At 32.1% G+C, this 119,012-nt stretch overlaps 1 protein-coding gene across 5 annotated transcripts; it reads left to right on the top strand.

Moving 5' to 3' along the window:
* The first annotated feature begins 13,897 nt into the window (after positions 1 to 13,897).
* Positions 13,898 to 92,927, top strand: PKD (serine/threonine-protein kinase D3). Of its 5 annotated transcripts, none has more exons than XR_013882403.1 (34): positions 13,898 to 14,111; positions 16,780 to 16,843; positions 18,427 to 18,478; positions 22,100 to 22,157; positions 38,538 to 38,607; positions 39,747 to 39,799; positions 43,963 to 44,016; positions 44,441 to 44,543; positions 45,508 to 45,588; positions 47,396 to 47,485; positions 47,820 to 47,926; positions 49,430 to 49,526; positions 50,281 to 50,383; positions 52,147 to 52,208; positions 53,049 to 53,110; positions 54,107 to 54,177; positions 54,786 to 54,861; positions 55,199 to 55,253; positions 55,642 to 55,727; positions 56,621 to 56,686; positions 57,108 to 57,230; positions 58,508 to 58,590; positions 59,054 to 59,135; positions 59,944 to 60,043; positions 60,771 to 60,880; positions 63,517 to 63,582; positions 64,472 to 64,564; positions 65,609 to 65,649; positions 69,412 to 69,496; positions 69,911 to 70,021; positions 83,550 to 83,631; positions 84,146 to 84,174; positions 84,882 to 85,269; positions 86,966 to 87,066. XR_013882403.1 is itself a non-coding variant. In XM_080171853.1 (33 exons), exons 1-33 carry the CDS (start codon positions 14,070 to 14,072, stop codon positions 86,967 to 86,969), a joined length of 2,496 nt encoding a protein of 831 aa, XP_080027979.1. In that variant the 5' UTR covers positions 13,898 to 14,069; the 3' UTR covers positions 86,970 to 87,066. The 5 variants fall into 5 exon arrangements, 2 of the variants coding, with proteins under 2 accessions (XP_080027979.1, XP_080027978.1); XR_013882402.1 differs by having other exon boundaries at positions 55,199 to 55,256; XM_080171853.1 differs by lacking the exon at positions 84,882 to 85,269 and having other exon boundaries at positions 55,199 to 55,256; positions 84,146 to 84,206.
* The last annotated feature ends 26,085 nt before the right edge of the window (positions 92,928 to 119,012 follow it).

Below are 119,012 nucleotides of genomic sequence, written 5' to 3'. Positions count from 1 at the left end.
GAGATAGAATCAATGTTAATGAATATCTTAAAAGATAAAAAAATCCACCCAAAAATCTGCTACTTTTATCCAATACAGAAATAAAGAGTATGTAAACAAAATATAAAAAAAAAACTTTTAAGACGAAACTAAACTTCTATTATATTAGGAGTTTTAACAAAAATTCGATGTTTGATACTAATATTTGAAGTAGTTATTATAGAGAGGTTAAGCTTAATTGTCCTAGGAATATCTATTTTATGAGACAATTCTTTCACGTTTCTGATGATCCCTTTTTCTCCTGAAGCACAACCCCCCCCCCCCCTGGTTTATATGGTTAATAATGTATCAAAATGTTGTCACAGCATGAAGAAAAGGCCTTTCATAAAGGTCAGGCACAGCCTTTTCATTGGTTTGGGCAATTCACAAAAGCCTTATTAAAAAGATTTGGACAAAAAATTATTCTATTTTCAATTATCACGGATACGAATCCGATGGATATCCACTAGGTACCAACTGGTTCTGAAACGTAAAGAAAAAATATCTAGACTTTAAAGCTTGGACAAAAAGGCAACAATCCGCTTTTTTACATTTTCTTAGGCATAACTGGATATTTATAAAATGGAAAATAGTCATATTAATTGGATCAATAATTTCATAATTTCTAAAAAATATTGACTAATTTTAAGAGAAAAAAAATGGTTAAATCCAATTTAGCCTTTGGTCATATCTAACTGTTTATAAGTTTAACAAGCTTGCTTGTCTGTTACAGGCATCAAGGAATAAGTAAATTTACTACATGTTATGCTTCTCTTTTTAATGATTAAAATTTGAGGTTTTAGTCCATTTTTTGTAAATAGTATTGAATAGTAAATAGTAGTAAATTGAAAGGTATAGGATTAATTCCAGTTTTGTTAGTCCTAAAGGGAAAAAAAACAATTCTATATGTGGAAAATTCTCTTTTATGCTATACGATACATGATTTTCCAGAATGGCTTAGTACTGGTTCTATTCCAGCGGATATAATTTTTTTTACCAACAACTTTAGCCCTGATAACAATATATAATATCTATGTATCAAGAACTAAAACAAATAACATATTTACTGATCAAAAAGATAAAACAACATGTTTGTTTGTTTCTGTTATATACAGTCCTATTAATATAATAAACTTTAAGCTTTGTCCCTAGTTTGTGACGGTTTTGCCAAAGTTGTGATTTAAATAAAAAACAATAATATAAGCAAAGCTTTTCCATAATCATGTCCTAAAATGTAAGTATTTCCTTAAACAGTATCTTGTATTTAAGCAGTTTTGCGATAATATTTGTTCAAAATAATATTCTGCTTATTTAGGAATCAGTTTTGACACTCTTCAAGTGTTAATGTTCGTATGTCCTACCATTTCAGTGCTTCGCTTTTATGGATGTTATCATTCTTGTTTATTTATATTACAATTCAACAGAAATAAATTTTGTATTTATATAAAACCAAAAAATGATGATTGTTAAGTAATCAAAATGCACATTTTTGCCCTTCAGGGCTTAATTCACAATCCCATATTCAACCTCCCTCCCCCGTCCACCCCCCCCCCCCCCTCCTGCAAACATCCAAAAACTATCACACACACACATACACAGATTTATAATTAAGGGATTGAAAATATGAAACTCTCAAAATCTAATCGAAATCAGCTTTCAAATGTATTCGATTAAATATTGTAAGTTTAAGTTATCTTTTTAACCCTTACAGATCGGGGGGGGGGGGGGGGGGGGCTCCAAGAGCCCCCCCCGTAAAGAAATATGTTTTTAATTTTTTTAAAAAGAGCCACAAAAAAATAATTGATTGACAAACGTATAAAGCATGGCTGCTGCCGACGGACCAAAGAGTTGTATACTGCATTACAAGAAAAAATTGCACAGTATCTTAAAAAGCAGCCAGAAAAGTTAGAAATTCCTCATAGCATTAAGCACTGACATACCGATTTTACAGGAGCTTCGCTGCGAAAAAGAATAAGATTTGAGTTATTATTTTTAGATCTTTGTAATTATGAAATGACATAAAATAATCTGGATAGGTTTTAATTGTTAAAAAACATGTTTGTATGACTCTAAGAACCGCCCATTAGAATTAAGTGTCAAAGGTTGCCTATTATTATTTGTCATCAATGTAACATCCACTAAACTTTTTGGAGTAGGAGGGGGGAAGGGGGGGGGAGTTGGATTTTTGCCAGAGATCACCTACTTATTCTTAAAGGTTAAAACTTCTCTTTCTTCAAAATTGGGTAAGAATAATGATTTATTGTTTTTAGAAAAGAAACTACTTTGTAATTCACTTTGTCTGTCCGTCTGACTTGATGGGGCAATTTTAAGGCTGCTATTTAAAATAGGCAGCAGAAATATATGTTGATTATTCACTTATTTGAAATTCACTTTGGCCATCCATATTTTTTCGTACCTTACTACTCATGGATGTTGTCATCCTTGTTTTTCGGTTGCCTAACCCTTGTGGAGGGAGGGGGGGGGGGGGGGGGGCTCCTCCCGATTGGCTACCCATATCCAATATAACCTTATGTAATTGCCCTAAAGCAATAACCAAACAATGAAAAACTAACCCCCCTCCCTGTTTGTTAGTTTCAATTCATTCTGAGGAAATATAAAGTAGTGAGAATTAATTTGTCTGAAGCTAAAGATCCTGGAAATTGCTGAATAAGCAAATCCGAGTGTGTACCACAATTTTTATTCTACACTCATTATTCTATGGTTTATATGGTGACAAGAGACAAAATGTTACAAGCCTATAGCCCCACCAAATATGTACATAAATAAATCTATTCAATACTGAATAGTGGGGTAGAGATAGGTAGATACAGATTGTGGCATTTTCTGCATGACAATGGGGTTTGATCTATGCTCTGATCATTTCATTCAAACTTTCATGGAGAGTTGTCATACAATAATGTGAAAAATCTGATTCATTTGTCTCTCTGTCTATTTTTCTATTGATTACATGATTGGTTAAAAATAAAAGACTTCGGATTGCTCTATTTGTCATAGGAATAACCTATAAACTCGATTATTATACCATAATTGTATTTAGGCTTCATACAAAACCCTTTATTTATTTAAAATTTACTTTTTCTGTTTTGCAATAACACTTTCTTTTAAGTCTTAAATGATGTGTCATATTCACACCAAAAAGTCGGAGCCATAGAGTAAACAGAAAGAGAAAAAACCCGCAGCTTTAGAGTAAACAGATAGAGAAAAAAACCGCAGCCATAGAGGAAAGAAGAAGAGAAAAAAACACGAAGCCATAGAGTAAAGAGAAAAAGAGAAAAAAAACCGCAGCCATAGAGTAAACAGAAAGAGAAAAAGTCGTAGTCATAAAGTAAACAGAAAGAGAAAAAGTCGTAGCCATAATGTATACAGAAAGAGAAAAAAATCATAGCCATAGAGTAAACAGAAAGAGAAAATATCTTAGCCATAGAGTAAACAGAAAGAGAAAAAAGTCATAGAACAGAGCTTATTGAGAGATTCCAAACATGGCTAAATCTACTTATCTATAATACAAAGTAGAACGATGTCTGTCCGTCTGTCTGTCCGTCTGTCTGTCCGTCTGAAGCTTAAGATCTCAGTAACCACTGAACCGATTGGGCTCTACTCTTCAGGGAATATACCTACTGGTCCTGTGATGGTTTTAAGCTATTTTCTTGGGGGGTGGGACACCCCCAACCCCCCCAAAAAATGAAAAATACCCCCCAAAAAATTTTTTTTTTTACTTTTTCTTTTTAAATCTAAAATACGAAAAATTAGGTTGATCAAACCTCTTGGGGCACAGCCCCTAGAGGCTAGGGGCGAAACCGCTAGTATTATATAAAGCAGTAGGCTTTTTTTTGTCTGTAGCGAAGGATCTCGCTAACCGCTTAACCGATATGGTTCTCCTTTACAGTAAAGCTTCTTATAAGTCTTGAGATGGTTTTAGGCTATTTTATTTTGATAAATAAGTCTAGGTATGGTTTTAGGCTATTTTATTTTGATAAATAAATTCAGGTATAATATTAGGCTACTTTTCTGCCGTTCCACATCCCTAGAATATTAACACCCTAGATGCTAGGGGCGCAGCCGCTAGTATTAATATAAAACTAAAGAAACAATGATATTTTAACCTTTGGTGATGATCATAGAGTTGCTTTGTTTACTACCATTTTGTTACAAATTTTGAAATCCATCCAAATTCTATATTGTTTAAATTTAAGATAAGTGCTCTTAACATGATATAACAGCTATTACATGATTTTAATACAAAATGAATATGTTATAAAATAAGATTTTGATTTAATTATAAAATTTACTTATTTGAAATCTAAAATATTTACAAGTTTAAAAATAGAACCAAAATAATAGTTTTCAAGAAAACAGTTAGTTTTAATACAAATGAGTGATATATTTATACAATTTATATTTAAATGTAAAATAAGGTTGACAAGTAGCTAAGCATTAAAAATGAACAAATGATGAACAAAGTGAGTTATAAAGCAGATGTTCAGTGGTCTTGTTCAGAAGTAAGTTGTAAGCTGTATCCTTTTTGATGAGGGGTATATTAAGCCCAAAAAAATAGCAGTCTTTCTTAGATAGCAGCCAAGAAAATCTCAGTTTCCTCATAGCGTTACGGACTGATTAACAGTCATACGGACCAACAGACAAAGAGTAGCTTCGTTGTTGAAAACATTCAGTTTACATGACAGCTGACAATAATCAAATATAAATTCTGAATGTTATATGTATTTAAAGATTTTAATAAATGGGTTGTAGCATATAGAGAGCTTATCCACAATTTAAAGAAACTTATTTTTATACTATTTAAAAAATATGAAACACTAGCGGCTTCGCCCTAGCTTTGCCCCAAGAGGTAATTAAAAAAAGAGAGTATTAAGTACTTCTGGTGCTGCGACCATTAATTTTGCATTAATCTGAAATTATTTGAAAAAAAATTTGGGGGAATTTTTTTGTATTTTTGGTGGGTTGTGGGTGTCCCACCCCCCCAAAACATAGCCTAAAACCACCACAGAACCAGGAGGTATATTCCCTGAAGAGTAGATTCCAATCGGTTCAGTGGTTACCAAGATCTTAAGGGGCAGACAGGCGGACGGACGGACAGAAGGACAGACATCAAGCAACTTTGTATTATAGATGTAGTTTATCACAAACATTATAATTAAAACTGCTGATTAATTTTTTTCTAATAATATTTATATTGTCAATTGACACTTTTTGAAAGTGCGTACTTAAACAAGTTATTCGATTATATCTTATGTTTATTTAACTGTTGAGCTGTTGAGCTTTACCTGTATAAATGTTGTCAACCTTGTTCTGTAATTCTTTTGCAGGGATCTTAAAGGATAAGACAATTGCTGATAAGTTAATAGATATCCCTATGGTCATTAACATTAGTTCAAAACCAACCAATGAAAAATACCCAACGTTTTTAGCCAACGAATAAGATAATGCAGTTATAAAACTTTGAGTACCAGTTACAGTACTATTCTTTTGTCTGATTTAATACCCTACTTTTTATATGTTTAATGCTTATTTGTTTCTGTTATTACAATTAAGCAAATAGAATTTAAGAATTTGTATTTCTTTAATCACTTCTTGAAAAATTAAAAATTAGGTAGGGGGTAGTGTTTTCCAACTATGCTTTACCACTACTTGTGGCCCTAACCCTACGGACCATATACCTTGTAGTCTCTAACCCTGTGTGGCTGACCAGAACCCAATATAACCTAACCTGAACTTACATATAGTAACAAAAAATAAATGTAAAAATCCCCAATTTTTAATTTTAAGTGGGTAGTAGGATTGGGGTTGCTCATAACTCCAATAGGCACATTGAGAAAAATTACCGACTTAATCATCAATTATATGATAACTATACATATTTTGTTATTATAAATGGGAGATAAACACACCTAAAGAAAACATATGCCTAATTTTTTTTAGCAGATATAAGAATGTACAATTCTAATATTATTTCAGTAAATATAAAGTAGGTCAATCTTAATAATCCTATTAAAGGTTGAATGAGTTTTTTTATGGTCATAGGTGTCCAGATAGATGTGCTATCACTTACGCATATTATCTTATCCACAAAGTGTTTTATGCATTTTTTTAAAAAAGGCATATAGTTTTCACATCTTTCACCAATTTATAAAAAAGTAACTCTAACAATTTCTGTTCATTTGTATGGCCCTAAGGACCTCCAAAACTGTGATCTTCAAGAAGGTTGTCGTATAAAATTAATATTTATATTTTTCAAAGAAATAAGGGAATCAATTACAAATTTTCGTCCATTGGTCAATCCCATAAATCTCTGAAAATATATCTATTTTTATTGCGTCTGAATATTAAAACCAATTACATATGTCTACCCAGGGAGGAAAGGGACATTGGACTGTAAAACATACTGGTTCCCAAAGTTTTCTCTTGTTTGTTGCTAAAAAACTCTAAGTTTTATTGAATAGGACAAAATATAAGTTTTAAACTTTTCCAAGAATAATTTAATCTCCAGAGGGGGCAATTGGAGGTGAGATAAATTTATTGCCCAATGACTTATCCCTTAAAAACCCTGATGTCTGCCACATAGCTAATATATAAATGTATTAGAGCGCCAAATATTTCGGGTATTTTTTCATTATTGATAAAAAAACAATTACAATTTTTGATATAAATAAAATTAATATTGATTGTAAAAAATCAAGTATACCTTGTTTAATTATTACAAGATCATAGGGAACCTATGTTTTTTATTGTAATTTTAGAAATATATTTTGCTGTTTTTTTGTGTAAGCACTTTGTTGTAAAGGTCAGTTTGATTTGTGTAAACCAACCTAGAATAACCAAGGTGGGAGGGGACAGTGAACTGCAAAATTGCACTGATACCCAAGAATTATTATACGATAGTTAAAAAATTGTGGGTGCCTTTATTGTACTGTGATTGTTTGGTTTAAAACCAGAAGTGTTATAGGCTTTGTTAAGATCACTCAAACAACTAAACCGATTGAGTTCTCTATTCAAGGGAAGCTTTTTACAGTTACTTAATATGAAATAGAAATTCATTTATAATTTGGGATTGTTGTGTTCTATCGAAAGCTACTCAAAGGGGAACATTACAAAGTAGGGGCAAAACATAAAATTAAGGACAAATTTAGATATCGTAGTAATATTTTTTGTAATTCTTAATTGATAATATTTTTTTTAGAAAACTTATTCAATTTCCAAAGAATAAAGAATATAAGTTTTAAAAATAATTGATTAGATGAGCCCATTATGAAGTATGTAGCAGCCCTATGCATGGATATTAGCGAACCCATGGATTTTGCAATGCTATGGTACTGAAAAAGGACCACATACCTAGAAATGAACCTTACGATAGACTTATCATCGTAGTACGAATTACGAGAAAACTTAATCCTAATTTTTTAAATCAATAATAATTTTGGAACTGAGTGAACTGAGGAGTGATACTTTGAATACATCACTTACATAAGCGGCTTATGTTAACATCATAAAATCTGGTTTTTGAACTCCACTGTAACAAAATTCTTGGGTCCCATTATGAACATAGATGGTGAAATTAGATATGCTGGATGCCTAATTAACAAATATACAAGCATAACAAAAAGCAAAGCTTTAAAAATTGCATAAAAAATATACAAAAAACTAAACTAAGTTTTTATTTTATTTTAATTAACACTTTAGGTAAGAACTATTTGAGGAAGGGTGGGTTATGTTAACTGAAAATTTGTTAAGGGGTCTACAAATTGTTTTATGAGGTATAAAGTAAAAATATGGTAAATTATTGGTCGATGCCTCTGCACTATAATCTTTCTGAGAGTTGGTATTACTCTCTTTACAACTCCACTTGGTGGTACCAGTACTAATACTAATAAGATATAGAGCAATTTAAATTTATGTTTATTGCTTTATCTGTGTCTAGGCTTTTACATACCCTTCTCATAGGTTTTAATTTACTTGTGGTTGATACATTGAGGCTAAAATAGTAATTTTTAGTAAGCAATTTCTGTTTAAACCATAGTATTGTTGGCTATCTTACTTATGTCAATTTCTTTCTTGTTATTATACTTTTGTTTCATTATAATGAACTCACATTTTTATGCATATTTGAAATGTAGGGTAGATGGGAGCTATTTTTTTATTTAATTTCTCTTTGATAATAATTTATAATAAAATATCCATTATTTTGTTAAATTACCTTAACTTTAACTAAATAAGAATACTCTATTTTTTTTAAATATACCAGATAAAAAAAATAGTCTGGTAAAAACTATGTAGACTTATTGAGTAAGAAAGTAATTAGGTTCTAAAAACTAAAAATGCTAGATGTCTGCATGTACCACAACATCTACAATTTTCTGCTAGATAATGGTCCAGATTAGTTTTTTGACTTTTCTAGGGGGTTTTAGTCACCTTTAAGCCACAAAAAAGCTTGAAATAAATACTAAATGTGATGGAGGTTTCACCACCCCCCTCCCCTCTCCCAACAATTCCTACTTGTTATAAGTAGTGTGAAAATGTTACTTATTATTCATAAAGATCTCAGAAACTGCTATTGAGATATCTTGGGGCAGGTTTAGGTTACTTTTACAAACGTTTATCTATTTAATCTTAACTAGCGAATACGCCCCTAGAGGCCTCTAGAAGCACTTTAAATGTTTGGTGTTTTAAAAAAATAATACGGTACCTTGCAATGTTGCGAAGGAGTCTCTATCAAATTGATACGATACTTTACAATGTTACGTAGGAGTCTCTATTCGAGGGGAAAAAATTCGATTTATTGTGATTTCTCTTGGGAGGGTGGTGGTACCCTCCCCCAAAATAGTTATAAACCTTCCCGGGGCCTATGAGAAACTACTTCGGTACAAACAGACAAACAGACATCCTGTTACTTTAGTATAAAGATAAATAAAAAAAAGGAAGAAAGGGGTAATTTCAATAATTCTAGCTAGACCTATTAAAAAGATAAAAGTTTTGAAAAATAAATTTGGTAGCAGAAAATAGTGCCTAATAAAAAATGACCAATCTATTATTTTTCATTTGTATTGTATGACGTCATTTTTTATTTGGCACTATTTGCTGCTTCTAAATTTGCCCCCACCTACCCTATCAATGACATAAAGTTGGCATTGCTCCACTTTACATTGATAAAACAAACATTAAGAATAAAAATTACAGTTAGTTAAACAATCCTAAAATATGGTTTAATTTTTGAGTTTTTGAGAACAAAAGATTTATAATTTATAAATATCTTTTGCATTCTATGAATCTTTTGTTAAGGTTTTAAACTATAGGAGTCTAAATCCATATAAATTTAAAGTATAATACAATATTCATAATTAAAATTAAATTAGCGAGATATATGTGTATTGCAAAGGATCTCGCTAACCACGGAACTGATATGGTTTTCAGTAAAGTTTCCCATAGGTCCAGGAAGGGTTTATAACAATATTTGAGTAAGTACCAATAAGTTGACCTTTCACTTTTCTTTTTCAAACTAAAATTTAAAGTGTTGGGCCAATCCCCCCCCCCCCCCCGCGTTCCATTTCACTCAAGTGCAAGAGGACTCTAGGGGCGTATTCACTATTAAAAATGGAAAAAACTAATGATATTAAAGAAGTTGTCTTAGTTGAATTAATATTCTTTTGACTCTCTTGTTTCTTTGAAATTTAAATTGACTTAACTTAAATATTCTACTAGAAATCTTACAGTCAAACATAATATTATTTGCAGTGACAAGGGATAGTTCATTTAAACAAGGATGATAACATGTATAAAAGCGAAGCTCAGAATAAATAGGACAAACGAACATTAAAAGTGATTCAAAACTGAATAGGTAGAATTAAAACTTGTTGAAAAATTGCTTTAATACAGTACACAGTTTAATGACATACTTTATTACATTTTTAGGATTATAGAGATGTTTCACTTATAATATTGTACTTTGTAGTCATACGAATCAATTATTGAGATCCTACGCTTTCTAAAACGTATACAAAGTTTGAAATCGATAATTCTAACATGCCTAAATTAACGATAAGAGTTATCCGTTTCAGACGGACGTACGTACTGACCGACCATAACTATAGAAAAACTTTGCTTGAGAATAAAATTGAATCTATTTACAAAAAAAAAAAAAAAATTGTCCATCCCTTATCCCCGATTATTATCCAAGAAAGCAAAAGAGACCAAATATTTTGTCAAATAATCTTATTTGTTGAGGTTCAATGAAAAGAGTAAAGAAAAGAGAAGTAAAGGGAATGTGTCCCGTGAGGGTTCTTGGTCACACAAGTGCAGAAATCTCTAGGGGATAAGACAATGTACGATAAACTGTACATTTCCAACATTTATAAAAATTATATCTTCTTTTTTAACATTATTGGTAAAAATGTTTAAACACTGCTTGTTTTAAAAAAAACTAATCAATATAGCATTGAAATTTTTGTAACCATGTAATTTTCAGTCTAGTGTCTTCTTCCTCGTGGAAAAGTAGCTTTAATGTGGGAACAACAAGAATAGTGTTTCATCATTAAATTCTAGTCGGAATGAGGCAATAAATGGGTGATAGATAAATAAGTTGACTTTTTGAAAAAAAAATGATTGAAAATGTGTCTATGTATGAAATGGATGTGATATTGGCAACCTTTAATAAAAATAAATGAAATCCAACACAGAGAGAAAACACACATTTGTACACTGTTGGAAACATTTCCAGAACAGTTGGGAAGGTAAAACCAATTTTATACAAATAGAAATATAATCTTTTGTAACTCTAAAAAGGAAATAGATGATTTTATCCTCTATTCATACTTATATCATCTGCTATGATTTTTATAGTACACCATTCCATTTTAGATTCTCTTGATAATGTTATTGTGATGGCCAATACAATTCTAAATGTTATATTACAATTGTGATAGAGACTAAACTGGTATTGGTCACTTTACTGGGGACAAAGACAATATCATAAGCCTCTATAATATTTTTTTTAATGGGATAAATAATGATTAAAAAGATTAATTATTTATATTTTTTTATCAAACTGTGAATAAAGTCTACAAAGAATACAATTGTAAGCAAAAGACTCTATGCTAATAGAACAAAATGATTCTATATTATTAAACATTTTTGTCTGGTAGAATGAATCTTTATTTAAATGTATGATATTCATACAGTATGAGTAAACACAAACACTTTTATATACACAGAAAGAAAACTACCAACAGCTCAAAAACACAAACATACACAAATTCACATGTACTGGAAAAATATTTATTTCACTGGAAAAGATCCAATATATCTGACATTACATTAGACAAACATAGTCATAGGAAAATTAATTTACTAAAAGCTTTTTTTCCTTCATTTCATTTAAATTGATTTTTTTCTCCGATTCCATGTAAAACACCATACTGTTATGTTTATGAATTAACTAAGGAGCTTAAGGGATTGGACAATAAATGTACAGTGTGTCTCAAAAAAACTGCGTTTTCAAGTTTTGGGAATCAACCAGAAGGAGCATATTTTTTCATACTCCTACTGGTTGTTTCCCAAATCCGGAAAACACATTTTTTTTGAGAATCCTTGTACATCCACAATAATATTATCTAAAATTCCCTCTCTTGTAGATTATAATTATTGCTTCAAAAGTTGAAACACTAGTTGTTCAAACCAACTAATCAAAGTAAAAGTACCCTAAGATTGGAAACCAACAAATGAAATTCATTTTTATAAAACTTTGGAAGCCAGTTTAATTTAGAACCAACTCGCCCCAAACTCCTAAACAAAACAAAAAGTGCTGTTAATACTTTGATCCAACTTAATAATTTTCTGAAAACTGTTTTACCTCCAATGTCATCTCCCTAAATGTGAAACTAAAATAAGTCTTAAAACTGTTTTTTTTTCCTGAGATGGCTCTATTTCCTTTAGATTTATCTCTATTGGCACTCTATCACTGTGGATGTGACATTTATTAAATAGTTAGGAGGTTGAACTAAAGTTCATAGTAGTAGAAACTAGACAGACAAAAGCAGCTCTGTGAAAGAATCTAAAAAAATAATTACTTTATCTGTAAGGTTGATGACAAGATTTTAACAGGTAAACAAATAAAAACCTTACTACTTTATAAAATAAGAAATCTACAATTCATTTTATCTAAGTAAATGGAATGTTTTTTTAGTGCACTAATTAGTGTAAAAATCAACGTAATTCCCAAATTGCATAATTACAGCACATTTATCTTAGATTATGTTTCTTCTACTGTGAAATTGGTTTCAAGCTCCTAACTGTTATTTATTAAACTTTTATCAAGGCGACAAAAGCAAATAAATCGGAAATTTGTAAGTCCCAAAAACATATAATAAACCAAGATGAAGTTTCCTTAGAAATTATGTTTTGGCCCTACTAGTTTTTACAAACCAGTCAAGATTTTAAAGAGTATCCAAAGTTTTTTATTCAACCAGAGATAGAGTATTTTAAAACTTAGGGTTTCCCTTTATCCTTGGACAAATATATATCCGCCAGCCAAAAAGACAACATAGTCTGATTTTCTACACCTAAGTGTAAACCTATGTATAGTTATAATTTTCAATTCAGATAGTAACATTTAGAAATGCAGTTCTGTCTGGTTTGCAGATAAGCTAAACCTGTGTAATTTCCTCAATTCGATATGTGAAACATAGGAACCCCTCCCCCTGCTTCCTCTATTTTTAACTTTTAAAATACGTAATTCTAGTCTTTGTGATAAGCTCTAACCCTCGGGGGTCCTGGTCCATTAGGGTTCGTGCATTTTTTATATAACCAATATAACCAAAACTGCATAAAAAAGAGTTTAAATGGTTTGTTTTAGATGGAGGGAAGTTGCTGCAAAATCTATCAATTTTGCAGATTTTATGGCCATCAATCAGATATTTACTCTTGTCTGTTTTAATAAGTTTTAAACCCTTTTACGCTTTATTGACCAATTTTATAATCATAAGATGCTACCCAATAATTTGTGTATGTCTGTCATTTAGACTTGTTAGATTCGTCCTTTTAAGTAAGCTATAAAAATTGGAAAGAATTTTAATAAATATAATAGATTTGAAATCTGCATAAGATTTTAAGGATTTTTTTTATAAAATTCGTTTTTTATATAATTCATTATTTAAAAGCGCAAATCCAATTTAAGTTAACAAATTTTGACCAATAGGATAGGTGGATTGGAAACTACCTACGCTCTAATTGGTTGAATGATGTACGTCACTTAAGCTTCTCCAATCAGGGCGCAGATAGTTTTCAATCCACCAATCACAGATGTCAAAATTATTTAACTTCATTTGTATTTGCGCTTATAGATAAAGAATTATACAAAAAACGAATTTTATAAAAATTTCTTAAAATTTTATGCAGATTTCAAATCTATTATATTCATTAAAATTCTTTCAAATTTTTATAGCTTACTTTCAAGTTCAAACTTTGAATGATAATTTTTTTAACAGTTCCATTTAAAATATGTTTTTTTTCTATGAAACAATTATCTATATGATTTTTGGAATATTAATAACTAATATAACAAGATACAATGTTATCATCGAAGCATCTTTATAATCAAATTCGATGTAAACAGTCCTGCATATATCAATTTTTTAACAAATTTTCATAATATTTTGTTTAGACTTATAAACTTATATTCTGCCTATTTAGTTATATCAAGTGTTCATGGTTTCAAGTCCGACCGTCAGATTTTAGAGCTATTGTTTAAAATGTACAGCTTATTGTTGATGTGCTCTTGTGAATGTAATTGTTCTTATTTTATATAACCTTTTTTAACTTGTTGAATTTTAGTTAATATTTGTTTTTCAGAAAATAATAATGACAATGCTCTAGCAGACTCAAAGCACTAGTGTAGATCCAATAATTTGTGTAGCAAGTAGCAGGGTTAGAACCTGGTGCCCACTGGCAATAGTTGCCATAGAAAAGAGGGCTGTGTTGCCATTAAATACCTCTAAAAGCCAAGACCAGAATAGAACAGAAAAAGAATGGGGGAATCAGGCGGAGCTCAAGTCTCTTTCCAATTTCAGGTAAATGTTTCATCTTCAAAGCATCCAGTATTTATGCTACAAAAGACGCCAATGTCTTTCCAGCATTCTTATATGGACTTCATTTAGTCTCTTTCCTTCCCTCTCTCTCTGTCTCTCTGTCTCTCTCTCTGTCTCTCTGTCTCTCTCTCTCTCTCTCTCTCTGTCTCTCTGTCTCTCTCTCTCTGTCTCTGTCTCTCTCTCTCTCTCTCTCTGTCTCTCTCTCTGTCTCCCTCTGTCTGTCTGTCTGTCTGTCTCTCTCTCTCTCTCTCTCTATCTCTCTCAGCTATGTTATTTTCTATGCTTCGCCACTTATGTATTCTGTCATCCTAGTTTGAATTAATAAAAATTACTGTTCATAAGAAATTATGAATGATTTTGTACATTTTAGAACAAAAGAAAAGCAATAATATTTAGTCAAAATATATAAAATATTTGTTTAAACAAAAAAATACATTTTCCCTTAATTCAAATTAAAATATTAAATCTATACTAAACATGAAACAAATGCTTCATAAGAGGGTTCGTTTTCATAAAAAAATGACATATTTAGACCTTAATGATATAAGTTTTAGTAGCGAAGCTTTTCTATAATTTGAAATGTCTGTCTGTCCGTCTGAAATGTTAAGGGGGAAACGTGATTTTTTCGGCCAATATTCAAGATAGACGCTTGAAATTTTTAAGGATTAAATTAACATTCTTCATATTTTGACAATGTTTCATTAAGATTCGTCAATTGATTGGGGTGCTAGATCGATTACTACATTTTAAGTTTTTATGATTTTCTCGACTCCTATGCTAAATAGACGGATGAAATTTTCAGGGATCAAATTAGTTCCAATTCTGCATACTTCATTTATAAGTTTCATTGAGATTTGTTTATGGTTGTGGTGCTAGTTCGATTCTTAGATTTTTAAGTTTTCATGATTTTCTTTGCTTCCATTCCAGATAGGCGGCTGTAATATTTAGGGATTAAATGACTTCACATTTTACATTAACCCACAAAGTTTCATTAAGATTTGCTTATTGGTTGGGGTGCTAGATTGATACCTAGAATTTCACGTCATAAATGGTAAAAGGTTTCGTGATTTTAATGTTTATTTTCTTACATAAATTGCTGTATAGTTCATTTTTGTGGATGTCCATCCATCGTTTTTGATCTTCGCTATTTATGGATCTTGTCATCTTTGTTATTTTTTTATATTTCTTTGGCGCAGCTAATCCTTGCGGCCAAATTTTTATAAATAACTGTTTAAATATATTTTGCCCCTATAGCTTTAAACCGATTATTTTCCGCAGAATTAGAACTGGTTCTCAGCCATACTAAAAATCATATATTATATCGTATTGCATTGTAGACAACTTACCACGAATATTAAAATAAAAATCATAAGTTAATACCAGTTTTTTTAGTCCTTGCCTTCGGTCCCTCGAGCCTAACAAAATTCTTTCAATCTCATAGTTTATCATTTACATATCCACAGAAAGCTGTCTCTAATACGCTGCAATAAATAACCATTTCCCGATATTAAAACAAGTGTTGTATCAAATATCAAATTTGTTGTAAGAAATTGATATTGACATTCGCAAACATTTTATTCTATTTCTTTCCATCAGTGGAAAAACAAGAACAAAAAAATTCATTTTACTTATAGCTACATTCAAAATAAATATTTTAACATGAGTACGGGGCGGGGAATGTTTTTATTAATTAATTAATTCGGTATAAGAAAAAGTATGTTTTTTTGTCACCTTCTAAATAGCCTAAAACCTACCTAAGACCAATACTGAAAGATATGAACTAATTGGTTGGGCCTTTTTTTTAAATCTTACAAAGAATTGGAGAAATAAAAACTTTTTAGAATGTTACGCAGTTTAGAATTAACTTCATTCATGAGAAGAAAATAAAATTCAATTCCGAAAAAAGTTAAATTTACTTTCGAAAAGAAATAAACTTGTAAGTTACTACAGAAAAATTATCTTAAACTGAAACAAAATTTAATGAACAATAGAGCCATGGAGTCACAGATTTACATGGATCTTAAGGGACAAAAAAAACGGCGATCAAATGATGTACATCTCAATCTGTAGATTAAAATTGTTGGTGGACAAGTTTTGAAATTGGACGAAGCCAAAGAATGAGAGATTGTGGGGCATAAAATGTCCCCTCTCTCTCTCTCTCTCTCTCTCTCTCTCTCTCTCTCTCTCTCTCTCTCTCTCTCTCTCTCTCTCTCTCTCTCTCTCTCTCTCTCTCTCTCTCTCTCTCTCTCTCTCTCTCTTCTCTTCTCTGTCTCTCTCCCATTTGAACAATTGTCAGGCTTTGTCAGGGAATAAGTGGATTGACAGTTCAATTCCTCGGTACCCAAAGTTTTATAATAACAATATCTTATTAGTTGGCTTACATTTTTTTGGGTACATATATTAAATTTTGTTTGGATGGTGAAAAACTAGTAGCGTTCAATTATTTCAACCAAAAAATTTTATATAAGGGTTATTTTGTTTATTATCATCTATTATGATCTACGTTAATTTAACGTCCATTGTCATATCCCTTTTGATTCTTTGGTTTTATGCATCATGTTTCAAAAAGCTTTAGTATCCCTAACTCTGTATCACTGTCTGTATGAATGAAATGCTAGTTTGTTTCTAGAAATAATTGATTTTGTTTCAGGTTGGATTGTTGAAGGACAAAGTTACAGTAGACCTGGCGGACTTAACTCTCAAATCAATCAAGGAAAAACATTGATAAAATAATAATTGCTTAGGTATAAATGTAAATTCCAGACAGCTACATCCCCCAAATAGCAAGAACACTTTAGCAGCAGACGAAAATGAAACCTTATAAAAACTTGTTTTAAAAAAGCAGTTCACATTTTGCCTGTTGTGTAGACCTAACATTGTTATAATTCCAGAAACTTTAAATTTTACTTCACCTGATCGTCTAAGAGCTAAAACAAAATTGAGACATGTTCCTTGCTGTGTAGGGAAAGTTACATGTAGCTCTTGCTCCCTATATTCCTTTACTTTATTGCTAAAAATAATTATAGTTCCAACAAATATAATTGTATCCACAAGCAGTACAACAACAAAATTGTCAACAATACTTGAATCTAAAAGGATATTTAGATATTAGATACTATCAAATGCTTTGTTGATATCCAAGTACATGTAATTAAATTGTTTAAATAACAACATTTATCCAATGATATATAATATCCTATAATAAAAAGGGAAGGCAAACCTTCTTTTTTTGCGGCGGTTTTGACACCCCTCTACAGCAAGTCACTGATTTAAAAAAAAAATATAAATGAATTTAAAGCTAATAAAACATTTATGTTGTTTTATTATTGGTTTTCTATTTAGAATATCAAAATATTAAAAAGTAGATAATTAAAAGTGTTTATTGTTACAAAAATGATAATTTCTTTCTTGAAATATCTCATATTTTTTTAATAAAAATTACTTTAAAAGAGATTAAATAAATATGTAATGTATTTAATAAAATATATTATTAAAAGTTCACCATTACAAAAAAAAGATTATGAAACTGTCGACGTGATTAAATTAATTAAGAGAGAAACTATTTAATGAAAAAACTTGTAGAAATTAGTTTTATAAATTGCATTTACAAAAATTAAATCATTTCTACAATTCTAACTGAGGTTTTAATTCTACAAGGATAATTTTGTTCTACAAAAGTGTCATTTGTGAAAGTCTAATTTGGTTAAAAAGCCATCTTTAAATAAAAGTAACAAGATGTATGTCTGTTCCAAAGGATATTGCTAAACGCTGAATCGATACGGTTCTTTCTTACAATGTAGTTTCTCTACAGCCAAGGGAAGGTTTATAGCTATTTTATATATGATATTTAACCACTACCCTCCCAAGATAAATCGCCTTATAAGAATACTGAAGACCTGGAGGATCAGGACCTGCAGGATCATGCCAGGAAAGTGAAATCGACCTGAACACCTATATTTCATATGAGGATGTACTTTTATAGTATATATTAGTATTTTAATAACATGAAATGCTTTGTTTAAGTCAAAAATATTTATATATATAAATTTTTACTTGTATGGATCTGCCAGGTTTGCTGGCATCCTGTGCCCGCCAGGATGGAGATATTTAAAAAAAACCTCTCAGTTATGTCATACCCATATTCAAAAAGTAACTCAGTTATTGCCCTCTCTCTTTCACACACAGAATCCCTCCCCCCCCCCCCCTCCTCCGACCATTAAGGGTTAAGTCTATTTGCAGCTGGTTATAATTGATAAAAAAATCAATTTACTCAAATGCCAATGTTTTTTTGAACAGGTTTTTGCGTGCAATTTCATTAATGAAAGATTTAATGATCATGGAATTACAAGGTAACATTTATGCATTACAGTGAATCTACTTTACAAGAATTAAAGTTAGTCTGACAGTTGACAACTTAATTTTGATGAAATCTCAATGATAGAAATGAACGATAGTAGGAACAAAAGTAATATTAAGCTTAAAAATTCAGTAGTTACAGAGACTAGGACGTCCAAGAAGTTTTAAAAGTATAATAGCAACAATTTTTAAGATGCTTAATGTTTATAGAACATTATAGAAAATAAATCTTTCAAAAAATGTAAATATAAAAAAAAATTCAGGATATTTAATGTTTAAGATTTGATCCAAAAATATCCCCCTATCTTAGCCTTACTAATAAATATCTTTACAAGGGTTACACGATTTTGATCTCACAATGCAATATGAACTAATTATCTTAATTTATACACTTCTATTAGAATAGAAAGATATAGAGTTAGATAGACAGATTGTAAAAGAGAGAGAAAATAAGTAAGAGAAGAAAAAGAGAAATTATAAATGTGTTAGTAAATTTCCATTTTCCATTTGTCTAATTTATACTCCTGTCACTTAATTGTGACAATGTTGTACAGTAGTCTAATTGTTACTTGATATAATCAACTTAATATTCAAGTTAGGGGTTTGAAAGACTTACTATTAATATTTTTTTGCGGTTTCAGGGAACATTTTTTATAAACTACATAGCAGAACTTATCCTCATACTATATTTTTAATGATAAATTCACTGAATGAAAAAGTCTTTGATACTTCTTAGTTATTTATTAGTAGCGAAGCTACTCTATAATTCGAAATGTCCGTCCGTCTGTCCGTCTGTCCGTCCATCTGAGACAAAGTGGGGGAAATGTGATTTTCTCGGCTCCTATAAAAGATAGACAGCTGAAATTTTTAGTGAAGATTCTTATAACATATGCCCATCTAATCTATACATTGTTTTGTCCAACCGTCTGTCATTTGGGGTGCTAGATCGATTCCTACATTTTCATGTTTTTCTGATTTTCTCAACTCCTTTTTAAGATAATGGGCTGAAATTTTCAGGGATTGCTTAAATTTACATTTTACATATTTTCCTTAAGTTTTATTACGGTTTTTTATTAATAGGGGTGCTAGATCGATTCCTAGATTTTTAGGTTTTCTATTGTTTTCTCAATTCCTATTCAAAATTTACGACTGAAATTATCAGGGATTGAATATGCTAATAGTCTACATATTTCCATCAAGTTTCATTAAGATTTGTTTATATATTGTGGTGCTAGATCGATTCCTAGATTTTTAATTTTTCGTGATTTAAAGGTTGCGTGATTTTGAAGTTTTCGTCATTTCCCTATTTCATCAAATATATAGGATGACACTGGTATATGGTAAATATATTCATAACATACATTCAAAATTTCTGATCTTCGCTACTTATGGATGCTGTCATCCTTGTTAAAATATATTTCAATGGACATTGCACACTCTTCAGTCTTGTAGTTTAGCTGGATATTAAACGTAACCCTGAGCTCAAACTGTTAAGCAAGAACAGAACCACCCATCTTCCTTATTCATTAAATCAATTGAAAAAAAATGGAAGGAATACAGTTTTTCTTGCGGGGGTAGGGATAACTGTACGGGGCACTAACATTGCGGGGATGCACTGTAGCATTTTAACCTAACCATGGTAAAACAATAACACGTAAAACCACCCCCCCCCCTTACTACTTTTTATTTTATTCTAAAATAATTTGGGAAGGTTTTTGTATTCGACAAGGCACTTTAAGAGAAACTTCCCTTACTTCTAACCTAAATCTAACACAACCTAAAGTTAAAATTTTCTTTATAGTAAAAAAAGTTTTTAATATTTCAAACACCTAACCTAAACATGTAGATTTAATGAAAGAGGAGTAGATGTAAGAGTATATTTTCTATAATTATTCTTTCTAAATAACTATTTAGAATTTCTTTTAGCTAATCAGTAACTTTTATTTAATTTATTTTTAGTTTAATAGTAGAGTTTTAGTTTATAAAATGAATTTTTTAAGTTTTTTAAATCATCCACGTGTATATAAACTTGCCAGGGATGTAAACTATAATGTTATAATAACCCTTTTCTAAAATTACCTCTATATTGTACGTTTAACTCTTTTCTGGGGAGGTATTACCCCCTTCCTTCTAAAAACGATTTCAAGTTCTGATTTTTTTCCAATTAAAAAGATCTAAGTAATACCTCGCATAACTATAACAAGTTATTTTATCATGGTTTCTAAAACAGTTTAAATCTCTTTACTTTTCATATTAAAATTGAGTAATTTTAAACAAAATGAGATGATTAAATTTATGTAGAAAAATATAAATCATTTTACATTAATAAAGTGATCTGCATAGTTTTTCTTTTAAAAAAATTAAATATATTTGAATTAATTAAAAGTTTCTTGGGGTAAATTTTTTTTGAGGGTGGGGGGTGATTTAATATAATTTCAACTTTATTTATCTCTTTGTATTAAAAACAGCTTTCCGTTATTATTAAAATGAAAAATTATTAGATTAAATCAGTTTAGTTAGCCCCGAGGGGCCAAAGGCCCGGGTTAACAAAACTGGTATTAATATTAAGGTTATTAATTTAGCATTCGTGGAAAGCTGTCACTAATACGATGCTATACATGATTTTTCAGTATCGCTGATAACCAGCTAAGATTCTGCAGACATTAATCGGTTTCGAAGCCATACATAAAAACATTTTCGGGGTCCTTCAGCGAATCGCATTTAAACTAATGAACTATCAGACTTGCAATACAAACTAGTTGCGTAGAATTACTTTAAATTGACATATCACTTAATCCCTGTTTATGCCTCTGACGTGTAACATTATCCCTAGTTGAATTACAATTTATTGATTTTTCAAAAAAAAACTTCTCTTAATTTTTTTTTATAATTAAACTTTTTTTCAAACTAATCCTTATATTATTGATTCGTTTCTATTAGAATTATTATCATTTTATTTAAAAAAAAACATGATTTATCTCGACAAAATTAATAAAAACACGTTAATTTATGTTTTCGGGTAAAATTAGATTACATAGAAATGTATTATCTATAAAACTAAAGGTTTTCTTCTTCTATCTATCTATCTATCTATCTATCTATCTATCTATCTATCTATCTATTTATCTATCTATCTATCTATCTATCTATCTATCTATCTATCTATCTATCTATCTATCTATCTATCTATCTATCTATCTATCTATCTATCTATCTATCTATCTATCTATCTATCTATCTATCTATCTATCTATCTATCTATCTATCTATCTATCTATCTATCTATCTATCTATCTATCTATCTATCTATCTATCTATCTATCTATCTATCTATCTATCTATCTATCTATCTATCTATCTATCTATCTATCTATCTATCTATCTATCTATCTATCTATCTATCTATCTATCTATCTATCTATCTATCTATCTATCTATCTATCTATCTATCTATCTATATATCTATCTATCTATCTATCTATCTATCTATCTATCTATCTATCTATCTATCTATCTATCTATCTATCTATCTATCTATCTATCTATCTATCTATCTATCTATCTATCTATCTATCTATCTATCTATCTATCTATCTATCTATCTATCTATCCAGGTTATCAGAGAGAGTGATGGTATTCAAACACGACTACTCTGCCTCAAATATACTCCAGGTAAAAAAACTATTCATTAATCAGCTTGGACATTCATTGGTAGGTAACTTTCTCAGTTGTGTCTAAGCTAAAATAATGATTGATATTTCATTCTTCTATTCATGACTTTATCAAATATAATACTTAACATAACAAATAAACATTGGATACTGGTAACCAAAGGATTTATCTATATACCTTATGATATAAAGTAGAACGTATTTTTTGTCTAATTTCTAAGATTTTGATCACTTAAGATTTAGTTCTACATTTAGGGAAGCTTTACATAATTCTAAGAGTGATTTTAGGCTTTTTTATCTTCAGATTTAAGTCCTGAGATGGTTTTAGGCTAATTTCAATCTTTAAATACAGCCACTAGTTACTTTTTTAGTACAACCTTGGATTTGCTAGTTAAGTTTAGTTGTCTATAGTAATACTATAATACTGCGTGTTATAATTTTGCACCTATCTATTCATGAATTATTGCAGTAAATGGGTGTGCAAACAAAACAGCAAACTTTTTAACATTTCATATATTACGGGATTTAGATAGAAAACAAGATAAACAGACAGACAATTTTTTCTTTAACTTTGTCTAAACTGCCGAAGCTCTTTAAAGTACCTATAAAAATGACGTCATACAATACAAATGACCAATGATAGGCCAAATACACAGATTACAATACCAATGGCAGGCTAGATTTTAATTGACCAATGGTAGGCCAGTATGACATATTTTTTTATAGGCTTCATAAAAAGCTTCTAAAGTGCCCAAATTAGTTTCCCCTTTACATGAATCAAAGTAATGCCCCTGATGCCTGAAAAATCTGCAGTTTGTAAGATTCTTTAGTATGACGTAGTGTGATACTGATCAAGTCTATAATCTAGAACTTTTAGCTGTTTTGTATTTACATGAAATAAATGTACTAAGAGTCACGAATGAAACAGCAAAGAATCAAAAATAATTATTCAAACAAAAGAGTAAAAAATATACGTTTGTCCAGCAATAACAACTTAAAAATATGTCTTGTGAAAAAAAGGCGATTAAAGTCTAAATTTTAGCAATTTGTTGTATTATTAATTTAAAAAAAAACACCTTATATTATTATTTTGATATGTCTATAAAATTTCAAATATTTTAAAGATAAACTAGGAAAAGTTCTTAAGTTACATACATACAAAATCTAAATCTTTAAAAAATCTGCTATAATTAGTTGCCATATTTCTGTTGTATCACACGAAAGTAGATTGAAGAAAGAGGTCTTTAAATAAACTCAGATCCTAATCTTATCCCACATTAAAACAAGAAAAACTCGATGCATAGAGGTGCAGCTTGTATAAATAGAGAAACTAATTCACCGTTAGTAAATTATATAATTAAAACAGGGATGTAAAGGGATAAGACAATGGCCGATAAATTGTTGTACATTTCCAATGATGATATACAAATTTACCCCTTCTGTAGATTTCAAATTTTTGTTGAAACGTTTTACACTTAATTAAATGAACCTACCAATCAAAATTCAACAATTCAATAAAAGTCTGCAAAGTTGTTAAGCAAACGAATAAATAACGTCATTGTAAAACTTTGGGGTCTAGTGTAATAACCGCCTAATGTCACTAATTTTCCCATGCTAGTTATACACTTTTCCTGGACATATAGGAAAAGACATTCACATCAGTCCAGCCAGACAAACATCTTGTTACTTTTACATAAAGGTTAAATAAAAGTGCTAATTTTACATATTTTGGAATTTTTAATGAAATGATATAAAATGAAATATTGTGTTTTAGCAGTCATTTCATCATGAATAGGGTTATAAAATAACAGCAAAAAGAATGAATGTTATAATATATTAAAGAAGCAACATTTATAGAGGAGCTTTATCACTAAAAAAAATCTACGTTAAAAATTTTTTTTTTCCCTTCAAACCATGCATACAATATATATTTAGAGATATTAAAGGATTTTTAACTCAGCTACTCTGCAAATATGTTTGCCTGTCAGATAAATTATTTCCCCCATTTAATTTAATTTGGTCTAGAACCATGGAAAATAGCTTTAAACTTGCCTGGCATCAATGATAACATGGAGGGAGGGGGCATTGGGCTGTTTATTACACTAGTCCCATAAGTTTCATAGTAACGTTTTTTCATTCGTTGTTTAAACAACTTTAGGCACTTTTATTGAAAATTTATTAGTTTGTTCAATCGGTTGAGTGTTCAAACGTTTCAACAACTAATTGTAATCTACAGAAGGGATAATTTTGTGTATCATCATTGGAGATGTACATCAGTTTATCGGCCATTGTCTTATCCTTTTAGTTCTCTGAAAGCAACCCCTACAAATTGTTGAACTTTTTGTCAAGCCTTTATATGATCCTTAAGGTTAGGTGTCTAACCTAATCATTTAATAGCTATATCTGGGCTTCTTTAGATTAAATTTTTTCTTGTTTATTATAATACATCAGTTTTGGCGCCCTAGGCTTTTAAATATCTTACACACTTATATATTTATCTTAGAATAGTTCAAATTTTAAATATCTTACACACTTATATATCTATCTTAGATCGAATGGTTCAAAATTTTAAATATATTACACACTTATATATTTAACTTAGATTGGTTCAAATTTTAAATATCTTACACACTTACATATTTATCTTAGACTGGTTCAAATTTTAAATATCTTACACACTTATATATATATATATATATATATATATATATCTTAGATTGTTTCAAATTCACAAAATTTTTTTTTTTTGTTAATATAAAATAAATCTAATGAAAAACGCCCTCTTATTCATAACTAATAAGTTTTGACTAGTTTTGAAAAAAGATAGGTAATTGTAAAAATAAAATATTGATTATCTGAATTAATGAATTATGGGACATGCTAATAAATATTTGATATAACGATTGTATTTATTTAAGTGTGTGTGTTTGTGTATGTGTGTGTGTATGATGGTGTTAACAAAAGATAGTTTAACAATAGGAACATAATTCTAACTTTAAAATACACCAAGACAAGATAGGCATCTTTTTACAAATATTCAAAGACTTAGACACAAAATATTGAAATAAAAACATTTCAATGAAAAGAAGAAATTGAATCCAACTACAAAACATGAAGAAAATTACCAAAATGTAGATTTGAATTGTTGGTTGAAAAGTTGTGTTACTGCCAGTTTGAACCACCTAATCAATATTTAAAAGTACCCATTAAAATGAACAGTACATAAATGAAGAATAAGACAAGTTCCCCTAAATTAGAATGAAAAAAAAGAAAAATTGTCTTATTTCCTAAAATGATAAAACTAACAAATCCCTAACAAAAATAAAAAATATATTTAAATGTATAGAATTCAAAATCTTATTTTTATTCTTTTCTGCTAAAATAAATATTTTCTTTAAATTTTAAATCCAGGATATGGTAACTGTACATTTCCACTTTGAAATTGAAATAGTCAATCTGGTTTATAAAGTAGGACGGTTTTTGTTTGAATAACTAGCTGGTTTTATTCATGCTTTTCAGAAAGCATCATATATGCTTGACTAAGGCATTCCCTTTTGCATTATAGAGCCACTTGAAGTTAAGGATACAGCCTTTAGTAGCATTATAATTTGCAATGTTGTCAACTATAAAACAATAAACTATAAACAACTATAAGATATTCATTGCATACTTTAAAAATTCCTTTTATTTTTTCTCTTTGTATTCATGTTACCTCATGTTTAGTGTCAACTAAATAGTCAATCATTTGACAATAAATGTATAAGAATAGATGTACAATTCAGATAACTACCTGGCCCAGGGACGTCAAGGGAGGGGGCAAAGGCGTGATTACCTTCCCCCTACCCCCAACTCCCCAAAATGAATTTTTGTAGTACTTGGGCTCATGTATATGACGAAAGAGCATTAAAATATGTTTTTATTATTAGTGGAAAAGGTAAAAACTAAATGCTGGAATATGAAACTAATTTCAAAATGATAAATATTTCTTTAATAAACTAAAAGGGCCTTTGTTAAAAGAATATTACATAATTTATGAGTGCTAAATGTTTCTAAAAAAAAATTAAATTTTGTTATCATTTGTTGAAAGTTGCATATTTTATGACTCTTACATGTAAAGCTATATATTATGAAAAAAAATTATGAAAACTAAAAGGGCCTTTGTTAAAAGAATATTATATAATTTATGAGTGCCAGCCAATTGTTTCTAAAAAATTCAATTTCTTAAAATAGTTTACTTTTGTTATCATTTGTTGAATGTAAGTTGCATATTTTATGACTCTTACATGTTAAGCAATATATTATATAGAAAACAAATTTTTAAGAGATTGATTATACTATCAAATTGATGTTGTAAATGGTTATTCCTAGGACTATAATGCTTAATGTTCAAGGCTTAGCATCTCTGTAAGTTCATCTTGGAATGAAAATATTTTAACTTTTTGAAATGATTTGAATTCGGTTTCTTTAATATCAAGGACGCTGTCACAATATCTTTGTTTTTGTCCTATAGCCTGATTTTTCGATCTTTGCATTCTCACATAAACGACCCCTTAAATAGTGGATGTAAATATTCTTTTTTTCTCCCCGAGGTAGTCATTTTTTCCCCTGGTATCATTTTTTTCCCGGGTATAATTTTTTTCCCTGAGCATGGGAAAAAACGTGAGAAAAAATATGTTTTAGTATAAAGAAATGGTTTCAAACCTTTTTTTTGTTTTAAATTTTAAAGTTTACCTCGGGGAAAAAAATGACTACCTCGGGGAAAAAAATTAAAATTAAAAACCAAAATTAAACCACATTTTAGCATAAAAATGAGTTTTTGTTTAAATGAGAATGATATTCCTATCCAGTTTTTTGTTTCGGAATGAATATTTTTTGCTATCGCTCCATCATTTATTCCCTCGGGCAAAAAATATTCATTCCTAAACAAAATACTGGATAGGAATACCCCATTTATGTATGTTGACATCCTTGTTAATAAGATTTTAAGGACTTGTTATAATTGTATTACATAATAGTAAGCATTTGAATCATAGACAACAGCCATCTGAATAGAACATTTTCTAGGGCCGGTTGTTTGCTTCAAAACTTTTATTTTATTTTTCTAATGGGGGAAGGGTAAAAAATAAAAGTCTCTCTTTGGTACCCATTTCACTCCTACATGAAAGATAAAGAATATTTTCAACATTAATATCTATCAGGTTGAATTGAAAAGAATTGACTACCTAAACTTCATTCTATGTAATATTATTCTATGATTTGAATACGTGAAGCGTGTCGAGAAAATAAAATACGGCGAGTTTCACCTTTTTTTTTCATTGTACCCTCCTGAAAAAAATAAAGCCATAGTTAGTCTTAATTAAATTCTAAAGTGGAACAGAGTGCATGAAAATCAGTAGTGAAAATAATTTTAAAAGTAGAAAAATTTAATTAATCATATAGTGTAATTCCATTTAAGATAGGTGAAAATCTTGGATTAAAACAACCAGTTGTTAAAAAGTTTGTTTTGTTTTCAGCGTTATTCGATTGGATCATACATTTATGTTATAAATCTTAAAAATATCAAGAAAAATGGTTTTAGATTATTTCATTAAGGCTTATGGTGGTTTTAGGCTTCCCCTAAATTCTAGGGTCCCAGACATATACATAGGCTATTTAAATTGGTAAAGATAGTTTTATTATTTATAATTTCCAAGTATTACAAGATTATCTGTGTTTTTGATGTATAACAGTTTCTTGTTGTTATCTTTTATACTTTAAATCAGTCATTGTTATTTGAATATAGTTATAATATTATTGACAGTCATTATTCCTTAGAAAATTTAAAGCATTTTTTGTTGTTATGTGATTGTAAAAATGAAAACAACAAAAATGCATTTTCATAGGTAGCGCAGCAAAAACATATTAGAATTTTAAAAAGGACAATAAACTCTGGAGGATTAAAAAAGTATAAAAGTCTGATCATGGAAAGAAAACGAAGTAGAGGGTTTTGTCGTATTTTAACAGTATCTTTTCTCCTATTTATTACCTAACCCTGTGGGGAAATCATTAACATTTACCTAACCTATAATAACCTTTCAAATTATGAAAATACGAAAAATTATGTTATAGAGTATTTGCGCTACAAAAAAATTAATATTATCAAATAGTCTTTTAACTGATCTTGAACTTTAAACGCTTAATTGGATGTTGTCTTTCTTGTTAAGTTAATAAAAATTCCGATAATTTTTAAAAATAAAAATTTTATGAAACATTTACAACCCAAATTGCAGATTTATAAAATTATGTAATCATTTTGAAATATTGCTTTCCCACAAATTGCCTATCGAGTAATTGATCTCCCCCTTTTATGAAAAATACCATTATTCCCTGACCCTGAAAGGCTATACAGCACCCATTTATCCTAACAATTAACCTTACCTTAATTAATAATCAAACAAACAAAAAACGTCACCCTCCCCCTTATTTTCAATTTATTTTTTAAAATATGGGGAGGAGATTGGTTATTTGTGTTAAAGAAGACAATTTAAGGGAAAATGCTCAAGAAATAGTTACTTTCAATTTCCGTTTATGACACTTTATATTATTTTAAATATAAATAGAAAATATATTTCCACCCAGAGAGTATTTATGGGAGCAGACTGTTTGATTTTATAGTTAGATAATGGTATAAAACTTATGTGGCCAAAATTTACACATAATTTGTTATAATTTATATATCTAATAAAAGGGATAAGAAAATGGCCAGTAAAATGATGTAAATCCTCAAAATTTCCCTTCTTATACTTAATCGGTTCAGTAGTTATCGAAATCTTAAACTACAGGAAATAAACCTTTATATAATACTAACAGCTGCGCCTCTAGCATCTAAAGGCTTTGCTATAAAGTGAAATAGCCTAAACAATCCTAGGATCTATGTAAAGCTTCCCTAAAAAGGAGCACTCAATTAGTTCAGTAGTTACAGAGAAAAAAGACCTTTACTTCTTTACATCATAGAAGTATAAAATAAAACCAAATAAAATCCGCAAAGAACTACAACCTTGGTGTTAAGTAAATATTTGACTCCACCCAATACATAATTCTAGCTATGGTTTTATTATTACATGGATCTTACACCAGATTATCATGTACTCTAATAAAGTGAGACTCTTTGCTGGCTAAAATAACTATACCCCCTACATTCACTCCCTTTACTGGATGAACGAACTGACCAATAAGTGAAGTCCATGTTATCAACCTAAATTGGCGACAAATTTTCCCTTGTCATAATATCCATTATCCTAGCCAAACAAGGATTAGGTATAACAACACTTATAAAATATTATTTTATATCACGTGTGGTGATTTCCCTTAAAGTGGACGTGTACCAAAACTCCCCCATCCCCCCTTTAAAAAAAAATGTAAGTAAGAAGTGGGTTATTTTTTCCCCTATGTCTAACCTTGCGAGTACACAAAATATAACCTAACCTAGCAATTCCCACCCCCCCCCCCCCATACCATGTTTTCTCGGAAATTTTGAAACGGTCACTTTCAGATAGAGAAACAACCTGTTACTTTATTATATAGAAGTAACATATCCATTTTTTATGAATCCTTTATCCTTGAAAAGAAAATATTTAACTGACCTTAATTTTATTCCAATAATCTATTTTCAATATATTTACTTATTAAAACACGCCCTCATGTTTAAACGGGAACAAAAACACATCCATAAGAAGCGGGAAAAGAATCATCAGTGATCTAAAGGGATAAGACTATGACCAGTTATGATGTGCAGTGCATCCCCAATAACGATACACAAAATTAACTCTTCTGTAGATTACAATTAGTGGTTGAAACGTTTGGACACTTAACTAATAAAGCAACGAATCAAAATTCAATAAAAGTCTCCAAAGTCAACGAATAAGAAAATGTTATCAAAAAAATTTGTCGACTGGAGTAATAAACAGCCAAATGTCCCCTTCGTCCCTGAGTGGTTATACAAAAGAGAGGGAGAGAAAAAGAAACTGAGATTATGATGAGATAAATAAATCGCGAAACCTTTAAATTTACATATTATATATATAAGTATACGTCTTTTGTTTTTCCATAAGTTGAATAAATCATTTTAACAACAACAACAAAACGTCTTTTGTAGCATGGCCGACAAACTAAAGGATTAAGTAAATTGTATAATGGATAATCTTTGCTAAGGGAAATAGTAGTCTTTCTTGAATTTTTGAAAAAAACGATCTGACAAACACAATAACCTTCGATACAAAAACGTATTAAATTATAATTTGACTTATTGTGTAGAGTAACTTCCTTATAAACCACACTTTCTGTTTGTTTTAAATTTGCAGTATAAACAGGTTCCCTCACTCGTTGGCTTAAAATTCTTAGTACCTGTATTAAATCTCGATTAGTTAGGACACATTAATTGACACTGTCTAAACTTTCTACCTTTAATTTGCATCTACACAGAAGGGGTCATTTTGTTAATCAGAATTGTGGATGGTGTACATGTTTTTCTCGTCTAATGGCTTTTCCCTTCAGATACCTGGTAAATTTAATATTTTTTATTGTACTTAAGTTAACCTATCTTTTTTCACAGAAAGTGCTTATACAAATCATTTAAACATAACATTACCGATGAAATTTATTAAAACAAGGATGACAACATCCATAAAAGCGAAGCTCTGAAACGGTAGAACAAATGGACATTAACACTTATATAGTGTCAGAACTGAATAATTAGAATATAAATGTATAAGAGTCGAAGCAAAATTGTAAGTAAATTTGTTTAAAAACTGCTTGATACAGGAAAATGTTTATGGACATACTTACATTTTTAGGACTTGATTATAGAGTTGCTTCGCTTATAACATTATACATTGTTTTCCCAGGAATTATCATACCAAAAATCAGATCAATCGGATGATTAGATCACATAAAAATTTGTTGTTAAAAAAGTAAAAAAATCAACATATTTAAAATGGACGTACGGACATTCTTGTAATGATTATAGAGTTGCTACGCTTTCTAAAACGTACCTAACTACTAAAGGAATCACCATGCAAAGTTTGAAATCGATAGGACAATTCTAACATGCCTAAATTAACGAAAAAAGCTATCCATCTGTGACGGGCGGACGGACGAACGAACGTACGGACCGACCCTAATTATAGAAAAGCTTCGCTTTTAAAAAAGAGTAAAATTTAAATATTTATTTTGAATGGCGTCAGACATATATATTAAATAGTTGTATATAGAAATGTATGAATACAATTCTCTTGAAATATGACACTCTATCAATCACAAATATTATAGCTATACTTGCAATTACAATTTTTGTACTATTTATACGTTTAATTTTGTTCTTATTTTTAGGACTTTAACTGTTTTTTTTGTTCTTATTTATTAGAATCAAAGTGTCAATTCCATTATAAAGGTTAAAGTCCCTTCAAGGCTAGCGTAAAGCAATTGATATACAAAAGGATGCATTAACAATTATATTAATAAGACAAAATTTTCAAATAAGGTTAAAGTTTATATCAAAACATTTTTAAGTTTGGATTTGTTTCTTCTAAAAATATCATAAAACGTCCTTATATGATAATACAGGTTTCTTTAATAGAAAGAATCATTATTTCACGCAATTCTTTTAAATTTCAAGTTATTAACTATTTCGTGTTTTTTTTAGCATTAATAACAGCATCGTATTTCAGATAATTTTCCATAAATAATAAAATAAAAATCATAAATGTATTACCAGTTTTAATGTTATAATTTTGCTTTCTCGTAGTTATTCGAATCCGGTTGATAGGAACCGGTTCTCACCCATACGAAAAAACTATGTCTAGCATCGTATTATATCCAGTTTTTTTTTTTAAGAATATTGAAATGTACAATCATAAGATTAAAACCAGTTTTTTAGCCGGTGCCTTAAGCACCTCGGGGCTAAAAAAAACTAGTTTTAATCTTATAATAGTACATTCTATATCCGCGGAAAGCCGTTTATAATACGATACGATAAATAACTATTTTAATGGAGTGGATACAAAACAGCGAAAAACATAACATATATCATCTGCAAGCTGTCAATAATACCTTACGATAAATAACTATATATTCTTTGCTTTAAAACTGAACGTAGAAAAATTTTCATTAAAACAGACAATTTTATGTGTTTTTTTTATAAAAGTTTAATAAATGGCGGGGTGGGGTTTGGGTGATTCACTCGTAAGTGCAAGGTATTATACCAATTTTTCTTTAATTATGCTAAAAGGTTATGTCTACCATAAACATGAATTTTTAATCATTTATCTGATAAAATATTCTTAAAGCTACTTCTTACATTAATGTAAAATATATGAAATATTTCGATATTAAGACATTAAAACTTTATTATATATAAATTATATTTTATTTTTACGGATAAAATTAAATTAAGTGATAAAATATATTTTGATAAATATATTTTAGGTTCATCCAATGGATATATGATATACGTGGATAATTATAAGACAGTGAAAAAATGTCTTAAATTTAGGTTGCTTATATGGACATCGTTTATTGGTCAGTTCGTTCATTAAGTAGAAAGGGACTAGATGGTAAAAAGGGCGTGAATGGGGGAATCGTTATTTAAGCCAGGTATAAGTACATGATCTGGAGTAAGATCCATGTAATAATAAATCCATTGTTGATTCAGTTTTATTTTATTTAATATGAGCAAATTAAAGATTTGGGACGAAATTCTATTATATAAAGTAGTAAGGTTTTTTTTTAACTGTAGCTTTATATTTCAATAACTAATGAACCGATAAAGCTCTCCATTCTATGGAAGCTTCGATTACAGAGCACCTAGATGCTATGGGCGCAGCCGCTAGTTTTTTTAAAATAACCGCTTGATATCCGTTTTGTTGTTGTTAAAATATTTGTTGATTAGGTAGTAGAGCAGCTACTCTACGATTAGGTTGTAGAGCAGCTACTCTACGATTAGGTAGTAGAGCAGCTACTCTATGATTAGGTAGTAGAGCAGCTACTCTATGATTAGGTAGTAGAGCAGCTACTCTATGATTAGGTAGTAGAGCAGCTACTCTATGATTAGGTAGTAGAGCAGCTACTCTACGATTAGGTAGTAGAGCAGCTACTCTATGATTAGGTAGTAGAGCAGCTACTCTACGATTAGGTAGTAGAGCAGCTACTCTATGATTAGGTAGTAGAGCAGCTACTCTATGATTAGGATATATCTGTATAGACATAATATTTCTTCTTTTCCTGGAATTGTTATCTATCTATCCAAACATATAATGTATATTATATTTACTCATCAAATAGTATTGATTACAATACTATACACAGATATAAACAAGGATGACAATATGTATGACAGCGAAGCTTATCAAGACGTACGGTAACGTACTAACTATTGGGGAGGGAGGGAGAAAATTGGGCTGTTTATTACACTAGTCCCATAAGTTTTATAATAATGTTTTTTTTTATTCTTTTGCTTAAAAACTTTGGGGACTTTTACTTAATTTTGATTAGTTGGTTCATAAAGTAGAGTATGCAAACGTTTCAAGTAATTTTGTGTATCTTATTCTTCATTAGGGATTTATTTCAATTAATAAGCCATTGCCTTATCCCTTTGGATCTATGACTTACCACGCTACCTACGCCCTGATTATAATACGACTCACGAGTAAGAATAACTATTTTGAAATATGATTGGTTCAAAATTTTTGAAATTTAAATAAGGTAATAATAACTATTGTTTTGCTATTCTTTTTATATTATACCTCACTGTTATAGGAATAAGAGCCACTATCAGATATATGTGTTATGGACATACCTACCTACGGTTGAACCGTCAGTAAATACAGAAAAGTTTCGCTTTTAGCCAAAGTACAATTAATAGATAAATTAGGATTTAATAATATATATTAATATATTAACATTAAGCAATCCAAAAATATATCATAACGGCGAAAATGCAATTTTTTCTGAAAAGTCTAAATAATTTGACTTTATATGACATTATACATAAGTTATTTATAACTGATAACCCTTCCAGTCAAAGTCATAAAAATCTCATTTTAGTTGCCAATGGTAACATTTTTTGTATGATAAAACAAACCTAAGAAGAATGCTAAAAAAATTTGTGCGCGAAGCGCGCAATTTTTTTCAAACCAATCCTACAATTAAGGTGGGTGTGACTTTTCACCTTGACACTCCCTGACTGATATAAGGGGAATGTTTTACTCTTAGACCCTTGTTAGGAGGGAGGTTGAGGGGTAAACGCATATATCAACGCCCCTTAATTTTACCAGGAGGGGGGGGGGGGGTGGATGCACACACCTTCCCAGGGATCGTAAGGGATAAGACAATGGCAGATAAATTTATATACATCCCAAATGATAATACACAAAATAACTAATTCTGTATATTACAATTAGTGGTTAAAACGTTTGGACAACCAACTAAATGAACCAACCAATCAAAATTCAATAAATGTCTCCCAGGTTGTTAAGATAACGAATAAGAAAACGTCATTATAAGACTTTGGGGACAAGAGTAATAAGCAGCCCAATGTACTCTCACTTCCTGTCTTCGTTTTAAAATGTAAATTTTATATTTGTTGCTGCTTAAATACATATAAATTATAGAAAAGCTGTGCTTGTAAAGGTTAAGCAACGTCGTCCATAATATTGAAAGTTTTATGACACGCTTACCTTAAATAAACACCTGTAAAATTCTATATTTATAATAATATATAATTTATATACCTGTATGTATAATGTATAATGTATATGTACAAATCATGTACGATAGCCTGATATCTAGTTGCCGAATGTGTACGCAGTTTCCTGGGTGTTTCCTCATCCTCGCTCAATATTTACTACTAGCTACAAATCTTCAAACTTCCCTTAAAAAAATCAAAATTTGAATGTGTAAACGATTTATACAATATACATTATAAATTTGAATTTTTTAAATTTTGATTTTTTTTTTTTGAAGTTTGAAGCTTTTTTAGCTAGTAGTAAATATTGAGCTAGGATGAGGAAACACTCAGGAAACTGCGTACACATTCGGCAACTAGATATCAGGCTATCAATCATTACACTAATAAGTAGTCCTTAACAGAATAGCATATAAAAATACTATATAAGTACTCTACTTCCTATTGGCATACGACAACATGTATGCACCCCCAATGATGATACACAAAATTACCTCTTCGGAAGATTAAAAATATTGATTTAAAAGTTTTGAAACTTAAAACCATCCTAACAAGATTGGATAGAAGTACCCAATGTTTTTTTAGCTAACAAGTATATAACTTTGGGTACCAGTATAATTCATAGTCTAATGTTTACTCCCCCTAATTAACAAACTTTTATGTATCTTAGAACTTAGAAAAGCATTTGATAATAATTTGTTTAGGTATTATAACAAGGCCCTAGTAAGATAAGCATATTGCATACAGTTCCATGGTTTTCTCACAATCATTCTACTAATTTAATAAAGTTATAAGCATAGGGCTTTTTTCCTTCTTCTATTTATATCACATACATCGTTCACCATATTGAATAGATCATATAGCAAAAGTATAAAGATTCCATAAATAACTAAAGCTAATAAAGAAATAACCAAATTGGTTCAGTGATTTACATAGATATACAGATTCTAATCAAATAGATAAAGTTTTTTTAATGCTTCTTTTTTTAAATTATCCTATTATGTGCCTTAAGGTGATTTTAAGCTAGTTTCCTGACCTCCCTAACCTTCCCCTATAGGTGAGGGGTCAACTTTTAAAAAACAAACTTGTGCAAATGTTTCTTTTTATGAAATTAGTAAAATGTGATTATGTTATTCAGTTTGAGTGTCCTTCTCTATTTTATCTTTACCTCCCTTTACAATTATGTCCATGTTAAACAGTAAAATTTGTCAATACTATTTCGAAGCAGCTTATAGTGCCTTATACAAAATGACGTTATGCTATACAAATGACTAATGATAGGCCAGTATAAATTTTATCATTGGTTAATATAAATTATACTGAGCTGGATCTTAAAATCATTTTAGTGGTGAGCCAGATCGGGGTGAGCCAACTTTCCACCAACGAAATGCCGCGCTGTGATTGGCGGAAATTCGGCGCACCCCGATCTGGCTCACCACTAAAATGATTTAAAGATCCAGCTCTGGCCTATCATTTGACATTTACACTATATGACGTAATTTTATTAGGCACTTTAAGCTATTTCTACTATTAAAGGTAAAATAAAAATTATTATCAATTTATATTATCAAAAAACATACTCCACCACTAGGGTATGTCCGTAAGTTCATCTGATCTAGGCTTTAAGGATTATAGTCTTTACGCAGTGTACACTCTATAAAATATATCTTTTTTAATTTACTTTTCTTTATCATTATACAGTTTTCTCTGTTTTAAGTTTAACCTGAGTTTAAAATTTGTTTTCCCCCTGTTTTGTATAAACATATTTTTATGATGGAGAGGTCTCCTTTTATGTCAATAGTTTCACAATTAACTCTGTGCTACATATTATCATATTATTATTCAGATTATTTAAATATTCTATTTTATAAAGTAACAATAATTTTACGTGTGAATTTTTTAATTTTTAAGGGGTTTGTTCTTTAAGATAGCACTATCAACTAAACTGATTTAGTTCTCCTAGTTAAGAAAGGTTCGCAGGATTGTTTGAAACTATTTTGTTACTATATTAAAATTTTTGTGTGGTTTGTGGCCATTTTTTTACCCCAGCCTAAATTCGAAGATAGAGTCACTAGATGCTAGGGGTGAAGTTACTTGTGTATATTATCATATATTAATCACATATATTCAAGTTTATTACTGTGCATAATAGTTTTTTGCGAATTGTATAGCCCCCCAAAAAGATTCCACAAAGTACTACAAAAAAATTGTCTATCGGTCGAACATTTAGCCTATCTTTGCTGTTTTTCATCAGATTTTAAATCTTTAATTTAAAAGTAAACATAATTTAGTAACTTGAAATTGAGATTGAAATGTGTAGTAAAACGTTAATGTGTTGAATTAGTAGAGTATTGTAATTATTGCAATTTTTCATTATTTGTAAAGTAGTTTTGTAAGACTATTTAAATATGAGTTTTGTTCTTTTTAATGGAGTTGTTATGAAGTTCACTTTTTTCGTTTGAAGTACACAAGTAATGCTGAAAACTTATCTTGTTATAGAATTATTGATATGTTATTTTGATATTGTAATAAAAAAAATGACCGAGATTAATACTAGTGATTGCGACACTGCCAATAAGGTTTAAAGATTTATTATCACTTGGATCTTACATCAGATTATCATGTAACCTAATAAAGTGAAACTTGTAGCTGGCTACAAAAATATCTTAAATTTACTTTGTCTGTACGCCCATAAATGTGACATTCTCGGCTGATATTTAAGATACCCCTTACAAACGAGTATCCTGTAAACAACTTGCTTCGTCCGTCAGTCGGTCGGTCAGTCAAACTACCAAAGACAAATATATGTTTTGTAGAAAGGTTTCATGATTTCATAATTCTGATCACTAAACTTATGCTCTTAAACACTATTTGTTCGTTTGTGCATCTATAAGTTTGTGTTCTTTGCTTCTAACGGATGTTGCAATTCTTATTCTTTTGATTTTCAAAAAAAGGAAAATCTAAAAATAACCTAGATTAACATTATGTTAATAAAATTCGTGAATAATGAATTATAAATCATGTTTTTGTGTTTAAAACTCTACACACATAAAATACAAAAGTTTTATATAAGCGTTTTGTAGGAAAATATGAATAATATTTTAAATGGTATGTATTCTTTACTCTTTAAATTGGATCTTACTCTAGTAGAATTGTCCAAATTTACTTTGTTTACACAGTACATCACTATATATTATAAACCTTGATCTCCTTTTCTAACTAGATAGAAAAGTCGTATATTTTTTTTTTCTGTCAAAAAAAGAAGAAAATGATTTTCTATATTGAATCAAAGTGAAATTTTTTCTCCAAAAATTTCTTTTAAAATAAATCCATAAAAAGATAATTTTTAAATTTTAATTAAATTAATTTAAATTTTTGTGTTCATCAAAAGAATATTATTGATGATAAACTTGAACATTTATCTCAAAAATTCTGAATTTCTTATCAGCCGCAAAAATAAACCAATCGGCTATCTTCTTTGAAAAAAACATCCAATAAAACGCAAGTATTTTGACAAGGTGTGAAGGTTTATTTTAGCAGTAAATAAAAAAATAAAGTTCTTTCAATTGTTTAATATTTATTATTAGATTTCTGACAATTTGTTGTTTATTTAGTACAGAAAAAAATTTTCTAGACTTAGTTAACAATTATTTTTTGTTTTAGATGGTGAATTCAGCTACAGACATCACTGAGGGATCCATTCTAGAAGTTGTACTCAACACTCAGCCTCTAGGTAATACATTTATTATAGATAGATAGAATTCAGCTACAGACATCACTGAGGGATCCATTCTAGAAGTTGTACTCAACACTCAGCCTCTAGGTAATACATTTATTATAGATAGATAGAATTCAGCTACAGACATCACTGAGGGATCCATTCTAGAAGTTGTTCTCAACACTCAGCCTCTAGGTAATACATTTATTAATATTTGGAACTTACACCAGACTATGTTATACTCTAATAAAGTTAAACTTGTAGCTTGCTAAAATAACGAGTTCCATCCTCCACCTTATTTACCCCATTCCCTCCAATCCTAATGGATGCACGAACCGACCAATAAATGACAGAAGAAATAGCTACCTAATTTGACGACAATTTTTCCCTTTATCCCAGTATATTCCATTATCTAGGTAAGGCAATGAAGTACCCGTAACCGCCGTCATAGTTAAAGACGTTAAAGATGTTTACTACGACTGCTATGTCTTGGGCATGACATAAATAGTTAGATTAGGGTTTATGCCTTGGCCTATAACAGGCGCAATTCATACCATGTACTTTTAGGACTTTCAGATAAAGGGTTGGCTATTTGAATGGCGTTTGATTGTACTTAGTAAGATTAGTAAGATTTAATTCAGAGCTACACCAAAATAAGATCTCTGTTCTGGTTCACTAGAAATTTCAGAAGTTTGTCTTAAGTGGCAGTCGAGTAAATCACATTTCCCCTGTGATACAATGCTAAATCAGGCGGGTATCATAAGTAGCAGCTCAGAAAATCACATTTCTGGTACCACTTTAAACATGCATGTTTAAACATACTTTTAGAATTATAGAGTAGCTTTGCTACTAAATAAAATATTAGTAAATTAATATAGTATCTAAAAATCAATATCAAATAAAAGAGTAAAGAGTTAAAATGATTAAATTATGTAATTTTGTGACGTTTAAACTATTTGGCAATTAATGGAAAATTGACGTAGGAAATGGAAAAGTACATTACCAGTAAATTATAAAAAGAGTTGATTATATTTTTTCTGGTAAAATTATCAATAATTGTATAATATTTAATGAGAATTTAGTCTACATATCATTGTATTTTACTATTATCTATGTATCTATCTATTTATCTATCTATCTATCTATCTATTTAGGTGATGATGATGTAGAAATCCGACCTCACTCTCTTATCATCCACTCTTACAAGGTAATTTATTGTATCTTATTTAAAACGAAAATATAATGTATTACTATTACTGTATCAAAAAGTAATACTGGAATATAGATAGTTAAGAAATAATCGTATAATTTTCGCCTAAAACATGAAAACATATGTATCGTTTTTTTAATATAGTAATTACAAGGGAAAATTTGTAATTTCCACCTTATTCATCCACGAAGTTTTGCCATGTGATATTACATTGACAAAATATTTGGAATATCCATGATCAAAATTATGAAAATTGATATTCTATCCCTCCACTAAATATTTTCTCACTAATATAAGAGGGCAAAAAATTATGTGTTAAAATAGCAGGTAACTTAACAAATAATTCTTTTATTAAATTTCAACACTTTGACCAGACAGATAATAAATTTCTTTCCTGTAATATTTTTACGCTTGAGTCTTTTTACAACTAGTTTACTTCGCCCCCAGCCTCGATTGGAGGTTGATGAAGGTCAGGTAAATGACCTTCAAACCACTTACAGACAATAGAAAATTTTCAAAAACTTATAACCTTTTAACAAAAATGTTAAAGTAATTAATAAAGTATGTATGTTCATGAAGATCGCGTAAACGGCTGAATCAATTGTTTCTCAACTTTTGTTTCAGTATATAAGTAAAAAAAATGGCTATTTTATTTTTATGGTAGTTAATAAATCTCCCCCCCGGGCCCCCACCAAACAATTGTTTATTCTTTTATCAAAAATTATATATTTGGGAAACTACACACCACAATCCACAACTTTGGGCGAAGCCACTATTTGTTAAAAACAGCAAAAAAAACCTTAATAATCATAATGTACTTGAACGTATTAATTTTTACTTGAGCAAATATTAAAAATTGTTTAAGCACATTTAATAAATGTTTAAGTATGTTCTGAGCAAGGAGCAATTATGCTTGTAGGTAGCTTAGAAATAGAACACAGTAATAGTGTCTGACTGATTATAACGTAACAAAAAAAATTAGCCAATGAGAGGCCACTATAAATTTTACCAATTGTCAATAATGGCCTCTCATTGGCTAATTTTTTTTGTTACGTCATATTCAGTCAGACACTATTACTGTGTTCTTAGCAATAACAATCTAAGAACATTTGGAATCAAAATCTGAAGGGATATGCCAATGGGGTATAAACTAATGTATAACCTAAATGATGATACATAAAATCACCCCTTATGTAGATTACACTTAGTGGTTGAATTGTTTGGAGTATTCAACTTAATGAACTAACCAACTTTATTTTTAAAATTAAAACTTCCCTGTCCCCTTCCTTCCTAATTTAGAATAGATAGTTAATTATATTTACGTTGAGTTATCAATAAATAGATGTTAACTCTCAACTATGAGACACAAAATTACAAATTTTGTAGATTAAAATTATTTGTCGAAAAATTTGAACACTATTAGATTTTTTAACCAATCAACATGTATTAAAAATTCCCAAAAATTTTTTTGGGAAAATGAAGGGAACGTGTTTTTAAAAAACTTTTTTTGAACCTGTAAAATTTACAGCCCATGGTCTACTTCCTTTCCGTTTTAGCTTAAGGACATACGTACTACAAACAAAGATTATTTAAAAATAGATTCACAGGTAACAGACAAAAGATTATTCAAGAATAGATTCGCAACGAGGAAAGAAGCGATTTCCAATATTTACTTACTTGTTTAATAATATGTGTGTTTTAATGGGTTTTGTATGCCTTACGTATAAGTTGATTATTTAATGGTTTTCATAAGTAATATGCTGTTGCCTATTATTAGGATTGTAAAAAAAACTTCCATTAGTAGCGGAGCACAACAAAAATATGGATGGATGATAAATAACAAGGATGACAACATCCATAAATGCGAAGCACTGAAACGGTATGACAAACGGACATTAACACTTGTATAGTGTCAGAGCTGAATAATCAGAATAAGAGTCGAAGCAAAATTGTAAGTAAATTTGTTGAAAAACTGCTTGATACAGAATAATGTTTATGTACATACTTACATTTTTAGGACTTCATTATAGAGTTGCTTCGCTTATAATATTGTACTTTGTTGTCCCAGGAATCTGTATACCAAAAATCACATCAAACGGATTATTAGATCATATAAGAATTTGTTGTTTAAAAAGTAAAAAAAATAATCACATTTAAAATGAACGTACGGACATTCTGGTAATGATTATAGAATTGCTTCGCTTTCTAAATCGTACCTAACTACTACAGATATCTCAATGCAAAGTTTGAAATCGATAGAACAATTCTAACATACCTTAATTAACGAAAAAAGCTATCCGTTATGGACGGACGGACGGACTGACCCTAATTATAAAAAAGCTTCGCTTTTAAAAATTGACTTAAAGAGCAGATGATCTCAAGTCACAAAAAAAGTATGGAACACAGAAAATCACGAAACCTTATAAATATAGATGTCTTTTGTAGTAGATTGATAGACCAACAGACCATGTAAATTATACACTGAAAGTTTACCCATCTATTTTTAGAAATCATAATTTCCATTTACAGAGTAACTTCGCTATTAAAAAGAGCGGCTAAATTTGGGAGGGTTACAGATTTACAAGAACCTAGGTAACTGCGGATACCGTTTTGGAATTCGTGGCTAACTACCTTCGATTACAGTTATTTTTGGAAATGCGAGTTAATAGGGCTGCAGCTGCCGAGCCTTCTATAGAAGCATATTATGTGTTACAATTACTTAAAAGCAAACTGTTATTTGCAAAACTTTTAAAAATGAAATGTGTTTAATATTATGATAATATAGAAGTCCATTTAAAAAGTTTTAAACCTTAGCAGTATCGTTCTAACTTTTAAATAGCTCACACTTTATTAATTTCTAGCCTTTCAATTCATATTTCAGGGATAAGATAATATGTTAATTTGATGATTGACTTTTCTGTAGACTATACTTATTTTTGGAAAAGTTTGGACTCTTATGGGTTGAACCAACTGATAAAGATGTTAAAAAGTGCCCAATTAATGAATGTACATGTTTATAAACTTTTTGTACCGGTTTAATTTACAGTCCAAAGTTTACAGTTTACTGGGTTAATATAATAATTTTTTAACACACTGAAGTTTCCAACTGAGCAAGCTCTGATTTGTATTTATCTTACATTCATTATATTAGCTCAAGGCATTAAGTCATTCATACAAAATTATCATATCTTTCTTACACAATACATCCTTTTATTATAATTTTGTTATAATTACAAGAATAACAACTTGCATAAAAGAGTAAAACAATTAAAATAAATCCATCGAAAAAGCTTAAATACAGGATGCTTTACTATTGATGTATTTTTATGTTTATACTTAATTTTAAAAACTTTTCTGCTAATAGTGTGTTTTATTGTCACAGTAGTCACTCTTGTGAAAAAATCAATTTAATTTGAATAATTTTAATTTTCTGCGTTAAAATATATAATTTCAACATGTTTTAAAAAAACTTTATATTCATGAAAGGTTTGACAAAGATATGACTATTCAATATGCCTGAATCAACTGTTAAAGCTTTAAGTCACAGACAAACGGACGTAAACACATTAAACATAAAAATTTGCGCTTTTGAAGTTTTAATTATCAATATAATTAGAGTAATTTACAAAGAATATAATTGTTATTTTAATTACTAATGTTTTATGAAAAAAACAGGATATCCTTATCCTTAAAGTCATTTTAGTAATTTTTATTGAAATTATTCCCTATCATAATGTATATAACAATTCTTCATTTTAGGCGTTTATTTATAATAAAAATGCCTAACTAAATTATTGTAATCTACAATTTAAGAAATGTCTTGTAGAAATGTCTTGCAAAACAAACATATAACAGTAAAAGTATACAAAGCTTAAAAAAGACGTCAGATAACTGGCATTGTAGATAATAATAAATATACTAGCGGGAGCGCCCCTAGTATCTAGCGACACTTTTGGGGGAGAGATGGGGAAGAAAAATGGCATAAATCCATCAGTGTATGCCCAGTGGCATAGAGAATAAACATAAAAAATCAGCTGCCTCTCCTTAATAGCAGCCGAGAAAATCGAATTGCTCAATAGCCACACGTCAGATTGGCAAAGTGAAATATAAAGTAGCTTTGCTACTAAAAGGAGAGCAAACTAATTTTAATTATTTTTCAGACTCCAACTTTCTGTGATTTTTGTGGAGAGATGTTGTTTGGTATGTTCAAACAGGTATAACATTTTTAGAGCAGTGCATCTTTATAAGATGTTCTAGCGGCTACGCCTCTAGAACCTCTAGGAGCACTTTTAAAAGGAGGGGGGGGGGGAGGTTGCCTTATTATATATTAAAATTATAATTTTAGTATGTAAAATAAAAAGTGATAATTTTTTTTGAGAGGGGTAAGGTATCATTTTTCCAGAATTGATAGTCAAACCCCTTCCTGTATAGATTTTCTATTGATATTGGATCAGTGATCAGAATCTGGAAAATTGTACACGATTCAATGATATATATCGTTTTTCATTATAGCTGAGAACCGGTTCTAATCCAGCGGATATCAGTCGGTTTAGAAGCAATACTGAAAAAGTTATATTTTTTTTTGTTTTCGAAGAGGCATACGTTTACCTGAAAACTAATTATGTTTTTTTCCCTCAGGGATTGAAATGTGAGTTCTGCGGGTTGAATTATCACAAACGTTGTGTGTTCAAAGTTCCAAATGACTGCAGTCAAAAGAAAAAGAGGAGAAGCTCTTTTGTTGGTAAGTTTATTATTAACAAGGATGGCAACATCTACAACTTGCAAAGCATAAAAATAGACATTGGACAAACGGAAAAAGTGGCCTACATAGCAGATTGTCAAAAAGAGAGATAATAAGCAATCATTAAAAATAAATCACGAAATCTTGATAAAAAAAAAGAAAAGGGGTAGTTTCACGAAAGGCATTTGAACTTAATTTAGTGATCGGCATATTTTTCCTGGTTAATTGGTTTAAATACATTTATATTTGAAAGAATTTCAATTTTCTACCATGTAGTTTTTAAAATATCAAGACTTGTAAATCGTCTTTTTAAATAGAATATATCACAAAAGGACGATTTTCAAGTCTTGATATTTTCAAAACAACGTTGTAGAAAATTGAAATTCTTTCAAATATATGCCATATAAATATAATTTAACCCATTAACTAGCAAAAAATATGCGGTTCACTAAATTAAGTTCAAATGCATTTCGTGAAACTACCCCTTTGTCTTTAAATGCATGAACGGCAGATATACAGATCAAGCAAATTATATACTGGATGTTCATTGGTATAGGGAATCATCACTTAAAATTTCAGCCCTTCAGTAAAGGCCCCATGTTGCGTTATGGTCGGACGGACAGACAATTTAAATAAAAAAGTGACTTTGCGACTCCAAAGTTTTTTTTATCAATCTATTCTTTTAAAACAATCACTTCACTACAATTTTTATTTCTATTCACTTTTAACAGTTATAAATCCATCTCAACCATAACACTCAAAAATTAGTAACTACTGCTGCTTCATAACGCTTATTAAGAACTGCTTACTTTTATTTAATTTTAATACATTTAACACAAAGTATTAACTGAATTATATTCCTCCTCAATTAATTAATGGGAATATTTTTCTGTATAATCGTCAGTTCTTTTATGTCCTTACCTAACTTTCTTGGATGTATCTATTTATCTATCTATCTATCTAGGGTCTACAGGATCTCAAGCAAGTCTGGGTTATTCTCCCTCAGTTGGCGGAACCTCTCTTCAAGCTGATGTTGTTTCTCTAGGTAAGTTAATTTTATAATTTCTTTAGAAAAGTGTGCTTTTATTACCTAAAGTTTGAGAATATAAAACTAAGGCAGTTTAAACCCTCAACCTCATTCTGTAGTATCAATCTGTATCAAAATACTGCTAATCTTATTTTATTTAAAAGATTTTTTTAAACATTCGTATTATCTAGGACAATTATAGCAAATCATGTTCTATAAAGCTTAGTATCCCTAACGAGAAAGCTCAAAGTGTCATGTGTGACGTCATAAAAATACATCTATTTTTTATGAATGTCCTTTCCCACTTCACCTCTCATCCCTCCTTTATAGACGTATTTTTATGACGTCACAAAAGACACTTTGAGCTTTCTCTCCCTAACTTAATATGTAGGTATGTATATATTTTATCCCCTATATATTGTTTCTTACCTGTTTTAATACCTCATTTATACTTTCTTAGGTAGTTTTGTTCTTCTATATAAGTATTAGTGACTTTGTCAGTATCTAGGGGTTCTGTAGTAAAAAAGCCTAAAACCATCCCTGGTTCTATGTAAAGCTACCTAAAAATAGAGAGCTCAATTTGTTTAGTGGTTACTTACTTACTTAATTACTTGCTAAGACCATTTTTGTCTGGATTTTTGTATGTATTTTTAAGAATGTTTACTTAGATGTAGTAAATGATGTTTACAATGTTTAGATTGGTATTGGCTTATCAAAATACTTCTCTTTTTACTTCGTTAGGATCACAAGCAAACTTTTGGAGATAAAATGTAATAATGTAGCTTTTTTTAGGTTAGGTTAAGTAATGTTTAATAGATTCTCAGGGATGGGGCTCCTCCCGCAGTGACTAGATATATATCTTTTTCAATAATTTAAAATATCACAATTTTTATTTCTTATTATCTTTAGTAAAAATAATTAAGGTTCTGGTCGATATCACTGAATTTTGTCTTTTTATGAATAGTAAACAAGAAAAAATAGCGATTTCACGAAAAGTACCTTTTATAGGACGTATAATCCTCAATTTACCTTTTACCACCCAGCAGATATAGTTCTGTCAGTTTATCTATCTATCTATTCAGGATCTAGTTCTAGTTACCTGTTACCACCCAGCAGATATAGTTCTGTCAGCCTATCTATCTATTCAGGATCTAGTTTTAGCTACCTGTTACCACCCAGCAGATATAGTTCTGTCAGCCTATCTATCTATTCAGGATCTAGTTCTAGCTACCTGTTACCACCCAGCAGATATAGTTCTGTCAGCCTATCTATCTATTCAGGATCTAGTTCTAGCTACCTGTTACCACCCAGCAGATATAGTTCTGTCAGCCTATCTATCTATTCAGGATCTAGTTCTAGCTACCTGTTACCACCCAGCAGATATAGTTCTGTCAGCCTATCTATCTATTCAGGATCTAGTTCTAGTTACATGTTACCACCCAGCAGATATAATTCTTTCAGTGTATCTATCTATCTATTCAGGATCTGGTTCTAGTTACTAGTTACCACCCAGCAGATATAGTTCTGTCAGTCTATCTATCTATCTATTCAGGATTTAGTTCTAGTTTCCTGTTACCACCCAGCAGATATAGTTATGTCAGTTTATTTATCTATCTATCTATCTAGTTCTAGTTACCTGTTACCACCCAGCAGATATAGTTCTGTCAGTCTATATTTTTATTCAGGATCTAGTTCTAGTTACATGTTACCACCCAGCAGATATAGTACTGTCAGTGTATCTATCTGTCTATTCAGGATCTAGTTCTAGTTACTAGTTACCACCCAGCAGATATAATTCTTTCAGTGTATCTATCTATCTATTCAGGATCTGGTTCTAGTTACCTGTTACCACCCAGCAGAGATGGATCTGTGAGTCCGGGCACAAAGAGACATTCCAGCACTTCAACTGTTCACGGTATGCTTTTCAAAGGGAATGCACAATGGATATGCTATTAATTGGCGTTATTCTCTTTTTTTATTTTTGTAATTTTGTGTATTTGATGTGGTTTGACTTTTTTTCCATCCCACTTTAAGAACCCTAAAGGCTTCTAGGAGTGTAGCCGCTAGTATACAATAATGGTTTATAACTTGTTTTTGATGGGTACCTTCACACATTTAAATAAATTGCCCCTATAAAAAAAGTAACTCCATCAAACATTTTGTACTAATGATAAAATTGAAAATGAAAGCTCGACCTAACCCCATCCCCACTCTTCTTACTTCCATAATTATGTTTTATTGTGATTCAGGACGTCCCGCGTGGGTAGATATGCAGATGGCGACAAGATTGAAGATTCCTCACACCTTTGTTCTCCACACATACACCAAGCCAACTAAATGCCACTTCTGTAATAAGGTATTTATCAAAATTATAACAGCTGTTTTTTATAAGGTAGATAGTAACCCTGGAGGTAGGATTAGATCCAGGCCCCCCGCAGGTGATTAGCACTTTTATCTTTGATAGCCGCTGATAAAATATCAACCTGATCAATTCTTTGAACGTTAAAAATGACTGACATTTCCTAGTATTAGAGTAGCTGCGTAAAAACCAAAGAAATTTCAAATGAAATGTTATTTCTGAATGATGGAAAAGTTTTAGGCACAAATTGTCAATAAATTTAAAATTTGACAATAAAAAGTTAAAATGATGTTTTCATTTTAGCACATACAAGTAAAGGAAAACTAATTTTACAACAAATACTGGCGCTATCACATAAAGTATCTTGTTGAGCATTGATAATACCCAACCCCCCCTTATTTTTCAAATAAGTTGATGTTAGTCTTTTCTTTGCTTGTTAGGTCAAGATAGGTTAGGCTATATAGGCCTTCATTTATTTCAATAATAGGGAGGAGGGGGAGGGTTATAAGTGCTCAATGGGCATTTTGTGTGAATCCATCAAAATTTATTTACCCAGAGAGAAAATATTTGTGTAGGTGAGTTTGTGTGTGTTTATGTGTGGTTGTATTTGTTTGTGGATTTTTATGTGTGTGAGTTGCAATTTAATGAGATTTCTGTGTAGTTGATCTGGTTTTCAACCTTAGATATAATTAGTTTATACTTTTTATGTCTGTTAGGTTGTGTTTGTATTTGTGGATGTTTGTGTTAGAGAGATTCTTTACTACACACAGACAGACACACAAATAGACATCATGTTACTTTATTATAAGGATTTTCACTTAGATGTACGAAAGAAAACCTTGTTTTAATATATAAGATGAGTGTTAATGTCTAAACACCTAATTTGATTCTAGATTAACCTTTCAATATTTAAGCAGAAATGGAAGGGATATTGGACTGTAAATTACACATATTTCAAAAAAAAAACTTTTTAACCAATCATTTTAATCTACGGGAGGATTAGTTTTGATTATTATCATTTGGGATTTCGCTCATTGTCTTATTCATTTAGATCTCAAACATTTTAGTCACTCTACTAAATATTGAAATAATCTTTTAAATCAAATTAAAATTAATTGGCATAGCAACAAGTTCTTAATAGATTTTAATACAAAATTATTTTTTTTTTATTTCAGATATAATTATTTTAGATTTTTTAATTAATCTTAAATTGCCAAAAATAATATTCAATGAATAAATTTTAATGATGATTTAAAATTGTTAAAAAAATCTTTAAAAAATTAGTAATTTTAACCACAAATAATTGATAAAATTTTAGGTATCAAACAAATTTTCCATATTTTTTTTAAATATTGAAAATTCAAAATAGCTCTAAGAGACACTACCCAAAAGGGCCGAAGGAGGGGGGGGGTTGGTCACTTTTATACACATTTGTAGAGGGGTAACACTTTTTTCTCCACCCCTGGGATAAACATCTATACTCATACATTTTTTGTTTAGATTTTGGTTGGTGTATTCAAGCAGGGGCTCCAGTGTAAGGACTGTAGATACAATGCTCATAAAAAGTGTTCAGAAAAAGTTCCTAGAGATTGCACAGGTAAATTTCTGTACTTTTTACTGTTATCCTCTGGACAAACTGTAATATCTTGTATTTTATCGTATTACAGACAATTGTATCACTAATACTATCATGCGACCTTCTATGTGATGCCTCTAAGCTGTTAGTAAGGAGACTTGTAGGAAGTTCGGACCCTACAAATCAAGCAAATTAAATCATGCTTTCTCTCATCCATGCTCTGCATTCCTTAAGAGAACCATATATTAGGGTGGCTTAAATTGGAACACCTGCCCTACTCAATAAGGCCAGAGATGTAATGTAGCACTCGATACGCTCAGCTGTGCGCAAAGCTTGATAATCTAGCAATAGGCCAAATGGATTCTCACTACCAATCTCGGTGTGCATCTGAAAGAGAATCAGGACTACTAAAACAACAACAATATATAACCAGTGATCTAAAGGTATAAGACAATGGCCGATAAATTGGTGTAACTCCCCAATTATAAAACAACAAATTACCCCTTCTGTAGATTACAATTATTGGTTGAAACGTTTGGACTTTAACTTAATAAACCAACCAATCAAATTTCGTTAAAGTCCCCCAAGTTGTTAAGACAACGAATAAGAAAACATTATTATAGAACTTTGGGGACTAGTGTAATAAGCAGCCAAATATGAACCAACCAATCAAAATTTAGTACATTCCTAAAGTTGTTAAGCCAACGTTATTATAAAACCTTAGGTACTAGTGTAATAAACAACCCCTTCCTCCCTGATAAACCTGTTATTGTAGGTGAGGTACCTGACGGCTCAGTGGACGGAGGCCTCTCAGAGGGAAGTGTGGAGCTAGAGGAGAGAAATGGAGAAGATTCAGAAGGAGAAGAAAATAGGAGCAGGTACGTAGAGTGGTTTCCGCTCGTCGACGAAAATGTGATGGGTTCGAATCTTGACCCAAATCGCGCAATGACTAAAGTTTTATACTACTGCTGGTTTATCAGATGCAAGATTTTAATAATATTTGAATGAAAAATGCCTTGGGCCCTCAACATGAAATGTGATTTTTATATCATTGAGTACTGTCAAAAGTTATAAAACATTTGCCCACTATAAATGCGGGAAAAAGCGTCAATTTTATCATTAATCCATTATCTATAATTAGGGTATGACATCAAATAATAAAATTTATGTTCATTCAAAGCATGTAATTTAGACATTTATATGATAATAATTTCATCCTTTAAAGCTCTCCCCGTTCATCCAATTCTTTTTTTCACTCCAGGATTTAAATGCCTTGTTGAGTACAAATAGTTTTTTGTTTGTTTGTTTTGGTTAGGTTAGGACATATTGAGTACTGGGTAGTTCTGCAGGTTTTGGCCCTCTGTAGGGGATAGGCATAGGAATAGGAACTACTTTCCAAGTATTTCAAAAATAATAGAAGAGAGGTTTTCAGTGCTAGACAAACAGTATGTGGGAAAGCACAAAATAACCTTAAAAATAGATCTCTAACTATATTTATACAAAAACACTACCAATAATAGGCTGACGTCAAATTCATTCGATATCTCAAAGATTATACGTTATATATTACACATACCAAACACTGTAATGTGTATTGTTTTTGGCAGCGAAGCTATTCTATAGTACATTTGTCTGTACATCCGTTCGTTAGTCCCTAACGTTATTGGGTAATGTGATTTTCTTGGCTGCTATTCAGAATAAACAAAGTAAAAATTACCGATAATTATAAGTGTAAATATAATTTTCTTATCTGTCGTTCCTGTCTCACAAGGCATAACTACTTTCCTTTTTTTTATGATATCTGAGCTGGATCTTTAAATGTGTAGCCGTTGGCGTGGCTGTAGCCGTGGCCGTAGTCATGGCTGTGGCTTTAGCAACGCTTTAGCCACACTAACGGACTGTGGTCACTTTTAGCGTGGTTAACCACGCTACGACTACGACCACGCGTTGCCAATATGATTTAAAGATCGCATTTTTTTTTTGTGGCCACGGCAACGCGTGGTTAATATGATTTAAAGATCGCTATTAGGTTGGTGGCTGTAACTCTGACCACGACTACCGTCTACGGCAACGGCTACGCTTTTAAAGATCCAGCTCTGCATATCTGCTGTATTACTTCCTTTTTCCATTTGTCCACCCTTGATTTCACTTCTTTTTTGAAGTTATCATTCTTGTTTTTTTTATTATTACGAATAATTGTAAATAACTATGATAAAAACAAAGGATGGACCTAGTTCCGGGGTTGCTTGCAATGCAAATGTCTAGAGTTTTTACTTACCGAAAATTAAAAAATTGTAATTTAACAAAAACTTTCCTTATATAAAAGTAACACGATTTTTGTCTTTCTTGTGTAGCAAAGGATCCTGATAACTGCTTGAACTCATTCAGTAAAGCTTCTAGTAGAAAAATGTATAACTATTTTTTTTCTACCCTTCCAAGAGAAATCGTACCTGGAAAATATCCCCAACTCCAAATTTAAAAACCTTTTTCTTTTTTAGAAATGATATTAAAAGTGGAGGGTCGTCTTAACCCCCCCCCCCCCTCCTTTCTCAAGTTCCCCTATAGGTCTTGAATAATTTGAATAATTAAATATTGAAGTTTAATTTTTTACGGAACCTGAATATGAACTATATTTGTTTAGGGGCTCACCGGACACAGATGACCAAACCATTGTTACTCCTGGAAATTTTGAATCACATATTGGTAAGTAATAGATTTATTATCCTAGATGTTCAATCAGCCACCATAATCAGTAAAAAACAGACGAAGAATTTTCTGTATTCACGGTTCATGACAATTTAAAACTCCTAAAATTAATGCTCCTTCATACAAAAATATGTATACTTTTAAACCAATAATGTGGTTGGATTGCTTTTACACTGTGTTCCCATTAGCCCTTTTAATTATTCATCTTGAATAATAATAATCTTGAATGCAGTGAAGTTTTTTATCCCTCTAAAAGGAATTATATTTGTGTTTTATTCTTTATTCATGAAGAATTAATCATAAATACTTGTCCTATTTTAACATTTTAAAAGAACTTTTATCGTCAGAAAAAAATAATGAAACTCTATTAATCTTTATAACTAAAATTAGAATATTCTTTTAAAAATTTTTCTCTTTCTTATGAAAAATAGAAAAAAGAGGAGAAGAGAGAGATTTAGAAAAATAGAAGATACAGAAGACAAATAAAGATTGATTGTTAGAGAAAGAAAGATAGATAAAGAGAGAGAGAGAGAGAGAGAGAGAGAGAGAGAGAGAGAGAGAGAGAGAGAGAGAGAGAGAGAGAGAGAGAGAGAGAGAGAGAGAGAGAGAGAGAGAGAGAGAGAGAGAGAGAGAGAGAGAGAGAGAGAGAGAGAGAGAGAGAGAGAGAGAGAGAGAGAGAGAGAGAGAGAGAGAGAGAGAGAGAGAGAGAGAGAGAGAGAGAGAGAGAGAGAGAGAGAGAGAGAAATGTTACAGATGACGTACAGACAAGGAAGCAACTCGACAACTTTCAGAGCAGCTTCGCTACTAAAAATATATTTAATATCCATATTGTTGTAGGTAATCAAGGATCATCTGCAGATTATATTCCTGTACAAAGACTGGTACAGAGTGTTAAACATGTAAGTTCAATTTTTAAATTTATTTCTTCATTTATTAGGGGGGTGGGAGGGAGCGGGGGGTATTTGTCCTGGACAGGTACGTCCAAGCTTTATTTATAGGGGGGTACCATAAAAAATAGGGGTATTTTAATGAATATCTTTTTTTTTTGGGGGGGGGGGTAAAATGAGTACAGTAGTTTCAAAGTTTGAGGGGGGAAAAGCACCCCTTTAACACACACTCAACTTGGATGTATATGATTCTAAGATTGTTGATTTTTCTATTCACACAATAGATGAAAACTTGCCAAGGACTGAAAAATTTCTATGAAATTGATGAAAATATTGTGCAAATATTTTAAACGGTCAATATGAAATTCTAAAATTTAATTCTTTTCTGATGCAAAATTATTGGAAATCTACATGGGAAATTGTCAATAATTTCTTTTCTTTGAACAATCTTTTTTCTTCAAATTTAAAACTTTTTCCCTACATTTTCATTATTTAATTAAATGTTTGAATTGAATATTATACATTCTTTAATAGATTTTATAAGTTGATTTTCATATAAACAATCAAACAATAAGCGCTTACACTAAAGGTATCTTCTTGAGCAGTGAAACCACCACTAGAATAATAGAAAATAAGAGGAGTTTGTTTTCATTTGTTTGTTTATAACCTTAGGTTAGGTTAGGTTAGGTACTGGGTAACCCTGAGGGTAAGGTCAACAGGCACTTTGAATGAAAGCACCAATTAATAATTTCTTATTTTTTCAGACAATAAAGTAAAAGAATAGAGGGGCAGGGGTTAAATAACTGTATGTTTACGGGGTGGGACGGACCCAATGCCGACTTTCAATTCGGTTTTTGAAAATCAACCAACAGCGTCGGAAATATCAACACATCCAAGTTACTAAAAAAAAACAAAAAGCAATTTGCTAGCAGACAAAAAAGGTCCCCGCCAATGAAACAAGCTAGTTGTCTGGGTAATACATCTATACTTATACATTTATTTTTTTAGACAAAGAAAGTTGGAAACAAGATACTGAAAGAAGGATGGATTCTTCATTATACAAACAAGGATACAACAAGGTTAGACATTAAAGTAAAACAATAGAGGGGGAAGGGGTAGATAATTCTATGGCCATATCTCGTGGACCCTCTGCCGACTTTTAATTGGGTCTTTGAATATAATCTAAAAGCGTCGCTACGAAAAAGCAAATAAGAATTTCCTAGCAGACGAGAAAGGCCCCCGACACGGTATACAAATAGTTCTCTGGGTTATACATCTATACACATTTATTGGTTAGATGGAAATATTTTTAAGGATAAATAGATAGACAAATGGATAGAATGACATAGATAGAAAGATAATTAGATGGACTATAAAGAATAAGATAAAGGGATTGGACAAAAGTCAATACAATTATATATATCACTAAATATGATAAAAATATGATAGATTGGAATTATTTGTTGAAATGTTTGTCTCTGTAGCTTAGGTTCATTTTAACCACTGTGTACAGATATGGTTCTCTTATATAGTAAAGCTTCTTATAGGTCCATGGACGACTTGAATAATATCACCTTTTAAAATAATGTTATTTACTTTTTGTTTTTAACACAAAAATTGGAAGACGATATTTGATAGATAGATAAAAACATGGGTGGATAGACATAAAATGAAAATATTATTTTAGAAAGAAGCATTACTGGAGGCTGGATTCTAAGTGTATCACGATGTTCACATCCGATTCTGGAAATAAATTCTACAGGGTAAGAAGAATTATGAATACCATACACTAGATTTATCAGGGATCTAAAGGGATAAGACAATGTCTGATAAATTGATGTACATTGTACACCCCCGATAATGATACATAAAATTATCCCTTCTGTAGATTACAATTTGTGATTAAAACTTTGAACACTCAGCTTAATTAATCAACCATTCAATATTCACTAAAGTCCCCAAAGTTGTTAAGCCAACGTATAAGAAAACGTTAGTAGTGTAATAAACATTCCATTGTCCCCTCTCTCTTTCTAAGACAAAATTTTGGTATGATATTACAAAGATCATATCGGGCTTGATAATTAATTTGTTTAATTGTAGGAGGTACCTCTGAGTGAGATATTGAGTGTAGATGCACCTGGAGCCGCCGCCGCAGCAGGTTTGTGACTAATATTTTATACAAGGCAAACACGGTTCTGTTGTTTTAAGCCCAATAATAGTTGTTTTGACATTTTAACACGGATTTTGGGTGATAAGCCAAAGAACGGAAATTTGATTTACATCTAAAATAAAGTTCCATAGGCTGAATGCAATCAATCAAAATTCAATAAAAGTACCCAAAGTTTTGATTCAACGAATAGGATAGAGTGCTTACAAAAATTTGGATGCAAGTGTAATTTACTGCCCAATGTCACCTCCCTCCATAGATTTTAATCTATTTGAATTTAAGCTGAATTTGCTTATCAATTGACATCAATTATTTTTGGGAAAGATGATAATTCATCCTAACCTTCGAAAACCCTTATAAAACTTTATTTTAATAGGTGGGGCATCTGCCACAGAAACTTCTCCAGTATCATTCCAGATTAAAACAGCTAACCTAAATATATTTGTTAGTCTAGACACCCAGGTATAGATCAATATTATCATACAGAATCATATTCAGTATTATTCCAGATTAAAACAGCTAACCTGAACATATTTGTTAGTCTAGACACCCAGGTATAGTTCAATATTATCATACAGAATTATATCCAGTATTATTCCAGATTAAAACAGCTAACCTGAATATATTTGTTAGTCTAGACACCCAGGTATAGTACAATATTATCATACAGAATCATATTCAGTATTATTTTAGATTAAAACAGCTAACCTTAATATATTTGTTAGTCTAGACACCCAGGTATAGTACAATTATATCATACAGAATCATATTCAGTATCATTCCAGATTAAAACAGCTAACCTGAATATATTTGTTAGTCTAGACACCCAGGTATAGTACAATTATATCATACAGAATCATATCAAGTATTATTCCAGATAAAAACAGCTAACCTAAATAGATTTGTTAGTCTAGACACCCAGGTATAGTACAATATTATAATAGAGTATCATATCCATTATTATTCCAGATTAAAACAGCTAACCTGAATATATTTGTTAGTCTAGACACCCAGGTATAGTACAATATTATCATACAGAATCATATCCAGTATTATTCCAGATTGAAATAGCTAAGAAATTGTAAAGTCTATTTCAAGTTTTAATCTATCTATCAATAATTAATCCTTAAATAAAAGGATTTCTGTCTTTGTGTACCGATTTTCACGTCAACCACTGAATCGATATGGTTCTCCTTTACAATGTAGCTTTTCATATGTCCCAAGGGAAATCGCCCTTAGAAAAAAATTACTCCCTGCAAAAATTGTTCTATTAAAAACTAAAATTGAGGCCTCTAGGGGCGTAACCGTTAGTTCAAAATTAATCAAGATTTATTTATAATTTTACTAATATTTAGAGTGGAGAAGGATCTAGTAGCAACAAGGAGGATGAAGCAAAATCCTGGGAGACAGCTATCAAACAGGTATAACATTATTCATAGCGTTTTAGAACCAGTTTATATTTCGGCGAGGCAAAACATTAAAAAGCCATTTTTCAAGAGGGGTATAGGGATTGGAGGATAAAAACAAGATGCATCTAATTAAATACATATTTGAAATTAGGTTATCAAAATGTTTACAAATTAATTTATTATTATGATATTAATTATCCCATACAACAATGTAAATAACAGTTTTATTGACAAACTGAAACATATGTTATTAAAAATTAATATTATTAAAATGGAATTAATTATAAAAAATAGATTAAGAATCGCTTGTTGCAATAAAATGAAAATCAGAATTTAAAAAAAAATAGTTGTAAATAGACCTAAAGACCAATGATAAAAAATGTCAGGTTATTAGTAATTTTTTTTTTGATATAATTAATTTAAATTATTTTAGGCACTGATGCCAGTGGACTCAGGACAGGGAACTTCTGGAAGCAGCAAGGAGTCTTCAACCAAGAGTTCTGCTAAAGAAAATGCTGCTACGGCCGCAGCCAATGCGGAAAGAGAGATAGAACAGGTAGAATAGATATATGAATTTAAAATAGATAGATAACCAACTGACTGATAGAAAGATAGCAGTAAAATGCAGCTTATACCAATAACGAAATTAATTCGGAAGAAAATCACGAAACATATACGTGTTTTTTCAACTGTCGTTGGGGGGCAACACATCGTAAAATTGACGACCTCTCCATTTGCCCCCCAAATATTATTTTAGATTTATTTTGCTTGTTGGTTATACCTTATTCCTGAGTAAAATGTATCAAATAGTTTAGAAACAGCCGCACCCAATACTGAAAGATATAAGAAAGAACAGGCAGATAGATAGATAGATAATTATAAGTTAGATATAAAGAAGATAGATAACTAGCCGACTGATAGATATATAGTAGTAAATATGTACATATAAAAAGTTTTACTACAGCCGCAATCTCTAAAAAGAGATACCATGTTATTCATTTATGTAGATAGATAAAGAAAGAGAAAGGTAGAACATAATTAGCTATGATAAGAAGGGGATTATTAAGAAATATTAATTCTCAAAAAAAACTAAATGGTGTTGAAAAAAATCCAATCGCTTCACTTTTTTCAATACTATCTTTACAGTTTTGGTCCAAAACTAATAAAAAATAATACAATTCATACCCAAGCAATGATAATTAGAAAACAACATTGAATTTTAAATCTCCTCAGTTCTCCATAGCACTAGAGCTAGAGGAGAAATTCGCTCTACACAGAAAGTGCATATTTTATTACAAATTTTTAAAAAAAATTCTAAAAAAAGAACAAACCGTCTTAACTACTTGAAATCTTGTACATAGATCCGATAATGTGTGGAGTTTTTTTATTGGGCATGTGAAGACATTTCTATAGAAACCTTAATCAGGTTTCTAACACAATCTCAGCCAATTTGGCATAAAAAAGAAAGACCTGGCAAACATCAAGAACTAGAAATAGACAGAGCCGTCATGTCTCAATGTTGGATGGGTCTGTTTTTTTTATGCCAAAGGATTGAGTTAGAAATCTTGTTAAGGTGTCTATAGAAAGGTTTTTACATGCTCCATCAAAAACTCTAAACAGTATATTGTCTATCTCCAAGATTTGAAGTACTGAAAAGGGTTCTAATTGTGAGCCATTGTTTTTTTAACACCCTTTAGCATATCTAAGGCTATCGAGATACCCAATATGAAGTTCTAATATGTAACACATTTTATACAAATTATAAAAAAAATCTTCTAAAAGTTACAGGAAATCCGCAACCATATAAATTGCTAAAATGTATAATCTGTTTAGGATATTAGCCAGGCGTATCAAATATTCCCAGAAGATGTTCTTGGCTCTGGACAGTTTGGTATTGTCTATGGTGGCGTTCATAGGTATGCTTTTTACTAGCGCAGCTAATCTATGATTTAAGTATGTTTATCAATAAGTTTTCAATTGCTACCTATTTTATTCCAAATGTACTTTATCTGCTTTCAGCTGTTGTTAAAGACCCGATAACAATATTTTTTACCTTCTATTTTTATGTGGGAATGGTGGGTATTATCCACATTTTTGGAGTTAGATGCCAAAAAATATACATACTTTGCATTGCTAAAAAAATCAGGAATTTATGAGGATTTTCGGTGACTATAGCAAGGTTGTACAATGTACATTTACAATAACAACCTATCATAAGTGTAAATGTTTATCTAACTTTCTTCAGTAATAAATCTGAGAAATATAGACAAAAAACTAGTTTAATAGACATAATATATCTAGCGGATGCGCTACGTGTTGAGCCACGGTCACGGGTTTGCTTCAACCCTATGCTAGGGATTAAATTTACCATGTTTTTAGGATGACCGGAACAGCTGTTGCCATCAAGGTTATCGACAAAATGAGATTTCCAACCAAACAAGAAGCTGCACTTAAGAATGAGGTAAATCTAAATATTTGAATTTGATGAACTTTTTAAGTTTATAAAAAGTTTCTGATGGTAAGGAAAAATATGATAAAGTTAAGTATAAAAATATAATTTTAAGAAAACTTTTTTTCAATATTCACCAGAAACTTTATGGGGTAGGGAAGTAGACCCCCTACTTTCAACAATTCTAATTTTTAAAAGAAAAATTAAAGAATTCTTTTTTTGGTGGGGGGTTAATTTTTTAATGGACGATTTCTCTTAGGATAGGATCCTAAAATAATATATTAAATAATTCCTTGGACCTATACGAACATCACTGAAAAGGAGGACCATATCAGTTCATCGGTTAGCGAGATCCTTTGGTACGCACAGGCAGACAGACATAGAGATAAATAACATGCTGCTTTTAAGATACAGAAAAAGTAAGATACATAGATGGGCAACAATATTTACCTATGTTTAAATTTTACATTATCTCCAAAATCTTACGTGGATATTTTGATGAATATATAGATAATCAGATAAATAGATAGTTAGTAAGGTATATGCATGAATAACTAACTTAATTTTTTAGGTCAAGATTTTAAAAATCTCCAAAATCTTAAGTGGATATTTTGTTGAATAGATAAATAGATAGTCAGTAAGGTACATAGATGGACAACTAAATGTATTTGTTTAGGTCAAAATATTACAAAATCTACACCATCCTGGGGTGGCTAATCTGAAGTGGTTGTTTTGATATTTATATAGATAATAAAAAGTTTGAAAGATAGATAGATAGTAAGTAAGATACATGGATTAATTACTAACTATATTTATCTAGGTCCAAATTTTACAAAATCTTCACCATCCTGGGGTGGTTAATCTCGAGAGGATGTTTGAATCTCCGGAGAGAATTTTCGTTGTTATGGAAAAACTAAGAGGTAAGCAGGGATCTCTAGGGATAATATAATTAAACAAAAAAAAATTAATGTACATTCGTAATATTGATAAACAAACTTAACCAGTTTCTATCAAAATTAAATGTTGAAAAATTCATACACAACTAGTTTTGAACTAACAAATCAAAATGCAAAATTTAATTCTAATATTTTTTACATGTAATAATCTATAACTCAACGAAGAAAACTTGAATGAATGATTTAATTAAAAAAAAAGATAATTTAATTCAAGTTAATTCATTATTTTTTAATATATAAATATTTTTTCTTAATAGTAGGTGGTATATTTTAAAAAAAATATTCAATAGAAAAAATAATTTTGGGATAAATCAATCAAGATTTTAAAAATATGATTAAAATTTAAAGATTTATTAAAAGCCAATCTATCGTAATTTTTAATGTTCTGTCTTTTAAAAAAGGGTGTTTTGTTTGTAATTTTCCAAACAATAAACATATTAGGTTTGCTGGACTTCTGAGTAGCTTAGCAGGTACAGGTGAAGGTAAAGGTCCCGCAAGGTTAGGCATAAAAAAAACTATTCTACCCCTTTATTTTTTTCAAAAATGAGGGTGGACTTCAGTGCTCCATAGGCACTTTGGGGGCATTTTCTTTATTTCAAATGCATAAGTTTCCAATTACCTAAAATTGATTTTTATGTCTAGTCTATTGCACTAAAAATAATTAATGATATAATTTATTTTAAAATTTGAGGTGATATGTTAGAGATGATCTTATCCAGTGAACAGGCCAGGCTTAGTGAGAGAATTACAAAGTTTCTGGTCACACAGATTTTAGTGGCTCTCAAACATCTACACAGCAAGGTAGAGAGCTGGATAGACAGTAGGATAGATAGATAGTAAAATAGAGATATAGTCAGATAGATAGTTAATTGGATAGATAATAGGCTTAGTAAGAATTACAAAGTTTCTGGTCACACAGATTTTAGTGGCTCTCTCTACACAGCAAGGTAGAGAGTTGGATAGATAGTCAGATAGATAGATTGTAAGATAGGTAGATAGTCAGATAGATAGATTGTAAGATAGGTAGATAGCCAGATTGATAATAAGACTTAGTGAGAGAATTACAAAGTTTCTGGTCACACAGATTTTAGTGGCTCTCTCTACACAGCAATTTAAATACTTCGATATATAGCTGGCCTAGTGAGATAATTACAAAGTTTCACACAGATTTGATGGACTCCCAAACATCTACACAGCAAGGCAGAGAGCTGGATAGACAGTAGGATAGATAGTTAGTAAGATAGATAGATAGTAAGATATATATATAGTCAGATAGATAGATAATTGGATAGATATCTGGCTTAGTGAGAGAATTATAAAGTTTCTGGTCACACAGATATTAGTGACTCCTAATCATCTACACAGCAAGGTAGATACTTGGATAGATAGTCAGATTATAGGTTAGATAGTTAGTAAGATAGATGGATAGTAAGATATAATAAGAATTATAGTCAGATAGATAGATAATTGGATAGATATTAAGCTTAGTGAGATAATTATAAAATTTTTGCTCACTCAGATTTAAGTGGCTCTTTAAAAGGTAGATACTTGGATAGATAGATAGATAGATAGTTACATTGTAGGATAGATGGTCAGAAAGCAGGATTGTTAGATTGTCCGATAGAAGGATTGATAGATAGTCAGATAGTAGGATAGATATTTAGTCATATAGCAGGATAGATAGAAAGTTAGATAGTAGTATAGATAGGTATTAATCTGGATAATTATAGATGCCTTGATAGATAGATAGATGAATCAAACATGAAGATAGATATTAACAAGGATGACAACATCCATAAAAGCGAAGCACTGAAACGGTAGGACAAACGGACATTAACACTTGTATAGTGTCTGAACTGAATAATCAGAATATAAAACTATAAGAGTCGAAGCAAAATTGTAAGTAAATTTTTGGAAAAACTGCTTGATACAGGATAATGTTTATGGATATACTTACATTTTTAGGACTTGATTATAGAGTTGCTTCGCTTATAATATTGTTCTTTGTTGTTCCAGGAAACAATATACCAAAAATCAGAAGAAACGGATAATTAAATCACATAAAAATTTGTTGTTAAAAAAGTAGAAAAATTAACATGTTCAAAATGGACGTACGGACATTCTGGTAATGATTATAGAGTTGCTACGCTTTCTAAAACGTACCTAACTACTACATGAATCATCATGCAAAGTTTGAAATCGATAGAACAATTCTAACATGCCTAAATTAACGAATAAAAGCTATCTATCTCGGACGGACGTACGGACGGACGGACCGACCCTAATTATAGAAAAGATTTGCTTTTAATAATTATAGAAAAGCTTCGCTTTTAAAAAGGTAGAAATTATGTAGATATGTTTTAAGGCATTTTAATGGATACAACAACAACAAAAAACAATGTTAAATTGTTTCGAATTCCCAATGCTGATACACAGAATTACCCTTGCAATTACAATTATTGGTTTTAAATTGACACAATGCTAGTTTAAACCAACCTATCAAATATGCAAAGTTTTAAGCCATCAAATGAGAGAGCATGTTTGTCAGTATAAAATTACAGTCCAATGTCCCCTACACTGCACTGGGGGAAAATTCAACTTTTAATATTTTAAGATATTAAGTAAAAAATATTTTTGAGAATACTAAATAATTTTATTGAAGAGAGGGATTAATGAAAGGTATTTCTAATCTTTGATAAAGAAAAATATGAAAAGAAAATGTTAATCTTTTCTTGCAGACAATACCAGGAGAGTGATGAAAAAAAGATTTAGAAATAAGATAAATTTATGATTTTTATACTGTTATTGATCGTTTTTTTTAGAAGTAGGTTGTCTATTGAAAGATTTATAGAAATTTTTACATAAAAAGATAATTGATTTTGAAAAGTACTTTAACAAAAGAATGTTATAAAATTAAGAAATTTTCATTTCTTTTACCTTATTCATGAATATTAAATATTTTTCCATTATGGATTCGAAACCGATTAATATTCACTTGATTAGTAAGAGTTCTCAGCCTTACTGAAAAATCATGTATTTGCAGCTTCGTATTACATACAATTTTCCACAAATAAAATAAAAAACAGTAAATAAATACAAGTTTTGTTAGCCCGGGTTTTCGGCCACTCGTGGCAAACAAAACTGGTTTTTATTTTTTTTTTCATTTTAATATCTGCAGAAAGTGTCCACTCTAAAATACGATGCAATAAATAACAATCTTTATTGATTTAAGGTAAGGAAAAAGAAGGAACTTTTTTAAGTATTAAACTTTTCTAGAGGTTATTTTTCTATAGATATAAATATTACCTTGATCTATGAGAAGTTTTACTGTAGAGAAAACCCTAATTCCAAGGTTAAATAAATCTTACTATACACTCACACACAGACAAACACATAGATATCCTGTTATTTTTCTTATGGTATATTTTAACTTTCAGAATATAGTTCACTGTGATCTAAAGCCTGAAAACGTGTTGCTCTCCTCAGATTCTGATTTCCCTCAGGTCAGTCAACAAACTGATAACGCTAGTGGTGTAGGACACTACAATCTATAGAGAAGTTGGATCATGTAAAGAAAACAAAGTAGCGGGTTTCGTCGTATTATAACAGGATAGGATAGGTTTTGTAAATGTTGATATTTGTCCCGCAGGGTTAGAGCTACCCACAATGGCTAGACATAGGAGAAAAGATAATGTAAAAATACGAAGAAACCTGCTACTTCGTTTTCTTTCCATGAGTAAATAAAAAATGGTGCTTTCCCTCGCAAGCACAAACCTCCCCCCCCCCCCTTACTTTATTTTGAAAATGAAGATTTTTTGGTTTTATTTTCCATGCTTAACCCCTGTGAATTGTCCATACCCTACGGTGCTACCTTGTACCCATTATAACCTAACCTGACCAAAATAAACGGGAAAGGTTTCTATGCTCGAGGGAAACCAACAAATAATTGAAATAAGAATATACATTAACAAAATGCATAATATTTCACTTTGCTATAAAAGGCACAAAAAAGGATTTTTCCACTCAACATTTTTTTATATTGGTGCAACATATTATTTATTTGTTTCAATCTATTAGAACAGCGATGCATGTGAATTAATACACATAACTTTTATAGATTTTTCATGTTTTATGGTGGTGGATTTTTTTTCTCAAAATTATTGAAGAATATTTTTTTGGTGGAGGTTTCAAATCTTTAGACTTATAAATTTTTGTAAAAAAGTAATATTGTAAATATCATAAACACAGTTTATATAACTGCACATTTTTAAAATTATAATTAATTTTCTATTAAGATTTTATTTTTTTGTCTTAACCATCCACAACCAATGTATATATAACTTTAGATAATCTTAAGATAATAATAAATATGTATCTAACTCTAATTAAAAGGTAAAACTATGTGATTTTGGTTATGCCCGCATTATTGGCAAGAAGAGCTTCAGAAAGTCTATAGTTGGGACCCCTGCCTACCTGGCACCAGAGGTTATTATGTAGTTCAAGGTTTGAAGCTAGGTGTCTCAATATTAAAATTAAAACAAAAAAAGCTTATAACACGAAAAGATTATGTTATAAGTAATTGAATATTAATGAAATTCAATTAAAAACTTAAAAAGATGTTTGTTTGTCTATCTCTGTTTAGAGTAGGATCGTTTTCATGTCGGTACCTCCATCCCCCTAAGATAAATTGCTCCTGGAGAAAAATTATAGCCTACTATTTTACTTTCTCTTTGAGATTAGAAATGAAAGTAGAGGTTAAACACAATCCCCCTCCTCTTTCCCTAGATCGCACCTAAAGGCCTCTTGTTGCTAAGTATCAATGAAAGACAGATTAATAAGAATACTCCAATACTGAATAGAAAATATGATTTTCAAATATCAGTTGAACTTTTATGGATTCAACTTTGTTTTGAGAATTGGAAAATAAAATTTTCTGGTTTATGAAATTTTAAATATGTTTGTGAGAAAATACAAAGATAAAACACAGTTGTTTCAGAAATTCTTTTAAGGACATTTTAATATTGAAAATGTATTGAATTTAATCTGCACTAAGTAAAATTACAAATAAATACTCTTTAAAAGGGATGTCTAAGCTTTTTTTTGTGCGAGGAAATTTATTCCTAATTAGGGGGAGTTATTTGAATTTGGAAGATAAGGGCTGGAGTAAAGGTTATAGCCCTTTAAACTGTTTAAAAGGTTATTCATCCCAGGTCTAATTTTATCATTTTTATAAAAAAAACTATTTTCACTCCCCTTCTTTCCAAAAGCTGTAAATGTTTACTAACGGTCGTAAATAGTTATTTCAAAATTGGGCTGTTTTTATATTTTTTTGTGTAATTTTTTTTTCTTTCTTGAGACACCCTGTTGTATTTTTCCATACAATATAGTTGCATTGGAGTGCCAAGTGGGGTGTACATGGGGGTTTCCCTCTTGAAATTAAAATATGATAATCCTTCCTTGCCCTCTTGAAGAAACATCCGGTGCACGCCACTTGATGGTTGACTACATAATTGATGATTTCGTTGCCAGGTTCTTTACTCAAATGTTCTCAAGAAGAGAGGATTTAACAGGAATAAAATATTCATTTTTTATTGATAATAAAATTTTCCTATATGATTTTTTAAGGATCGTACCTTTTCTATCATTAACTTTGTCTGTCCGTCCGTCCGAAGTTTGATTTTCTCGATTGTTATTTAATACAGTAAGCTGAATTTTTTGGTGAAGATTCCCTGAAGCATCCCGGATATTGGTCCGTCAGTCGATGTTGGTCATGTCTCAAACGAGACAATTACCTTTTTATCTAAAAATTTCATAATATTTATCGAATATCTCTATCTTTCTATTTCTTTGTTATGACAATTCAACAATTACTGCATAACATACTTTGTCAGTTTGTTCATCCAGGATTTTTTTGTGCTTTGCTACTTATGGGTGTGTCATCCTTGTTAATTTATGAAACCGAAAAAATCAGACAAAAGATTTTTTTCAATTAGTTTTTTTTATAGTACTATTATACTATAATAATTAGAATAGTTATTTCTCGTATCGTATTATAAACGGCTTTCCGCGGATATAGAATATACAATTATAAGATTAAAACTAGTTTTTTTAGCCCCGTGGTGCCGGAGGCACCGGCTAAAAAAACTGGTTTTAATCTTATGATTGTACATTTCTATATTCGTAGAAAACTGGATATAATACGATGCTAGACATAGTTTTTTCGTGTGGATGAGAACCGGTTCCTATCCACCGGATTCGAATGAATACGAGAAAATGTTTTAAATAATAATAAATATTTTTTTTCTACTTTTACTAAAAAAAAAAAATGTTGTCAAAACTTTTAAAGAAGTTGTATCAACTTTTTTTTTTATAGCTAGCCGGTCCTTTTAGTAAGTAGTAGATGTAAAATTTTTCATAGAATTCAGATATGCAATCGGTTTTTTTGTAGACCTCTTATTTTTTGAGTAATTTAAGTTTTTTAAAAAAAAATTAAATCGATTGTAAGGTACTAAAATGCAACAAAAAAAAGAAAGAAAATGGCCATTATGAACAAAAATAGTAATATCTTTAATTTGACACCTTACTTTTTCAATTCTGTCAGGTAATTATTGAAAAAATCGATTTTTTTAAACCCACGAGAATAAAAACTTTGAACTCAATTTTATCATTTCACAAGTAAAAAAATATGGGTTCATATATACCATTAGAATCAGAAAAATATTACGAATCCATTGTAAGCAAAATTGAAAAAAAAAGTTTACAATATAGTATATAAACTACAATAAAAGGAATTATATGAAAATATCATATTATATTGTACAGGCAACGTCTTAACTCTTTAATTGAGTATAAAAATGGGAAGGGGGTATAGAGGGGGTAAAGAGGGGGTAAAAAAGGGAAGACGATAGTGTTGCCAGAACAAAAATTACAATTGGCCATTTTTAAATTTTTAAATTTTTTTACTTTTTTTCAATTTTGCTTACAATGGATTCGTAATATTTTTCTGATTCTAAAGGTATATATGAACCCATGTTTTTTATGTCTGTTTGAGAAAATATTTAGGTCTAAAGTTTTTATTAAACCGAGGTTAAAAAAATAGATTTTTTCAATAATTACTCAACAGAATTTTAAAAGTAAGGTGTCAAATTAAAGATCTTACTATTTTTGTTCTTACTGGCCATTTTCTTCTTTTATTTTGTTGCGTTTTAGTACCTTAAAACCGACTTAATTATTTTTTTAAAAAACTTAAATTACTTAAAAAATAAGAGGTCTACAAAAAAACCGATTGCATATCTGAATTCTATGAAAAATTTTACATCTACTACTTACTAAAAGAACCGGCTAGCTATAAAAAAAAAGTTGATACACCTTCTTTAATAAGTTTACTTTTTACTTATTATATTATCTCATAAAGAAGTTTGAGTTTCTAAATTTGATTAACTTGACGGGTGACTTGACATGAATGAGAACTTAGATTGAAATTATTTATATATATTACTATCTAATAAGATACAGTAGGGACCTTAAGGGATAAGACAATGGCCGAATAATGTATGTACATCCCCAATGACGGTACATAAAATTACCCAATCTGTAGATTAAAATTAGTGGTTTAAACGTTTTGACACTCAACCTAATGAACAAGCCAAACAAAATTCAATAAAAGTCCCCAAAGTTATTAGACCAACGATTAAGAAAACTTAATTATAAAACTCTGGGAAGTAGTGTAATAAATAGCCCATTAATGATACAAACTATACATATAGATATAAAGTATTTTTTTTTAAATACTAAAAGATAAAAATAATATTAACATAGACGCGTTACATATGGGGCAAATAAGACCGGACAAATTCTAACTTCTAAACAAATAAACATAAAATCGTCAATTCTAAAGATTTTATTGAATTTTAAAAACTGGCAAGCAAAATAGGTATATGACTAGTAGATAATTCAACAAAATCGCCGCCAGCCTCAATCACCGCCTCTACCGGCCTCCTCAACCGCCGGCAGGTCCAGGTCAAAATGTACCTGTCCAAGCTGGCGTAGTTCTCCTTGATAGTGGCAATGAGGGAGGTCTTTGTGGTATGGGCACGTCTATTGGTGCATGCTTCAAAGTAGCCTTAGGCCCAAAAGTCCATTGAATTAAGATCGGGCTGCTGGGAGGCCACATTTCCTTAGGAACATGAGTAACCGCCAAATTGACAAAATCCATGTTTTTGCTCTCATTTGGGCTAGGATTTAGCTACAGTGGGCTTTAAGTACTTAAAATGCGTGTCTCGATGAGCTTAAGACACATAAAAATTTTGTGTCAAATTTCCAACTCCTTCCCTGTCGGGCTCTACTGTTTGTGATTTCTTAAGGCTCAAAATCTTGAAAAATCGATCTCATTTCGGCTAGGATTGAGCTAAAATAAATTTAAACACGGCAAAATGTGTGTCTCAATGAGCCTAAGACACCCACAAAATTTGGGGTCAAGATTCCAACTCCTTCCCTATCGGACCCTACGTTATGTGATTTTGCGCTTTAACCACCGGCGCATTTGGAATCTGCCTTGTTGAACATGTGCGCGGCCAGCTCGGTGTACACGTCTAACTTCGTCCAAATTTTTTTTTGTGCTAAAAGGTCATTAGCTAAGCTTTTTATAGTGTGGTCAAACGTCCTGATTGGTCAAGTAGTTTTGGCGCTATGGCCGTTTAAAGTTTGTCCGGTCTTATTTGCCCCACCCTGTATATATGACTAAAATAAGATATACGATAAAAAAAATAATATTTTTTATTAATTATTTTGTTTTTGTTATCAAAATCCGGGAAAGAATCTCCTTCGCACCATGTTTAAGGAAAGTTTGACAACTTATGAGACAAATTATAAGATTACATATGAGTTATTTAAAGAGCTTCAGATAGTTTACTAAACATTAAAAGGGATCATGGGATAGGTCATTGAAAAACAAAACAACACTCTCCAACATTTTTTAATCAATAGTTTGTCATCTGTATTTATATTATTTGTGTTTATAAGTAAACAGGGATCTAAAGGGATAAGAAAATGGGCGATAAATTGATGTACATCCCCCAACTACAATAAACTTAATTACTCCTTCTGAAGATCAAAATTATTGGTGGAAAAGCATGGTCACTAAAGAATATCACTAATAATTGAAGATTTGATAAACATTCTAACGTGCTTATAAAACTTTGGGTACCAGTGTAATCTACTATCCATTTTCCATAACTTCCTCTAATAAAGATTTCAAGTGTTTCTACTTTTGAAAATTTTGTTTCATTTCAAATTCTAAATCAAATAAAAAAAAACTGAATGTTACCTGACAGAGCCCTGGATATGTGGAGCACTGGTGTTATTGTTTATGTAGCTTTGTCCGGTCAGTTCCCATTCAATGAGGATGTTGATATAGAAGTAAGCAGGAGGCTTAGGCTGCAGTTCATCACATAAAACAAGGATGACAACATCCACAAATAGCAAAAATAGTAAAAAATCAGATGTTCAATAGTTAGAGTATTATTTACAAAGAAATCATATGTCTAAATTATAATTCGCCAACATATAGTAGGACAAAAGAACAGTAAATAAAATCAAATCTCTTAACTGAAATGAACATGGTTGATTAACTGATAAAAATATATTTGAAATACTTTTTGTTTCTATTCAATTTTATTGCCATGTATTGTTTAAAAAAACAACTTTTGTAAAAATAGACTTTAAGATATTGTATAAAAGTCAATGCATTTTTTGCCTAAACTATTTAAAATAGATAAAAAAAAAACACAAGAAAATACAGACCTAAGCCTGACACCCAACAAATTCTGCCAGGATCAAATTAGAAATGCGGAGTTTATGTATCCGGAAAATCCGTGGAAAAGCATATCCAAGATGGCCGTCACCTGTATTCAAAATCTTCTCGTTGTCAAGCATGATGCCAGGAAACTAACCTATAAAATTAGATAATGAAAAATAGTGCGCGGCATATTTGGACAAAGGACACCTTTTCTTAGTTATTGACGCGCTTCCGTAAATAAAAACTATTGTCTTTCTTGATACTGTACTAACCTAATTTTTAAAAATCATAAACAAGATATATTAATGTTTGACTGCCTCTAGGGCTAATTTAGAAATTAGGCTACGTCTAAAGCTTCTTCAAAGCTGCTATCGGTTATGAGTGACTGCAAATTTGGCCGCACTGGGTATTAAGGCCTTATTTAGGCATTTTTATATTTAAAATGATATATTATGTTTGTTTAGTTATTGAAAAAAAACATAAAATATTAAGAGAAATTGTAATGGTTTAAATAAATAATCAAAATTCTTTTAAATAAAATATGATAAATTTAAGATGAAAAGAATTTCTTTTGTGAAAAAATATTTTATTATATACAAAATTTCTTTTCAGTCTTAATTAATATTGAACAAAATTTTATGTCAACAGATTTAATATAATTTAACTTTAGTCAGGAATAGAGGTATATATATTGTTGCGTGTTATCCGCGGATAAGACAAAAAAGAGTTTAAGTGATATTTGGAATCTGGATTATTTGCTTGCAAATCAAAAAGAGCATCTCAAGGTGGGGGGGGGGGGGGTAGATATACCACACTTTTCTGGGATCTTGCCAGATCAAGTATCAACTGTGGGGAATACCAAAGGATGACTCCATGCAAAATTTGAGCCGGATCCGGCAAAAACCGGCCGGGATTTTTGTAAAAAAACGTTTTTTTCCGGTTTTTAGGGGGTATCTGTAAATCAAGCCCCCTCCTGGGTACACCCCAATGATGAATTTTGCTTTAAGGTCTGATCTGAATTCCTCAACACTGGATATGACCCCTAGAGTTAAAAAAATGGTTAAAATCCGGTCTTTTGACCGGTTTCCGGCCATTTCCAGCCCAAAAAAAAAATTTTAAAAATCAAAATTTCATCTAAAATTTAAAAAAATATGCTTTAAATTACATTTTTCATTAATAATTTTTCAAAAACCAAAAACCTTAGGTAATGAAGATAAATTTAGCAACTTAAAATGTGAAAAAAGGTTGAAAATTGACAAACTTGTGTCAATTTGAAAAATGTTGGTAAATCCTAAAAATTTGACGGATTTATACATACTTTAGAATTTAGGTTGACTATGGTCTTTAAGACACGCAATATCCAACAAAATTGCAATGAGAGGGTCTAAATGTTTTTCTGAACCAAAATTCTACATACCCTGGCGGTTCCAGGGATATATCATTAAGGCCGTACGGCTGGCCAGAAAGCTTTTAACAGGTGGCCGACTAAAAGCCGGATTTGAAAGTTATCAACCGTAAAAAGTAGCAATTTTCGTTTTTTTGGCCAAAACTCATGCAGGGAGTTGTTTTTTGGGATTGACACACAAAAGCAAGTTTGTACAACTTTTTGGGGCAAACTTTTCTTTACTTACGCATTATCTGCCACGGGTGAACTGTTTGGCCGATACGCGCCGCCAAAGGCATGATTTTTGACGATTTTTCAAAAAATCTTGTTTTTTTGCTCCTTTAGGGGATGACGGAGCCGATTTAGCGACTTAGGACACTTCTTCATTAATGTTCAACTTTTTGAGGCGGACATTTCTTTACTTATGTATCATTCACCTCTGGCGGACTGTTTGGCCGTTATCCGTCGTCGAAATCGCGATTTTTGGCGATTTTGCCGTTCACGAGATTTTAACGACCATTTTTGAGGGAAAGGAGTCATCCAATCAATATAACTCTGAAATACTTTTCATATGCAAATTAAATTGGCTACATTTCATGTGAAGTAAATTTTTTTGTGTGTCCAACCGTTTTTGTTCCAGTTGAAATTTAAAAAAAAAAGGAAAACAATTACTAATTACACCAACCCCATGAAATGTATTTACCCTCCACAAGAAACAAGTTTGTGTGAAGGCTCCAAATTATCTTATTATTGATTATAACATAATAATTATGATTATCTTATTATAATTATTCAGTTATAGTGTGGTATTCGGCAACCGTGAGCCATGCCTATGGCAACCCTGACCGGGGTTCGGAGAAGGGCCAAAGGCCCTCCCCCGAGTCCTGGGGAAGGGGTCTGCCGACCCCCTCCCTATGCCTAAAATTAATGATTGATTCTGACAGCCTTATTATGGTTAAGCTGTATTGTTAATTCCCCCCACCCTTTCCAGGGATGGGGGATCATTATTGCCCAAACTGACTATTGTATATGTATTATATTGCTTTTATTTATGATTATTTATTCCTATCTGTGTAGTTATTGTTTGTTGTATATAACGTTAGTAATCCTTAGACCTTCAATAAAGGAACAACTGAATAGACTCTGTTTATTATTTAGTGATTGCTAGAGAAGCGTAGCTTCTCTATAGTATAGGTGTCCACGTCTGTTCACACTGCCGTAGTCATTTGAACTCTGGTGTCTGCCATTTATCCTAGGCGGATACCACAACTTTTGGTGTCAGCTGTGAGATTACGGCAAACCACAAGTGTAGAGCAGACGCGCAGCTGAGGCTAAGGTACTCCCAGCAGTGAAACTGGCAAAACTGACACAAGCAACCTGAATTACCCACCCTGGATAGCAAGGTCTAACTCTGCATCCGGCAGTTGTGGAAGCGAAATCTAGCGAAAGACCACTAAGTGTGGCGGAACCCGAGCTGCGGAGAGTAGCGAGATCGGACAAGAGACTGCGGAGAGCAGCGAAACTTGACGGAGAACCGCGAGAAGCGCCGACATCTAACGGAGAATTGAGCGCTCAAGGGCTGAAACAGGCCTGCGGACGGGCTGAAACAGGCCAACTAAGTGTAAACGGCTGAAAATAGGCCAACATTTACTGCAAGAGATAGCAGGATTCGAACCAGCGGCGCTGCAGGACGGGACATTCCCTGCCGCCACCAGCCGGATTCGGATACATGGCGCTGCAGGACGGGACATTCCCTGCCGCCGACAGGCTGAAACAAGCCAAGGATTCGAACCAGCGGCGCTGCAGGACGGGACATTCCCTGCCGCCACCAGCTGGATTCGGATACACGGCGCTGCAGGACGGGACATTCCCTGCCGCCGACAGGCTGAAACAAGCCAAATAGCTGCGAGCTGCGAGCGAACATACGAGTGTAGTGCACCAAGCAGAGGAAACTACGTCAACTCCAAGTATCCTGAGAGGCTACAGCGCAGCCACCCATCTAGAAAAGCAGATATTATATCACATTGTAGGGATTACCACCCTAGTGTGAAGGCTGAACAATAGATTTATGAGCAAGGATTGGTAAACAATTTGTTGTGTATTGTGATAAAACTAAAAATAGAACAGGCTTGGTAAGCAAAATCTGTGGTGTATTGTGATAAGGCCAAAAATAGAACCTAGATGTAATATAACAATGCATTGATAAACAATCTAACCCCCCAAGCCTCCAGCACAACAAATACACCCCTTATTCCAGCGGAAAGGGAGGGGCCCACCATCCATTGAAGAAAATACAATCGAGGTGACATAACAACAAGCCCAGGATTAAGGAAAAGGGCACAATTACCTCACCACACAGTTACCTCAAACCCACAGCACACCCCTCTCCATAGGGGGAACGGACGGTTTTACCCCGTCCCCTCACGCGCTTCCCCCCTCCTACCCACACTTGACTAAGTCCGCCCACGGTGTGGAGATAGCGACCGGGAGAACAGAGCGCCATTTACGGGTCGCGCAGCAGAGTTCGGGACGCATAACAAAATTCAACGGACGAATAAGACAAAGCGGACCAATGAGAGAGCGGGTTGAGGGATAAGTGCGCGTTTTACCTGTGTGCGCGGATCTGACGGTGCGTAAGCGCGTTGCAAGGAAAGGATATTTCACGCACACACACACACACACAGGAGCGGAGCTACTCCATAGCATCCAACAGAGATATTTTTAGAAAATAAGACTTGCAAGCTTCTCCCTCCTATCTATAGTGTGATAAAGGAAAACCCAATCAGTTCCTGACAGCAGTTCAGACCCTCAACAGCTATCTACCCCTACCAGCCTACTCTACAACTCAGAAAAAAAACTAGTGACAAGTACTTTGGGTACATCTAAGTTACATCTTTGTAGTTAAACTACCAACCTAGTGATAAACAGTGTTGGCTGCTAGGCTAGAAAGCCTCAAGTGTAAACCATTTATATTATTGACTTAAAACTTCGTGTCCCGCCGCTGAACCGTTGACCCGATGGAGCAGCCGCAAGCGCCAGGAGGCGACCAAGCCCAAGGATGGCTCCAGGATGATCCCCAACCGGCTCCAGCCGAGTACCGCAAGCTGATGCTGAGTAACCTGCCGGAGTATAGAGGACCGCCCAAGCAATCCTGGAGTTCCCACATCCGGAGACTCGAGATGTCATGGGCGGCTTACCGTGTGCCTCCCCATGACACACTAAACCGCCGCAACGCCCTTTTACTGTCACTGGTGGGGCAAGCGGCGGAGATGGCCTCTCATCTGTTTGGCGAGGCAGGCCAAGCCTTGACATACGAACAAGTCAAGGCCGAGTGTGAAATGTTATTTCGTCCAGCCTTTGAATCCCAGACTTTGAAGCAAGCCTTCAGGGATTACAGGCAACACTCGACAGAACCTATACAAGCATACATATCCACAAAGTGTGCCTTGTATAGGGAGGCCTATAGCCATGAGGACCTTGAATTGTTGATAGACGAATTAAATCGTGGCATTCGTAACGCTAATGTGAAACGTGAAATGATGAGTCATGAGATCGCCTCGGTACCTGAGTACACGAGGCGAGCCATGTTTACCATCACAATGATCACCAAGCAGCTGAAGGAGGGTGTGTGCCTAGTGGACGCCACCGACGGGCTCACGGGATCAGCCAGCGTCCAGTTGCCCCACTACGATGAGTCGGAGCCAATGGAGATTGGCGCCTTGGCTCCGGGTCTCCACCAGATGGGGAAGGTCGCCCCAGATGACAAGACTTCAGGCCGCTGTTACCGCTGCCAAGGGAAAGGCCACCGAGCCCGAGACTGTCCGACGCCTATGGAGGTCAGCCTAGAAGAGAGACGCACCCAGTCACGCCGTGACCGTCCTGCCAAGTGCGACTGTTGCCACTATGCCGGCCATACGGCGGCCAAGTGCAGAGCCGACTGGGACCAGGTAGCCGGCCGGAGGCGCACTGCGGACAAGGGCGCTCCCCCAGGAAAGCCCAGCAGAGTAGCCAACATGGAAGGGAGCGCGCCCCCAGCAACACCCCAGCAAGCAGCCGCCCCCAACGCAGCGGGCCGAGCCGACGGAATGCCGCAGTTTGGAACCGTCCCAGCTAGAATCAACGTACTGGGAGGAGCAGCTGAACCCAACCGGGTTGGCCTGGGCTTCAGCCTCAACCACCTGGGGCCGGAGTTTGTGCAGCCCAACAACATCGCCGAGCCAGAAGTCCTGAGGCGCTAGCCAGCGCATCGGAGTCGATGTATGGGGCGCCATCCGGCGCCGCCACCTGCGATGACTGGGGGGTGCTATCCAGTGCCCCCACCCTGGTGCCTGGGGCGACAACCGTCGCCGCCACCGAGATACCTGGATCCTGGAATGAGCCAGCAGCCCCAGAGGAAGGGGTGACACCCGTCACCCCCAGTCAGCCAGCGCCACCAGCCCGTAGGGAGAGCCCAGCCATACACCATCCAGCGCCCACTGCCAGCCGAGGGAACCCAGCTGCCCATCATTTCCAGTCGAGCCAGGATAAGTTAAATTTGACAAATGTATTGTATCCAAAGTATTGTAACCCTCCAGCCTTGCCTGTGCCTCCCGCACCAGAGGCTGGGGAGATTGAAATTTGGGGATATAAGGACTTGCCTGTGCCACATGCACCTGAGTCCCTAGGGCAGGGGAGGGACGTAATCCAGGGCGAGCCTGTGCCACACGCACTTCAGCCCCATGCCACTGGGCATGCCATGGACAAGGGAAGGGACCCCTTGGGGCTAGGGGAGCCGACACCCAGGCAGGCGCCAGTCGCCTGTCAGTCTGTCATTGGGGAGGGTATCGGGATGCCCCGGGCACCCAAAGATAACGCTCAATGGAAATTTGTATCTAGCCAGGAGCAACCCAGCCGTGTCCAGCCCCAAGAAGCAGCCGTGGCCCGAGCCGAAGATCCCCAGCCGCGTGTGCGAGGTCGCTGGCTGTCTGGTAGCTTCTCACACTGGTGGATGGTTCTGTGGGGACTACTGCTCGCAGCCGTGTGGCCTACAACTAGCTACGTCCTGGTAGGGTGGGACTGCGCCAACCCCACCCACGTCACAGCCTACAACAAGGAGAAGATGTGTAGCACGGAACCGCTACACCAGGAGGTGCCCTTGGGCCACGAGGTACATGTCCTGCAGCAAGTCAAGATTAGGGAAACAACAGGATATAGCTGTCAGCTCACCGTGTCCCAGTGGACATTTAGGTGTGGGGTATGGGGTCACCTCAAGGTGACCTCGGTCCCCACCCTCATGAGGCCAACCAAGATTGATCCAGAAACGTGCCGAGACCTGGCCAGGAACCGAGTCTACACGCTGCCAGGCAAGACCCAGCCACTGACGTTCCAGCTGAACCATCCCCTGTTCTTCACCCTCGATATGGTGGGCGCCTTGGTCAACAGCCCCGAGGGGGTGGGTTGTGAAGGGGAGGACGTCCATTTCGAGGGCCAGCTGTACCGCAATGAATTAGTGCTCCAGGAACGACGGCTGCTGGTCAAGGAAGAGACCTATGTAGTGGAGGATGGACGGTTGGAGTCCCAATCTGACCACCTGACCCTAGAATGTCCCCATTCTGAGCTGTCTTGCATTACTGGGGAGGCCACCTACATGTGGGACCACCTGGGGAGAGATTGCCCCTTGAGGCTGATCCGCAGCCTCCAGCCTAGCCTAGTGATGGATGCGTTCCTGGTTGACCATCAAGCCCAGTTCTTCATCAACATGACCACCCCCACCTCAATAGTGAACTGCGACTTTGAGGCCCATGCCACCAACCACCCAGCCTTGTTCGTGGCAGCTGACCCGGCCGCGGCAGCGCTGCCCAGAGTATCGGCCAGGGATGTGGATGTCCCCCTGCAGGCCCAGATACATGCAGGTTACATTGGATTTACCCTGGAGACACGAATGAGAAGCACAGCGGCAGAAGAAGTAGCGGCCAATTGCTGGAAGCTCCAGCAACTAGACCCGGCCCACCCGGTGCGTGTCCAGGGGAGCACGTTCTCTGTGCTGAGGGGAGATGTACTGCTCCAGCTTACCTGCCAACGCAACAAATATGTTGTCCGTGAGAGCAATGAATGTTGGGACAAAGTACCAGTGGAACCCACAGGATTCGTAGACGCCGTGACGAAGGTGTATAGCGGCCACGCCACCAAGATTCCCTGTTCCTCCACCTACCCCCTAACTGTGCACGCGGAGGAAGGCTGGATAGAGCTAACCCCCGCACCTAAGAAGAGGCCACCCCCGCTGGATACGCCCAAGCAGCTGCTGACAGAACCTTGGGATGACTTTAGTTCGGGAGGCTTGTATTCGCAGGCTGAGCTGAACGACTGGCAGCAGCTGCTAGCGTTCCCAGCGTATAAAGCCGCCATGCTGACCGGCCTGTCTTATGGCTCATGCGTTCAGCAAGGTAGCTGTTCAGCCACCGGAGACCATGGGATCGTGTCCTACAATATCGACCGACTGGCGGAGGAAGGAGAAGCCGCCCTGGATGTCTGGGCTGGGTTCAGACAAGCTATTCACGAGTGGGGAGATGGCGCAGCCATACTGTGTTTGCTGTTGTTGATTCTCAAACTGCTGGGGGATTTAACCATCATTTCCCTGGCAGCCGCACAAGGAGGTGTACGGGCCGCCATGAATGCGATGTCACAAGTGTTCCTGTACCATCCAACCTTGTACCGTAAGGCCTTGGCCAGAGCCAGACTCACCCATGCCAAGTCCCGGGACTTTTCAGTAGACTGGGATGCCATTCCTATCGGCCGGGAAACAGCCGAGGAAATGGTGTCCATGCAATCAGCCGATAGCGGGCATGACCGCCCAGGCAGGCCTGGACCACCCTCTGGAAAGCCCCGCGGCCCCTCGGGAGGCCAGGCTGTCGCTCAGACGGTCAACTTGGTAGCCAGTGCCCCAGCCGCTGCCAACAACAACCAGAATGCCCCGTTACTGACCGGCCCCGCAGCGGCTGTGCCCCACGCCAACCTGACACCTGCTGGCGCCGAGCTACGTTTCCAACCAAAGCCAGCCTCTACCTTCTATCCCACGTTGGGAGCCCATCAGCCCTGAAAATCACCACTAGGATTCCATTGAATCATTATCGTTTGTATATATCTTAGCCCTAAGGAGCGGGCCGAAGGCCTCAACCACTGTCGGAAGTCTGGCAGGGAGACCCCCTCCCAGCCTTCCGAGGGGAGAGTTGTGGTATTCGGCAACCGTGAGCCATGCCTATGGCAACCCTGACCGGGGTTCGGAGAAGGGCCAAAGGCCCTCCCCTGAGTCCTGGGGAAGGGGTCTGCCGACCCCCTCCCTATGCCTAAAATTAATGATTGTGTCTGACAGCCTTATTATGGTTAAGCTGTATTGTTAATTCCCCCCACCCTTTCCAGGGATGGGGGATCATTATTGCCCAAACTGACTATTGTATATGTATTATATTGCTTTTATTTATGATTATTTATTCCTATCTGTGTAGTTATTGTTTGTTGTATATAACGTTAGTAATCCTTAGACCTTCAATAAAGGAACAACTGAATAGACTCTGTTTATTATTTAGTGATTGCTAGAGAAGCGTAGCTTCTCTATAGTATAGGTGTCCACGTCTGTTCACACTGCCGTAGTCATTTGAACTCTGGTGTCTGCCATTTATCCTAGGCGGATACCACAATAGTATTATAAGTATTAATTATCATATATAACCTATTACAAATCAATCAATAAATTATATTACATAACCTATTTTAAATATATCAATAATAACTCATATTAACTATCATTATCTTTTTATTACTTATTATTTATGATTTTATCATTATTAATCATATAAACTATCCTATTACTAATTGATCAATATTTATTCATATTGTTATAATTTTTTTTTATAATGTAGGTACTATCACCATTTCTAAATTACTTTATTTGATTATCAATTGAACTACCTAACCTAATACATATCTTATAGTAATTTTTTTTACTTTATAGTTTAAAAATAATTGCTAGAGATGAATAATAAGTATTCAGATTTACAAAGTAATAATCATTAGAGATTAATCAGATAATTAAAAGATAAATTAAAAATTACCAAAGTAAATATCAGTGATTGAAATGTGGAATTAATTATCAAAATTATGATGTACTAACAATTAGTGTTTAATTAGTTTTAAAATTACAAGAAAAAAATAATTATAATTAACCCTTACAGATCGGGGGGGGGGCTCCAAGAGCCCCCCCCTCTAGTTTTTTGAATCTCATTTTTTTTGTAGGTAAGATGGAGTGCTGTGACTTCATGACTTTTTAAGTTTAGTAATTATACGTCGGCAAGAGTTGATTTTATTAGGATATCTGGTCTGTGTCGGTCGTGGTGTCCGGTCAAAGTCGGTTGGGTAGCACCAAAATTAGAAAAAAAATCTAAAAAAATCTTAATTTCTACATTATGACTTTTGTGTATAAGGAGAAACCTAAAATTTTTTTGGTGAATCAATGACCTTCTGAGAAAAAATGTGTTATGACCGTTTGACCGCTCCCTGACCGACTTTATGACCGATTTTTGTCCGGCTTTTACTACAGACATATATCATGAATATCGTGGCTTCTATTACAGCTAGAGTCCTATAAATTTTTTTGGTAAATCCTTGAGCAACATCAAACAGATAAAAATATTAATCGGCGCCGCCAACCGCCGTTTTACCGCCGTAACCGCCGTAAATGGCGGTTTCCGTTATTTGCCGTTTTTTGGCGATGATCAGAAAAAGTAATTTTTTTGTTATGAAAAATAAAAGTTCGTCCTAAAATTTGGTCATCCTAGCTGCAAAATTGGCCGCTCTACAGCTGTTTTAAAATTTAGCGGCTGGCCGCTAAAAAGCGGCTAAGGAGCGGCCTGGCTGCTATGACTAGAAAAAGTAATTTTCTCTAAAAATACACATGAACCACCAGAAAAAAATTTTACGTCTTTATCTGTAACAGGAGCCGAGATAGAGGGGGGGGCTCTTGGAGCCCCCCCCCCGATCTATTAAGGTGGGAATTGGGGCCCGAGCTGTAAGGGTTAAAAAGTAATAATTTTTAAATTTCAACTGGAACAAAAACAGTTGGACGCACTAAAAATTTACTTCACATAAAATGTAGCCAATTTAATTTGCAAATGAAAAGTAATTCAGAGTATTATTGATTGGATGACTCCTTCCCCTCAAAAATTGTCGTTAAAACCTTGTGAACGGCAAAATCGCCGAAATCGCTATTTTGGCGGCAAAACGGTTCACCTGTTTTAGGTATTAGGTTAGGTAGTTCAATTGATAGTCAAATAAAGTAATTTAGAAATGGTGATAGTTCCTACATTATAAAAGAAAATTTTAACAATATGAATAAATATTGATCAATTAGTAATAGGATATTTTATATGATTAATAATGATAAAATCATAAATAATAAGTAATAAAAAGATAATGATAGTTAATATGAGTTATTATTGATATATTTAAAATAGGTTATGTAATATAATTTATTGATTGATTTGTAATAGGTTATATATGATAATTAATACTTATAATACTATAACTGAATAATAATAATAAGATAATCATAATTATTATGTATAAATATGGTAAGATAATATAATTCATAATTATAGTGTTATAATCAATAATAAGATAATTTGGAGCCTGCGGCTTTAGAAATTATTTCACCCAAACTTGTTTCTTGTGGAGGGTAAATACATTTCATGGGGTTGGTGTAATTAGTAATTGTTTTCCTGTTTTTAAAATTTCAACTGGAACAAAAACAGTTGGACAATTTAATTTGCATATGAAAAGTATTTCAGAGTAATATTGATTGGATGACTCCTTCTCCTCAAAAATGGTCATTAAAACCTCATGAACAGCAAAATCGCCGAAAATCGCGATTTCGACGACAAATAATGGCCAAACAGTCCGCCAGAGGTGAATGATACATAAGTAAAGAAATGTCCGCCTCAAAAAGTTGAACATTAATGAAGAAGTGTCCTAAGTCGCTAAATCGGCTCCGTCATCCCCTAAAGGGGCAAAAAACCAAGATTTTTTGAAAAATCGTCAAAAATCATGCCTTTGGCACCGCGTATCGGCCAAACAGTTCACCCGTGGCAGATAATGCGTAAGTAAAGAAAAGTTCGCCCCAAAAAGTTGTACAAACTTGCTTTTGTGTGTCAATCCCAAAAAACAACTCCCTGCATGAGTTTTGGCCAAAAAAACGAAAATCGCTACTTTTTATGGTTGATAACTATCAAATCCGGCTTTTAGTCGGCCACCTGTTAAAAGCTTTCTGGCCAGCCGTACAGCCTTAATGATATATCCCTGGAACCACCAGGGTATGTAGAATTTTGGTTTAGAAAAACATTTAGACCCTCTTATTGCAATTTTGTTGGATATGGCGTGTCTTAAAGACCATAGTCAACCTAAATTCTAAAGTATGTATAAATCCGTCAAATTTTTAGGATTTAACATTTTTCAAATTGACACAAGTTTGTCAATTTTCAACTTTTTTTCACATTTTAAGTTGCTAAAATTATCTTCATTACCTAAGGTTTTTGGTTTTTGAAAAATTATTAATGAAAAATGTAATTTAAAGCATTTTTTTTTAAATTTTAGATGAAATTTTGATTTTTAAAATTTTTTTGGGGGGCCGGAAATGGCCGGAAACCGGTCAAAAGACCGGATTTTAACCATTTTTTCAACTCTTAGCAAAAGCAAAAATCAACATTGGGGCATACCCAGGAGGGGGCTTGATTTACAGATACCCCCTAAAAACCGGAAAAAAACGGTTTTTTACAAAAATCCCGGCCGGTTTTGGCCGGATCCGGCTCAAATTTTGCATGGAGTCATCCTTTGGTATTCCCCACAGTTGATACTTGATCTGGCAAGATCCCAGAAAAGTGTGGTATATCTAGGGGGGGGGGGGGGGGAGTAGCTTGATTATGGACTTACCAACCCCCATCTCTACCACCTACTTTCATTTTCAGGAGTGCGGGTGGATAGGGTACTCAAAAAGCACCCTTCTAAAGTAAACGTTACAAGTTCACTTGTTCTTTAATTTAATGTAGAACAAAGAAAATGTAAAACAATGGAGTAAAATTAGGATACTTTAATTGTTAAAAACATATTTGTAAGTATTTTCTACATTATTATATTGTTAGTGGAATTATATTTTTTAGCCTCTAAAAAAGTTTGATTTTATAACTTGTAGAGTATAACTAATACTAGAGGGTATGCCCCCTAGAGGCCTCTAGTGGCAATTTAAATATTTTTTTTGTTCAAGTTTCTATGATACTTCTTTAGGTTGCGTTAACGTCTCTCAAATATTTTTTTTAAAAATTGTTGTGATTTCTCTTGGTGGTACCCTCCCACAAAATAGTTATAAACCTTCCCGGGACCTATGAGACGCTACTCTGTTAAGGAGAAATCGCTCGGTTCAGCGGTTAGCGAGATCCTTCCGTACAGACAGACAGACACACAGACATAAACACATTCTGGTACTTTATTATAAGGATATGTATTTTAATTAAAATATGTGAATTCAAAGTGTAAGGATTTAAAACCATATATTCTATAAATTGGGGCTGGATTGGGACTTTCGTTTATATATAATTTATGGATATATGTTTCACAAGAAATAGGATAAAAAGATGATTACTAATGGGTTTTTCAAACTTTCAGATAAACTTTTAATTTATAGATATTTAGTTCATAAATCTTAATAATGGATACAAAAATATTTAACTTTGTACATGGATAAGGTTTTAATTCTAAAAACTTAGATAGGCTACTCAAAAATTAAAAATGTCCGTTCGCCTGTCTGTCTGAATATTTAAATGAACCGTGTAAGGAAAACTTGATTTTCTCGGTGTTTTTTTTATATTGACGACTGAATTTTTTGTGAAGATTACCAATACTGAGGAGTATCTGGTATATAAATTACTTGTTCCGTCGGTCTGTCGGTCATGCTAAAAAAGACCAAAACATATTTTGAGAAAGCCTAAAATGTCAAGAAATACACTTAAAAAAGAAGGATGAGAGGAGAAGTTGGAAAGGAAACTCCAAAAAAAAACAGATGGATTTTTATGACGTCACACGTAACATTTTAGGCTTTCTCCATATTTTTACAGAAGTAGGAGTAATAATTTTTACCTTTTAGGTATTTTTTATATATAAAGCGAGTGTCTGCTTTGTCCTTTGGTTTATTTACAATTTTTGTGCTTCGCTACATATAAATGTTGTTATTGCTGTTGAAAGTTTGAAAAGGTTTGTTATGATGGTACAGGTATACAGTAGACCAAGCTCTGATGGACCCCTGGATTAATGATAAGATTTGCCAGCAGGACTTGGCCAAACTCGAAGAAGAGGAAAATATTAATCATTTAATTATTTTATGAATTCGATTCGATTCTCCAAGATACAAAAAGGTTCTGAAAACATACATTGTTTTGTTATGAATACTAATGTCCTCATTTAAAAGTCAGTACTTTTCTCCTTAAGGAGGGGAGGGGATGAGGTAAAAGATGTGGAAATACCATATCATTATACGAGTATGCGAAAATAATAGATATATAATAGTACATTTTTATATTCGTAGAAAGCTGGATATAATAGGATGCTAGACATAGTTTTTTCGTATGGATGAGAACCGGTTCCTATCCACCGGATTCGAATGAATACGAGAAACATTTTTCTAAGATTCAGAGATACTAATAATATTAAAAGCTACATTTTTAATTTTTGATTATAAGAAAGACATTTTTTCCTATTAAAAAAAATTTCTGAGTCAATTTATAAGTAAAAATTGAAAATATATCATCAATTGAACAGCACCAAATTAAAAAAAGATGAATAACATGATTAAATTATTGACATGGTCAGGTCGGAGTACAATGGTTGACCAGTTGCAAGGCAGGACCCTCACTTGATAAACATATTACATGGTATAACATTATTATTTTTCATAAACCATTAAATTCTACCTTTCTTCAATAAATCGTAGAAAATGATTTAATCAAAAATATTTTTGAATAAAAAAGAAAATTAGTTATTTGTTACTATTTTTATTAGTGATATTTTTATTGACAAAAACCTACCTCTAAAAATGTGTCATTAATAAAAAGTTTCTGCTAGATAAGCTTTTTCATTCTTTTTTTAACCTAATTTATAAAAATTTATTTTCTGCATACTAGGTTCTTTAATACCCTATCCCATCACTATAATTTTTAAATTTAATTTAATGAAAATAATATGATTTAAATTGATATATTTAAATATGAAATGTTAAGCACAATTCAATAATTTCGCTAATAACATGAAATACCAATGAGATATTTATTTAATTTTTAAGAACATATTTTTGATAAAGAAATTTTTTTACAAATTTTTTAAAAAGGTTATTTAAATTTTAATGCATGCAGAGTTAGAAAAACCATAAATTTTATTATACCTTTTCACCCCCTTATTTATTTCATTTTTGTTTGCAATGTCTTTCTTCCTACCCACCAACCCTTTAGATAGATTTTAGTTGTCTAAACTGACCAAGCTATAATGCTTGATTCCACCTCGTAAAGAGGAGTGCTCTGCATTGTCAATCAAGTGTTTGGTCCTGACATTAGGTGGCGACATGGGACAGAGAAAACACAGACCTTATGGCTAAGTTGAGCCGAAGAAAAAACTGACATGCAAGCTACTACAATCCATTTACCAAATCATAATCATCTCCAATTAATCATTAAAAAACAAAAAAACTAATAAAAAACACTATTGTTAAACTTGTTATTTGACCAAAACAGTGAAAAATAGGTCCTTTATTTGTTGGCAGATTTTCTGACCATGAATTAAAGTTTTTCTCTATCAAACGCCTTTGACAAATCTAAAAAAATACCTGCATTTTGTATCTTTGTTCTTGATGTATCCATTCACCCCAGAACCAACCTCACCAACCCTGCTTAGCAAAGAAAAAATAAACCAACAATCTGTTCTGCAAAGTAGCCACCTAAACAGGTCATTTTAGATCAAGTTTTGTTATCTAATTTATTCAAAATTTAACTTTAAAATAGCTTAAATTAGGATTATTAAGAATTCTATTTTATATTTAATATCTGGTAGATTCCTCTTAGTATTATTTTTAGCGATTTCGAAAATTTGAGTACCCCGACATCAAGTTGTGGACACAGGAAAAAGGCAAGCTTCAATTTAATTCAATAACGTGTCCGTGCTGTGTGGGGAAGCCGAGCGAAGCGAGGCTTCTCCACAGCACGGACACGTTATTGAATTAAATTGAAGCTTGCCTTTTTCCTGTGTCCAAATCTTTTCCTCCTCCCGCAGACTATCCAGACTGTCGGGGGGGGGGGGGGGGTACTCAAATTTTCAAATTGATAAAAAATTTTGTAACAGGATAACGCCTAATATCTATATTATATAGATTAGATAATTGTGTCTAATTAAATTTAAAATTTTGATTGGTATACTTTTATTATTTTTATTTTAAGATTTTAAAAAATTTGATTCAATTATTTTGTGCAGTTTTGTTTCGTTATCTTATGTGTGTATGTTAATTTTTGTGATTTTGTTTTTACTAAAAATTTCCATGTTGTTTTATTTATTGTTGTGCTTATTTTAAATTTAAATGAATATTATTAATTTATAATTTACAACACTTTGATAAAATCAAAGCATTAGATATATTTTCTAATTCAAAATTCGATAAAACCTTTTCATCAATATTATATAAAGATTATATTAGTATGTTATATAATGATATTTTATATATAAGTATGTATGGCCAACAGTGATATAGTACACGAAGAAAATTATCTTTCCTCAAAATTTTTTTTCTAATATATAACATAATGGAAAAAGCATATTAGACCCTTACTTGTCAAAATATTGCTTAAGCATATGCAAAAACACCAGGTAATAATTACTGATGGAATATTTTGAGGCAAAATATTTTTTCTTCAAGTGTTGAATCCCTGTTGTTGGATATTAGTTGCATGATAGTGTTGCATGTTGCATGGAGAGCTTGGCGGGAAATAGCATGATTACTAAATATTATATTCAAACATTTTTTTTCATCTTATTTATTGGATGAGCTTTAAAAAATTATTTAGGAGTAACTTTTTCATATAATTGCAAAAAGAGATTTTCGTTGTTGACAAAGACCAAATTGTGTCAAAATGATCCATGTAACGTCATAAAAATGAGGGATTATCCATCTCTTTTTTAGGGGTTTTCTTTCCCACTTCTCCTCTCATCTCCCTCATTTTTATGACGTCACTTGGATCATATTTGACACAATTTAGTCTTTGTCTTTCGTTGTTTGCTATCTATTTTGACAGGGAAGATTGGGGAGTAGATTAATTTTTAAATGGGAAGATATTTTAAAATAATAGACAGATCAAAACAAACTAACTTTTATCTATTAAAATAAAATGTTATATCCAGTGGCATGCACAGTAAAACTATCGAGGGGTGAAAAAAGGGGTAGACACTGACAGGCCTTCCCAAATTCAATTTTTACTCGTCTACCGCACGCCACTGGTTAAATCTTATATTATTTAACGTTCATCCTTTGATTTCATCGGAAATGTTTGATAAATTAGCACAAAAACGCAAAAATAATACATTCCTCTATTTAGTATCATAAATGTTAACAGAAAATTTAAACTTTTACTATAATGTGGATGTTTATGTTTAGGTGAAATTGTGCGATTTTGGATTTGCTCGTATTATTGGGGAGAAGGGGTTCCGTAAGTCTGTTGTGGGCACCCCAGCATACCTCGCTCCAGAAGTACTCAGGTATAGTATCTATCTAGATATCGCGTCCACTCATTGTCGGGAAGGTGATATGTTTAAATCTTGGCCTAGTATCCTTCATGGCTAAAAACATTCAAAATGGTTTCTATTGCTGATATGTCATGTGCAACTCATAGTCAAGCAATGTGATGACATCATGCAATCACAGGGTTGGTTGTTAAGGGGCTTATCTATCTATCTACCTGTATATCTATCTATCTATCTATCTATCTATCTATCTATCTATCTATCTATCTATCTATCTATCTATCTATCTATCTATCTATCTATCTATCTATCTATCTATCTATCTATCTATCTATCTATCTATCTATCTATCTATCTATCTATCTATCTATCTATCTATCTATCTATCTATCTATCTATCTATCTATCTATCTATCTATCTATCTATCTATCTATCTATCTATCTATCTATCTATCTATCTATCTATCTATCTATCTATCTATCTATCTATCTATCTATCTATCTATCTATCTATCTATCTATCTATCTATCTATCTATCTATCTATCTATCTATCTATCTATCTATTTATCTATTTATCTATCTATCTATCTATCTATCTATCTAGAAACAAGGGGTACAACAGATCCCTGGATATGTGGTCTACTGGAGTCATCATTTATGTTTCATTATCAGGTATACAAATATTTATTATATTTACAAGTATGGGACCATGGAAGATAAATCTTAATTAAATATATTATTAAATTATGTTTTTTTAGCTGTAAAATATTAAGAATGACAATAATTGAAGAAAAAAACATAATGACTACAGTTTTATTGGTTTCTGTGATATTAGTTCTCATATAAAACTAAAAGCATTAAATTAGGTTAAGTTTTCGTTTGTTTATTTATTTGGTTGGTTCGAGTTAGGTTAGGTTATAATGGGTACTTGTTTGCTCAGCTGAGTTAGGGCACCGAACTTATAGTCCCCGAAGGGATCCAGCAAAGGGGAAAAAACTACCCTGCCACCCCCCCCCCCCCACTTACAGTCCCCCTTATTTTCAATTTATTTTTAAATATATGTGGAGAGGTTTCAAGACACTCTGAGTGAAAGCACAACCATTTTATCTGTTTAGGAACTTTCCCATTCAACGAGGACGAGGATATTCACGAGCAGATTCAAAACGCGTACTTTATGTATCCGCCCCATCCATGGAAAGAGATTTCTACTCATGCTGTTGATCTTATTAACAACTTGCTACAGGTAACAGTCTACATATCAGATCAAGAAGAAGCCTATAGTGCCTAATAAAAAATGACGTCATAAAATACACATGCCCAATGATAGGCCAGTAAATATTATAATTGACCAATGGTAAAATGTATACTGGCCTATCATTGGTAATTTGTAATGTATGACGTCATTTTTATTAGGCACTATAAGTTGCTTCAAGATCAGTCGCGTCTCTCTATTTGACAATTATAATACAGCTACACTGTTCCTTCATGAAGTCCTGTTCTTGGCATGTGCTTCAGCTTGTCCATCCTAGCCTAATTATTTCCTTTTCCGTGCTATGACTCCAGTTTGTTTTTTGGTCGTCTTTGTAAAGAGGTACAGAGACGTAAAATTAATGTCGATCTTCCTGATTTTTTATTCTGATCAAGCTTTTTTTAGTTTCTTTAGTATCTCTTATGATTTCCGAGATATTTATGCACCCCTCCTGAATATTAAATTTTGAAAAGATACCTCCCCAACGGTAAAGGGTTAATTTAATCTCAGCAGAACCTAAAAGAGTAATTTGTTTGTATTTTTGTTTTATTTATGAAAATTTTAATCTAACTAATGGGTTTTCTATTAACATTTACAGATGTAGAAAATATAAATAGATTCAAATATGTCCGATTTTTCATAACTTTTAGGGCCGTAGATATTCTATTATTCTGTTCGTCCGTGAATTTCTCGGGTGCTATTCAAAATAGACTGCTTAATTTTTTTCCAAAGAGGATCCAGTAAATAATATGTATTACAAAAGAAATTTGTTTAATGAAAGTTTTCATGATTTTAAACTGTTTAATAATTACATGTTATCTCTTTTTCTTTTATTATTACCACTGAACATCTGCTGTATTGCTCACTTTATTTATCTATGATTTCTATATGCTTCGCTACTTATAGATGTTGACATTTTTGTTACTTTTGCCTAATTTGTTGCATATTCTATACGCAAAAAACTGAATAATTTATTTATTTATTTTTAAAATCATTATTTTTTAGGTTAAGATGCGAAAGAGATATTCAGTTGACAAATCCCTTCTTCACCCATGGCTTCAGGTATTATTAATTTGGATTTTCTATTTCTATACATCAGGAATCTAAAGAGATAAGACAATGGCTAATAAATTGATGATACTTAAAATTTTCCCTTCTGTATTAAAATTAGTGGTTGAAACGTATGGTCATACAACCTATTGAACCAACCAATCAAAATTCAGTAAGATACTCCAAAATTGTTGAGCCAATGAATAAGATAACGTCATTATAAAACTTTGGGGACTAGTGTAATAAACAACAAAATATCCGCTCCCTCCCTAACTATACATTCATGATTTTCATTGATAGGAAGAGGTAATAAAAGGATGATGATGGATGCATGCAAAAGGGATGTGTATCTAGCCCTTGGTAAGATTAGAGAGGATGGGCACACCCGCCTAGCGGTTTAACCGTCTTCACCCCTTTGATATAGGTCTATCCCCTGAAATTAGGGAGGTGAGAGAAAATTGGCATAAGGTTGGTGTTAAAATGTGGTGTTTTTTACATGAACTATTCCTAATAAATTGGTAAAAACAAAATGGCTTACTATATTTGATATTACTCAGGACTACGACACCTGGTGTGACCTGAGAGAACTAGAGAAGAAGGTGAAAACAAGATGGCTGACCCACGAATCTGATGACTCAAGATGGGAATCTTACAGGAGGTAAGAGGAAATTCATATATGAAAATAATTACATTCTAAGGTCTACAAAAATAGAAAGGATTTTCCCTTTACTGTTTTCCACATTAGAACTGGTTCTCAATAAAAAATCAATTTTCTACGAATAATAAAATAAAAATTATTAAATTATCAGTTTTGTTGCCCCCAATCATATAATTTTCATTTTAATATGGGAGCAAACACTAGAGGGAGAAAGGGTTAAATAACTGTATTCCCTAACACAATGACCTTGTGCCGACTCTCAATTGGGTCTTTTAAAATCAACTAATGGTATCGGGAATATTAACACAGTCAAGTAGCCGAAAATAATTTGTTAGCAGACAAAAAAGGACATTAAAAAAGGGGGTAGATAGTTATCTGTATATAACTATTGTTTTAATTTATTAATTAATCTAATATTTTATTTTAGCCGTACAACAACAACTGATGTTTCAGAAACAGCTGCATCAACCTAAACATCACCAATTTATGAAGCTCTTTTCATGTTAAATTTCTATACATATTTATGCTCTTTGCAACTATCTATCTAATAATGGATAAGCTCTTTGTAACCCCTTATGAAATTCCTCAAGAAAATAAACACAGTGATATATGCTCTTTGCCAACTAATGTAAATAAAATTAAGAATGTACTCTTTGCAAAATAAATAGATAATAATTTTTACATCCCAACTTTTTATCAGAAATGTTTGCATTTTTAATAATATAAATTTTACAAGTAACTTTCATCATTCCAAAAAAAAAGTGTTTTGAAATAAAAAGTTAACATAAATACATATTTTTAGATTAAAAACCTTTGAAAGACACAAAAAAGGTCTAGTAATTTGTAAATAATAAAAATGCATAAAAAAGAATTTACATTAAAGCAAAAACTATTACAAAATAAAAGTGAAAAAGCCTAATTTATTTGACTGTTTACCCTTATACAATGTTGTGATTCTGTCTTTGCCTGTGTTATCTAGTAAATTTAGCATCTGATTTAGTTTCTATATAAGATGGACCAACATAAAGATAATTAAATCAGATCCTAAACTTTACATTAACCAGTTTTTCTATAAATTTATAACATTTCTGCCTTTCAATCTTTTAACATAACTTTTTTAATATCTGCATTTTGAAAACTTACTCTTCATGTATTTGTTATAAAAATTTGACCTAAATATAATGATGTAAATATTTTACTATATTTGTATATAAATTTTAAATTTTCTCTTTATATCTAAATTTTGAAAATCTACTTAAAAACTTTCATCTTCAAATATAAAATAAATAAATTTATTAAATCTTTCAAACTTTACTTTTATAATTCATTAACGCCTATATAGAAAAAATTCAAGACAAAGTCATTCCAGGATCGAAGCATTACTTTTAAAAATAACTCTTATTAAGGGGTACCTATCAAATGCTTTGCTAAGATCGCACAAAATAGCATTCAATTAATCTTTTATAAGGGTATACAATTTAGGATACTTTTAATGTGAAATCAAAGGGGTAGTTGCACAAAGTGCATTTAAACTTGAATTTAGTGAACTGCATATTTTTATAGTTCACTTGTTTAAACTACATCTATAAGACATATATTCGAAAGAATTTCAATTTTCTAACAGGTAGTTTTAATAATATCAAGACTTTTTTGAATAAATGCCACATAAATGTGTCTTGTTTTCACCAAAACAGAATGATGACTATTGCTTGCAATAAAACTTGTTAAATGCACTTCATGCATCTATCACTTTGCTTAGAATTAAAAAGGGTTATATTTGCAAATTTATTTAGGTTAGATTTAATCCCAAATTTCCAACACAATTTTTAAAAAAAGTTCCTGGTTTGTCTCACCAAACCTTGTCTTAATTCATTTTAAGATAGGCGTGTGTTTAAATTTAAACTTTCTGTAAATATTATTGTGATCATATACTGTAGCTCCATTTATGTCAGGGAGGAAGGGAACATTGGAATTTAAATTACAATGATACCCAAAGTCTTAAACAAAGCTATCATTTTCTGTTTTCTTAAAAACTTGGGTCTACTTAAATTTTGATAGGTAAGTTGCTAATTAGAAGTGTCCATACTTATAAACTATTAATTTTAATATACAGAAAGAATCATTTTGTTTACTATTATTATTATTTATAAATATATTGTCCATTGTCTTATCCTTTATTTATGTCAACATAGAATTAAAATTTTCGGATCTACTGCAGTTCACGGTAAAATATTGCTGGTCACGAATATTGTAAAAAATCTATGAATTTTAAATGCTGCTAGCTGCCAAACGTCTGAACGTACAGATCATGCCCGCACACTGTTTTAAGCGGCATAAGAAGGCCTACAAATAATCTGGAATAGCTATAAATAAATAATGCATAATTATCTCGCAGTGCAGAGAAATGCGCGAAAAAAGGCCTATTTTACGCGTTCTTCTTCAGTGAAGTTTCCCTGTGCTGGATCTTGGCTATTCCAGATTATTTGTAGGCCTTCTTATACCACTTAAAATGGTGTGCGGGTATGATCTGTACGTTCAGCCGTTTGGCAGCTAGCAGCCTTTAAAATTCATAGATTTTTGGCAATATTTGTTACCAGCAATATTTTACCGTTAACTGCAGTAGATCCAAATTTTCTTTAATCTTTCTTCTTTAGGAGGTTCTTTTTCTCAAGTATAGGATTTAAAATCTCATAAGAATTATTTAAAAATATTTATTACAATTTTACAAATGATTCTAGCAGCGCTAGTTATTTTATTTATTTATAATCATCAAATTTGGAGAGTTTTTACTATTTGTATTAATATGTAAACTATACTCTATATGACCTCTATATTAATGTTATTGTAAATTTTGTATTTAATTGATTGATAATGTTATGTAATTTATGAGTAAAATATATCTTTATGATACAAAAATTATTATTTTTTTTATTATCAAAAACTTTGGTGCTTTTACACAAAATACCCCATTAAACACTGAAAACCCCATTATTTCTAAGAATAGATTAAGAATAAGAGAGAGGGAGTTTTATTTGTCTGTTTATTATTTTAGTTTAGGTTAGGTTAGGTTATATTGAGTACTCATTAGCCCAAAGGAAAGGGTACCGCAAGTATACGCCCAGCAGAATTTTTGACCTCAGTATTAAAGTAAAACAATAGAGGGGGAAGGGGTTGAATAACCGTATGTCCCCATCCAGTGGACCCTGTGTCGACTTTCTATTGAGTCTTTGAATATCAGCCATTAGCGTCGGAACTATTTACACAGACAAGTCACAACAAAAGGCAAAAAGCAAATTGCTAGCAGACGAAAAAGGTCCTCAACACTGCGTCCAGGTATTTATCTATATATTCATTAACTTAGTAGGATTTTTCTAATTACTCCTTTCTACTTTCAAATTCAATTATTTTCTAAATAAAAGGGGAGGAGTTGTTATAACCGATAAACAGGCACTTTGTGTCAAAGCACCGAATTTCATTCATATAATCTTATGTGCACTAAGCTCTAACCAATGATCTAGAACATTTATGCAAAAAATACAGGGTGTGTCACTTAAAACCGAACTTTTTTTGAAACGGCCATAGTGCCAAAACTACTTGACCAATCAGGATGTTCGACCCAACTATTAGCTAAAGCTTAGGCAATGAACTTTTTGCCCATATAATTCTTTGGAGCTGGCCGCTCATAAGTTCAGTTCAACAGGGAAGATTAAGTTCTTTAAATCTGAACTCATTCCACCTGTAGGTGAGATAGACTTATGAAACTTGCTGTAAATACTGTTGGACACCTAATAAAGAGTCTCCTACCTTAGCTGACTTGGCCGTAGTACTTAGGCAAAGCAAAACGTGGCAGATTTTAAGATGACAAAAACGCTAAATCTATATGTAACTCTGCCCACAGGGCAGGGACCCTGTCCCGATTATGTAATGTACTTTAAAATCAGCTAACAGCATCGAAAATATAAACACAGGCCTGCAAAAGAACAGAAAACAATTTGCTAGCAGAAGAAAGGAATTTCCAACACTTGGGCCAGGTTGTTGTCTGGAATATACATTTTTACTTATTTACTTTACTACTGTGAAAATACGACAAAAACCGGCTACTTCACCTTTTCAAAATCCGGATGTTTATCTAGAATCTTATTCCGCCAATTTTAGCTGTTTCTCATCCTCAGCTAATAAGTTTTAATTCTAACTAGTATATACTTTACCTATCTATAATACAAAGTAGTTTGATGTCTGTCTGTCTGTCCGTCCTTCGGTCCGTCCGTCCGTCCGTCCGTCTGAAGCTTAAGATCTCAGTAACCACTGAAACGATCGGATTCTACTCTTCAGGGTATATACCTATTGGTCCTGTGGTGGTTTTAAGCTATTTTCTTGGGGGGTGGGACACCCCCAACCCCCCTAAAAACAAAAAAATCCCCCCCCCATTTTTTTAAATTTTTTTTTTGCTGGAGATTTCCTTGGTCCTTTATGTTTTGTAGAAGATTTCCTTGGTCCTTTATGTTTTGTAGAAGATTTCCTTGGTCCTTTATGTTTTGTAGAAGATTTCCTTGGTCCTTTATGTTTTGTAGAAGATTTCCTTGGTCCTTTAACGAATTTTGCCTTATTTTTTTTTATCACCTCTTGGGGCAAAGCCCCTACAGGCTAGGGGCGAAGCCGCTAGTACATATAAAAAGTATCAGGATGTGTATATGTTTGTCTATCTGTCTGAGTGTACAAAAGGATCTTGTCAATCGCTGAACCAATATGTTTCTGGTAGTGCGAATGGGGCGCTTGTCCAATATTATGGCATGGAGATCGCTCTTCTATGAGTACTACTTAAATCCTACTTTTACTGCAATACACATAGACATTCTCAGCGTCGGCTCGTCAGTGTAGAATGCTTTTCCTTTTATTCCCACAAGTATAATACGAATTTGGCTGAACCCGTGGCAGTTCAACAAAGACCCACGCGCAGTATTATATTGCTTTAAGCTAAGAATAAATGGCTGGTTAGGCTGTTTGATCTATATCATATAAGTATATTAAGCACTTAAGAAGGAAGATGGTTTTATAAAGTGTATTTACATTACAAGTAAATCAGTTAAGTATGAAATATTTACAGGATAGGAGATAATAAACATAAGTAGTGTAGGACAGAAAAGTACCCTAAGGCCAAAGCATCTAATTGTGCATAGTGTTAGATCTCTAACATAAGACCTAGGCACAATTCATGCTAAGTACTGAGGGACCTAAATTTAAACTACAATGCATGCTAAATTAACTAAGATCATTACCTTTAAGCCAGGAGAACTTGATAGTTCAAGAGTCAATGAATAACTGAGATATTTTAAGAGGTGCAAGTTATAACAACAACTATTTACCAGGATCTAAGTCCTTGTCTTTTTAATAAAGTGTTTGTATGTTAAACTTGTGACGTAAATGAAGCTATGGCTATAGGTATACTTAGTTTTACATAATGGTTACATGATTACTTTAACAATAGATATAATGTTTTATATAAGCATATAACAATATTCAATCACATACAGATTACCATGATTAGGCTAGTATTACCCATATATGGTATTATATTGGTAATATTAGACTTGTAAATGCATAAAATTACATAAAAAGTGCCTAAGGGCTGACCAGAGTAATTGTGTCTTGTGCCTGAAGTGCGCGCGATAATTACTATGGCCTGTCAATCATTATTCAGATCAAACTTTTATATGGTGTTAAATTTATAGAGAATATAAATAAAGTGAACTGGATGCGAAGCATTTCTATAAGAGTCTGTTCGTACGTTCAAAGAATTTTGAAATTTGGAGGTCGCATCTCCATTTCCCCTTTACAGTGTAGCTTCTCTTAGGTAAGTAATAATATCACTTGAAGATTACTAATAACTATAGTCAAATTGAGTCTATTCTATGCTTTCTAATCAGGAATAACATTTAATTCTTATTTTTGTTATAAATAGATGATGTTATCATTGTTTTGCTAATATTGATAGTAATATCAATGTTATGTTATATTCTATAGAAAACCCAAGGAATTAAAAGTCGTCATTCTTGATAGAATTTCAACAAAATATAATTTCGAAATATATTTTTAGTTATGTAGAAGAAGAAAAATGTCAACAGCCTGCCATCCGTCGACAAGACGGCAAATAGGTCCATTTTGTTTGTCATCATAAAAAAATTGAAGGTAGTTTTCATTCTAGATGATTTTACAGCAATAAAACGTCGATTTTTCCATCAAATTTGTATAGCTTTGCCGACATACCATGGTTTAGATTAATTATTATCCTTATATTATAGTGCAAGGATGCCTTTGTAGCTGTCTGTATGTAGCGTAGGATCTAAAAAAGAATATGACAATTTTCTAGGTGGTATAAAAATCACGAAACCTTATACAAATTTATTACTATGATGCAAGTCCAACATGAATTTTCTAAGAGAAAAAATGGGTGACTTATATCAAGTTTGATTAGTCTAGCAATAACCCAATAAAAACAAACACAAATTGTTTTATTTTTGAACTAAAGGATGAAAATGTCTATAAAACAGGCAATTACTTCTTATTCTAGTAGCACAGCTAATAAATATAAGACAACACTCTGTCAGTTTGTTATTTTCAACTTGATCTTGTCCATCTGTAAAGTTTTCTATAGTCTGTAAGTTTTTTTTATGTTTAATCGTGTATTTGGCAATAAATCTGTTAAAACTGTTTTTGACAGAGTTGTGGCCAAATACATGATCGAACATATAAAAACTTACAGACTTTAAATAATTTTCATGGTTAAAATTACTTTTGAAATTACTACTCTGGAAAACAATTCCAAAGTGTAATTTCATACAACTATCTGCAACAAACAGTTTACTGGCTTATCACAGTGGGATCTTTTGAAAAAAATCGGGACATCCAAAAAATCTAAAATCGACTTTTATCTATCCTAGGACCTAATAATGGCTGTAAGTAGACAGCTAGAAAAGAAATTTTTAAAAAATATTAATTTTTGGCGGGTTTATGCCATTTTTAAAAAAGGTAGTGAAAAATTTCTTTTCAGTTTTGATGATTTTCCAGATTTTTTTACACAATTTTTTCAAGGCAACAAAAAATACATTTATGTTCATCTTATGAAAAAAAAAAATTATTGAGGTACTTTTCAGATACCTGTACCAATGTCTAATTAAAGAAAAAATTTAAAAAATATTTTTTCGGTGGTGTAAATTGACATTTTGTGAGAAAATTTCACCCAAAATATTAAGATTTTTAACCCCAAAAAATCAGTTTTCTCCATTTTACCCAAAAACGGACAGGAGGCCCCGGGTTTTGCAATAATAATATTAATATACAACATGTATTGTGTATAAAACAGTTTTCACAACCTGGGGCCTCTTGTCCGTTTTTGAGTAATTGAGCATTTTACATTGCATGGTTTGAACAATTTCGTTCTTGTTAATTTCAAATTTTCCCCCGTTAGAGGGGGAAGGAGTCATTTTAGAGCCCAAAGTCATCTCTGCAATATTTTCAAACTTATTAAGGCGGATCTTTCTTGACTTATGCATCATTTGCCTCTGGAGACCGTTTCGCCGTTATTTGCCGCCGTTGGCGTGATTTTTAACGATTTTTGCCGTTCTCGCGGTTTTAATGGACATTTAAGGGATAAAGGAGTCGTTAAATAAAGATGACTTAAAATACTTTTATTTTAGCAATTAAATTTGCTAAATTTCATGTGTTCTAAAAAAATTTGTAGTTCTAACTGGTTTTGGTCCAGCAGAAATTCAAATTTGGAGACTAATTATAATATTGTAAAAACATTATATACGCATCAGAGAGAGAGAGAGAAATATACGTTTGAGAGAGAATATAATTTAAGAAATTATGCTTATATTCTTATACAAACTTTAAATGAAGATAGCTAGACCTAGAATAAAGGTATTATCACAAAATCAAAAGTGTTTTGAAAATTATGTTATTGTTGTTTATATCTGTAAAAAAAAATATTTGAAAACATGCCTTATAAGTGTCCTATTTTACTTATACTGGACCTACCTAAAAATGCCGGGATTCGAAATGGGTGCACCTGACGCTATATTCTTGTTCACAAACATTGTTTGCATTGAAGAAATATTTACATAGACGTTGATTTTGTTAAAATATTCCTATCCTAACTAAAGTTATGAAGTTTTATAGATTTTTTTAAAATAGGGTAGCTTCGCTTCTCCAAAACAGCAAGACGTACTTACCAAATGCACATTAGAAGTTAACAGAGGCAAAATTTAAGTTATTTTCGAGTTAAAGCAAAAGAAATTACATCATTTCTTCAAATACAAGCTTATTTATTGAAGTTTACTTTTGTCTACTCTAAATGTCCCGTTTTTTGGCAAAAGATCCCACTTTGCTTATACTGTACGAAACAATAATGAAAGTATCCATAAGAAGAAAGGTCATAGATATAGTAAATACGAAGAAATATCTTTCGTATAAACATTAGGGACGGTAAATAGTATTTTAGTGTTGATGATCCTAGTTTTAGATTTTCTCTAAGTGCTTGATAGTTATTTCTCGCATCGTATTATAAACAGCTTTCCGCGGATAAAGAATGTACAATTATAAGATTAAAATCAGTTTTTTTTAGACCCGGGTATGATTGATTGTACATACGATGCTAGACATAGTTTACCGGTTCCTACCCACTGGATTCGAATTAATACGAGAAAAGTTTTTTCGTTATTTTCAATCATTTTGAGACAAACTGGCGGAAAGGTGAACATTTGAGATTCTATAGAAACTTTGCTTCTAAAAAGGGTAGACAAGATTTCCTGGAAACTAATGCATTGTGAATTGCATTATGTTCGCTCTATGTACCAAATATTTTCCATAAATTTCATTTTAAATCAGAGCTAATAATCCACAAATGTAAACAGCCACCATTACCACTTTCTTTCCAAGATAAATATCCCATAGAATAAAATGACCTCTTTCCCTCATTTTTTCATCAACTTTAACTTAAATTAAATATGACTGGGATCACCCACTCCACATTTATTTTTTTTGTTAAAACTAGAAAATATAAGATGGGGAAGTCGCTAGTAAGTTTATAAGAAACAATAAAACCACCTTCAAAAACTTTTTTAATATTGCCTCATTGTGTGAACAACTATGATGGGAAAACTGCAGCAGTTTTTTTCATTAATAACAAATCTAACACAAATTTAATGATGTAACGTTATCAAGATTATAACATTTAGCATCTAGCTGTTTCTTTAATTTTTTTGTTATAATTTGTGATTAAACTAATTATTTAGACTTTTTGAATGTGTTATTTACTGATTTGTGTTTATCCTTTGCATGATTGAGAGTGAAAACCTTTTTTTAAGTTTTGTTTTTCAATTTTAAATTTGGCTTATAAAAAGATGATAGTTTGGGTGGTATGGTCTCAGGGAGTAAGGGAGGGGACAATGGGCAATTAATTCAATTTAGTAGTATTTGCTGAAAGACCTTGAAATCCAGATTAATCCAGATAATATGGAGGAAATTTTAAAGGGAGAGTTAATACAATACAGAAAACAATAAAATAAGAAGAAAGTTCCAAGAAAAAAGCATTCATTTGAAAATTATATTACCAGCACATCAGACTGACAAAACCATTATGTAATTAATAACTAGAAAAACCTCCCAGGAACCCATTTAACCCATAGCCCCATAACCCAAAATTTAATTGAATTCTTAGATTGCTTATTAAACAAATATCACATTAAAGTTTTTATCTATGAAATGATATTTTCTGGAGAGAAAAAAAATTTTTAAAACCAGCCACATCATAACAAATTAGGTTTATTGATACTTGTCTGTAATTTTCAAAACTAACAAACGAGTTAGCGGCATTCTGTGCGCTAGTACCCAAAGTCAGACAGAAACTGCTAAATTCTTGCACATTCCCTTTAAGCCAGTACCCAAAGTCTGAGACTCCTAAAAATTGAATATTCGATCCATTGTCCCCTCCCTTACTCCCTGGTATGGTCTAGTCAGGGAGGTAGGGGATATTGGATCGAAAATACTAGTACCTAGTTTTATAAACATTCACTCATTCAAAACTTAAACTCAAAAACTTTGGTAACTTTTTTTATACCTGTATTGGATTGTCATTCAAGCAGTGTCCTAACTTTTCAATCAATAATCTTAATCTCCTGAAAGGTTAATTATAATCCTTATCATTGCTGATCTATGACAGTTAACCGTCCATTTTCTTATCCCTTAAGATCCTTTGGTAATACGAATCATATGGAATGGCTAGGCACGTGTTACTAGAAGCAAAGCTTTTCTACAATTCACAAACTTTATAAATCCTTCTGACACTCTCAAATTTGATTGTTAGATTTATATTCTAATCAAAGTTAAAAGTTAAAAATTGACTTGTTTACATGATGTTAGTATTACACCATATTATAAGTAGCCATTATGTATCAATTTGCTTAGGTATGGTTAAGTTGAATAACGTAAATGCATAGCCATTTGTTTACAATGAAAGTAAGACTTAAAATTTTTCTTTGTGAGCCTATATTGCTTACAATTGCTGTCATTCTTGTTTAAATCACCCTATAATTCTCACAATCAATCTGCTGTAATGTTTTCTCATTATTTATCTACAGCAGCACAATCGTCGCTTTGTATACGTACTAGTGGTTGCGTTTCTAGCATCTAAGGACTCTGTCTACAATTGTGCCATAAGGGTGCAGGAAAAATAGCCTAACACCATCCTTTAACTTAGATCTAAAATCGAAATAGCCTAAAACAATGCCAGGACCCACAGAACCCGTTCCCTCATTAATTTAACCAAATTGTAAAATAAAAAGGCGAGGGCTTTCGTTTCTTTGTTTATTACTTTATGTTAGACTAGCGGATACGCCCCTAGAGGCCTCTAGGGGCACTTGAGGAGAAGAGAGTCGAATTTGATAATTCACGTTCTTATTTTAGATTTTATTTACGTTTGACGCTTATTTTTCGTTGAACTCTCTTTCTAAAATTTAGAAATTTTTAAAAAATTTAATTTCTCTAGGGAGGGTGGTGGTACCCTCTTCCAAAATAGTTATAAACCTTCCCGGGACATATGAGAATCTACCCTGTTAAGGAGAACCTGATCGGTTCAGCGGTAAGCGAGATCCTTCGGTACAGACACACACACAGATACACAGACATCCTGTTACTTTAGTATAAGGATTATGTTAAATTTTTGGGTACAGTGTAACCCCGCAGGGTTACAACACCATAGGGTTATAATAGATGGGAAAATACCCATTAGTTAGTCTGTAACGCAATGAGGGAAATGTTATTTATAAATGTTTACTTCCTTGGTCCGTCAGTATGCCATCCTTGTTGTATTTTAACTTAGTAAAAAAACTTAGTCATAAGCTTTAGGCTCATACATGATTTTAACAAATTGTTTTATATACTTACAACGCCCTAATTAAATTATATTAATCATTATAAAAACCATGGTTATTAATGAACATTTGAAAAGACAAATTTTCTTTTTGTTCACTAATTTATTTTGACAGTTTTTCGTAACATGACCGACAGACCAACAAACGAAGTAAATTATATAATGGATGCTCTTTAGTATTTTGATTCCAGAAAAAAACATCCGTCTGTTTGAAAAAGAGCAGAAAAAATTTTCGGACATACAGGCAAACATTTGGAATTATAGAATAGCGTTGCTACTTTGCTGACTTTTAAAGTTGCTATACTTTAAATTTAAAAATAAAGTATTTTGGTCAGTAAGCATTGCCAAAATATTGAAATTTGTATATCTATAAAATTCAACGTTAAAATATAATGTCTAATTATAATTCTTAGATAACAATCTTAAACAGCTCTTTCCTCGGGCAAATGGAAACCTTTTTTTGGAATAGGTTCATACAAAACAGTAAAAAATATAAATAATAAATGTATAAGGGTAGATCTATAACCCAGACAACTATGTAGCTCAAGTGGTGAGGACCTTTTAGTCTGGTATCCAATTGCCTTCTGCTATTTTGTAACGACTTGGCTGTGTTAATATTTCTGACGCTATTGGCTGATATGCAAAGACCTAATTTAAAGTCGGTCCAGGGTCTCCAAATCATATAAATAAATAAGAATTATAATAATTATACAGTGGTGTGCAGAAAGAGGTGTGCCAACACCATCCCCCTCTCCTCTATATTAAAAAAATTGGTCAGGACTGCCATAGACGTTCAAGGGGGGGGGGGGTTAAAGGGGTGATTACCCCCCAAAAAAAATTTTGGATTTTCAATTTTTACCCCCCCCCCCCAAATAAAAAAATGCCTCTATGAAATAAAGATTACCCCTCCCCCCAAAATGAGCTTGGGGGTGCCAAAATTTTTATTTTCAAAATTTTACCTCCCCCCCCCCCCCACAAAACAAAAAGCTTGGTCGCCCCTGAGGACTGCTTTATCTTTGTTCCACCCCCTCATGGCCAACACTCCCAATTAATGTCTTATTCATAATGTAATATTTGTCGAAGTTTTGAGGGCTAGATTCTCACAAATATTATATGATTCAATCTCTTTTTTATACGGAATCTGTTAGTAGTTTCTAGTCATTTTTGGCTGTATTTCTGGAACAACTTTTTTCTTTGTATAGCGGTTTACTTGATGAAGGAAGATGTCCATCATAACTATTTTCGGTTCGATTCGCCCCATCTCTTTATGCATTCCCCTTTGAACTGGATTTTTCTGGATTATCTTTTCCAAAACTTGATAGCGATAAGGTGTTTATACAAGTGCGCCAATGTTTTTTTTTATAAAATTGTTAAAAAATGACATCTGTTTGGTTTTCCTTTGCAATTAAGCTTTTTTTTAGGTACAGGGAAGGTTTTTAACTATTTTGGGAGAGCGTATCTCTACCCTCCCAATTTAAAATCACACCCCCAAATTTTTCTCTGAATATTTCTTATTAAAACTCAGTTAAAAAGTAGAAGGGCGGTTGACTTATCCCCATCCCACCTTAAGAACACCTAGAGGCTTCTTGGGGGCGTCCGTTGCCCCTAGTCTTTCTTAAAATAAAAGCTATGTCTTGCATTTTTTTCAATTAGGTGTTTGATCACGAATTTCATATGGTAAAAATATTTTTCTTTTTTAATTGTTATCCTAATAAGATAAAAGTTATGCTTGAAAATTGTTTTAATAGCTATTATTATATGTTGCATTTTTAGATAAACGTGAGAATTGCGTTCAGAATTGCGTCAGAATTTGCGTCATTTGCGTCATTTTAATTTTCAGATTTTTATTACCCGTCATCGGTTTACTTGCTTATGTAAACTTTTCATTATAACATTAAAGGGGATTATTATCTTACTTTATTCTATACCTTTTGTGTAATTTAATTATCTAATTATCAATTTTTTTATATAGTGCATTTTTTTTGTTCTTGCTAAAAAGCTAAACAAAGATGACAGAAATAGGTGTGTATTTAATGCCATAAACGCAAGTGTTTTAAAAATAGCGTTAAAGATAGCGTCTTACATGCTATAGGGTTAAAACCGCTTAGCCGGTTAAAAATGATAACTATTGCTGCTATGTGTGGAGCGTGACACTAATAGTAGAGAAGACAGATATGTTCTTAGCCCGTGAACAGGTGCACTCCCTTATTCCATACAAAGTTATCTTGCAATTAAAGATGTCCTTAGGTTCTTACCTAAAACTATATAAGCGGAAGTAAAGGTACAACCTTCAGATTGTGTCAAGTATTCAGCAGAGAGGAAGGATATTGGTCTGAAAATTATACTAGTACCCAAAGTTTTCTTATTTGATTTTAAAAAACCTTTGGTACATTTATTCAATTTTCATTGGTTGGATTTAACTACATAGTAATTTAAAACTTTTCACCCTTTAATTTTGATCTATATAAGGTGTAATATTGTATATCATCATTGGGTATGTATTGTATATAAATTTATCCTTCCTTGTCATATCCCTTAAGATCACTGTTAAGATTAGAATCAGAGTTGAGTGGAGGTGTTGGTTTTCCTAATCTTTAATCCCTTCCTAAACAGAATATTAAATAAGGAATTATGGCCAGTGCAGGGATAGAGAGATGGGACAATGGGGAATTTATTTAATTTTACCTCCATAATATGAATACAGCCTAGTTACTTTTTCATGCCACCCAGACTAAACAATATGTTAGAACTAACCAAAATAAACATGTTTTGATTTCTTCTTATGGAACTTTATTTTCTGGGTGGGAAGGGATGGGGTAGAGAGGTTGATTGAAAATCTAGTGCAACATCCAAGTAATGATAATATATCAATTGTTTGTCATATATAATTGTCATAACATGGATGTTAACATCTATAAAAAAAAAAGAATCTCAAAAAGTCAGACAGACAAACGAACAATCATATCTAGAGTGACTTAACTTAAAGTATTCAGGGTCAAAGAAAAAAAACTGTTGTAAATATTTTGTTAAATAGCCTAAGTTCAGGATTTTTGATATTTAGATTTAATTATAGAGGTGTTTTTATTGCGATATTGTGCACATTCGTTATAGGAATCCTCATTTTTAAATAATTGTGATATGACAACTAAATCACGCAAAAACAGCATGTTACAATGTCAGGAATAATCATGCAAAGTTTGAAATGGATAGGACGATCATAACATGCCGAAATGAAAAGGGTCTTTAATATCACAAATTTTATTATAAAATCTCGTGGAAAAAAGAAATATAAATTGGATTAATTTGTCTGATCCAAATTGGAGCTTTATTGCTTCCCCCAAACCATAAAATCTAATAGGATCTATTTATTGAGAGCATGTCTACTCTAAAGTTTGACTTCTAGTTTTAAAGTGACAAGATATTTTTGTAACTGTAGCAAAGAGTCCTTTTAACAGCCAATTTGTAGTGAAACTTTATATACTTCTTGAAAGTAAATTTACCTATTTGTTAGAGAAACATTTCCTAGAAAACACAACTGCACCTTCCCTATTTTTGTTTTTCTCTTTTTAAAACTCGAAATAAAATTGGAGACCCTTAAGGCCTATATTGACTTAGCTGCTGGTATTATATATAGAGACATTGCATTGTAACCAAAGACATACAAAATACGAGTGTAGGTGGTGGTCTAACAAATATTAAGGGGGCTAGATACAACCCTATAAATGCCCCCCCCCCCCCCAGTCCAAACCCTACACATGCTTAGAATCTGCTTTGGTCCGGCAAGATTAAAATTTAGTTACTCTGCTGTAAGATATTCGGGAAAGCGGAGCGGCTGCATTGGTTTCTCACTTATTTTATATCTAAAAGGTATTAAATACAATTTTATCATTTTTAGATCTTTGGATTTAAAAATTATGAAAACTTTGTTCTAATATTAAAACAAACAAACACATTTTAAAATTTTGGCTACGCTACGACAAAAAAAATGAGTACATTCTGTTGCAACTATGAATAATTTTTTCATCTAATTTTGAATTTCACAATAATAACGAATGAAAAGTAATAAGAAACCAAGATCGAAAATTACACTTACATAAAATTGCACATACTGTTATATGAAACATAAAGATTCTTGTGAAAATGCAGTGATTATCAGAAATAATTCACAGAATAAGGGATAGGAAAATAAACTAAAAATAATTTCTTCCCTTAAAGTCTTATGTTTCAAATGTTGACTTTTGAAGTTGTTATTTTTTTGTGGGGAAAAGGCGGGTTTTCAATAAATTAAACAATCATTATCCCCTTCCTTCCTGGACATTTAGAAAAAATCAAATTGCTTTTTCTTCTCATAGATTATTATCAAATAACTGAACATTTTTTATTCTTTATTAAAGGATTACATACATATACAAGAACAGTATATTTCCTTCTGTTTTGAATGGACGTAAGGACTTTTTATATTGTACCAAAAATGTTACAGGATTAATCATGCAAAGTTTGTAATCGATGTCTCTACATACATATACGCCACAGTACGTATGAAGGTGCTTTGACTTTTGTGTCAGAACCTAAATTGGGACAAACTGCATTTCATTACCCTAGGTAAGGTAACTACATTTCACTTTTCATTCAATAAAATCTAAAATGCAGCCGTTTTTAATTTTATCCACTAGAAGTTACCTCATAACCATGACAAGAAAAGCAAAGATTATTTACTTAAAATTTTGAACATGTTTGTTTTTTTAAAGTTCTTCATAAAACCACTACTGAAGTGAGTTAATTAATGTCTTTTTTATCAGTTGCTTTGCTAAGGTCACGGAAATTCAGCCTTAAATAAATCATATATAGAGATATTTTATGACAGACTTTATAAAAGCATAATTGTTCAAAAATTTAAATAAATAACCTTTGCTTTTCTTGTCATGATTATGCGGTAACTCCTAGTGAATGAAAATTGGACTTGAAATTTTCAAATCTAATTTTCTCTAAAACGGCTGCATTTTAGATTTTATTGAAAAGTGAAATGAAGTTACCTAACCTAGGGTAATGAAATGCACTATGTTCCAATTTAGGTTCTGACACAAAAGTCAAAGCACCTACATACGCACTGTGACGCATCTATGACTGTTTTCGTTCTTGATCATATACATATATGTTTGTCATAAGATAAACAAACAATAATTGCCTTTGAAATATTTGTTAATGTTTTTTTCTTTGTTTAAAAATTGATTTTTTAATGTTGACATACTAGTAGTAACACAGCTGCTCGACAAGTAAAGTATTATTTATTCAACACTATCGGCTCCGCCCATGGTATCTCGTATTATAGGGCTTTGTGTGCAAAGGGTTACTATAGCCTAAGACTGAAATTTGAGAATAATATAGCCGAAAACCATCCAAGGACCTGTATATTGATTCCCTTAAATAAGAATATTGTTGGTTTCGTGGTTTGCGAGATCCTAATTTTATTATTTTCTAAAAAACAAAGATGACAACATCCATAAAAGCGAAGCACTAAAACGGAAGAACAAACGGACATTAACACTTGTATAGTGTCAGAACTTAATAATCAGAATATAAATATATAAGAGTCGACGCAAAATTATAAGTAAATTTGTTGAAAAACTGCTTGATACGGGATAATGTTTATGGACATACTTATATTTTTAGGACTTTATTATAGAGATGCTTCGCTTATAATATTGTACTTTGTTGTCCTAGGAATCAGTATTAAAAAAATCAGATCAATTGGATAATTTTAACGGATACAAATTTTGTTTTTAAAATCAACATGTTTAAAATGGACGTACTGACATTCTAGTAACGATTATAGAGTTGCTACGCTTTCTAAATCGTACCTAACTACTGCAAAGTTTGAAATCGATAGGACAATTCTAACATGCCTAAATTAACGAAAAAAGCTATCCGTTACAGGCGTATGGACGGAAGGACGGACGGACCGACCCTAATTATAGAAAAGCTTTCCTTTTAAAAACCCTAAAAACTTGAAATTTAACTTAGTTCATTGAAATGAGATATATTGCTAATCTAGGTGGGTGGAAACCTAGGGGTTGTATTCAAACACCTGACAATAAAACAAAACCCCTCTTATTGTGTGTATTTTGTATTTTTCATTAATAATAAAAGTTAAAATGCATTACTTACTAACAGACCAAGTAACCAACACATATTAAAAGCTAAAGAGATTGCTTTTAACTGTAAACTAATCTTAATTATAAATTACAATCTATTATCAACAATCAAAAACAATGAAAAAGACTTTGTAAAACAGACTCATGTTACAAGCGAAGCTTCTCTACATTTAGTATTAACTCACAAATTTACATCTATATGTCCTTGACGAATGACTTATATTGTAATTTTAGGTTTTCTACATTGCATTGGTTTATAAAAAATGTTTTACTTTAGGATGAAATTGTTAACAAAATACTTTATTTAAGCGGGGGTGTATAAAACTAGGTTTGGTCCGTCCGTCCATAACGCATAGTTCTTATCGATAATACAGGCTTTTTAGAATAGTCCTATCTTTTTCAAACTTCGCAAGATGATTCGTGTAACAGCTAGGTACAATTTATAAATAATCGTTTTGCATAAAAATTACAAACAAATTTACAGAATTATCCTTATATAAAAGTGCACACCGAAGGAACTCTGTAACCCCTAAACTGGTATGATTCTCCTATAATACAATATAGCTAATCATATGTCCTGTGAAGGTTATTAACTATTTTGTTGGAGGGTACCACCACCCACCCACAAGAAAAGTCTCCTATAAAAAGAAATACAAAAAAGTAGTACTGCTACGACTTAATATGACTTTACTAGGCTTTCCTAAGTACAAGGGTGCTGAAACTTCTTTTTTAAATTACAATTCACCCCGACCTGAAGGGCTCCTAGAGGCCTCTATAATTGCTTCTAAAGTTCTGACATAGACGAGTGTTGAAGTTCGTTTGTCCTACCATCTGATTTTAGAGCTTTACTTTTACTGACATGGATGTTGTCATCCTTGTTAATAAAAGTAGAATGACACAACTTTTTGTCAAGTCAATTTAGCTACAACAAGTTTTGCTTAGTTTTTTATCGCTAAAAAAACTTTGATTCCATCAAAGATTTTAAGGTATAAAGCAAAAAACAATAAATTTATATACATCCCAATTCTTGTAAACATAACTCTTGAGTAGATTACAATTATTGGTTGAAACGTTTGGACAGAGTAGTTTGTAACCAACTAATCAGAATTCAATAGTTTTTGAGCCAAAGGGATTATACAACTTTGGTTACCATCGTAATTTACAGTACAATGTTCCTTCCTCCATGGGTTTAATGATTTCTTGCAAATCATTAATTGACAGTATATCTTTAAACACTCGGATAATTTGGTTTGTTACTCTAGTTTCATAAATCTATTTTATTTATGATGTTCTGATTAAGAAAGTGTACACTTTCTAACCAATAATTTGGTCAGATGGTTCATCTATTTCTTTATATCTATTTTATTTATGATGTTTTGTTTAAAGAAATGTCTAACTTTTATTTAGGTCGGAATGTTCCTCTATTTTTCTATATCTATTTTATTTATGATGTTCTGATTTTAAGAAGTGTAGACCAACAAATTCAAATCTACAATCTGTGTTGTGTTAATGGATATAGTATACGTGGATATATCGACAGGTGAACATTTGTCAAGTAAATTCCTAATATGGACCTAATTTATTGGGCAGTCCGCTGATCGAATAGAAAGGGAGGGGATGTGGGATATATTTGGCCCGCTGTGTGCATCACTTTATAAGAGTACTAGGAAATCTGGTGCAACATCCAAGACCAAGTAATATATCGATTGTTGTGTTTTGCTACATGGAAATGGAATAAATAAAGAATGAACATGCAGGGAAAGATTATTTTGAAGATTTTTTTAACGAAGTCCAAAAAAATTTACAATACACGCAATTCTATAATGGTTTCAGACTTCAGTAAAGCATAGAAATTGTACTAAAAATGTACCACTTAAAAAGAATAATAGTTGTTTCGCCCGTAGTCTCTAGGTGAAGACGAAAATGGTCTATAAAATAGCATAAAACTCACCAAAGACATTTATAAAGCTTCCCTGACAAATCAGACGAGCAGTTTCCGAGATATCTAGCTTTAGACAGACAAATACTATATTACGAGACTTTTTGGCTGTACTGAAATAGTTATTTATCGCATCGTATTATAGACAGTCTTCTGCGGAAATATGTTTACAGTTAAGTTGTGTGTGTTTGTTCATGTTTGAATGTAAGTTTGTCTTTGATGAGTTTTTGCGTGCATTTTTTTTGGCATCACACTTTTTATGCACTCGAGCAATCAAAGCTACAATGGCAAAAAACTTTGATTTCAGATTAGGCATCTGGTATAAATAATCATATATTTATGCAGGGAGGGAGGGGGCATTGGAGAGTAAATTATAGTGAGACCCAAAGTTAACATGTAGTTTTATTTGTTGTCGTTAAAAACTTGGATTATTTGTTACCCGAATAGCAATGTCCAAATATTTCAAATAATAGTTTTAATCTACAGAAGGGGTAATTTTGTTTATTAATTTTGATGTATATCAATTTATCATCCCATGGCTTATCCATTAAGATCCCAGAAAAATATGTAACTAAGCAGAAGAAGAAAAACTATTCAATTCATCTTAAAACATGTTAATATTTCAATCTAAGTTATGGATTTAAACATCCACTCCACAAATAAAAATGAAGATGATTAAAGTCCCTCCACAAATAATGACGTCAGCCGATTGAATAGCCAATGAGAGGTCAGTATACACTGTAATTGACCAATATGGTAAAATTTATGCTGGCCTCTAATTGGTTATTTTATCGTATGACGTCATAATCTGTGGAGGGACTTTAATCATCTTCATAAAAATCTATTTAGATAATCTATTTACATTAACAATTTGCATTAAAACTCAATTGACGTACTTTATAACATTGTACATTATCATTTTAAAATTCATCATTTCAAAACCTTTATCTTCCTTATTCCCTTCAAAGAGTCTCTTCTGTGGCTTAAAGAGCCAAAGACGCTTGTATGCATTAAAGAAACATAAAAATAGAAACCCAAAATTAAAAATGTATTTTTAATGACTATGCATGTGTTAAATTTCATGGTTTTGACTACTACCATAGCTTGGCAGTGTTAGTGTAAAAAATCCAAGAATATTTAACTAAAAATTGTCAATTTATAAAAAACTTCATGCATAAATAAATATATAAAACTTTAATGTTCTTTTTTTTGTAGCAAATCTATTGTATAAATTACTCTATCTGTCTGTCCGTTAACCTGTGTACATCCATTCTATACACTGTCTGTGTTGTTCGTGTGTTTGTCATTCATGCTTCTAGAACTATATATTTCTATTGTATTAAGGTTTCGTGATTTTCTTAGATTTCTTACAAATTCTTCATATTTCTTTTATTACAGCTGAACACCTACCTTTTTGCACTTTGCACCTTATTGTTGTTGTCATCATCGTTAGTATTATATCTAACCTTTTCTATAAGAAATAAATTCAGTTTTGTATAAACGTTTGTTTGATTATACATGTAAAATTACTTATTGTTTTATTATGTTGTGGTTTAATACATCTTAATTAGGGAGCAATACACGGTTTTTCTAGGATGTTTGTATCCATAGCTAGGGACTACGCCCTAAAGAAATCTAGGTGCACATAATAAAGAAAATAATTTAAAATGGCTTAATCTATAGGACTGCTGTAAGGCTTTATTTTGGTTAGGCTATTATACAATCTATAAAAACTCTTAAAACTGTTCCGGGGGAAAATACACCAATGTAAGTAAATGTGCGGTAGGGAGATTGTTAATTTGAAGAAAAGCTCTACTCCATATTTGATATGTTCTTAAACAATTATTGATTAAAGCATGAGATAAAGAAATGTTTGGTGTTTTTACATAAAGTGCATTTGAAGCAACTACCTCCACCCCCCTTTAATATTTAAATAAATAGAACATAAAGGGTGAGGTAGTTCTTTTCCTATGCCTACCCAGTACCAAATATATTCCAGTATAACCTGACCTCAATTAATAATCAAATAGAAAACTACTTTCTTCCTTAGTTTAAATTAATCAAAAAAAACAAAGTGAAGGGGGGGCGGTATAAGAGTACAAAAAGGTACTTTGTGAGAACGCGTTAAATATTTATGATAAAAAAAAGAAATATATTGTTGAAAACATGAATTATTGCAGCAAATCTACTCTGTAAGTCAGCATTTTAGGTTAGAAGCAAAGCTGCTCTATAACACATTTATCTGTTCACCTTTCCATCACTCAGTAAGTTAGGAAAGATTTAAGATGTCTCTAAAGCATTGTAAATTTCTTTCTCGTATTCATTCGAATCCGGTGGATAGAAACCGGTTCTCATCCATACGAAAAAAACTATGTCTAGCCTTCGGCACCTCGGGGCTAAAAAAACTGGTTTTAATCTTATAATTGTACATTCTATATCCGCGGAAAGCCGTTTATAATACCATGAAAGAAATAACTATTCTCGTATTCATTCGAATCCGGTGGATAGGAACCGGTTCTCATCCATACGAAAAAACTATGTCTAGCATCGTATTATATCCAGCTTTCTACGAATATAGAAATGTACAATCATAAGATCAATGCGAGAAATAACTATTATCTAATAATCATCTACTCTATAAATCACTTTGTCAGTTTGTTTGTCCATTAAGCTATAAAGTACTAATTTGATTAATATGTAGCAATTTTTTATCATTCATATTCGCCTCTTATTCTGTATTTTGTCATCCTTGTTTCACTAAATAGAAGTCCGTATCTAATTAAAGTTCTATTTAAATAACTGTTTATTGAATTGTGTTAAATTGTTAATAATTATTTCTTTTCTTAAAAAGTCGTTAAATCAACAAAATCCGTGAAAATTATTAAAATGTGAAGTATTTATAAAACTATTAAAGTAATTAAATATTGAGTTTTGTACTGTTAAAATGGACATTATTGCATGGAAAAATTGTTTTTAATTATGTTGCTAACATGGACATCTTTTATTGGACAGTTCTTTCATCTAGTAGGAGGGGAAGGGATAGGGTAAATGTGATGGATGGTAGGAGGAGATCGTTATTTTAGCCAACCATAAGTTTCACTTTATTAGAGTACATTATAATCTGGTGTAAGACCCAAGTACTGATAATTATACAGCTGCAATAAATGAATATTGTTTTAATCATACATAAATTTTGCTCTCGGATCGCCGTAGGAGGTATACACTAAAGTAATTCTAACAAGGATGACAACATCCATAAGTAGCAAATCACAAAAAAGTAAGGAAGGGCAAATAGACAAAGTAAGATATAGAAAGACTATCATAACTTGGAGACCATTGATTGCCTTTAATTGAAGCTAATCAATATTACGTGTGATTTTTTTTCATCACAAGAGCTTTAGTTTGATACAGAACAACAGTGTAATATTTAGTAGCAGATTAAAAAACGATCATTAATATAGTAGCTTTGCTATTAGATAAAGGTTAATGATTACGTTAGAAGAGTTTTATTTACACGGGTAAATCTATCACAAACAAGCAATCCCAACAGACAGACGGACATACAAACACGTCTAACTATAGAGTAGCTTCGCTACTATAAAACTATTTAACTCCACCCAATTGTATATTATTCATTATATGTTGTTTAAAACATATAAGTCATTGGTAACGAATATCAGGCCAGGATTATTATAAAACAACTTAAATTATGCAACTTTTAGCAATGATTTTTAAAAGTATAATCAACAAAAAAAAGTGTAAATTTATTGTTTTTAAATTTGTAGCATGTAACTTAATTTGAAGCAGATATGTATCTGCAACGGCTATGACTATTTGCCACGGGAATCACCATATACGTATATTCTATTTAAGAACGGACGAAATTTCAAGGAACTGTTATAGAATTCCTGCTTATTCAGAATAATTATGCATTAATTATTTTGCAATGGTTAAAATTCAAATTAAATTATATATTTTTAGGGCGGTTTTCTCATGTATGATACCCATAATTACCCCCTAAAAATGTGCTAATTTTAATTATGACTCATACAAAGCTTTCTGGAAATTGTTGCTTTAAGTCTTCATCCATTCATGATGTCTGCAGAAAACTCATTTACATAAACAGACCAAAAAACACACGAATTAAGACAACTTATTACTTTAGTATTTAAAAAGTAAATAGCGAATTTGTACTTTGCTGTTATTTGCTATTTTATTAGCTTTATTGTACGGACGTTTTGCCGAAGGGTTTTGCATAATGAAAAGTATGACATGGCTGATTTACAATATTGGATTGGACACACAACCAAAAGTATTCCATACGAATATCTGTATTTTAAATAGTTGTTACTCTATACTGTTTTTTAGTATGGCTTCGATACCGATTAATATCCGTTGGATGAGAACCGGTTCTCAGCCATACTGAAAAATCATGTATAGTAACGTATTACAGACAATTTTCTACGAAAATTAAAATGAAATAAAAAAATAATACCTGTTTTGTTAGCCAGGTCTATTGGCCTCTCGAGGATAACAAACTAGTTTTAATCTAGTAATTTTTCATTTAATATCCACGGATAGCTGTCTATAATATAATACGATAAATAACTATTATCGCTTTGAAAACTTTATATAAGGAAAATGAATTTGTCTTCAATTATCGTATTCCTGTTTCCCTGCCGATGACTCTATTTAGTTAGTTTATATTGCATCTAGAGAACAGGGATCCTAAGGGATAAGACAATTGCCGATAAATTGATGTTTATACTCTGTGATGAAAAAGTCTGTAGATTTATTTTCTTGATTAAAAAGTTTGGACACTGCTAGTTTGAACTAAACAATTAAAATTTTATGCGGCACCAAAATTGTCAAGCCAATAAATTCGAGAATCTTAGGAGCTGTGCTACCTTTAAAATTCGAATAAACATTATAATAACAATTTGAAGCTAGCAAAACGGTAAAAAAAGAATAATTAATTTATTTTAATATAAATCATAGTACGTGTCAAATCAAATCTATATTTTGTTCTTTTATTCCATACTAGCGGCTTCGCCCCTAGCCTCTAGGAGCTTTGCCCGAAGAGGTGATTAAAAAAAAAGGCGAAATTCGTAAAAGGGCCAAGGAAATCTTCAGCAAATTCTTTTTTTAAAAAATGGGAGGGGATTTTTATTGGGGGGGTTAGGGGTGTCCCACCCCCCAAGAAAATAGCTTAAAACCACCACAGGACCAATAGGTATATACCTTGAAGAGTAGAATCCGATCGGTTCAGTGGTTACCGAGATCTTAAGGGACAGATGGACAGACATCAAGCTACTTTGTATTATAGATAACAATTTCAAGCTAGCAAAACGGTAACTAAAAAAGAATAATTAATTTATTTTAATATAAATCATAGTACGTGTCAAATCAAATCTATTTTTTGTTCTTTTATTCCATATTTGTTAGTTATGTAACAGTTTTAATATAAAGGAACAGTGGGAAAAAAACTTAGTATAGTTCCGGGAAGGTCAATGTATGGAGTTAATGACAATGGATACATCATTTCAAATTATTAGGGATTAGACAATGGATGATAAAATCATATATATCTGCAATGATGATAAACAAAATTATCCCAGAAAAATAGCTTACGACATCCCGATACTTAGATAAAAAGCCTAAAACCATCCCGGGAAAAAAAAGAGAACTCAATCAGTTCATTATTTATTGACTTTTTTTCTCAAAAACTTACTATTTTATATAATGCTAGCGGCTTCGAGGAGGGGGGAGTTGAATCCCAAACCCATTTTTTAGATTAAGATTTAAAAATAAAATTGAAGAAAACATTTTTGAAAGGGGGTTGAGGGATGGGGGCTGCCTCCCCCCCCCCACCTCTTTTTTTCGGGGGGGGGGGATTTTTCTCTAGGTGCGATTTGGGATGATAGTGGTACCCTCCCCCAAACCTTCCGGTGACCTATGAGAAGCTACCCTGTTAAGGAGAACCCGATCAGTTCAGCGGTTAGCGAGATTCTACTTTGTATTATAGATAAAAAATTCAATATTAAATCTCCTTAATAGTACCAATTTAAAATACCGTATCCATAGAATATTAAATCCATTCCTAATGAAACCTTTGGTGAGAAACTAAATTAATTATGGAATTCCTATTTAAATTCATCAAAAAATGAATGTTGAATTGATTATATTTCTAAAGAATTGTAAGTTTTGATATTAAAATATTACAAGAACAACAATATTCAAAGGAGTACAAAAGAATAATAACTTTAGGGAGGGGGGTTGTAGATTTATTTGATTATAATCATCATAAATCTTCGTTAACCGCTTCACCAATATGGTTCTCCTTTACTGTGAAACTACTCTGTAAAAGTTTATGATTATTATTGGGGAGGGTACCATCTTCCCCAGAGAACCTTTTTTCTTTTTAAAACTAGAAAATTTGAGGGTCCTCAATGACATCCCCTCCACCTCTTGGAGCGCAGCCGCTAGTAGAATAAAGGGTTAAAGGTAAATTTTTATTTAAACTTAAATAACAAGCAAAATTAGATTGACAATTTACATCAAAATCCCAAAATAAACAAGAGTAAATAAGTTACCGAGTCGCTATGATTAAATAGCAAAAAATAATTTAATATTTTTCTATAGGTAGATTATTATACTTCGTTATTAATATTTTTGATTAATTTTGAGTCTAAATTATATTTTGATGTAAAATCTTTTTTTTCTAGATGAATATAATTAATGAGTCTCGGGCGCTGGTATGTTAGGCGCGTTGGCAAAACTTTTAAAGTATGGAAAATGCAGGGATCTTAAGGGGTAAGTCAATGGACAATAAATTGATGTACATCCCCAATTACAATATACAAAATAAAATGTTACACCAAAAACAAAATCAAGATATTAGAAAAGTGCCCAAAGTTTTAAGATGTCTTTTTATAAAACTTTGGGTACAAGTTTAATTACACACGGCTGGGCCCTCAGATGTCAAAACTTTATTTTAGTGTTTGGCCAAAATGACTTAGCAATTGTATCTGTAAGTACGTCTAATAACACCCTTTGCTATTTTTAAAATCCTATAAAATTTTTTTTGCAAGAAAATCGCATAAATTCGCAACCTTTTTTAGAACCACTACATAACTCGAGTTTTAAAACTTTTTATATAAAATCCTTTTTACAAAAAATATCAATAATTACTTAAAATTAAACCTGAAAGAAAAAAAATCTCATTACACGTGTTAATTTGCATGTTTTAGGTCTTTTTTGAGGAAAGTATAACTTCCACATTTTTGACAATAATTATATTTTTTAACATTTCAAAGTAAACTATAATAAAACTTAAACGATTTTTCTTGAATTATCAGTTGAAAATTTCATCAAACATGCAATTTAAGTGATGAAAATTTAATAAAATCATTTTTTGAATGTTTAGAATTACCAATTTTCTACATTTAAAACAAAATGTTTACAAAATTTAAAAACATTCTAATATATAACTTTAAAAATCAATAACATTTTATAAAATAATGTTTTAAAAAATAAATCATTAAAAGGTATTAAAATGCATTTTAAGTTGCTTAAAATTAAAACGAGAATATCTTTTTACACTTTATTCTTTGTAATAGAGATTAATCGTCATTTGCTGAAAATGAAACATTTAATAAACTAATTGAATCTTTTTGTGACCATATTTAAAATTTTTAATTTTTACACTAAGGTGTTTTTTAATAAAAATCTTTGTTAATTTCTGTTGTACGACAAAAAAAGAAAGGGACTTTTTTACTATTTCTAGGTTATCTTATGCAATTTAAACTATATAATATGAAATAAATTTTAATTGTCTTTCTTTTGAGCCACAAAACACTGTAAAATGTAACATATATGCAAAAATAACAATTTTTTTAATGAATATTATAATATCCTTATATGACATTGCGTCAGAGCTTATTCTTTAGATCATATGTTCATGAAAAGTAGCCATAACTTGGAGGGTTGCGCTATTTATTAGAATATTAAATAAACTTGAATGGTAAAAATATTAGCATATCCTTTGTTAATTTAAATGCTTTAGGTATATTATTCGGAAAGTTAGTTAAAAAAGAGAGAATTTGCTGTGTATACTGTTGAAAGACTTTCAAAAATGTGAATTACAAAGCAATCCTAAAAGATCGGGCCGTAGGCGAGTCTTAGTCGATTAAGGGGGGGGGGGGGGTTAATGATCACCTTTTCCAACCAATATTCAATCAACTTCTATTTAACCCTTATCAGTCGGGCGCCTGCCCCCCTATTATCTCAGCTCCTATTCGATCAGGGCTCAAAAATTTTGTGCATGTCCCCTGTTTCATAATGAATTTCCGACTATAAGTGAATCAGATTCAATTTTCGCTTCCTTCACTATTATATTTAACAACCTTTGTTTTTAGGTCCTTTTTTATAAAAAAATTTCAAAAGGCAGTAGTAATTTTCTTATTTTTAAAGCTAGAAAAACAATTTTTTCAGAATATGTTTATCTTTATGTAAATTTTATATTAGAAATCTTGAAACATTTCGGTGGCCGCAGCTGTACTTGGTAGCTGCAAGCCGCCGCAGTTGGCGGGAAAACGGATATTTATGACATTTTAATACGTTATGTAGACATGTAAGAAAATCTTAAGTTTAAAATTTGAAGTCTCTAAGTCAATCAACAGAGGCGTTTAAAGATTTCTGGAGACCTTGATGATCAGGACCTGCAAGATCATACCTGGAACCTGAAAATGACTTGAACACCTACATTTTATATAAGATATTTTAGCTCATTACCTGGATGACCCTGCTAGGTTTGCTGTCATCCTGTGCTCGCCAGTATAGAGATATTTGAAAAATTCCAACTTTTAGTTATGTGTCATACCCATATTTAAAAAGCCACTTAGTTATAGTTCTCTATCTTTCACACACAGATAATAGATAAGAAAAAAAACGAAGGGGGGGCCTTCAAGGTCCCTCCCCCCTCCCCCATTGTTATGAGTTGGCCAAGTATATTAGCCATCTTATGACAGAAATATCAACTTTTAAAATAGCAAACAACATATTTCTTTGAGGTAATTGAAAAGTGCATAATAAGATTTATTTTTCTTTTCATCCTCTATCTGGAACAATTAACCATTGCTATAAAAGCTATAAAGGCTCTTACTATTAATGACTTAAATCTTATCTTATTTAGGATCTTTCTTAAAACTTATTAACTGATAAAAAAAACAGACAAGACAACTTTGAATATAGAAAAACTTTACCTTTAATATGTGTAGTTTTCATCTTACACATTAACTAAGTAAAAATCTGACAAATAGAAGAATAATACATTCATAATCTTTTATTAGATTAATATTTTTCAACTATATATGAAATATAATTAAATATCAGATGAAACATAATTAAACATTAGAAGATGAATTATAATTTAAATTCTTCTGGATTATATTAAATGTGGTTGGAGCTGTAGTCCACTACAG

This window comes from Acartia tonsa, chromosome 9 (assembly GCF_053477335.1).
Source record: "Acartia tonsa isolate MP-2025a chromosome 9, ASM5347733v1, whole genome shotgun sequence".
Taxonomy (NCBI): Eukaryota; Metazoa; Arthropoda; class Copepoda; order Calanoida; family Acartiidae; genus Acartia; species Acartia tonsa.
This window is presented reverse-complemented; position numbering and strand designations above follow the sequence as displayed.

Bases quoted from the DNA above. Each gene is read 5' to 3' on its own strand.
- PKD (XM_080171852.1), top strand. From the start codon at position 14,070: ATGGGGGAATCAGGCGGAGCTCAAGTCTCTTTCCAATTTCAG. The intron at 44,017-44,440 runs GTATAACATTTT...TTTTTCCCTCAG, and splicing joins TGTTTGGTATGTTCAAACAG to GGATTGAAATGTGAGTTCTG. The intron at 44,544-45,507 runs GTAAGTTTATTA...CTATCTATCTAG, and splicing joins GAGGAGAAGCTCTTTTGTTG to GGTCTACAGGATCTCAAGCA.